At 43.9% G+C, this 144,179-nt stretch overlaps 1 protein-coding gene and 1 long non-coding RNA gene across 2 annotated transcripts; one reads left to right on the top strand and one right to left on the bottom strand.

Moving 5' to 3' along the window:
* Positions 1-46,708: 46,708 nt before the first annotated feature.
* Positions 46,709-48,208, top strand: LOC142830549 (paraneoplastic antigen Ma1-like). Its single transcript, XM_075936052.1, has one exon. The coding sequence runs from the start codon at positions 46,709-46,711 to the stop codon at positions 48,206-48,208; it is 1,500 nt and encodes a 499-aa protein (XP_075792167.1).
* Positions 48,209-72,937: 24,729 nt separating this feature from the next.
* LOC142830651 (uncharacterized) lies at positions 72,938-101,338 on the bottom strand. Its single transcript, XR_012906088.1, has 4 exons — positions 100,956-101,338; positions 91,922-91,989; positions 80,170-80,389; positions 72,938-74,571 (listed from the first exon to the last, which is right to left on the bottom strand). It is a non-coding gene; the product is annotated as an uncharacterized LOC142830651 (long non-coding RNA).
* Positions 101,339-144,179: the final 42,841 nt, after the last annotated feature.

The raw sequence follows: 144,179 nt of genomic DNA, 5'->3' as shown, positions 1-144,179 counted from the left end.
AAACAATTTTTAAACTAAGGTCCTGCAGACTACTACAGACAATTCAGAAACTGACAGTATATACCTGGGGTTGGCAAATGCCTGTTAAATGGCTTCATTACCACTTGACTAGCTCTTTCACAGGTTGGACATTCTGCTAATAGGTCTGGCAGGCTTTTTCACTTTAAAGTTAACTGGATCCTGTCCAAAGGAAAAAGAACCATAGAACAGGGATAGGAAGAGGCAGATGGGTGGACATTAAAACCCAACAGTGCCCCACATTTTCAGGCGCCCTACACAACTGCATATTCTGTGTATGGGTAAGGATGGCTCTGTCCAGGATAGTAGGTAACCTTGGGTATGTCTACACTACAACATTAATTCGAACTAACTTAGTTCGAATTAGTTAATTTGAACTAAGCTAATTCGAACTAACGGATCCAGACTAAAAAACTAGTTCGAATTAGCGTTTTGCTAATTCAAACTAGCATGTCCACATTAAGTGGACCCTGAACCAGGCTTAAGGATGGCCGGAAGCAGTGCCGGCAGGGCATCAGAGGAGGACTTAGAGCGTGGAGATGCTGCCTCAGGCTAGCCGAAGGCTGTGCTTAAAGGGTCCCGACCCACACCCCGGACAGACAGTTCTCAGGGGTGCCCCGCTTGCAAAGCAGTCCTGGCTTGGATTGCCCGGAGTACCCACACTGGGCACATCACACCACTCGGCCATCAGCCCGGCTGCACTTGCCGCAGGCTGCCATCTAGGGAGAGGAGGCAATTGGGGGGCTGCAGGAGAGCTTCCACCCCCAGAAGACCGCAGAGCCAGCCCAGTCCTCCCCATCGGGGGGCTCGTGCCCCATTCCTCCCTCACCTCCTTCCACTTACCCCTCCCTAGCCCCTCTTCTTGATGTACAAAATAAAGGACAATTGTGTTCAAAAATGGAATCTGTCTTTATTGAACAAAACTGGGGGAGACTGGGAAAAGGAGGTGGGAGAGGGGAAGAGAGAGGCTGGGAGAGGGGAGGGCAACTAAAATGATCAGGGGTTGGGAACAGGTCTCATATGAAGAGAGGCTAAGGAGACTGGGACTTTTCAGCTTAGAAAAGAGGAGACGGAGGGGGGACAGGATAGAGGTCTCTAAAAGCAGGAGTTGGGTGGAGAGGGTGCATACAGAAAAGTTCTTCATTAGTTCCCATAAAGAAGGACTAGAGGACACCAAAGGAAAGGAATGGGTAGCAGGCTTCAAACTAGTAACAGAAAGTTGTTCTTCACAAAGCAAAGAGTCAACCTGTGGAACTCCTTGCTGCAGGAGGCCGTGAAAGCTAGAACTAGAACAGAGTTTAAAGGGAAGTGAGATCAAGTCATGGAGGTTGGGTCCATGGAGTGCTATTAGCCAGGGGGTAGGAGTGGTGTCCCTGCCCAAGGTTTGTGGAAGGCTGGAGAGGGATGGCACGAGACAAATGGCTTGGTCGCCGTCTTCGGTCCATCCCCTCCAGGGTCCCTAGGGTTGGCCGCTGTCGGCAGACAGGCTACTGGGCTAGATGGACCTTTGGTCTGACCCAGGACAGCCATTGTAAGCTCAGGGCTCACGGTCGGGGGTCTCAGTGGACTCCCTTGATTCTCTTGCACACCTGCTCCTGGGTGGCCAGGCTGGCAGCTCTCCTGCCCTAGCCGGCCACTTTCCTGTGCCTAGTGCGGAGATCGTGGACGAGGTCCACGATGTCTGCACTAGCCCAGGCTGGTGCCTGCCTCTTGCGGTCCCGGGCAAGTTCCTGGGAGCCGCCAGCCTGGTCCCGGGAAGAGGGGGTGGGCTGGGGGGCATCGGGTGGCTGGCTCGATCCGTGCCAGGTGCAGGGTCTGCTGGCTGGGTGCTGGCAGGCTTGCACGTGGCACAGGCACCGTAGCCAGCCCGTGCCCCTTTAAGGGGTCCGGGGCTGGGAGGGGGGCAGACGAGTTTCCCTGGTGTTGGCCAGAGTGGCCACCAGGGAAAGCTGGGGAGGGCTAGCCTCCCACTAGTTCAAATTAAGGTTCTACACACCCCTTAATTCGAGCTAGCTAGTTCGAACTAGGCTTAATCCTCGTAAAATGAGGTTTTCCTAGTTCGAACTAAGCGCTCCGCTAGTTCGAATTAAGTTAGAACTAGCAGAGCGCTAGTGTAGCGCCTATGAAAGTTAGTTCGAACTAACGGACGTTAGTTCGAACTAACTCTGTAGTGCAGACATACCCTTAATCAGGCTTTCTTCAATGGAATAGTAAATATAGGAAGCACTATGCCCAGTGTTTGGACCTTTATCTCTTATTAAATTTGAATAGCGTCTCCAGACAATTGAGAATTTTGAAAAGTATGAAATTGGTGGATCTCCAACTTCACAAGTGGATCCATCTGTAATTTCTACATAAATAGTCTTTGAAAATGTGGAAGGATGATCTTGCACCTGCAGAAGACAGGGAGTGAGCAGATCTGGACTTTATCCAATGTCCCACCATTCACTTCATCTCTTTGTGCAACCTGCTTAAACATAGTGTCCCCATCTTTACAGTGGGGATGGAGAGGAATAAAACCTACCTCACAGTGCTGGTATGAGGTTTGACTCACAAATGTTAGGAGAATACTTTGAGCTCCTAGTAATGAAAGCACAATGTTAAGTACAAATATTAGACTTTATACTTCTAAGTCTACAAATTCCTTGGAGTTTGTAATCCCTTTGAGGGGCATTTGTTCTAAATCACAAATTTGCTGAGTCTTGGTGGCAGTGCTATCCATGCATGAGATCTGACCTGGACTGTGTACTCTTGTTTTGCAATTAAAAACACAGCCATTCCTCATTAAGTCCTATGAATGTCTAGAGGGTATTGAGAAAAAAAAGTCTCTTATCACTGGCTAATTCCATAATTTTTGGAAACAGAAACTCCATGTGTTTTCTCAATAAGCACTTCTCCTCCTGACAGGGCTCGATCTTTCATAAACACAGCCAGAATAACCTCTGGATCCTAGCCTGCAGCAGTGAAGTATGAAATTTTGAATTCCATGGGTCACTGTTTTTGCTACAGCCAGATGTGGATAAAAGGCAAGGGGTGTTTTATTGTTGTTTTCTCAAGAAACAGAGAAAGTTTTGTACTAAGATACATATAGTTCTCCCCTCACCCCAAAAACAAGTGGCCAACATGTGTCTCAAATGTCACCAATGGCCATTTCAAAGGATGAAACTTATTAAAAAATATTTTGAATTTAAATATTATGTCCTCAGCTAATAAAATGTATTTTGACTCTAAATTGGATTTAGGAAAATATTGAGAGCTGCTATGCATTAGCATGAGTGAAACTGTAACTGGTTATGAGCTGATGATGAACTGAAATAACTGATATCGCTAATTCTCTGTAATAGTAATAAGGAATCATCCAAAACAAGTGATGGAAAGAGAAGGTAGAGTGATACCCCTTGTTTTTTCTATTGTCATGGTTCTTCCAGTTATTCTACAACTAAAACGGATCTAATTATTCCTGAAGAGTAAATTATCAGATGAATTTGGTCACTGTTCCTGATGATCGATGAATCCTAATTTCAACAAAGGCATTCATTATTCATACATGAACAATTTTTGGCCAACGGAATGTCTACAAACTGCTCATTTTGACTACACATAAGTCACACTGTGCCATTGATGACTTACTTCGTTAGTTATTTCTGTTTCTTGATTGGATGACTGAATATTGACTAGCAATGAACACTACACTTCAGGCATGCATTTTCAAATTATGCTAAATTTGGTAAGACTTCATAATTCAAAGATATTGTCATGGGCAAAACTGATGATTGTCTATGTACTTGTACAGAATGAGTAACACGGACCCATAAATAACAGATGTTAAACCATACTATGTTAATTTGTGAAAATACTTCTATTTTATTTTAATACTTTTATTTCACTCAACTGAACCTACCTATCATATACTAAATTTTGAACAACTCTCACTGCACTCCATGGGTGTGTCTACACTACATGCCTCTGGCAACAGAGGCATGTAGATTTGTTTACTCGGCATAGGGCAATGAAGCAGTGATTTAAATAATCGTTGCTTCATTTAAATGTAAATGGCTGCTGTGCTGTGCCGATCAGCTGTTTGTCGGCTCACTGTGCTAGTCTGGATGCTCCGCAGTCGACATCAAAGGCATTTGTCAACCTCCCTGGTAAACCTCATCCCACGAGGCATACCAGACTAGCATGCTGAGCTGACAAACAGCTGATCTGCACAGTGCGGCAGCCATTTACATTTAAAAGAAGCAGCGATTATTTAAATTGCCACTTCTTTTCCCTATGCCGGGTAATTATTGCAGGAGGAGTAACAGTTAATCTGAACTAAGGACTTAGTTTGGATTAACTTCTGACTGCGGCGTGTAGCCACAGGCAGTCAGTTTGAACTAAGGGGATTTAAAAATGGCTCCCGCCCTGGAACATATAAATGAAACCTGGGATATTTAAATCCCAGGCTTCATTTGTAAGTTCGAATGCCTACATTAGTCACCCTAGTTCGAACTAGGGGGCTAGTGTAGACATACCCTTTGGGTGTAGGGACTGTTTTTTATGGCTTTTTGCATTGTCATGTGCATAGAGTCCCTGCTCTAATTTAGGATCTCTTGACCTTAACTATAATATAAATTACACAAAAACTGCCAAGTAGAATTTATAGTGGGATACAGATAACAATACGGATAATCCAGGTGCAGTGTAGATTTTTTTTTCCACCATTCTAATTTGTAATTCAGACCAAGAGTTATTTTTGTTACTGATGCTTTGAAGTTACCCTCAAGCTTTTAAGCCACATAATCACTGCTCATATTCTACAGCCATTTGAAACCCCTGTGTCAAAACATCTGGATCCTGGTGACTGTGATACCTGCTTCCCACCATTCAGCTTCCAGCAGCAATGGGATGTCTTATGGAGATGAACGAAATTCTTGATTTAATACTTCAAAACCCCAGTGTAAATAAATAAAGCCAAGTGCAAGACACATGTAGATCATGAACTCATATTCTGCATCGTGCACTTTTGCCCACAGCAGATGTTTTCGCAGCTTATCTCCATAGGTGTCTATGATGGTGCCTTCCCGTTTGTTTGTGTTTTATGTGCGAACATTTGGCAAGAAACAGATTCTTTGGTAGAAAAGCTGTGTCACCTAATTAGAAGCCTTCTCTGTAGGCACGGACTAAAGACAGCGAGTGAACTGTATGATTACAAACCTCATCCAAAGCCCATTGAAGTCAATGGAAATGCTCCCTTAGATATCATCATACATCCCTTCTCCCTCAAGTTTTTCATTTTCACCATAGACCAGATTGTTTTCTGCTAAGCAGTTTGACTATTTTTGATTATGAAAGTCCCTGCATTTCCGAGGTACAATTTAGTATATTCGGGCAATAGGAATGACAGAGCCTTTCCTTTCTGTTTTGACATCAGAGCTGTTATTTGATTGTTGCTCATTTTAATTTGGCAACTTGCAGGATCTCTATTCTGGCGGAGCTCTGCTAAAGGACAGAGGGGAATAGCTGCCTCTCGCTGTTGGTGGGAGAGTCGCTGTACATCAAAGGATGAAGTGTCACCTGTTGAAGTTTTTCCTGTAAAGTAGAAGCAGACTGATTGAATCTCACCTCTCTCTGTAGTATTATAGAGCTAGCGTGAAGATTGTTAACATTCTCTCTCATATAAGTTCAATATTAATTCTTCTATCACAAAAACACCTCTTTTCCTCTGAGATTTCATGTGTGTCACTTTCTACTAGAGTTCATCCTCTGGAGGTGGCTCATTTGAGAAGTCTTTTATAAGATTGGTACATTACATATATGTCTGACTGTGGCGAGGCAGCCCCGCCCCTCCCTAAAACTGCCGTGTCTCCGCGGAGATGGGGATACGGAGCCTGCACCGCGCCAGGGCGAAAAGCCATGGAAAGCCCGGGAGGGGAGCAGCAGAGCCCCTGCGAGGCCGCGACGTGGGGGAGCACACCCGCGGGGACGAGAGACCGGCTGGGATGACGTCGGCAGTAACGTCACTGGTGCGTCACCTGTGGACGTCGCAGGGTGATGACGACGGGGGAAGCGTCATCCCCCCGCGTCCGGCGGGGAATTTAAAAGCAGACTCTGGGCCGGCAGAGGGGACGGACCCCCGGGGAGTGGTAGCATCACAGCAGGGACCCTGCGAATCCAGGTACTGGAGGCCCTGGGTGAGTTTTAACCTGTGGGCCCCGGACTAGCGGCAGCCGGCGGCTGGGGAAGAAGTGTCCCAGGGCGGGGGCGTGGACCCCGAGAGCGGGGGAGCTTAGGGGTCTCGACCCCCTCCGCTAGGTAGGGATGTGTGTCCTGACCGTAGGGCCCTGGGTCGGGGTTCGGAGCGAGGGTGGGCCCGGACCCCCTTCCCCAGCGAGCAGAGGGCAACAGAGCGCACTGTGGAAATTGTGAAGCCGCCTTTCTTAATAAATCCTAAGATACCCAGCACGTCTAAGGGGGTGGGTTATCTGGGGAGTCGGGGACGTGGACACGAGCGGTCCCCTACACTGACATTCACCCACTACTGGAAACTTCTAATATTTCTGCCCTTGTTTATCATAGAATCACAGGATCATAGAATACTAGGTCTGGAAGGGACCTCAAGAGGTCATCGAGTCCAGTCCGCTGCCTTCATGGCAGGACCAAATACTGTCTAGACCATCCTTGATAGACATTTATCTAACCTACTCTTAAATATCTCCAGAGATGGGGATTCCACAACCTCCCTGGGCAATTTATTCCAGTGTTTGACCACCCTGACAGTTAGGAACTTTTTCCTAATGTCCAACCTAAACCTCCTTTGCTGCAGTTTAAGCCCATTGCTTCTTGTTCTATCCTCAGAAGCCAAGATGAACAAGTTTTCTCCCTCCACCTCATGACACCCTTTTAGATACCTGAAAACTGCTATCATGTCTCCCTTCAATCTTCTCTTTTCTAAACTAAACAAATCCAATTCTTTCAGCCTTCCTTCATAGGTCATGTTCACTAGACCTTTAATCATTCTTATTGCTCTTCTCTGGACCCTCTCCAATTTCTCTACATCCTTCTTGAAATGCAGTGCCCAGAACTGGACACAATACTCCAACTGAGGCCTAACTAGCGCAGAGTAGAATGGAAGAATGACTTCTCGTGTCTTGTTCACAACACACCTGTTAATGCATCCCAGAATCATGTTTGCGTTTTTTGCAACAGCATCACACTGCTGACTCATATTCACCTTGTAGTCCACTATAACCCCTAGATCCCTTTCTGCCGTACTCCTTCCTAGACAGTCGGAAATATCTCAAATCATCTGGTCTAGGGACTACAAGGCCTGGTACAAACATTTTGTCCTCAGTGAGTTGGTGGTTAGGAATATTTTAACATATGTTTGGTGGAGATCAGCTTAAAATTGTGTACTATGGTAAATCAAAGCTTGGGAATGCCACATTATCTCCACGGACATCAGTGAGCCTGATTCTAAACTCACGGATTTTTACATCAGTGTAACTCTATCAATCTGAACGAACTGAGTCCTGATTTACACTGGGACAAGCAAGCTCAGAATTAGGTTCTATGGGGGTTGAAAGAAATCACGCACAGCGTGGAGAGTTCATCGGCACCACTTGCAGTGATTGTACTCCACAGACACTATTTTAGCAGACTGCTTCTGCAGTCAGTTCTGCATGGTTAGACCACAGTGCCCTCGCAGGCTTCCCTAAGATTAATGGGATTTAATATCATTATCAGTGCAGGGGCTGCCCATAATCAGCCCTTTGCTAGGTCAGAGCCTAAATTGTTCACCTAACAAAACATGTACTCACACAAGAACATAGTGCACTGGACAGATTCTTAGCTGCTGCTGATGGACAAAAAACAACCTTTCAGATACATTTTGCTTAACAATGAACCAAACTATGATGAATGATCAACTGGGGCATGAAAGGGTTAAATACAAAGCTAACCACCAGTTAGTGATTTAGATCAGGCAGGGTTAAGATTAGGCATCCCAGTGTCAGTAGAGAAAAAAACCCTCAAGTGTCCTTCAAATCTCCATATGACATTTAGGCATCAATGACATCATTGTTCAGCTCTGATAATTCATGGTCTAAGAAATGTGGCTTACTTGCTTCTGAATGGACTGTCAGTTACTTATGATGCCGGGCATCTTGTGAGCAATGAGTTTTCCAGTTAATTAAGGAGATGTACATGTTAAATGGCAAATGGTTCACAATCAGCATAGTTCCATTGACGTTCAGTGACACCAATTTAAAATGACTGAGGCCATAGCCATTTAAAATGTTGAGCAATCTCTTCTCTTGTGCACGATTTTCAAGAGGTTTTGGGTGACCACTTTTTCCTTCATTTTTTCTTTGAGAAGCCATTCATCATCTTTTTTCATTTTTAAAGGATTATCTGCTAATCTCACCCTGTTACAAAATGTATTCGTAATTCTCATGGCAGTTACTTAGCAAGTCTTAAACCTGTCATTAAAATACCTCCTCTTTTTCCTACGAGCTGCAGTTTTAATCCTTCAAGGGCCCCTTCTTTCCCCTTTTCTCGCTTTGCTCCCAAATGATTTCAATAGACGTATGGCAGATAGTGATATGGCAATTAATGATTTAAAACATTGGATGCAACCAATAAATAAATAAAGGCGCCTGTGCAGTCACAGTTTCTAATTGTTTATAAATTAGGGGGGTGGGTAAGAATTTGCTCTGCAAAATTTTAAAACTATTCATACACTGTGGGTTTGAATAAATGTGAGATGACCATAGTTATGGAGTCTTGGTAAGACTTCGATGGGGACAGATAAAACCAAAAGAGGTAGGCATAGTGGGCAACAGTATTGCTGTACTACCCCAAGAAGTGTGAAGAACACAAGGTGCTGAGCACATGACTCCCCAAGTTTATAAAATACGTGCTTAGCTTTCATCACATGACTTTGCCTTGCTTGGGTTAGTCCTAATCCCTGCTCAAAGTTAAGTACTTTACAGTGTTAGGGCCAGCAGGCTCTGGACCTTGTAGGAATGAGCTTTTGGTGTGAAGGGATATCATTCCATTGAAACCAAAGGAGCTACACTGATTTATACCAGCTAAGCGTTATGGTTCTGAGAGACAGCAAAGAGTAGAGGACTATCAAGCCTTGTGCAGAGAAGAAAAGAACGATCTGAGCATGAAAAAAATAAAAGCCCTTTAACAAGGTGAGGCCTGATTCGAAGGAAGGGATGGGAGCTAAACCAAACAAGGGATGTGGAAGAGAGGGGAGAATTAGTGGAAATGAGAATGACTTCACATTAACTTCTACTATGCTTTTGTTGGGCAAGGGGAAGGTTCAGAAGCATTTTTGGACAGTCTTTTGACAGCACAGATATCTTTGCATTGGAATGTTTTAAAGGCAAGGCCCCTTGAGATAAAATGTATCAAAAGAGAACTTCCACTTGCTTTAATTTACTATCACCTCGCATTGAAAGCGGAGTGACCAAAACCATTCTCAGCACGTCTCTCTAAGAAACTCTCATATGGGACACACTAGAGCTGTGTAATACATACAGCACTAGTCAGAAATCAGATATCGCCCACTAGAAGTGGTATTTTAAAATGCATTAAGTCCATGAACTTTTGAATATAAAACAATGTCATAATTATGTCAGAAATAAAGCCTTGCGTTCCTTTTTTGATATCATGTGTTGAAATTGCTTTGTTAGTAATTAGATGCTAATGTAATAAATTAAAGCATTGTGGCATAGGACAGCTGCACTTTTCCAAATGGAAGTTTATATACATATGATTAATGACCAAAATAGAATCTCTCGGGTGCTCCATTTATACTGCATACACACATATGGGTATTGTCAAATGGGGATATGGTATGTCTTTTTCTTTTTACATGTTTGTAAGTGATTATTGCTGTATTCATGGCATACTCAATGAGAAGTTAGGAAAAAAAAATCAAATACATTTTGTGGATGGCTGAAATATAATGCTATTCCTTACAATCCAGGACCCAAACTCACAAGAAATAAAAACAGAGAGATAAAGCAGGCTGATCCATATGGCACAGCAGCACAATTTAATCCACCTTGCTCTTGCCTGTGTCTTTACAAACTGAATGCAGAAGACCCAGATCACACATTTCCTTCAAGAGTCACAGTGCAAGCAGGATTAGGAAACCACTGATATTTAGGGTGCATATACACATCACAATTATTTCAAAATAACTGACATTATTTTGAAATAACAATGCGAGAGTCTACACGGCAATTCTGTTATTTTGAAATACTTTCAAAATAACGGACACCTTATTTTGAAATCTGTAAACTTCATTCCATGAGGAATAACACTTATTCCAAAATAGCTATTTTGGAATAGCAGCAGTGTGGACGTTCCACTTCCACTGCTGCTATTTTGAAATAGCTCCTACCCAGGGCCATTCAAAGTAATTACTCCCCGGTGCCTCCTGGGGCTCTAATATGAGGCAGCACATCCACATTAGGGAAGCCTACCTTGGACTAATTTTGAGGCTTCCCTGTAGTGTAGACGTGGTATTTCGAAATAAGCTATTTCGGGAAAAAATTCTGAAGTAGCTTATTTAGAAATAAGCGTGCTGTGTTGACGTGCCCTTATAGTAGTAGACAGCCCTTTAAATAAAATGTTCCTTGTACCATAATGAGGATAACATTTATATACATCTGTGACGGGGAATACATACCCCACACTGAAGCAGGTGGGGTTAAAACTCTGAGGGCAGAAGAAGTCCCGCCCCTTCACCCAGACTGGGCATGCTCCAAATGCTGGGGCAGCATATAAGGCAAGAGAGCAGCTCAGTCTGGGCTGGCATCAGAAGGAGAAGTACCTCCAGCAGGAGCTCCAGGACCCCAGCAGTCAGCAATTCTGACAGCGGGAACCAGAGCCCCAGAAGTCCCAGGGAGAAACAGATACCATGGAACCAGAGGACCCAGCGACCACATGGGATGCCAACCCACCAGCACTGGTAGGAAGTGACCCAGGGAGGGTATAGGAGCAGCCTCTCTCACCCAGGTAAACTCAGCATGCTGTGGCTAGATTCCCCACCGAGGGAGTGGTAGACCTCTCTGTCGCTCACAGGGCCCTGGGTCGGGACCTGGTAGAGTAGGGTGGACTTGGGGCCCCCTACCAAGGCGGTTGCACCCAAATCCCATTGACTTTAGCCAATAGGCTGTATGACCCTGGAATAGACTCTGGCCATTAGGCTGTACTACCTTGAGACAGGGGCTGACCACTACAGACCTTGGCTACATAGCCATGCTGCCCTGAGTTAAAGGGCCTACCCCTATTGACTTTGGCTACTAGGCTGAATTGCCCTGAATTAGTGGGCTGCTCCTCATTGACTCTAGCCATTAGGCAGTACAACCCTGGACCAAGAGTTGGTGCTTCTAGACGGAGAGAGAGATTGCAAATGATTCAACAGCCGACCAGGCAACATCCACACCCCTGTACACCATCCCCTAAGGGATGGGGTGTGCATATGCTGTAACAACAGTTATGTGGTAAAGTGATGTATTCACTTTGCATACGTGATGTTGATAATAGAGCTGGTTGGGAATTTTTCAAAAACTCGTGACACAAAAGGGTTAAGGGTTAGAAGACTTTGTAACTGCCCTTAACTGTACAGCAGGAATGGACAATAATTTTTGCAGGGGGGGCCACTTAATGAATTTTGATACATGGTCATGGACTGGCTCCACTCCTGGAAGGGGCAGGCCCTCAGGTGGAAGGGGTGGGGCTGGGGACTAGCTTGGCCTCAGGGTTGTCTGAGGTTGGAGGCTTTGAATTAAAATTAAAAACACAGCAAAAGGCTCGTGGGCTCCTGGCCCTGCTGCTACCGCGTCACCTGGGGTTGCTGAGGCTATTTAAAGGGCTCACAGTTCTGGCCCCTGCTGGTGTAGGGCTACGACTCGGAGCTATTTAAATAGGATCCTGCTGCCAAAGCCACCGCCAGGAAATTCGGTGGCACAGGCAGCAGGATATAAATAGAAAGTGGCCAGATGCAGTATGCAGGCTGGATCAAAGGGTTAAGTGGGCTGGTTCCAGCCGCTGGGCTGCATCTTGACCAGCCCTGCTCTTAGTTTGACTTACTGTGGTGGCTCCACAGTGAGGGGTCAAGAGGAGAAACTCTTCTGTCGACTCTCCTTATTCTTCTCGCTCCAGTGGAGCACTGGAGTCGACGAGAGCACAATAAGCGGCACAGGTGGTGGCTGAAGGCCCAGCAGGGAAAGGCAAGCCTGGGCCTCCACCCTTTCTGCTTGCAGCCCCATCCATTTCGCAACCATCTCCCCTTGTGGAGTGAAGGCCGGCCCGAACCGCAGGTTACTTAGTCTCAGTGAGTGTCATGGCCCCACCCTTCCCAGATGGGAAGCCACGCCACAGCCTCAGCCCTCCTGGGCAGCTGGCAGAGAATGTGGGCAGTTTTGGGAAGGCCTTCCCTCGCCTACATGACCTGCTGCCCATGATAAGCCATCAATTTAGCGGGTCTTTACTATACCTGCTAAATTAAGCCCTGGGAAATCAATCCCCGCAGCGCTGATCTCCCGGTAACGGTAAGCAAGGCCTAAGAGAAGCCGCAGAGGCACTGCACCTCAGAGACAGGCCTGTTGTCTTCCTGCTTCCCCCTGGGAAGCAGCAGTAAATTGGCAGCCTCCAGTTGTGTGCCCCCACTTTCCCCAAGAGAGATGGAGTCTTAAACGATTTGCTCAAAGTGGTGCCAACAGAGCTAAGAATAGCAGCTCTCCTACTTGGTAGTCCCAGACCTCAGCATTCATTCCTATATTTCATGGACTGTTCATAAATGGACAGTATCTTTTACATTCACCAACGAAGCATTCAGTGTTCAGAAGGGCTCAGCTCTGAAAGGGTGCAAAGGAGGCACGATTATGGTACAAACCTGTAGGTCAGTAACACTGGACTCTTCTGTCACCTCCATGAGTTCTAGCCTCTTTGTAAAGATAGGTTACAGATGACCTTACTGACAAGGGAGTGACTTTGCAAATGAGGTGAGGTAAAGTCAATACGGGTGGGACTATGGTAATGTCTGCACTAAGCCTGCAAACATACCCACTGTGAATGAATGAGTTACAGTCTCATAATAACAACACAGTGCACATTTATTTCCATGACTGCTTGAAATTGTTGTTCAGCATCACAAATTTTGATTTGCCATTATTGTTTTTTTTATTTCATAGGTGGCAATGTTAGTACTCAGCTGATGCATTGTTATATGTAACCTGCTTGTGGGAAGAATGGTTAACAGGCAATCAGTTATGGTTCCTGCGCTATCCAAAATTGTATACCTAATTCTTCATATAATGTCTTGCCAAAGTTTAGAGCCAGATTGTGGCTTTTAAGTTATTTGGAGAGCAAGAAGAGAATTTTCATAGAGCTGGAAGAGACTTCAGGAGGTCATCAAGTCCAGCCCCCTGCCCAAGGCAGGACCAATCCCAACTAAATCAACCCAGCCAGGGAATCAACCCAGCTAGGGGTTGATTTTGATTAGCTGTGTGTGAGCAGTTGGTTCAGTCTGTGTGTGAGCAGTTGGTTCAGTCTGAGCCTGCTCTGGCCATTGTAAATATGTAGTTTGTACTGTATAATGATTACATTTGCAACTAGTTCATATTACCCTGATTCTGAAAGTACGGTCAGAAATTAACACTCCTCCGTGATCCCCAACTGCAGGAAAAAAAATTGTCTCTAGTTTGTGTACTGACCTCTATCATGCAATGTCCTTAGCTTTAGGCTAAGCTACAGAAAAGTTTCCCCAACATCCTTCTTAAGTACTCTGTATTTCTCAAAATATTGTAGTTCCAGTTACAGAAACAGGTTTTCAGGTGGCTACTTCAAATCAAATCAAAATCAGGCGTGTTTTCCCCACCCACCTAAAACCTGCCCTGAACAGTTAGTGGTTCAGAACTATCCAAACAAAGTAGTTTCTTTAAGAACTGTTTGCTTTTCCTCTCGGACTCCTTCTCCCTACTCCGAATTGTTTGTGGAAAAAATGTTCTTGTGGTGGGTCATTTAGCTGTAGTGGTTAAGAAGCAGTAATTGAAGTCTGGTGCTGCGTGGAAGAAAAACATGTCATAACAGCCTTAAAAACAGAGTTGAGTGGGTTTTTTTTCCCTGAGATGCCAGGATGTTGCGTTTCTCCCTCCATGACATGGTTCCTTCCCATGAAAAAAACAAAAAAAGCCTCAGCTACCTGAAAACATTTGCTAGGTGCTGCAAGGTGAATTAGAACATAACCATCTTTTCATGGTAGAAAAACAAATGTTTTCTTGAGTAAACGTAATGCCCATGGTATCTTCTGAGCCTTTTCTTTGCTTGTGCATACATTCCTGAATATCTAAGTATCAGGAAATTACTATGGAGTAATTTTGTCCATTGGGTCGCAGTTCCTTAAATAAATGGGTGTTTTTTTAACATTGCCAAACAAGCAGATTTCCCGTTTGCCTCTTTGGCTTTTACCTAGTTCCTTTAAAGCAAATTTTGTATGTTTCTTAGGCAAACACTCACTTGGCATACTTTTACAGAGTGGCATGTACACTAAGTGCCAAAAATGGCATGAATGCATTTTTCTTCTGGGGTTTTGGAATGACGTGCATATAATTTGAACGTGTGTTGTCCCAGGGCATGCTCTGTTTTCTATTCCGGCATTTGATTTCATACAGCTGGAGAGCTGAGCTTCACAGGTGGTTGGTGAAGCTTATTAGATTATTCATAACTGTTTATTTCTTTATTTTTAAAAGAGAATTAAAAACACATGCAAAAGGGAGGTCACCATGTCTAAAAGTGCTGTGGACACCTGCTTCCAGGTTACCTTTTTCTGTTTCCACTCATGTTTTAAAAATCTGCATTGATACTTAAATATTCCTACTGCTTAAAGATATGAAAAGGGCTCTAGCAGTCAAAGCAGCAAAAAAAATGGTGGTATTTCTAGAGAAAACTATTTGCTGATGGTGTGCCAGAGAATCCCACTTGAGAAAGCTCTATTGTTTCCTTGGAAATAAGAAACAATAGAAAGAATAATTGCATGTTGACTGACATGTCTCTAGCACTTGTCATATGACTATCCCAAATCACTTGACAAAATTTTACAGATTACCGCGGGGGAGCAATTTATCTGTCACTGAGATGCAGTCATATCTGGAGCATGGCAGTCTCTAAACAGCACACGCAACAGTTCAGGAATGGAAAAGGATGCTCTATGCTAGTGAAATTGGGGGGAAAAGGTAGGTAGACAGAATGGGCCGGATTGAAAACCCACTGAAGAATCCCACATGGAATTTAGCAGAATAACAAGGTTATTGCCTGGCCCATCAATCCTGCAAATCATTCCATGAGGATTTTCGTGACTGTATGTGATCCAGACATGAGTTTTACATCTCCTCCAAAGGATACTTCTAGTTGCTCTGTTGCTTGCTGTGCACCTTATGGATCCCAGAAAGGACAAGGCTGGCCTAGTTTTCAGAGATGTTGAGCTGTCTTTGGCTTTTAATCAGGAAGTACATTGCCAGTTCTGGGGGAATCAACCCAAAAAAGGCTGAGTTCACTCTTAGAAAGCTGCCAGTGAGAAAAAACACTAAACTCCATGTGTTATTTTTTCTCTCGCTTCAAAACAAACAACATTCACATTGCTGAGCCAAGAGTTTGAAAAGGATCCGGTGGCCCTGTGAGAGAGGTGAAGTGAAAGAACTAAGGCTAGAGATGGTCCTGGCAGCAAAGGAAGTGGACAAAGGTCTTGTGAATCTGCCAGGCCTTGTGAATCTGATGGCAAAGATGTCACCAGGCCAGAGACAGTTCAAAACTTGTGAAATATTGTTACTGGGGATATTCCTAAAAAATCCCAAGAAACTTTAAAGTCTACTCTATTCAAGATAGCAAACTCTGCTGTCCATTTCTGATGTGATCTGCCTGCCTGATGTGGAAACTCTCAGAAGTGGAAGTTAGGTGAATACTTGAATACTCAAGTGCATAGCAACCAAGTGAGCATGTTAAAGCAAAGCTGGAGGTCTTTGCATTCTTGTTTGCCAGTTAATATGGCCCAGAACCAACATTTTATAAAAAGTTCTCATGTCTGATGAGTCCTTATGCTCCCGTTCTTTGATTCTCCACTTTGCCTTATCTTGGTTATAGCAACTGTATTATTCCCCCTTAGCTCCTACGCTCCAGCTGACTTTTCGTTTATGTAGCCTGTAACACACATCAAATGCAGCACATGCTGTTTCCCAGCTCCACCAGAACTTCTTCCAATTAATCTAGATGCTGAAAAGTGTTATTGTAAGTTGGTGCTGGCTTATTATTACCCTGTATGCAGCATGATCTTCTGTACTGTATCATTCTCTCTGCCTTCAGGGCATTTCTTATACACAGGAAACAAGAACAGGATGGCCGAGTTTGCATAAAATATCTATTCTCACCCAGGAGAAAACAGAGAGTGCTGACTCAGGGTATGTGCACAAACAATCCAAATGCTGAAAAATGTATAGCTCCGCTGCTCCTCCAGCGGGGTACTTTCCCTGTAACCTTCAGTCATGCGCTGTTTGAATGATTGACCACTTCAGCATCCACCCATCTTTGGTGCTGATCTTGAAAACTTAGACACAAAAGGTTTTTAAATTACACACGGAGCTTAGGAACCAAATTTGGACCATTTACACCTGTGCAACCTAATTCAAGTCAGATCTGTGTGAAACATTCTGGCTAAAATATGAAAATATAGCTGATACCTTAGTTTAGCTAGAATCCAGGAACCAGGGGAGAGATTTGCATGAGATTTGTTCCTGTCGCTGACCTTTCTTTCAAAGCCGGATATGAACTTCTTTGCTTTATCTTCACATCTGTGAACAATCTGAGCCTGCTTTGCATGGGCCCTCTCTTGGATTTGAAACAGTTTTGGTCTAGAAAGGGCACCTGGGGTAAGTCAAATGTTATTTTCCATTGTGCCCACTACTTTCACTTCTGGTTCCAATCATCATGTGGAAATCAGGACCATGTCTATAGAGTTAGGAGGGGAATGTGACTATGGAAGAAACTAGATTAACTCATCAGGGGATGCAAGCCCATGTGAACTGTCACTTCTAATGTAAAAAAATGTTAGCAGGTTTATTTCACACAAAAGCAAGGTTACTAGTTAAGAAGAAGAAACAAACTATATAAACTTAAATGATTGAATTGCATGGCTGGTGAAAGAGAAGTTCTGTTTCTTAGTTAAGAATTGAGGGTTTTTTGGCCCCAGAAAATTGCCCGCATCAGTCATTCTCCCTTTGAATGGTTGCTTCCTTATAGCTGAAAAGCTATTTAAGAGAGCCAGCACCCACTACCAAGGGACAAGTCACAGGAGTTTACATCTACATTGAGAGCTGGGGGTGTAATTCAAGGAGACATACCAGCACTAGCTCTGATTGCACTTAAACCAGAATGTAGCCTCAGCAGCATGAGCAGCAAGATGAGCTAGCTACCCCTCATACATGCCTGTCCCATGGACAGGCATGTCCTAGGTGCGGCTAGCTCCTCCTACCTCTTGTGCCACTGGATATGCTATTTTTACACTCAATTACAGCTAGTGCGAGTATGTCTCCTTGAACAGGGACTCATACCTCCAGCTCAAAACATAGCAATACCCATTGTGACTTTATACTCCATATTCAAGAGCCTAATAGGCTGACTCTGCTAAGAGAAAGGGGAAACTGGGGACACTGCCTTATGGTGCTGTTGACTAAAGACCAAGACACCTATACTTTCAAAGACATTGCTGTCTGCATTCTGGAGGCAGTGCTACACCCCAAAATGTTGTCAGGCACAGAAACACAGAACTGTTCAAAAATGCCTGTGAATGACATGACAGGGTTTTAATGACACTCGGTGGCTGTGTAAACACAGCCAATCAGGAAATTTAGGCATACTGCCTCCACTTTGGACAGGGTCCACACCTCTGGCAATAATCTCCGTGAAGAGGTGTGATGTTGCACTCCATATTCCTAATGGAACTGTGCTTATTAATATGAACATGGCCATAACTGAAAGATGCTTTATGCAGAATACTTCATGTAACATATCATTAGAAAAGTTATAACTTGATGAGTGTGTATATTCTGTTTGGGTATGTCTACACTGGCCCTCTAGTACATCTCGTGGAATGAGGTATAACAGTTAACTCAAACTAAGGACTTAATTCAAGTTAACATTTGACTGCCGCATGTAGCCGCGGGCAGTTAGTTTGGACTAAGGGGATTTAAAAATGGCGCTTGGACGGGAAGATACAAATAAAGACCGGGATATTTAAATCCCGGGCTTTATTTGCAACTTTGAATGCTTACGTTAGCCTTCCTAGTTCGAACTAGGGGGCTAGTGTAGACATACCCTTTGTGTGCATGAGTCATTCCTGTATCTGGAGTTACAAATATGAAGTATAAACCTGTTTTTCTAATCTAGATATGTTAAGTAAGGACCATTAAGGGTACTTCAGAAACTTGAAGACTCATGGATAAGGACAATGATCTGTAAGTGGGCTTGTTTTTCCTATGAATTAGCCAGTAAAAGGGGCTTAGATTCCCCACAAGGACATGTGTTTAGGTCACCTGATGCTCTGACCTATTTTGGACATAGTACTTTTTCACTGAAGGTCAGAAAAGTTTGAACTGAACACAGAGGATTCCTGCCTTGGGCAAAAATCTGTACATAAGCAGGAAACCAAAATAATGGGGGCTGCTTCTGCCAGATGCCAGGACACCCCCGTTTATCACCCAAGATAGCTTCTGGAAATATCTAAGACTGAACATGGGGAAGATCTGGCCCAAGCTAGGAAGCTTTCCAGTGTATGAGAAAAGATGATTAGAACTACTGTTACGGTTAGAAATAGAATGTCACAAGTTTCATAGGGTATATCTACACAGCAAAGTTATTTCCGAATAACGAACATTATTCCGAAATAACAATGCGAGCATCTACACAGAGATTCTGCTATTTCAAAATAATTTCGAAATAATGGATGGCTTATTCCGGCTTCCGTAAACCTCATTCTATAAGGGATAATGCCTATTCCAAAGCAGTTATAGTTGTGTTTCGAAATAGCTCATCACCAGGGTTATTCTAAGTTATTCCTCCCCAGTGCCTCTTGGGGCTCTAAATCAAAATAGCACATCTACATTAGAGAAGCCTGCCTCCAACTAAGTTTGAGGCTTCCCTGCAGTGTAGATGTGCTACTTTGAAATAACCTATTTCAGAATAACTATTCCAGAATAGTTTATTCTGAAATAAATGTGTGGTGTAAATGTAGCCTTAGAGTATTAGGCTTAGCTGGCAAATTTTGCTTAGTAACTTACTTTAATCTATCTACTGCCACTTGCAGCCACTTAAATCCTATCTTTCATACTTAATAAAATCACTTTTGTTTTCTAATAAACCCAGGGTAAATAGTTGAAACGAAAGACAGAACTATGTAGCACTTTAAAGACTAACAAGATGGTTAACAGTAGTTACCTGGGGTGACGGGCAGCTGTGCGTAGCTTCCTTTTATTGATAAAGGGGGGGAAACATTTTATGAGCTTGCTCTGCATAATACTTTATACAGAGTCAAATGGATTTACCTGGGATTCTGGTTACATTTGGGCTGTACTCCTGGGGCTGTGTCAAGTCCCTTTGACTTCCCAGAGCTGAGCTAATCTCAGTAACTGTGTTGCTCTGTTGTGGGCTGTGGCCCTAACTCTGCACCAGCACAGGAGGGGCTGGCGGGGTGCCCCAAAGGGCAGGTAGGCAGGCTCAGTGATGTTTCAGTGCATTGAGTGACAGCCTCAAGCAGATCACTGTGACTGAACCCATCAGAACTGTAGTGTATGGTTTTCAAAAACATTCAGGCTGTGTCTACATTGGCAAAATTTTGCGCAAAAGCAATTGCTTTTGCGCAAAAATTTGCCACCTGTCTACACTGGCCGCGAGTTCTTGTGCAAGAACACTGACGTTCTACTGTAAGAAATCAGTGCTTCTTGCACAAGAACTATGACACTCCCGCTCAGGAATAAGCCCTCTTGCATAAGTGTTCTTGTGCAAGAGGCCAGTGTAGACAGGCAATATGAATTTCTTGCGCAAGACAGCGTCTACACTGTCACGGATGCTTTTGCGCAAAAGCACATCTCTTGCACAAAAGCACATGCCAGTGTAGACGCTCTCTTGCACAAATACTCTAACGCAAAAACTCTTGCGTTAAAGAGTATTTGCGCAAAATCTTGCCAATATAGACGTAGCCTCAGTGTTGGCTTAATTACACTCCCTTTGAAGTAAATAACAAAACTCCCTTTAACTTCATTGGGAGCAGAATTAGGCTAATACTGAGTGTTTTTGAAAACTCCACCCTTTCTCTTATATCGCAGTTCCCCCCTGAGACAATAATTCTTTTTTTTTTTCCTTTCTTTTCTAGTGAGATTTTAAAGTCTTTTCTTGCATGAATTTGATAGCGGCGTGTTTGTACAGTACTTATCACAGTGGCACTCTGATCTCAGTTGAGCCTTCTAGCTGGTACCATAATACAAATAAAGACATAATAATTTTTCAGCTAGCACCACTTTAATAGTGTCAGACTACAGGATTGACATTTTGCTCCTAGCTGGGGTAAGATACTTTTTCCACTGGAGAAGTCGTGTGTTTTATATGGAATTCTCTTGGTGGAGAGAAACCTCACCATCCCTTTTAGGATTCATCTGCTTTCTCCCTTTTCTGCTTTAAAAATCTTGAATTTTCCTTGGTTAACTGAAATATCAAAGGCTCTAATATTTCCCAGCACATCTGCTTATCTGTGGTGTTCAGAGAGCTTCCACAAACATTACACTCCCTTCTTCCTCTCCTTGCTCTGGAATATTACTCTGCAAATGTCATTTTCCATAAATGTGGTTTCCACTTGACCAGAGTAAATTAGCTTTAAACAGATTTGGTTCAAATTTTTGTTTCAGTTAATGATTAAGGTGGGGCCGCAATGGAGAGTCAGCCAAGGATTGCAACTTGAGTGCTCCATTTATCTAGCAGAGGAGGAGGACCTACAGCAAATACACCCCTAACGGCTGTCCAGTTTGGCTTCTGTCCACTCCAAAAAGGGATGAGCATAGGAGCTTGCTGTCAGTTTAGAGTGTTGGGAAGAATATGTCACCGTTCCATAAAATCTGAACCCAAAGGCGTGTGGTGGAAACTATTTAAGAGCAAAACACTCCCCCCCTCCTTACCTTTCCTGGCACTGCCTTTCACCAATATTTTTATGAGCAATGCCTCTGCTTTATTTTTGCTGAGGCAAGGGAGCCACTCATTATATAGGATTAACAGATTTCTGCATGAAAGGGAGAAGCACTTCTTTTTCCTGTCTGCTCCAAGATTAGTGTGAGAACCGAAAGGAATTTGGTTTTGCCAAACCATTTTTATGCGGTATGATGGCACCCCATGCCTTATAACAATTGGTTTATGAATATGAATATGCATAACTTGAAGATGCTTTAGACAAAATACTTCATATAACTTATCCATTTTAATCTTATAATCTTCTGAATGTGTATATCCTATTTTGGTGCATGTATTATTCTTGTTTGTGAAGTTATAAATATGAAGTGTGGATCTGTTTTATAATTCTAAATATGCTCATGAGGGCCATCACTGATGTTCCAGAAATTAATGGCTCAGTGATCAACTCAGTGACCTGTGAATAGGCTTGCTTGTCCAAACTCAAAGTGTGGTTGGTCCTAGAAAGACATGTGACCATGCCACCTGGTACTGGAATCCATTTTGAACCAGGTATTTTTCCGTAGGAATGGGGAATACTGAAGGAAGGGTTCCTGCCCTTGGGGAAAGTCTGTTGAAGCAATGGGAAGCAATCCCCTTTTGTTTTCAGCTGGCTTTTGAAACTATGTAGCCCACTGTGAAAGGATACAACAGAACTTTGAAGAAGCTATAGATCCAAGTTAGAGTAAAAGATCAACTCTGATTTGAAGCTTTTACCTGAAATAAGAACAGCTGTTTAGAGTTAGAATTTGCATGCAACAAGTTTCTCAGTGGGGTAGAACTAGCTAAGTGTTTTCCTTCATTTTAATTTAGAACTTACTCTGATCTGTTTCACGTACAGCCACTTAAATCCTACTTTTTGTAATTGATACAAACATTTTTGTTTATCAAGCCCAGTGTAAATGTTACCTGGGGGGTTGGGGAAAGTGACCACTGTATATCTCTCTCTTTGATAAAGGGAGCTGACCAGATAAGCTTGCTCTGTGTAAAATTTGGACACAAGAGTCAGATGGATTTATCTGGGGGCTTGGTCCCTTTTGGGGGTTGGTTTCCAGGGTGCAGAGTTCTTAGAGCTGAGCCCTCCTGGAGCTGAACTGGATGTGCTGCTCTGCACCAGAGGATCTGCCCCAGCACAACAGGGTGGTGGGGAGCCTAGAGAGCAGGAATGCAGGCATCAACGGCATGATCAGCACACTAGGGGGCAACCCTAAGGGGACTTCTGAGATTTTTACTCTATCACATGCAGTATGAATTCTCCAGATTACAGCATTTAATGTTTCTTAGTCTAACATTTGCAAAGGGTCCAAAGAGTTTTGTCCTAGCCCACTCCATTGCTAAGGTCTGGTAAGTAATTTCACCATAGTAGAAATCACAGCTGCAATAAGTAGCTTAATGCTTTTTCTCAGAAAAAGGTTTTAACTATTATTGGTCTCATAATTTTGATTCAGTGTCAAAATGGATCTATTATACATTCTAGCTATGGACCACTCTGGTTGGAATAAACTACTGACAAAAGTTGATGACTTTCAGACTACTTTGTAAGAAGTATAGGACCTGATTCGCCCCAGCCTTCCAGAGTTATTTACTCTTGTGTAAAGTGGGTATAAAACACTATTACTCGGACTAGATAGTATTTTACACTCTCTGCACATGTGAAATTACTTGCAATCGTGGAGGTTATTGTCTGTCATACTTTGTTCCCCAGTCACATTAATCCTGTAGGCACCAGTCTGATCCGTCTTGCAGAATGCTGTCTTTATGTACGGGCTTGTGTGCAAAACTGAATGAGCACATTTGAATAGCATCGATGCCCAAACTTTTGCTGTGACTTAACAACACATTCATTCTTTAATCTATGGTACTTAAGTAGTGCCAATCCCTGTAGTGTCTAGGCATGGCTGTTTTATTCACTGCAGTGAATACAACTGTTGTGAGTCCAGAGATAATTCTTAGCTTGTGGGACACTTACTCAGTATTTCTATTTTGCTCTGCAACGCCAATTCTTAATAATACAGCCTGTGGTATTTAGTGTCGCTGCATGAGGCAGTTATGATTCCTGGCAACTCAGACTAGGCAGCCATGGGATAGATGGCAAATTACATTACAATTCCAGGAGGCAGTATCTTCCATTGCTATTTCTGATATTTAAGCAGCAGAGCTTGTTTTTGCCTTAAAGACTCTGCTAAGAGAAAAATAACACAAGCTTATCTTCCATGCTAACTCATATGTGGTTAAGTCTTGCTATATCCTTCTTCTCCTCCCTCCATTCCTTTCTCATTTGCTCATGGCTGTATCCACTTTGAAGGAAAGGGGTTTTTTTTTCCTGTGGATATTAGGTTTGACCACCATAAATTCACAGTCCACATGGCAGTTACCTGGTAACTTGTGCAGATCTTGGAAGAACTCAAAAATAGCCCAGTGATCTTAAGAAGCTGGAATTATGTTCTTCTTCTTCAGTGAATTTAGATAACAAAGTAAATCTTTGCATACGCCCCATGGACAAATCATACAATAAATAAAGATTCAGATAAACTGGAATAAAAGCATCCCCGCAACTCAAGGGAGATAGGGTTATGCAGAGAGAAACATAAAAATCTTTCATCATACATTCTTATCTGATTCATTAAATTCTTCTACACTATATGTATGCCACTAATGCTCATTATATGATTTTCTTAGTACGTTAAAGCCAACCTTTTAACGAAATTACATTTTTTCAAGACCATTTCATGTTTATGTTTGGCTAAAAAACTTCTTCAAGGTGGCAGTGATTACCAAATACTTAACCTTCTCCCCTCATAAAAAGGGATTCTGGAAAGAGCAAAGTTTACTGCACTTATTAAAGCAATTATCTAGAATTTCATGTTAATTTTTATGGCTTTGCAATAAAAATACAGTTTTTAACTCAGGGATGGTTCACTGTTTCCAGCCACAGGGAGCTGTGAGGCTCCATCGCTAGGATAAAATGGCACGGGCCCACTCATGCCTTTTTCAAAGCAGGCCTGTGAGCCACTTTGGGTATGTCTAGATGAGGCATAAGAGATGGGTCGGCAAAGGCTTCCCCAGCTGATCGATTTGCATCTCGACTACCGCCCTGTGCCGGATCAGCTGATCGTCAGCACATCGCGGTGGCCATGTTTATTTTAATGAAGCGGGGATTATTTAAATCCCCACTTCTTTGCCTATGCCGGCTAAACTAGTTTACATGGCTCCGTCGATGGAGCCATGTAGTCTAGACATACCCTTTGAGGAATGCTGCACTAGTCAGTACTATAATTCTCTTGTTTACTTGCCCACTAAAGTGGTGTTGTGCCCATGAGGGTAGGTGTATCATTATAATCTCCCAACAAAACTATAATTAGACCTGGTTGAAAAACCAGTAGATAGGTAGAGAACTTTTTTCCAAACTGTTTTACAGGAGTTTCAAAAATTCAGGTAATTAGAACTAAAACACCTCTACAGCAGCCGGAAAAACCAAAAATTGTCAAGATTTTTATTGGTTTGCATCAAAATTTGAATTTGATGAAAGTTTCATCCAAAAATTTAAACGTGAGATTTTTTGTCCATTGCCATGAGCATTTACAAGAAAGTACTGCCTATTCTTCAACGTGCTCTCTCTCTCTCTCTCTCTCTCTCTCTCTCTCTCTCTCTCTCTCTTCCCAGTGTAGGTCTGCTGTGGAAGGGGTTGGAGGACAAAATTAATGGCTGGGTTACACTTTCCTTGCCTGCCCCCCTGCACACGCATGAAGAGCCCTGCTTCAGACATGGCATAGAGCAAGTGCTATGGAGTCCACAAGGCAAGATTCTGCCTTCTAGTCCCTATTGCATTTTGGCTTGGTTCTGGGCTGGCCCTTATGGAAGATTCCCTTGCTGCTTTCAATTCAGAAAGGATTGCAGGATTGCAGGCCATTATAATGCCAAAGTGCACAGGCATGATTAGTAGCACCAGATGTATGATGCATGATAAAATCTGGCTCTCTGGGGAAGGAAGGGGGACACCACAGCTAACCCACCAGGCAGTCCTCGGAGGACTCATTTCTTTGCATCTCATACTGCAGATTTATTTCTATGCTCTATTTGTAGAAATCAAAAAGAGTCAACTGAGAAATATGTTTTCAATAGTAACATCACTGATCAATGCTGGAGACCTAGAAAACTGACCATTAAGCAAAGGCAGGAGTGAAATGAGCTTCATTTGTTTGTTGCCAGCTTCCTTAGACTGGCTTTCATTTACAAGAATGGAAAAAATAATCCAAATCATTGCTAGCCAGGTTACAGTGAAAAATATTCTTTGTTGGCAGCAAGTCAAATATAGAGAGATATTATTTTCAGAGAGCTGAATGCACAATTTCTGATCTAAATGCACCACACTTGGCCTTTTTTGCTGGATTCTCTTTCCTCAATTATTCACATATGTTTTCTGGTTCAATTATAACCCATCTGTTGTCCCTAAAGGAAAACTTGCAGTTATTGACTTTGTTACATTCTAGTGGAGCAGATACTGCTCTGCCGAGACTGCTTATTCCAGAGACTGAGCCATAATGGTATCTTTCAAAGACTTGGAGATGATAAACCAGAAGTAAATAGTTAAAAATACCGTTGAGCTATGTAGTGCAAAGAGTTGACAACTCTGCAGGCTTCCGTCTACTGGCTTAGATAACAAACAAAGGAGATCTGATGGTCTCATTCTAATAATTAATGGCTATTTGTACACATCACAAAAGAACTGTAGTGTGGTGTGTTTGGAAGGGTTTGCTAAAAAGTGTCAATCTATGACACCCCCCTTGAGAGATCTTAAATGTAAATCTACATGATTCTGTTTGTTGTGTTCTGTGTCTTTGATGTAAGATTTTATATGGAGTGCAGTATATCTATTGTACCCATCATTTTGTTTCTGGGCTCCTTTATGACATTTTTGTTATGGAGATGGTTGGAAATTACACACACAACTTCAGCATGTCCTACTGCCTATACCACTGATTCATACAAATCCTTATAAAGATTCTTTTCAGGGTAGTGAGCACTTCTGGGTCAAGAGACTATGAAGCAGTTTCGAGCAGGGTGGTTATGTAGCATTAGGGTTGCCAACTTTGTTTGGATGAATACTTGGAGATTTTCTCACATAACAGAGTCTTTAATTAAAGATGAATCTTTGATTCCTGGAGACTCTAGGACAACCCTGGAGAGTTGGCTACCCCATGTAGAATACTAACTGGAGGTGCTTAGTAAGGATGTTAAATTGCGGTTATCTCACTAATTGTGTAGTTGATACAATTTGTGTCGACTACATGACTAGTTGATCAGGACCGCTATGCAGAGCCACAGTGGGGGTAGCTCCAGGAGTCAGCTTGAACTGGGACTGAACAGCTCTGGCTTATTCAGGCTCTGGGAGCCATCCGCACTATGGCTCTGAGCCATCAGGCTCTTACTACATTTAAAATGAAGAGGTGCAGCGTCCCTGTCTGTGGGGGGCCCAGCTCCCTAATGGGACCCCGTGGATAGGGGCTACTGCCAGAGCAGCCTCCCCTGTCCCTCCCTACTGCCTCTGATTGAGGCAGTGAGCGGAGGGAGGGCAGGTGGCACCATGGAGATGGTGCTGGGGGGAACCAACTATTAAGACGGCTCCCCTCCAGCACCGGCTCCTGTTCTCCTCCCTTGTTGCCTTTCATAGAGCAATGGTGGGGGGGAGAAGCGAGTAATCGATACTCCAGTTGATGACCCAATCAGCTTTTGCTAGTCATCTAGTCAACTACTCACTTGCATCCCTTGGGGCTGAAGTTCTTTGGAACTTTGTGTCATGGCAATGATTCAAAAAAACACTGGAAAAAAAAATGGCTTGGATGACAGGTAAGTCCAATGAGGAAACCTCACAACAACCAGACAGCTTCATCATAGGTATTAGCAGAACCAGAGATAAATCAAGATGCCTCTGCTTGCTTGGATGGAAAAAATCCAAGATCTGACATCTGGGTTCTCCTACAGCTGTAGCCACAAAATGCTGACCCCACTGGTGGAGACGCATCACCATCAGCGTTGCCCATAAAACCTGATTACTGCGCCTGGCTGGTGATGAAATGGCACGCATACTTCTCTCTGTGTGTAATCTGTGGTAAGTAGCTAGGCTAATCACCACACTGCTCTGTAAGCATCACAGCTGATGTACAGGAAACTAAATCCTATGATTCCCCAGCTTTGTGTGTCTCTAGTATTCCATACTTGTTTGGAAGTTCATTTTCGGAACTGTGGAATTCTCACCCTTTTGTGCTGAACGGCTGAGAATGAAGGTCACAATTTTAAAATGTGACTAGTGATTTTGAGTAGTGGGGGAACAATCTTGAAACACCTCAGCGGAGCCTGATTTTCAAAAAATACTGAGCACCTTCTCACCCTGTGAAAATCAGGCTCCATTTCATTTTAATTTTAGTATGTGTGCCCCCAAGTCACTGCTGAAAATATTTGATTTGATGTATGTCTGAGGCAATGCAGGTACATGGAAAAAAGCTCCATTGAAAACACAACTTAGGCTGTACAACATAAGAGCCCAGCTTCTCTTCATGGACCCTCTCTCAGGACCCTTTCAACATATCTGCCACACTCTAGTCTAGACATCTGAAAATTCGCCACACATGCCACTTTGAGCCCAAGGAACCACAGAAGAAGATAGCACCCTGGAGAAATGGTGCAAGACCCAGACAATGCTTCTACATCCCCAAGCCTATTTACTCTGCCTGCCTAAGTACAGAGAAGAAATAAAGCCAGTTTGGACAGAAACAAAAAAGGATGGTGCATGACCTAGTCTCAGGTGAGATACCTGCCTTCTTGTGCATCTTCAAAACCTGCTTGGATGAGTTTGCCCACATGATCACACTAGCTCAATTCACCTCTCCCCACCCCTGGCTGCTCAGCCCACTATTCCTGTAGACTAACAAATGCAGAGTAGTGACTGTGTTTGCATTTGACCTCCAACGCAAGAAAAACACACCCTGACAAGTCAGCATTCTTTCAGTGCATCTCCCTGGGCTGATGGAGGAATCCTAGTAGATTGATCGTCAGAAAACCTCAAGAGCTTCACCACAGACTTGAAGAAGTTTGTGTCATCCTTTACAATTCATCACATGGGAGGTTTCAATATCTTGTGGATGACTCCCTGCAGCAACAGGTTGGAACAGAATCTATTAGCCAGCATGAAGAGCATTGACTTTTTCCTAGGAGACATTATTCCCACTCATTTTGAAAGTCCTGTGGCACCTTATAGACTAACTGAAGTGTTGGAGCATAAGCTTTCGTGGGTAAAGACCCACTTCGTCAGATGCATGTAGTGGAAATTTCCAGAGGCAGGTATAAATATGCAGGCCAGAATCAGGCTGGAGATAATGAGGTGGATCCAATCAGGGAGGATGAGGCCCACTTATAGCAGCTGATCTGGAGGTGTGAATTCCAAGTGAGGAGAAGCTGCTTTTGTAGTTAGGGAGCCATTCACAGTCTTTGTTTAATCCTAAGTTGATTGTGTCAAACTTGAAGATGAACTGTAGCTCAGCAGTTTCTCTTTGAAGTCTGGTCCTGAAGTTTTTTTGCTGCAGGATGGCTATCTTTATATCTGCAATTGTGTGTCCAGGGAGATGGAAGTGTTCCCCTACAGGTTTTTGTATGTTGCCATTCCTAATATCTGATTTGTGTCCATTGATTCTTTTACGTAGGGACTGTCCAGTGTGGCCGATGTATATAGCAGTGGGGCATTGTTGGCACATGATGGCATATATTTTGTTAGTAGATGTACAGGAGAATGAACCAGTGACAGTATGGCTGATCTGGTTAGGTCCTGTGATGGTGTTGCTGGTGTATATATGTGGGCAGAGTTGGCACCGAGGTTTGTTGCATGGATTGGTTCCTGAGTTAGAGTTATTATGGTGCGGTGTGTAGTTGCTGGTGAGAATATGCTTCAGGTTGGCGGGTTGTCTGTGGGGAAGGACTGGCCTGCCTCCCAAGGCCTGTGAAAGCGAGAGATCATTTTCCAGGATGGGTTGTAGATCGCTAATGATGCGTAATTAGTGAATTATATCCGAGTGAATTATGTCTAATTAGTGAATTATATTATACTAATTTTCATCTTCAAGTTTGACACAATCACCTCAGGATTAAACAAAGACTGTGAATGGCTCGCTAACTACAAAAGCAGCTTCTCCTTCTTGGAATTCACACTTCCAGATCAGCTACTAGAAGTGGGCCTCATCCTCCCTGATTGGATCCACTTCGTCATCTCTAGCCTGATTCTGGCCTGCATATTTATACCTGCCTCTGGAAATTTCCACTACATGCATCTGACGAAGTGGGTCTTTGCCCACGAAAGCTTATGCTCCTACACTTCAGTTAGTCTATAAGGTGCCACAGGACTCCTCGCCGCTTTTGCAGATTCAGACTAACACGGCTACCCCTCTGATACTTGACTCATTCTGAAAGTGTATCCTAGACCTAATCTTCAGGGCAGAGGCAGGCAGTTGGGACACAGCTATCATGTCCTTAGCTTAGTACGATCACCACTTGGTGATGGAAAGGGGTCAGCACCACATACCGAGGGCTTTGTAGAGATCACAATGGGATATAGCTCACACCCTACATAATTAGCAGCAAAATGCAGCCCTCAAAAAGCTTAGAAATGTAGATGTCCTGATCTCTTAGAACAGCTGGAAATCTGTGGGGATTCCCCTGGAGATTTCTTGTTAGTGACTGGACTGATAGATAATGCATGAGAACATCCTTTCTTAGGACACTTCTATGCTTTTACTTCTAATCCCAGTAGCAATCGAGGTCCGAATCTAGGTCCATGGTGATGACAAATAATGGGGGGAGGGAGGATTTAAATTCAGATTTTCAGATGTTTGAAAAAAGTTGTTACATTTGTGTTTTATTAGACGTTTACAGTCAGTTGTTAATGAGGTTGACATAATTCAGTAATTCCTACGATATCACGAAAAAACATGGAAGCCGTGATTTCAGGCTGCAGTCCTTTACTTTTAAAACATGCCATTTTGATCTTGAAATTACCAAAGGAACTCAAGGATAGTTTTGAGATTACCAGCTTAGTCACATTATCTGACCTTGCAAATAACTTTTCCAGTTTAATAGATTAACTATTAGTTCTGCTCCTGGGAAACTGTCCCTGGGCGAAATGGGTGTAGAAATATAACACCAGTAATAAAGTTTCTTCTGTCTTGATCATTTTAATTAGTTTCCACTCCACCATTAGTGAAAACACAGAAAGGGAAAAGAGTAAGGAGCCTCCGGCATGCAGGAATCAAGTATGAATTGTTTTTTATCCTTTCTGAACACTTCTTGTGCAGATTAATTAGGTGTTGAGAGATACTAACAATTGTTAATGCAAAACTATGGCTTGATCATTTGGCAACCTGTGTTTAAATCTGCAAAATAGATCACTTTTTTTGAGAGAGAATGGCCTATGCACTAAGTAGCCTATGAAAAAAATTAAATGCAGAGAACAATTTGTAATGGACCTAAACAACCTCCCTTAACTTGAAAAACGTAAAAAAAACCCAACAAATGGTATAGTAGCACCTTAAAGACTAGCAAAACATGTAGATGGTGTCATGAGCTTTGGTGGCTACAACCCACTTCTTTATATGAGTGGAGTATTATAAATAAATAGGGGGTGGGGGGATGGGGAGAAGGAAGAGAAAAAATAGTAGTAAATTAGAGTGTTCATGTTACAGGAAGCTGATAGAGAAGGTGCAAATTGTTCTTAAGTACCCATTGTTTAGTTGGTTAAGTCATTAGGATGTGGAAGGTAGTGTGCTAGCCAGGTGAGGAATTGGGAAAACTTTTGGGATTGGGGGAGCCTATAGAGGAAGGATGGGCTCCACCTAAACCAAAATGGAACCAGACTGCTGGCTCTTAAAATTAAAAAGGTTGTAGAGCTGTTTTTAAACTAAGGGCTGGGGGAAAGCTGACAGGTTCAGAGGAGCACCTGGATCAGACAGAGACATCTATTAAGGGAGGTTCTATTAATAGAGATGCTCTAAGTTCTAAACAGGAGGAGAGAATGGAAGTATGTGTCTCATCGGATCCAACCCAGTCAAATGAAAAAGAGTCTAACAGATCAGGAAATGGCAGACAGAGAAATAGTGACAAATTAAAGTGCTTATACACAAATGCTAGAAGTCTAAATAGTAAAATGGGTGAACTATAGTGCCTAGTTTTAAAGGAGGATATTGATATAATAGGCATCACGGAAACTTGGTGGAATGAGGACAATCAATGGGACACAGTCATACCAGGGTACAAAATATATCTGAAGGACAGAACAGGTCATGTGGGTGGGGGAGTGGTACTGTAAGTGAAAGAAAATGTAGAATCAAATGATGTAAAAATCTTAAATGAGCCAAAATGTTCCATATAATCTCTATAGATAGTAATTCCATGTTCGAATAAGAATATAACAGTAGGGATATATTATCGACCACCTGATCAGGACAGTGATAGTGACTATGAAATGCTAAGCGAGATTAGAGAGGCTATCAAATTTAAAAACTTGATAATAGTGGGGGGTTTCAACTATCTCCATATTGACTAGGTACATATCACCTCAGGATGGAATGCAGAGAGAAAATTTCTTGAAACCTTAAATGACTGCTTCTTGGAGCATCTGGTTCTGGAACCCACAAGAGGAGAGGTTATTCTTGATTTAGTCCTAAGTGGAGCACAGGATCTGGTTCAAGAGGTAAATATAACTGGACCGCTTGTAAATAGTGACCATAATGTATTGCAATTTAACATCCCTGTGGTGGGAAAAATACCTCAGCAACCCAAAACTGTCATTTAATTTCAGATAGGGGAACTACACAAAAATGAGGAATTTAGTTAAACAGAAAAGAAAAGGTACAGTGACAAAAGTAAAATCTCTGCAAGCTGCATGGAAACTTTTCAAAGACACCATAATAGAGGCCCAACTTAAGTGTATACCCCAAATTAAAAAACACAGTAAGAAAACCAAAAAGTGCCACCGTGGTTTAACAACCAAGTAAAAGAAGCAGTGACAGATAAAAATATATCTTTTTTAAAAGTGGAAGTCAAATCTTAGGGTACGTCTAGACTACATGGCTCCGTCGACAGAGCCATGTAGATTTGTTGTTTTGGCAAAGGCAAATGAAGCCGCGATTTAAATGATCGCGGCTTCATTTACATTTACATGGCTGCCGCGCTGAGCTGACAAACAGCTGATCAGCTGTTTGTCGGCTCGCGTGCTAGTCTGGACGTTCCCCCTGTCGACATCAAAGCCCTTTGTTGGCAGCCCCGGTAAACCTCATCCCACGAGGAATAACGGGGCTGCCAACAAAGGGCTTTGATGTCGGCAGGGGAGCGTCCAGACTAGCGCGCGAGCCGACAAACAGCTGATCAGCTGTTTGTCGGCTCAGCGCGGCAGCCATGTAAATGTAAATGAAGCCGCGATCATTTAAATCGCGGCTTCATTTGCCTTTGCCTATGTGTCTAATCTACATGCCTCTGCCGACAGAGGCATGTAGTCTAGACACAGCCTTAAAGAGGAAAATAGAAAGGACCATAAACTTTGTCAAATTAAGTGTAAAAATATAATAAGAAAAGCCAAAAAGGAGTTGGAAGAACAGCTAGCCAAAAACTCAAAAAGTAATAGTAAAATGTTTTTAAGTACATCAGAAGCAGGAAGCCAGCTAAACAATCAGCGGGACCCTTGGACAATTGAGATGCTAAAGGAGCACTCAGAGATGATAAAGTCATAAATGAAGAAGCTAAATTAATTCTTTGATTCAGTCTTCATGGCTGAGGATATTGGGGAAATTTCCAAACCTGAGCCATTTTTTTTAGGTGAAAAATATGAGGAATTATCCCAGATAGAGGTGTCATTAGAGGAGGTTTTGGAACAAATTGATAAACTTAACAATAACAAGTCACCGGAACCAGACGGCATTCACCCAAGAGTTCTGTGGTTTGTAACCTATCCTTTAAATCATAGATAGCTAACGTGACACCAACATTTAAAAAGAGCTGTAGAGGAGATCCTGGCAATTACCGACCGGTAAGTCTAACGTAAGTACCAGGCTAATTAGTTGAAAATATAGTAAAGAATAATGGATGAATATAATTTGTTGGGGAAGGACAACATGGTTTCTGTAAAGGGAAATCATGCCTTACTAATCTGCTAGGGTATGTCTGCACTACAGCACTAATTCGAACTAACTTAGTTCGAATTAGTTAATTCGAACTAACTTAGTTCGAATTAGTTAATTCGAACTAAGCTAATTCGAACTAACGGATCCAGACTAAAAAACTAGTTCGAATTAGCATTTTGCTAATTCGAACTAGCATGTCCACATTAAAAGGACCCTGAACCAGGGTTAAGGATGGCCGGAAGCAGTGCCGGCAGGGCATCAGATGAGGACTTAGAGCATGGAGCTGCTGCCTCAGGCTAGCCAAGGGCTGCGCTTAAAGGGTCCCGACCCCCACCCCGGACAGACAGTTCTCAGGGGTGTCCCGCTTGCAAAGCAGTCCTGGCTTGGATTGCCCGGAGTATCCACACTGGGCACATCACAGCACTCGGCCATCAGACCGGCTACACTTGCCGCAGGCTGCCATCTGGGGAGACGGGGCAATTGGGGAGCTGCAGGAGAGCTTCCACCCCCAGAAGCCTGCAGAGCCAGCCCAGTCCTCCCCATCGGGGGCTCGTACGCCATTCCTCCCTCACCTCCTTCCACTTACCCCTCCCTAGCCCCCCTTCCTGATGTACTAAATAAAGAAAACGTGTGGTCAAAAATAGAATCTCTCTTTATTGAACAAAACTGGGGGAGACTGGGAAAAGGAGGTGGGAGAGGGGAAGAGAGAGGTTGGGAGAGGGGAGGGCAACTACAATGATCAGAGGTTTGGAACAGGTCCCATATGAAGAGAGGCTAAAGAGACTGCGGGTATGTCTACACTACAGAGTTAGTTCGAACTAACGGACGTTAGTTTGAACTAACTTTCATAGGCGCTACACTAGCGCTCTGCTAGTTCGAACTTAATTCGAACTAGCGGAGCGCTTAGTTCGAACTAGGTAATCCTCATTTTACGAGGATTAAGCCTAGTTCGAACTAGCTAGTTCGAATTAAGGGGTGTGTAGCCCCTTAATTTGAACTAGTGGGAGGCTAGCCCTCCCCAGGTTTCCCTGGTGGCCACTCTGGCCAACACCAGGGAAACTCGTCTGCCCCCCCTCCCAGCCCCGGACCCCTTAAAGGGGCACGGGCTGGCTACGGTGCCCGTGCCAGGTGCAAGCCTGCCAGCACCCAGCTAGCAGACCCTGCACCTGGCACGGCTCAAGCCAGCCACCCGATGCTCCCCAGCCCTCCCCCTCTTCCCGGGACCAGGCTGGCGGCTCCCGGGAGCTTGCCCGGGACCGCAAGAGGTGGGCACCCGCCTGGTCTAGTGCGGACATCGTGGACCTCATCCACGACCTCCACACTAGGCACAGGAAAGTGGCCGTCTAGGGCAGGAGAGCTGCCAGCCTGGCCACCCAGGAGCAGGTGTGCATGAAAATCAAGGGGGTCCACTGTGACCCCTGACCCTGAGCCCTGAGCTTAAAATGGCCGTCCTGGGTCAGACCAAAGGTCCATCTAGCCCAGTAGCCTGTCTGCCGACAGCGGCCAACCCTAGGGACCTTGGAGGGGATGGACCGAAGACAGTGACCAAGCCATTTGTCTCGTGTCATCCCTCTCCAGCCTTCCACAAACCTTGGGCAGGGACACCACTCCTACCCCCTGGCTAATAGCACTCCATGGACCCAACCTCCATGACTTGATCTCACGTCCCTTTAAACTCTGTTCTAGTTCTAGCCTTCACAGCCTCCTGCAGCAAGGAGTTCCACAGGTTGACTCTTTGCTTTGTGAAGAACAACTTTCTGTTACTAGTTTGAAGCCTGCTACCCATTCCTTTCCTTTGGTGTCCTCTAGTCCTTCTTTATGGGAACTAATGAAGAACTTTTCTGTATGCACCCTCTCCACCCCACTCCTGCTTTAGAGACCTCTATCCTGTCCCCCCTCCGTCTCCTCTTTTGGAGAGCTCCATCCTAAGTCCTGTTATGCCCCCTCTCTGCTCTGTGGAGATAGGATACAGGATGGGAGAGGGGGCACCTTGACATCATCACTCCCTCTTCGCCTTCCCTGCCTTGCAGAGAAAGCAGGAGGCTCCTGGGGTGGGGGAGGCAGCTCCAAGGCAAAGGTAAGGAGATGTGAGGCAGTGGGGGGAGGGGCAGCTGAAGTGGTGCATTTGATAGCCTCTTGGCCAAACCAGTCAAGATCACCTGTCAGAGGTCCAAGATCTGCCAGTAGATCCCGATCTACTGGTTGGTGACCACTGTCCTAATGACTTAACTAACCAAACAATCGGTGCTTAAGAACAATTTGCCCCTTCTTTATCAGCTTCATGTAACATGAACACACTAATTCACTACTATTTTTTCCCTTCTTTTCCTCCCCCCCATGCCCTATTTATTTTTAATACTCCATTAATCTGAAGAAGCGAGTTGAACCCACAAAAGCTCATGATGCCATCTACATGTTTTGTTAGTCTTTAAGGTTCTGCTAGACTATTAATTGTTTTTTAAGTTTTTCCAGTTACAGACTAACTTAGCTCCCCCTCTGAAGCCCCTGAGAACTTGTGAGTTTTCAGTCTTTTGTCCGGTTGGCTCTAACTTTGTAGGTTCTCCTGCCAGCAACACACATAACTACTGACAATAAAGATACGATGAGTGGTCCTGTGACAGTTTAGGCTATGTCTACACAGCAGTGGATTATTTTGGAATAAGTGAAGTTAAGGTGTGTATTGGCCACTCTGAGAGCCAGTGTCCATGAAGCACTGCTAATTAGCACAGCCATTCACTGAACAATCATTCCTCACAATAGAAGATCCAGGCCCATTGCTCCCCCCCAGAGAACATTTAAAATACAAGAACAGAGCCCAAAGAAGGAGTTGGTTTTCTCTGAATTGGGAGAGAATATTCTACTTCAGGGCTACTCAACATGTGGCCCATGGCCCGTTTGTTTGCGGCCCACGGTGTGGTTTGGGTTAACACGGGGCTCAACATGCAGCCCGGCCTGCGGGTGGGATCCTTTGAACATGGCCTCCACTGGGAACACGCTCCACAATGTCAAGGCATCTCCCAGGTAGGGTGAGCATTGAAAGATGCAAGCCAATGGGCTGGCTGGAACAGACGGGTACACAGTGTCAGCATTTCTAGCCCTCACGGAGGAGGTGCTGGAAGCACTAGGGCATTGTGGGACATGCTTAGTATTCATGCCCATCAGTGTGAAAGAAGCTATTTGCATATATATGCAGTTGCGCTTAAATTGCAGCCCTCGGCATGTGCTGTGAGTATCAATGTGGCTCCCGGGGCTTCCAAAACTGAGTAGCCCTGTTCTACTTGGTTCTTGCTTTGCTCATCCCCAGCATAGAATGTGTTTGGTCAACAGTGTGGAGAACTGAGTATCTAGAGCAGGGTGTTTAAGTATAAAAGGGGCCTGGAGAGAGCTGCTGATCCAGACCAGATAAACCGTATTTGCTAGACGCTGGGAGGGTGGATGGAGTTTAGCCTTTCATTTTCAATTGATCTATTCTGAACAAGCACCTTGTATTACTGCAACAATCCCATACAGAACGGTAACCGCAGAGGAAGAAATCAAAGTGATAAACCATAACCAAGTAACCCTTTAAGAAGCCATTCCCGTGTCAGTGCCCTTCAGTATCCAAAAGCATTGTGGCTTTGTTCTGTAGATCCTGACAGAACTATAGCCGTGCACATACATTTCAGACATGTCTCTGTGAAACTGAACTGCTAAGGCCTCGCTTGGCCCCTTGAACTCCACCTTCAGTAATAGCCAGCCCAAAGCTGCATTACGCTAAGAATTGTGAGTCACAATTCAGTCCCTGCTTTCCTTTGCTCCATGGGGGAAGCCATCTACGCCAGCCACACTTTCCCTGCTGCAACTCTCTTTCCTTAATGCCATAGCACAGCTGCTTTGGTCAGTGTTCAGCAGTTTGTCAGAATACTGGCTCTGCCCACTCCAGGCTCACCCTAGTTTTAGCTGCCCTCCCTTCCCTCTGTCTCATGTTGTGTCCCATAAAGGCAGTCAGTCCTCCAGAAAAAGGACTCTTTACTGCCCTCTGCAGGTATTGGCCAGGCCCTGATTGAGCACGACCTATTTTTGCAGGGGTTCAGTGGTAATTAGGCTAAGCCATCTGTGCTTCTGCTATTTTAACTTTTAAAGTCTATTTTGCAGGTCTGTATTTCAAGCTGGTCACCATGACAGCCAATAAAGGTAAATAAGCCCTTATCCCAGTGCCAGTGATATAACTGTCTGCTGTGGCACCACACACCTCTTCGATTGATCTCTAGACATCTCTTCACTACTGAGATTTTCCAGATACCAGATACATGGAGTTGACTGAGTACAGATTCTTGCTCTGTGCTCTCTGTTTGAGCTTCATCCTTGTTCAGGGAGTAGTATTGCCTGGTGACCTCTGAACCAATGAAAACCCCAGGAGCGCTGAAACTAGACTTTAGTCTGGAAGGACCCATACTAACAGATGACCTGTTATTTCATCTTGCACAGCAGCAGCAGAGTAGTGTTGGCACATGGCATTTAGAGCTAATCACTCTCTGTCTTTGTGTATTTTAGGAATTTTGCTCCTTCCCACCCCCAAGCCTGGAGACAAACCTGAAACTTATTTAAAGTTTGGATCAGTTCAGATGAGCCTTCTTTGCCTCTTTCTAGAGTCTTTCCTTTTGTGATTTCTGTGCTGCCCCACAGAGTTATGGTGGTTTGGCATAATTCAGTCCTGCATTTAACTTTCTTAGCTTTCAGATGACTGCATTTGACAAAATGTCATTTTAATATATTTCTCCCTCTTTATGCCATAATCATACATCTAGTTTTGAGAAGATTCCCCTCCCCCCCTTACATTATCAAAGGTACAGGAATAAAGGTATAAGATCACAGGCCAATTGTCCAGGTAAATTAAGCAGAATGTTTGGTTTGAAATATTTTTCCATGTGATTGAGGTATAATGGTTTCAGTCTGATTTTGCAACCAGTCTACATACAGAACATATATTAACTGGAAAGGGATATATATTGGGCCTTACTCCAGAGCAAAGATTATTCAAATTTTGGCTATGTTCTTGCGAAGACTTATAGTCATGCTTGATTTACGCACCACAAATAGCCCCATTGGCCTCAGTGGAACTACTCATAGTGTGTAAAATTAGAACATGCAGAGATTTTTGCAAGATTATAAATTTGGGTTTTAAAAGTTAGTTTGTAACTAACTAAACTGTAGAGACAGAATAGCTTTACCTGCTGATTGGTGGTTTGCTATTGTATAGGAGTACACAATCCCCTCGTTACTACACTGAATGCTGCTCTGAGGAAACATGAATTTACAAATCTGTTCAGACAGCATTATTATCCCAAAGAAACAGGAGCAGAGAGAAAAAACCAGAAAAGAAAATGTTGCAATAACAGACCTCTAATTAAAGTTTTCAGTGTTATGTTTAGACTGGAAGCTACTGGTGAAAGGCTGCCAAAAAGCAGATTTACTGGTAAATATGAGTTCATAATGAAAAGAAAAAAAACCCAACCCTGACTTTCTCACACTAGTTTCATGCCACTTCTACTTGACTGCACATGGAAGTGGGCATGAATACAGACTTAGAGCAATGCAGATAGAGAGTATCATGAAAGCATTCCTAGAAGAACTAAGTTCCTAGAAGAACTAAGCTGATTTTCAGAGTGTAGGATTTTTTATATGCAGTGGATAAAACAGAGAGGTCCTACTTATAATCAGATTGCAATTGGTTAACAGATTCAGATACTGCTTCCTCCCCAAACTTTCAAGGGAAAATCAAACTTACCTCTTTGAGGTTCAAAGAAGTTCAGCTACATTTAAAAAAAAATTCCATTTTCAAATGCCTCTGTACTTTGTTCTGTTCAAATCTGGATTGCGAGTATCCAAATACAGAGGAGGTACAATACAATTTTGTAGACCCACAAAGCCCGATTAAGCATCAAATTGTGCGTTGCTTAACTTTTTGAGATTCACCATGCATAAAAGCAAGATGTAATTTTTTCTGGGGACACCGGTGGTTCTAATTTGTTTAGACACAAACTCAGTTTCCATATAGCCTGGTGAGTATGCTAACCTGATCACCTTTCCCACACAAGCACTTAAAGTCCTTAGGCAGATATGCTCCCATGCTTACTTGAATTGCTTCCAGCTCCTTGGTAGATGCCATGGTGTACGCTATCATTCTTAAAGAGTATTCTTTTGACATATGTGACCACCACAAGAAACAGAGTAGCAAATGACAGACATGCCTAGATGTTCTGTTTTCTAGAGACGGTGTCTCTTGGACTTGCGTAATCTATCTTTATCACCAAAGGTGTTTATAATTTGCCATTTGTCTCTGGTCCATGTAAGGCTGACAGGCAGAATTGAACCTGGGACCTCAGTGCATGAACCTCCACCCAGGGCCAGACTAGCAGGTAGGAGAGCTAGGTAGCTGCCCAGGGTGCCAACCTATGGAGGGGCACCTGAAGGCAGCTGTAAGGGGCATGCAGCATCCCTTATAGCTGGCATCAGGTGCCGCACACCCAGGTCCCACAGCGCCGGCCCCCTCATTCCCGCGGCGCCGGCCAGCAGTGCCCTTCCCCCATGGCCGTGGGGCCCTGCACAGCTAGGTGCGGCCTATCCCAGGCTGCACGCCGGCAGCGGTAGCCGGGCCGGGCCGGGCAGCGCATGTGCCGTGCGCCCGGAGGCAGCACCGCGCGCCTGGGGCCGAGGCGCAAAAATGGCTCGGGCTGGCCCTGCCTTCACCACATGAGCTAAAAGCCAGCTGACTATTAGCTAAGGCTGTGGCGCAGACTCATTATTCTCTTTGTAATTGGTCAGAGGGCCATCAGATGGGACAGTACACCACAACCAGAATGCGTTTGGATGTAACAAAATGTGACTCACTGGCACGGTGCCTCCTACTGATCACTCTGGGAATTAGCTCCGCTCAGCACTAGAGTGTCCTCTTCTGGCGGGTGTCGCACCTGCTGTTCTCTGTTTTTCATCAATTACTCTACCACCCTGCTTGAGGACCTGTGCCCTTCCCAAACTGTGGCATCCTTCCTTCCAGGTACTGATCCACAGCAGAGCCCCTGCACTCTGGGGTCCTCCCACCCTCCTATATCTCAGCTTGCCTCAGTGACCCTACTGCCAGTTGTCATCTAGCCCTTAGTTCACGGGCAAATTGCAGTCTGGCATGACCACTCATCATAGGTAAGGAGATTGGACCTGTTGCCTTTGTCTGTCCTGGCTGCCTGCCTGCAGCCCATGTGCCCCTCAGGATTCTGTTGCTGGATCTCAGCATGTGACAACTCAGTCTGGAACTCCCCTGGCTCATCCTGCCTTTCCCCAGCACTGTCCTGTCCATTGTACCCTGGCTAGCAGACAACTAGATTCTTCTCCCTCCAGGGCTGGAGTGAGAGTGTGCTCAGTCTGGCAAGCCATTTCTTTTATACAGCTGTCCCGGGCTCTGATTGGCTGCCACAAGGCCTCTCATGATTGGACCCTGGCTACAGCCTTCTCCCAGGGCTGTTTTAACCCTTTTTATGCCTGGAATGGGGGTGACCATCCCGCTATAGTGTGCTACATCTACAGTAGGTATCATTATATCAATGCATATACAGTAGGACCCGACTTATCTGAGCCTCCACGATCTCGTTCTCTGTGTTAACCAAACAACCAGTGTACATGGGAAATAGCTGTCACATACATGACAATATTACTGTAACTGTTGCATCTTCTCAGCTTGACTGCTAAGAAAAAATGGGTAGTACTGTCACTATATGCTAAAGTAGAGATTATTATTAAAATTTTAAAAGGAGAATCACTGGCAAAATTAACCCAAGATTATAGCATTGGAAAGCAACTCTGTTATTGTGCAATGCGGAAGAGCATGTGTAGTCTAAAATAGTGTGAATAGTCAGATTATTTCCAGTCATTATATACATGAGTGCTGCTGTACCTGCCACTGTTCTGTTTACAGTACTTTAATTTGATACTTTATGCATATTATGCATTATTAGTGTTGTCAGTTGTTACCATTAGTGCTGCTGTTGTTTCAATTTAAAATGATCATTTCTGCATTTAAAAAAAACTGGTACTCAAAGTAACTAGAAGAAACTGTGAATGTTATAAATAAAGAAGAGGGGTATGTTTTAATGCTCTTCTGGCAGGTGTCAGCTAGTTTTAAAATAACTCCACATCTTAAAATAACAGAAAGATTTTTGCCCAGTCGCCTGATAAATCCAAATATTTGATTATCTGATCTGGTCCTGTTCCCAATTAGATCAGATAAATGGGGTTCTACTGTATTCAGATCTGGGCAGATACTTTGGGTATTGTAAAGCGATCACACTGTGTTTAAAAAATCTGCAAAACCAAAAAAAACTTGAAACAGACAATAAAACAAACAAACCAACAACCCGCAGACAAACACTTACTTTATTCAAAACACTGCAGTCTGGGAATGTGCTGCCTTATACAATTGCATCATAAATAGAGTATGAGTGGAGATGGGAGTGGGAATACTTATTAATAAAACAGGTGGCAAGGAAGGGTAGAGCCTGGCTCCATGCCATAATACTCTGAGTAACCCTTCCAGTGATGACCACTTTAGGACAGGGTAGATACACATACACGCACACACACAATTATCTCTGTGAGTCTAGGGATTTCAGCCCTAAACAGGTCTAACTGAAATATCCTTGCAATCTTTTTAACTCCCTCCTCAACCACAGATACGACATTTTTTAATGACAACACCGGAGCAGGAATTTATTGTTCTGTTTGTGATGTTGCAACTGCAAATAAACCGTGTGGCCTTTTGCAAAGCACTGTATTCAAAGTAAAAAGAAAAAAAGAAAAAGAAAAGAAACCAATTTCATTTTACAGTCTGTGAGCAAACTGCAACAGGATACCAAGTGGCGAAAAAAGCAAATATGTCTAACCCCCTGAGCTATTTACTATTTATATCACTGTGCCTAGATAAACTATCCCTTAAAAGATTAGGACAAAAATAATTCTGCAATGTGGAAACAAACTACCTATTTAAAGTGATTTTATGTCTGAATGGCCTCATTATAAAAACAGTCTGCTTGTAATAACTTTTTACCTTTTTGTACATTAGCCAATGAACTGCTTTTTGTCACTCTCACCAGTTCAGTACTTTCATGGAACCACCTTAGTAGAAGGCCTCAATGGTTACCGTAGAAACGTCTTCCTTCCTGGATGTTGACCCACGGTGGTTGAGGCAGCTAAAACCCAGGAGAGGCCTTGTTTAAACAGGAAAGAGCAGACAGTTTAATGGCCAGCTTTGCAGCTCTATTCCTCCACAGTTTACAGTAGTTGGGAGCTATAAAAATCATAATGAATGTTTCTTTATTTTACAGCTAATGTGGGGTTGTTGTCGACTGTTTTCAGCAGATCACAACTGGAGGACATGCAGAAACAACCTATTGTCAAGCTGTTGCAGAACAATAGAGCTCACTTGCAGAAAGTTAGGCCCTGGTTAAACAATTCCCTGGTGTACAAAGGCTTTGTCCTTTGAAGAAATGTACATGCTTAAGCTTATGGTTGTATTCATAAATGACTAGCCCTAGGGAGGCAGTCTGAAAATCTATACAGAATGTCACTTTTCAAGTGTTCGATCGTGATTATTTCACTTACTATTATGAAATGCCTGTGCAAAAATAAGATGTGCATGTGTGTTGGTAAGAGACAGACACTGGAAAAACCTTTTCAGGACAGACCTTATGGGTTCTTTCTGTTCATTTTATTGTATTTATTATTTTGTGGTTGTATTCCCATGCAAATAGCAATCATATTCTTAATGGACAGCTGTCCAAATTACAAATGAGTCATGTGGCATTGTTTCATATGTGTGTTGACAATAGAGAATCCCTCCAGGTCAGGAATTAGGCCAGGGTTCAGAATGGGAAACAAAGAAGAAGATATTCTACTATGTTCTACCCATGTGAATATGGTCCACCCATGTGAGCAGTCAAAATAAGACACCAATATAGTACAGATAGTATATGATCATGTGTGCTCTGGGCTCCAGAGACATTTATATAGGCTCTGGGCCATGGTTTCTTCTTGACTGGGGGAAGATAAATTAATGGTATCTCCCAAAAACAGGCTTCTTGTAGCACCGAAGTGACACATTGTTCCCAATACATTGTGCAATTCTGAACCTCCCTCTTCTTTCCTACTGGAGGAATTAAATAGTTAACCCAGTTGACACTGAAATGATCTTCCCTGGGCCTTTTGATAAGCAGCTGACTTTGGTAAATGAGGCAGTTCACATCTCTCAGTAATATTCTTCTAGGCTGTCTGCGGACGCTACCTCAGTTATACTGGGTTCACTTTTTTTTTCCAGGGGAAGAGGGGGGCTACCACTACAGTTAGGGTATGGCTACATTTGCAGCCTAATTCGAAATAGGGCTGCAAATGTAGGCATTCAAAGTTGGTATTCTTCCTGCTATGAGGTTTAACAGGTATTTCGAACTAGGGCTTTATTTCGAACGCCCGTTCGAAATAGACGCAGGCAGTTATTCCGGGCTTGTCAATTTCAAAAATGGCACCCGGCCAGGAACATGCAAATCAAGCACAGGATATTTAGATCCCGGGTTTGATTTGCAATTTCGAATGCCTACATTTGCAGCCCTATTTCGAATTAGAATGCAAGTGTAGACATACCCTTACAGCCTAATGGATTTTATTAAAGAAAAACTGAGATTCTGGAGAACAAGATAAGTGTCAAGACCCCATACCACTCTGTACCAGCTGTTTTAAGCCTAAATTGAGTCACTGTTGGAATAGTGGGGAAAGTCTGTACTGTGCCTGCCTGATGAAATACCTGTTGTTTTGTTGATAAATCTGTGAATAAATCTTCATTCTCAAAGGCAGCTAATCTATCATATTTCACATGAGGAAAAATTCAGTTAAAGAAACAAATTAAACCAACCAAACACGAGGAACTAGAATTAATAAAAACAGTTATTCAATAATATTTCTCATAAAAATTTGAACAGAGTAAAATTCAGAAAGCAGATTTTCCAAGCTATAAGTATAAAAATAAAACCAAATGCAGTTCACTCATAGAATTTTACCATCTGGACTATCAAATAGGAATCGGTGGACAGAAACTGATAAGATACAAATCTCTAAAGAAACTGAAGACTCATGAGTGATCAGAGCAGCGTAAATTGTAAAAACCTAAAAAAGAAAAATAGGAGTAGAGATAAATAAAACAATTGATCCTAGGCCTGAGAGGTAGGAAGTTTGAGGAGAGAATGAAGACTTTTAATCCACACAATGTGAAAATCCTAAAATGCTTGAGGAGATTAAGTTTGGGGGTGTGTATAAATCAACAGAAGAAAACAAACCCAGAGGTCAACCACTAGCTAGTCTTTTCCCATCAAAGGATAGGAATGACCTAGGTACCTGGCACAGTTAAGGCAGACGTGCTGAGGTCATATAAGAAACAATTTAACTCTTGAGGGAGACTGACTATTTGATAAGGATGAGGTGTAATGGGCTAAATTGCTTTTATTTCTTTTCAGGCATGTTTCAAGTTCTAGTCATTTAATGTTTCCGATGATACAACAGACAAGGTTTAAATACCTACATTCAAGAGTCAAATAGCCGCCTGGTGACATGTTTAAACTAAAATGCAGACTACTGATCCAGAAAGCAATGGCAAATAAATATTTATTAGTTGATCCAAAGAGCCACAGTCATAAATGTTTGCCGTTGGATTACAGAAGTTTTCATGTTTTTATTGAAAGCAGTGGTAAAGAGTGTTAAAACTGTAAGCAGGGTCAGGGTAAACTCTATTCTGACATCTAGTGGCGAACTGTGGCAAGTGGTGCAAAGAGACTTCAGGGGCTGAGCCCAATTTGCATAGACACACCCACCCTGTCTAGTATGTGCCACAGCAGCCCAAATCGTCACTTTGGCCACTGTGGGAGCCCCAGTCTCTCTGTTATTGAGGCAGAGGGGATAAAAGTGTTGTTACCCTGATTATGTGAATCAAGGACAATGGAATGGTGGAACTGTTTATGACAGAGGGATTCGCCATAAACTAAGTAGCACTCTCTAGACAAGGGGCATGGGTTCCAAACCCAGTCAAATTGAGAGAGGTTGGGGACAGGTCTTGGTACCTGGTGGTGGGGCCCTGTCTGAGGGCCTAAACAACACTGATTGCACTCCCTCCTCTCTCCACTGTGGAATATCAGAGTTAATTTAGATTCCATTAGGAGTCTAGTTTTGAGCTGTGGCGCTAACTTTGCTGTGGGCCAGTGCTAAGGCTCCTCTGTTATGAGCTGAAATCACTGTGTGCTGTGGACGAGAGCTGAAATCACTGTTGCTGAGCTGTGGACAAGAGCTGAAATCACTGTTGCTGAGGGGAGCCTGGCAAGAGCTGAAATCACTGTTGCTGAGGGGAGCCTGGCAAGAGCTGAAATCACTGTTGCTGAGGGGAGCCTGGCGCTGTGCTGCTAGCAAAGCAGTTTGCAAGGGGCAACCAGCAAGCACAGGTGGACAGTAGATGCAGCTGGCGGTGGCCTGTGGCTGGTAGGAGCGGCAGCTGGTGGAGCAGCGGCAGGAGCAACCAGCTGGCAGCCGGGAGCGTGGACTGAGGCGGTTGGTGGATTTGCGGAGCCGGACAGTGGAGGCGGCTTACCTGACGACAAGTGGAGTGTGGCGGAGTGACTCTCGTTGACGGTGGCGGCACGGAGAGGTGGAGCCCGGCGGGAGAGGTGGAGCCACCGCCGGGCCACGTAAGGTGCATCGATCCCCACCCCTCCAGGTTGGAATGGTGAAACCCTGCCGGGTGGACTTTTGAACCCTGGGATGGCACTGACCCAGGGCTGAGACTCTTGGGGTGTTGGACTTTTGGGACGTTGGGGAGATGTGTGGCTGGGGGGAGGGCCGTTGCTCATTGGGTTACCTCATGTTATTAAAGGTTTGCTACTCTACTGAGGCTCTGTGCTTGCGAGAGGGGAAGAATTGCCTCTTTTGAGGCACCCAGAGGTGTATGTAAGATTTCCCAGGTCACTGGGTGGGGGCTCGAGCCGGTGTTGTATTACCTCGTTGGGAGGAGACCCCTAGACACTGAACCCGGCCCTTGCTGCTGCTATTTACTCGGCCTGGCAGAAGGGTTACATTTTTGGGGGCTCGTCCGGGATCATCTGGGTCAGTACCCCCGCAAGCACATTGCGAGCAATCCATTAAATTGGGAAAACCCAAAATTCCTGTTGGTGTTTTGAGCTGTTAGATTCGGGAAATTTACTGTTTGTATAATGGCCCTACACTTGTTGGAGGACTGGTGCAAGGGGATGTCCATTAACCCTAAGAATTGTGTTCTGGTGACGGGGGTGCCGGAGGCATTCGATGAGGGCTCAATAGAACCTATGTTAAGGGCTTCCACTGAGTACCTGAGTAAGTGCAAAATGCGTGGGCGCATGTTTGTGAGGGAGCAGGGAGCTTTTGCTGTACTATGTGAGCTGTCCTCAGCTGTGGACCCTCTACAGGTCCCAGGCAGGATAGCAGTGGGAGGTAATGAGTGGACAGTGATAACCACTGAGAGCCAGCCCTTACCAGCCCCTCCCTCAGATGTAGAGTTTCTAAAGAAAATGTCGACCTTTTTGGGGAACGAGGGAAAATCTTTCGCTGATATGCCAGGTCTGTTGGGCCTTCACCTGGGAGTCCCACCCCGGGAGGCTACTCCGCCACCTGATGAGTGGGTGAAGGTTTTGGGGCAGGCATTAGAAAAGGTTGTGCCACCCCACCCTGAGTCAGGCCCCTATCGCAAACTGAGGTTGTTTTCTGGGGGTCCCACCCCAATACCTGGGGAGGAGGCATTTGAACCCTGGCTGGAACACACCACTGAGATGCTGCAGGAATGGACGGGGCCTGAGGCTGAAAAGAGAAGGCGACTAGTAGAGTGCCTCAGGGGACCAGCACTAGATGTGATTCGCACCCTGAAGCTCGGTAACCCTGGGGTCAAGGTGAAGGACTGTCTAGAGGCCCTTGATCATGCCTTCGGGAGAACCGAGGGCTCAGAGGATGTTTATTGCAAGTTCCTCAGTGCCAAGCAACAAAAGGGAGAGAAGGTTTCTGCCTATGTCCAAAGGTTGGAGAAATTGTTACAGAGAGCCATCATGAGGGGAGCAGTAGACGTAGAGCAAATGGACCGGACTAGATTGACTCAGATTGTGAGAGGAATTCAATATCATAACCCGATCCTTCTTCACCTTCGATTGAGGGAACGGCAAGACAATCCACCCAGTTACTCTCGGCTGATAAAAGAGGTCCGAGAGGAAGAAGAGAGGCAAGCAGCTGGTGAGGTTTGGGATGTGCAGCCACACCGGGCGACTGGCGCAACACCCATACAAACACCCACAGCACTGATGGTGAATCCTCAAGAGGAACTTACCCAACGATTGCAGGCCCTGACGCAGAAAGTGGCCGAACTAGAGAATACCGTTGATTCAGCCAATATCTCAACGTACAAGGAACCCTCTGTTACCACAGTCCGGAAGACTACATTTAGAGCCTCCGCCTCATCCAGGCAACCAGAGAGAGGTCAATCCTTCTTCTGCTACCGGTGTGGCCAGGGTGGGCACATCGCTGCCAGGTGTCACAATGCAGAGAATCCCACACTAGTTTATCAAAAGCTAAAGACCACTTGGGGACAGTCGGGAAACGGCCCCATGGCCTGGGAAGGGAGCCGCCCAGGCCTGCCGCGTGCGGAGGCTCCTCTGGAAAGAACCATGCAGCCCAAATCCCATCGGGACTGATAGGACCTCGGGCAGAAGTCACTGTAAGGGTTGAAGGGACAGAATGTAGGGCCGTGCTTGACACGGGATCCCAAGTGACTATCATATTCCAGTCTTTCTATCAGAAGATGCTTAAGCACCTGCCTATATGGCCCCTGACAGGGCTTGGACTGTGTGGCCTCAGCATGGATGAATACCCCTATCAGGGATACATCATAGTACACCTGGAATTCCCAGAAGAGATTGCTGGGGTGAGACAGGAAGTGGACACTGCTGCTTTAATATGCCCTGACCCCAAAGGAGCCTCTGATGTGTCCGTGCTAATAGGGACCAACTCCAGCCTTTTTAAGGTACTTGCAGATTACTGCCGACAGCGGGCAGGGGACCAATATCTAAACACCCTGGTGATTCACACCTATTGTGCCGCAGCCTATAGGAAAATTGAGGACACAAGAAAAGTGATGCCTGACTTGCCGGTGGGAGCTTTGAGGTATGCAGGGCCTGTCCCCTTAGCAGTGCCTGCAATGACAGAAAAGGAGGTGATTGTCCTGAGTACCTGCCTGAGAGGCAGTAAGGGAACATTAGCAGTGGTAGAGCCGCCGACCGAGGGAGGGCTCCCTGAAGGAGTACTGGTCCTCAGTGGTGTCATAAGCCTGCCTGCTGAACCCCAGGAAAAGGTGACTATATTGATTGCTAATGAAACGGGCCGTGAAGTGTTTGTAAGACCAGGGCAGAAGGTTGCAGACCTCTTTGAGCCTGAAACCATTGTGAGACCCCAGCGTGAAGCTGAAGCTCCGGCGTTGGATCCTGCAAAGTTTGACTTCGGGGACTCACCGTTGCCTGAGGAGTGGAAGGATCGTCTGAGGAAGAAGCTTTGCACAAGACCCAAGGTATTCTCACTACATGAGTGGGACGTTGGATGTGCCAAGGGGGTGGAACACCACATCAGACTACAAGATCCCCGACCCTTCAGGGAGAGGTCTAGGAGGATCGCTCTCTCTGAGATGGAAGACGTACGCCATCATCTTCAAGAGCTCATCGCGAACGGTATCATTACCGAGTCCCACAGCCCCTACGCCTCGCCTATTGTGGTGGTTCGTAAGAAGAGTGGGAAAATTCGGATGTGTATCGACTACCGCACCCTAAACAGGCGCACTACAGTTGATCAATACACCATGCCCCGAGTACAAGATGCCTTGGACTGTTTGTTGGGTAGCCAGTGGTTCTCAGTATTGGATCTTCGGAGTGGATACTACCAGATCCCTCTGGGAGAAGAGGATAAGGAGAAGACAGCCTTCATCTGTCCATTGGGGTTCTACCAGTTCGAACGCATGCCCCAAGGGATTTCTGGAGCCCCGGCCACATTTCAGCGTCTGATGGAGAAAGTAGTGGGAGACATGAATCTACTTCAAGTGTTAGTTTACTTGGATGACTTGATTGTGTTTGGAAGAACCTTGGAAGAACATGAGGAAAGACTTCTTAACGTGCTTGATAGGTTGGAGGCATATGGTTTGAAGCTTTCAATTGACAAATGCCAGTTCTGCCAAACCTCAGTGAAGTATGTGGGTCACATCGTGTCCCAAGAGGGTGTGAGTACCGATCCCGATAAAATAGAAGCTCTCACCACCTGGCCACGTCCGCGTAACTACAGAGAACTCAAGACCTTTCTTGGATTCAGTGGCTACTACCGCAGATTTGTGAAGAACTACGCTACGATTGTAAAACCGCTGAATGATCTTACCAGGGGATACCAGTCCAGCAAGAACAAATCTAAGACCAAAAATAAGAGGAGGCCTCCCAAGCCTCCTATGCAGAGATACTATGGCCCTTTCGAGCCACTTGGGCCACGGTGGGATGAGAGTTGTGAAAGGGCGTTTCGGGAAATCATTACTCGACTGACTCAGGCTCCCGTCCTAGTCTTTGCTGATCCAAGCAGACCATTTATACTACATACTGATGCCAGTTTGGAGGGTCTGGGAGCTGTGCTGTACCAGGAAATGGAAGGCAAACGTAACCCTGTAGCCTTTGCCAGCCGAGGACTGTCCGACAGTGAATCTCGCTATCCCATCCACAAGCTGGAGTTCTTGGCCTTGAAGTGGGCCATCACTGAGAAATTTCGAGATTACTTGTATGGTGCTCAGTTTCAGGTATGGACGGACAACAACCCTCTGACTTATGTGTTAACAAGTGCAAAGCTGGATGCTACTGGGCAGCGATGGGTGGCCGCCTTGGCTAGCTATGAGTTCAGCATTCAATACCGATCAGGGAGAAGCAATGTAGATGCGGATGCATTGTCCCGGCGTCCCCAGGCACCCGAAGTTGCCGTGATACCCCCGGATGGGGTGAGAGCTATCTGCAGTGTGAGTCGCCGAGAACCGGAGGCCCCTGAGAGCCTCCATGGGTGTGCTGCAGAAGCTTTGGGCCTGCCCCCTGAATGCGTGTCCTCTGCGGTAGTGAACTATATTGCCCTGAACCAATCTCACTTGCCCATGCTCAGTGCAGCTGATTGGCAAGAAGCCCAGCTGCAAGATGCAGACATTTGTGATACGCTACTTGCCAAAAGGGATGGACGAAGCCCCGCTGCGGTTGTCCCACCTAACTCGGAGGGTAAACTACTATTGAGAGAGTGGACCAAACTAAAACTGATTCGGGGAGTGCTGCACCGAATGACCACCGACCCTTTACAAAAGCAACGGACACAACTAGTGCTACCCAAAGAGTACAGAGCCCTGGCCATGAGGGCCCTTCATGATGACTTTGGACATTTAGGGATGGAAAGGACCCTGGAACTTGTTCGTAGTAGGTTCTATTGGCCCCGGATGGCTGCAGATGTTCGCAGGAAATGTGAGACTTGCGCTCGATGTGTTCAAAGGAAAACACTGCCCACGAGGGCCGCATACCTCAAGAATATCACCAGCAACAAGCCCTTGGAACTGGTGTGCATTGATTTCTTGTCTCTAGAAGTAGACAGAAGGAACATTGGGAACATCCTAGTAGTGACCGACCATTTTACGCGGTATGCACAGGCATACCCCACACGTGATCAGAGGGCCACCACTGTTGCTCGAGTACTATGGGAAAAATATTTCTCAGTTTATGGATTCCCAGCCCGGATACACTCAGATCAGGGGCGGGACTTTGAGAGTCGCCTTCTAAAAGAGGTACTGAGGATAGCGGGGATTAAAAAGTCTAGGACAACGCCCTATCACCCACAAGGGGATCCCCAGCCAGAAAGGTTCAACCGAACCCTGTTAGATATGTTGGGGACTTTGCGACCAGAGCAGAAGGCAACTTGGAGCCAACATGTCGCATTCCTGGTGCATGCCTACAATGCCACGAGGAATGATGCTACGGAAGCCACACCATATTTTTTGATGTTTGGGCGAGAACCAAGATTACCCATAGACCTGTGCTTTGGTGTATTAGAGGATGGAGATGGTTATGAAACTCATCAGCAATACGCATCCCAACTAAGAGAAAAGCTGCAGGATGCTTATCGCTTAGCTACAGCTGCGGCTCGGAAGAATGCAGACCGCAACAAACATCGCTACGATGCCAGGGTACGTTCGCAAGAACTCCAGCCTGGGGACAGAGTCTTGCTGCGAAATTTGGGTATTGCTGGCAAACACAAGATAGCTGACCGATGGAAGGCGATTCCATACTTGGTGATAGAACAGCTGGGAGACCTGCCAGTCTACAAGATCAAACCTGAAGAGGGTCCAGGGCAGACAAAGACAGTACACAGAAACCTTTTGCTTCCTGTGGGGGAATTGGTAAGCACCCCTTGTGAGATGGGCCATGACAGGGCAACCGAGCAGAACAAGGGTGCTAGGCCAAAGCCACCCTCCATCATGGACAGCCAGCCCCCTGCAGCTAACCTACCCCTATGCATCGCACCCGAGAGTGAGTCTGAGGAGGAGGACGCAACCGTGGTGTATCCGGAAAGGGGGACAAGATCTCAGGATCGATCAGCTGAACCAAAAGAGAGCCCCACCTCTGCCACCCTAAACCCCATGGCAGAAGTATTTATGCCCATTTCTGACACCCCTGTGCCACTGGTGGGACCCCCATGTGAGGACACACACAGGTTATTGGAAAGTGGAGACATACAAGGGGAGGATGTCCAGGGCACCCTGGACCCTGCACTGTTAGAACTAGAAACGCAGGGGCCTATGCCAGTAGCCGAGGGGCCAGCAGAGGTAACCTCACCATCTATCACTCAAGAGGGTGTTTCCCCCACCATGGGAACAGAGATTCTCAATAGACGAGACAGGGTAATAAGACCAGTAAAACGGTTAACTTATGATGCACCTGGAGTGATTAGTGAGGAGCCCATACATTTAGCACACAGGCTTGTACAAGCTAAAGTGGGCTTCCTGAGGCCCTTTGGGGGGAACCAGTGAGTGGGTATAGTAGGTGGTGTGATTTGTCGGGACGACAAATTCTTGGCTGGGGGGAGGATGTAAGCAGGGTCAGGGTAAACTCTATTCTGACATCTAGTGGCGAACTGTGGCAAGTGGTGCAAAGAGACTTCAGGGGCTGAGCCCAATTTGCATAGACACACCCACCCTGTCTAGTATGTGCCACAGCAGCCCAAATCGTCACTTTGGCCACTGTGGGAGCCCCAGTCTCTCTGTTATTGAGGCAGAGGGGATAAAAGTGTTGTTACCCTGATTATGTGAATCAAGGACAATGGAATGGTGGAACTGTTTATGACAGAGGGATTCGCCATAAACTAAGTAGCACTCTCTAGACAAGGGGCATGGGTTCCAAACCCAGTCAAATTGAGAGAGGTTGGGGACAGGTCTTGGTACCTGGTGGTGGGGCCCTGTCTGAGGGCCTAAACAACACTGATTGCACTCCCTCCTCTCTCCACTGTGGAATATCAGAGTTAATTTAGATTCCATTAGGAGTCTAGTTTTGAGCTGTGGCGCTAACTTTGCTGTGGGCCAGTGCTAAGGCTCCTCTGTTATGAGCTGAAATCACTGTGTGCTGTGGACGAGAGCTGAAATCACTGTTGCTGAGCTGTGGACAAGAGCTGAAATCACTGTTGCTGAGGGGAGCCTGGCAAGAGCTGAAATCACTGTTGCTGAGGGGAGCCTGGCGCTGTGCTGCTAGCAAAGCAGTTTGCAAGGGGCAACCAGCAAGCACAGGTGGACAGTAGATGCAGCTGGCGGTGGCCTGTGGCTGGTAGGAGCGGCAGCTGGTGGAGCAGCGGCAGGAGCAACCAGCTGGCAGCCGGGAGCGTGGACTGAGGCGGTTGGTGGATTTGCGGAGCCGGACAGTGGAGGCGGCTTACCTGACGACAAGTGGAGTGTGGCGGAGTGACTCTCGTTGACGGTGGCGGCACGGAGAGGTGGAGCCCGGCGGGAGAGGTGGAGCCACCGCCGGGCCACGTAAGGTGCATCGATCCCCACCCCTCCAGGTTGGAATGGTGAAACCCTGCCGGGTGGACTTTTGAACCCTGGGATGGCACTGACCCAGGGCTGAGACTCTTGGGGTGTTGGACTTTTGGGACGTTGGGGAGATGTGTGGCTGGGGGGAGGGCCGTTGCTCATTGGGTTACCTCATGTTATTAAAGGTTTGCTACTCTACTGAGGCTCTGTGCTTGCGAGAGGGGAAGAATTGCCTCTTTTGAGGCACCCAGAGGTGTATGTAAGATTTCCCAGGTCACTGGGTGGGGGCTCGAGCCGGTGTTGTATTACCTCGTTGGGAGGAGACCCCTAGACACTGAACCCGGCCCTTGCTGCTGCTATTTACTCGGCCTGGCAGAAGGGTTACAAAACTTTATGCCTAACTGAGGTAACATCTGTAACTCAACAGTTTACTGCCTTCTGGTAATAAAAACAATCAGAATTTGTTTTATTATGCAGGGTATAGTCCTCTTTCAGTCAACTGAGGAGATGCCAAGTACAGGCTTTAAATTATCATTTTATGTGAGTGAAATTGCTCTTGGCTTCACTATATGGTCTATTGCCTCTGATTTTGTGGTCTGTTGTGTTCTTTTGAGAATAACTGGCCCCGTCCTGGGCCAACAGCTCTCATTAATGACCATGCACTGACACAAAATGGTTTAATTAACAAGGGTGAAATGGACATCATTGGCACTGGTTATTGAATTGGTCACAAAGTGGTATCTTAAGAACATCAATGCATTTTCTGTTGCACTGAATATATCAAAACATAGAACAAAACACAATGGCTGGATTTTTAAAAAATGGGAGCCTACAGTCAGGCTCCACTATCTATACTGAAGCACCTGAACAAATAGCCAGATATCCAAAAGTGCTGAACCCCCAAGAAATCATTTTGACTTCATTGGGGGCTTCATGTAAGATACGGTATTATTCCAGGTGAATAATAATGCCAGAATCTGATCCTATGTATATACATGAATTCTTATATCTAGAGCATTTAATATAGCTCCTGCATCTATACACATAGGCTACGTCTACACTAGCATGATCTTGCACAAAAACTCTTTAGCGCAAGAGTTCTTGCGTTAAAGTAGTTGTGTAAGAGAGCATCTACACTGGCATGTGCTTTTGTGCAAGAGATGTGCTTTTGCGCAAGAGCATCCATGCCAGTGTAGACGCTATTGCACAAGAAAGCTCTGATGATCATTTTAACCAGAGGGCTTTCTTGTGCAAGAAATTAATGTTTCCTGTCTACACTGGCCTCTTCTGGAAGAGCTCTTGCGCAAGAGGGCTTATTCCTGAGCGGGAGCATCATAGTTCTTGCGCAAGAAGCCCTGATTTTATACAGCAGAACGTCAGTTTACTTGCACAAGAACACACGGCCAGTGTAGACAGGCAGCAAGTTTTTGCGCAAGAGTGGCCGCTTTGGCACAAGATCGCACCAGTGTAGACAAAGCCATATAGTTGCGTATCAAACATTCACTTACATGATCAAACCAGTCTATCAGGACATGCATATTAAGACTGAATGGCAACTGAGTGACTTTAAATAAATTGTTTAAAGCTAACATTTTAATAGTATGTTCCAGATAGAAAATGTCTATTGTGATTTGACCAAGACTTTTTAAAAAGAGAAACTTAAAATTCAGCTCCCAAATAAGACTTCAACTCAGGAAGGTGCTGAGCTCCTTGGCACAGGCCCAGCAAAGAGTATAGTCATCAGTCCAGAATGTGTAAGAATCTGCCTAATTATAAACATGTGACTTTATTTCAATGGTGCTTAAGTACCTTGTAGAATGGAGGCCTTCTGCATCTGCCATTGTGGTCAGAGTCAAACTTTGCAAACCTGAGCAGCCAGATTTTCCAACATGCTTAGTAGCCAGGAGCTCCCAAAAGCAACTTATATAGAACAATTTCTTTTGTTGAACTCTGTTGCTATTTCCCCCCTACATCATTAGCTATTGGCACTGTGTGCTGGGTACTACAGACAGACCAGTAAGACAGAAATAATGATTTTATCTCAGAGTTTATACTTTACAAAACAACACACACTGTGGAAAGACCCTGAAATATGCAAAATTCACATGTCTGCAGGTAAAAGTACACCCTCACGACAAGAGCACCTCTTAGCTATGGGTACGTCTACACTAGCCCCCTAGATTGATCTAGGGAGGCTAATGAGGGCAACCAAAATTGCAAATCAAGCCCGGGATTTAAATATCCCACGCTTGATTTGCATGTTCCCGTCCGGTTGCCATTTTAGAAATTGACTAGCCCGAAGTAACTGCCCGCGTCTACACGCGGCAGTGAAACGGGATTCTGATTTAAAGCCCCTAAATCAAATTAGCTGGTAAACCTCATTGCAGGAGGAATACCAGCTAATTTGAGTTAGGGATTTAAATCAGAATCCCGTTTCACTGCCACATGTAGACGCGAGCAGTTACTTCAGGCTAGTCAATTACTAAAATGGCGACCGGACGGGAACATGCAAATCAAGCGCAGGATATTTAAATCCTGGGCTTGATTTGCAATTTCGGTCACCCTCATTAGCCTCCTTAGATCGATCTAGGGGGCTAGCGTAGATGTACACTATATCTACACTCTTGGCTTCCTGCATGAGAAATATGCAAATGAGGCTAAGCATGGAATATCACCAAGCCTCATCTGCATATCTAATGAGCCACCATTTTTGCAGAAGATGCTCTTGCGCCAGAAGGAGCTGTCTACACTACCCCTTCTTGCACAAGAAAAACCCTCTTGCGCAATGCTGTTATTCCTGAAAATAATCAGCATAGCGGCATTGCTCAAGAGGGTTTTTGTTGCGCAAAAAGGGGCAGTGTAGACAGCTCCTTCTGGTGCAAAAGCCTCTTCTGCTAAAATGGCGGCTCATTAGGTATACAAATGAGGCTCAGCGATATTCCACGCTTAGCCTCATTTGCATATTTCTCACGCAAGATGCCGCAAGTGTAGACATAGCCCTTGTGTCAACATATGATATTACAAGAGGCCCTCATCTCTGGCATTGCTTGCTGGCCACTTCCTTGGCCCCTGCAATGGCCTTTCTCTATCTGTCTCTTCTCCCAAGTCTCTGGAGGTTCTGTGGCCTGCCAAGGCTGGCCTTACCATGAGGCAAACTGAGGCAGCCACCTCAGGTGCCAGACTGTGGGGGGGAGGAAGCGCCACTAGGACCCAGAGTGTAGAAATTGAGTCTGCTGCTGGTGCATATGTATTATCTCTGCAGTACCATGAGAGGAGTAGAACAGGAAGAAGGCAGAATTGAGACCTTTCCAAGTTTTGGCCCAAGCGAGCAGGCATGGGGGCGTCATTTGAGCTCCCCACCTCAGGTGCCAAAATGTTGTGGGCTGGCCCTGTGGCCTACCCTTCTGGCCAAGTTCATTCCCTTTCCAGGGGGTGTCATGATTATGAGGGTTAGCCAGCAGCCTGGGGATTAAGGGGTTAACTACACCTAGCCAGGTGGAGTGACCAATAGGAATGTAGGTGGGATTTTTCAAACTGGGACAAAGGAATTTGGGTTTCTCTCTTTTTCTCCCTTTTGTCTCTTGGAGAGAGTTCTCTGCAACTACAGAGAGGGACAAGCATGTCTCTCTCTCTCCAAGACACCATTCTTCATTTTCTGTAAGTAGGGTAAAGTTTAGGCAGTTTCATTAGGTTTTATTGTTTTAAGGATTGGGTATGGGATCTGAGATCTGGCACTGTTTAAAAGATGTTTTGGCTTTTCTTTGTAACTAAGTTCTAGGCCCATGGAGTTTCTCCATGAGTATATTTTGTTACCTCCCTATCTAGTCATTATGGTTGCAACAGGAATATTGTTGTAATAATAAAAGTTCTTTCTTTTCTTTTTATTAACCTGGCAGTGGTTAATTGTGTGCCTGATTTTTATTTTAGGGGTAAGATTTCCCAAATGATCTTCCCCCTGATTTCTTTATCAACATTTGGGTGGTGGCAGCGGAAGTTTTATTCCCAAGATCTAGGTTTTTAAGATCTTGGGGGGAAGTTTTATACCAAAGCCTGGTAGATAAGGCTTTGGGGTACACTTGCTGGCCCCCACTTCTGCATTTATCATGCCCGAGTGGGGAAGGAGCCATGACAGGGGGTTACAGAGGACCAAATGTCAATTCAGACTAGTAAATCTTCCTCCCTCTTGGGTCACTCTACAGCTTTCTGCTTTGCCTTTATTCCTGGGTCCTGCAGAGTTTTTCCTTCTTCCCTAGAACTATTGCCCACACAGTTTACCTTGGAATAGTTTGCCTCAAGGGCCTCCTTGCCCCTTGCAAGCCCTTTCTTAGGGCACCCTCCCTATGGCTTTCTTCCAGGCCAGCTTTCCCAGAGAGGGACCCCTCCTTGTTCCTCTCTTTGTCTCCTCCCTCTCCATTGCATTCAGCTTTAAGTTCTCCACAGCTGAGATTATTCATTCTAATTAAGCTCCATCACAGCCAGTGAGGATCATTTTAATTACCACTCACCTGCTATATCAGTTATATATATTTGAAAGACTGTGCTGGGAGTCTCCATGTAAATTATCCAAGCAGCCCTAACAGCCATTGTCTCTGCCTGAATTCTCTAAGTCTGGCTAGGCAGAGAGAACGTGTCACACAAGTGGCTAAGCCCTTCATAGCACTGTTGAAACCTTCAGAGCCTCATGAACATGCTTGGAAGCAATTGTTCAATCTGTATTTGTATAAGATCCTCAATTACCTAATTAGACATCATTAATATCTGTGATTTTTTTTAAACTTGGACACACTCCAAAATGGACACTCTTCAAAGTGGATGCACTTGAAAAGCTCCTTTTGAGTGCCAAGACTATTATTCTAAATACAGGGAATCTTTACCAAACTAGCAGAAGCTTTCAAAACCAAAGGAACTTTTATTGTTGTATGTGCCCGGTTACAAGTTAATTAAAGAAGTTGTTTTTGAGTTTGGTGGGAAAGAGAAGCAACAAGTTTCTTTCCAGTGGAGGAAAAATTTATTTATTTTTTTTTAGCTGTGTATATCTGACAAATGGCAAAATTTTTACCTCTTTTTTTTTTCTTAAATGTTTACTTTCAGGCAAGACCAAACATGGACAATTTCATTCCCAAAAGAGGGTCTTTTTTTGGAAAGTGGTAGGTGAGGGCAAATGGAGGAATGGGCAATGATAATTGAAACTGATTTGCAATCTTAATCAATAGCCTTTGCTCCTCATCTAGTGAATCAAGGTGAAAAAGAAATGGCTGCGGGGATCAGCATAATGACTTTGCCAAATGCTTTCATACGGAGTTGAGGAGTGAGATCTGGGATCTACAAAAGCGACGAGGAGTCCTGTGGCACCTTATAGACTAACTGAAGTGTAGGAGCATAAGCTTTCGTGGGCAAAGACCCACTTCGTCAGATGCATGTAGTGGAAATTTCCAGAGGCAGGAATAAATATGCAGGCCAGGATCAGGCTGGAGATTACCAGGTGGATCCAATCAAGGAGAATGAGGCCCACTTCTAGCAGCTGATCTGGAGGTGTGAATTCCAAGAGAATAGAAGCTGCTTTTGTAGTTAGCAAGCCATTCACAGTCTTTGTTTAATCCAGAGTTGATTGTGTCAAACTTAAAGATGAACTGTAGCTCAGCAGTTTCTCTTTGAAGTCTGGTCCTGAAGTTTTTTTGCTGCAGGATGGCTACTTTTATATCTGCAATTGTGTGTCCAGGAAGATTGAAGTGTTCCCCTACAGGTTTTTGTATGTTGCCATTCCTAATATCAGATTTGTGTCCATTGATTCTTTTACGTAGGGACTGTCCTGTTTGGCCGATGTATATAGCAGTGGGGCATTGTTGGCACATGATGGCATATATTACGTTGGTGGATGTGCAGGAGAATGTACCAGTGACAGTATGGCTGATCTGGTTAGGTCCTGTGATGGTGTTGCTGGTGTATATATGTGGGCAGAGTTGGCACCGAGGTTTGTTGCAAGGATTGGTTCCTGAGTTCGAGTTATTATGGTGTGGTGTGTAGTTGCTGGTGAGAATATGCTTCAGGTTGGCGGGTTGTCTGTGGGCAAGGACCGGCCTACCTCCCAAGGCCTATGAGAGCGAGGGATCATTGTCCAGGATGGGCTGAAGATCACTAATGAATTTTGCAGATTCAGACTAACACAGCTACCCCTCTGATCTGGGATCTAGTTCACTGGAAGAACTAAATCTGTGTTAATAGACAGTTGATCCCAGCCTGTCGAGGCAACACATAAGAATGGCCATATTGGGTCAGACCAATGGTCCATCTAGCCCAGTATCCTGTCTGCCAACAGTGGCCAATACCTGATGCCCCAGAGGGAGGGAACACAACAGGTAATCCTCACTTGATCCCTCCCCATCACCCATTTCCAGACAAACAGAGTCTAGAGAAACAGAGGCTAAGGAAACCATTACTACCCATCGTGGCTAATAGCAATTAATGGACCTAACCTCCATGAATCTATCTAGCTCTTTTTTGAACCCTGTTAAAGTCCTGGTCTTCACCACATCCTCTAGCAAGGAGTTCCACAGGTTGATTGAGTGAAGAAAAACTTCCTTTTGTGTGTTTTAAACCTGCTGCCTATTCATTTTATTTGGTGACCCCTACTTCTTATATTGTGGGAATAAGGAAACAACTTCTCCTTATTTACTTTTTTCACACGAGTCATGATTTTATATACCTCTATCATATCCCCCCTTAGTCTCTTTTCTAAACTGAAAAATCCAAGGTTTTTTTAATTTCTCTTCATATGGGACCCGTTCCAATCCCCTGATCATTTTTGTTGCCTTTTTCTGAACCTGAACACAATCACTCTTCATTGGAAAGCAAGGAGCAATTGACTTGGAGGGAATCTTTGCTCTCAGCTGCAAGATAAGTTCTAAAAATACTTTATTTAGGCACCAAAGGAACACCACGTTGGAATACAAAGTGCAGTTAGCTAAACAAATTGAAACTCAAGAACAGTTTTCGCTGCTTATGTTTCTTATGTTTCTGAAGTTTTTTATGTTTCTTCCTTAAGGGTTTTAGATGGGGAATTCTAAACTTCCCAATGGAGTCAGGCACCCAGCTTTCAATAGGAATTGTGTACCTAACTAACTTAGGTGCTTTTGAAAATCCTACCGCTTATGCTTTTGGAAACTTTGAAAGGGATCATAAAAAGGCAGTGATAGCCCAGAGTGAATGTACTTATTAGAATTAAGCATTTTCTATAGCAAGCTAAGGTTGTAACAGCATTTCTCGGGTTAATGCTTGGATGTCTGGCCGCAGGGGAGCTGATAGCCTCCACAGGCCCCTGGGCAACGAGGTGGCAGCGCCACACTTCCAGAAGGAGTGGGGCCTCAGGCAGAAGGGGCAAGGCTGGGGCAGTGGAGAAAACCATGCAGCCCCTCCATCAGCACTTAGTGCCACCAGGAGTGCAGAACTGGGCTCCACAGAGACATTTGAAGCATGCAACACAGCGCATAGAGCTGTATGGAGCATGTGGTGTGGCACTCCAGTGGTGATTTAAAGGGCCCAGGGCTCTGGCTGCCAATATGGCCGAGGGCCCCGGGGCAATTACCCCCTTTATCCACCTTATTGGTGGGCCTGCCTGGACTGAGAGGGAATAAAAAATAGAATGACTGCCTGCCAAATCTGACAAGCAGTGATATATTAAATAAACAGTCAGAGGCTGATTCTGTGCTCACTTTTTACGGTGATGTAACTGCACTGATTTTACTGGAGTTGATGCAGGTTTATACCACTGTGAAGAAAAGAACCGAGATCTCTTTCTTCCCTCTGCTGATCTAGTTTCTGTAAGACCTCATACCCTGGCTAAAATATTAGTAAAACCTGGACTGTAATCTCCCATTTTTTCCCCCTCTGGAAGCACCCACCTTTGCTTAGCATGGAAGGTGAATTTTACAGTGACACTGCAATTTGTTCTCTGGTGATTATCTTTGTCCAGAGAATTGGTCTTTTGGGATAAACCTGGGAGGTTATTCAAAGCATCCCTATGAAAACACACGTCCACTTTTTGTACTTTAGGAATAGGCAGTGTAAGAGTTGAAAGGTGAAGGTTATTGGCAGTTCTTGTTTATTTCACCAAGAGCCAAGAGATGGGAAACATCTGGCACTTACACACCATGTAAGTCTTAAAAACAAAGAGACCTAGACTTTAGCCTGGCTGAGCAAGAACTGGGATAAAAACTAATGACAGCCTGCTTATTTAAAAGGATCATAATACAGAACAGCCATGGAGACAACCACAGAAGATCTAAAAGAGTGAATACAAGGGTAAAATTTAGCTTTATGTTTCCAAATTATGGGTGAGATTCTGATCAGAGATACTTATCACAGTGAAGACCTTCCTGCAGGTCTTACATAGCACATAGGACAACCTTAATTTCACCCACAATTTTTTTTTAAAAAAAAAAATAGCTAACTGTAATACTGATAATCAGAAATTAAGGTTCTGATGAAAATAATTATTATGGTAACACTTATATGGCCCCGTCAAGATTGGGGCCCTACGCACTGTAGATTTATAGAATATGCGATAGTTTCCAAAATGCTTATAATCTAAATTTATAATCCAAAATGTTTATAATCCAAAATGCTTATAATCTAAATAAATGAGTAAAAGGTTGGATGGAGATATACACATGGGGCTCGTCTACACTGGCCCCTTTTCCGGAAGGGGCATGTAAATTTCAGCAGTCGTCGTAGGGAAATCCGCGGGGGATTTAAATATCCCCCGCGGCATTTAAATAAAAATGTCCGCCGCTTTTTTCCGGCTTTTAAAAAAGCCGGAAAAGAGCGTCTAGACTGGCCCCGATCCTCCGGAAAAAGTGCCCTTTTCCGGAGGCTCTTATTCTTACTTTGAAGTAAGAATAAGAGCCTCCGGAAAAGGGCACTTTTTCCGGAGGATCGGGGCCAGTCTAGACGCTCTTTTCCGGCTTTTTTAAAAGCCGGAAAAAAGCGGCGGACATTTTTATTTAAATGCCGCGGGGGATATTTAAATCCCCCGCGGATTTCCCTACGACGACTCTTGAAATTTACATGCCCCTTCCGGAAGAGGGGCCAGTGTAGACGTAGCCATAGGCTACATCTAGACTGGCATGATTATATGCAAATGCTTTTAACAGAAAAGTTTTTCCATTAAAAGCATTTGCGGAAAAGAGCATCTAGATTGGCACGGACACTTTTCCGCAAAAGCACTTTTTGCAGAAAAGCATCCGTGCCAATCTAGACGCGGTTTTGCGCAAGAAAGCCCCAATTGCCATTTTCACGATCAGGGCTTTTTTGCACAAAACAATACCACATTGTCTACACTGGCCCTCTTGCACAAAAGCATTTGCGCAGAGGGCTTTTGCCCGAACGGGAGCAGCATAGCATTTCCGCAAGAACACTGACAGTCTTACATGAGATCGTCAGTGTTCTTGCGGAAATTCAAGCGGCCAGATGCAGCCATAGGGTACCTCTACTCCTTTTATTTCAAAATAATGAGGCAAGCATCCACACTACTGAACCTGTTATTTCGAAATAACTCCTGCTTGTGAAGAGGAATAAGCTTATTTTGAAATAGATTTTTTTCGGGAGTTATTATTTCAAAATAACTTATTCTGGAGCAACCTGGTAGTGCAGACATAACCTCAGAGAGGAGATTTGACTAGCCTGGGGTCACACAATGCGTCATGGGCTGAGCTGGGACTAGAACCCAAGTCTCTTCACTCTCACTACAGAGTCTAAGCCATTGGGCAGGGTGACATGAATGATGAGATGTCTTGAATTAAAACACACAAAAGAGCCTGTGAGTGACTGGATACACATTCTGGATTCAAACAGGTGGGCTATGGCTACACTCGTAGTTTCTTGCGCAAGTATTGCCATTCTTGCGCAAGAATCCACAGAGTGTCCACACTGCCCACCGGCTCTTGTGCAAGAAGATTTACAGTATGGTGTGGTAAAAGAGGGCTTCTTGCGCAAGAGCTATGCTCTTTTTTAACAGGTGTAAGCCCTCTTACACAGAAGCTCTTGCGCAAGAAGGCAGTGTGGACGCTCGGCAGGCATTTCTTGCGCAAGAAACAAGTTAAAACACAAGAGTTGTTTTAGCTGTTTATGTTTCTTCCTTAAGGGTTTTGGATAGGAACTTCTAAACTTCTTGCCAATGGAGTCAGGCACCCTACTTTCAGTAGGAATCATATATCTAACTCACAGATGCTTTTGAACATCTGACCCTTTGTACTTTTGGAAACATTGAACACAGTCTTTAGGCTGGATACACTCCTCCATTTTGCTACCTCTTCTTTTACATTCCACAAACATGGTTAATTGAAAAGGAACCATTCTATAGTTTCAGTATCTATTCAATACACTATGTGTCATATGTGAAATCCAAATTCTTTAGTGTTTTTGTCTATAGGTGCATCTACACAGCAGAGCTTAACTTGAAATACGCTTATTGAGATATGCAAATTGAGCTATGTTGATTGTGTAGCTTATCTCGAAATAGGGAGCATCTACACAGCACTTATTTCAAAACAGAGCACTATTCCTCTCACTTCCCTTATTCCTTGTACAATCAGGGCTCCAGGAGTTGGCGTAAGAAGTCCTCCAGCTTGACAGTATTTTGACACTATTTCGAAATAGCTGCCTGCTGTGTAGATGTGGACTAAGTTATTTCAGAATAGCACTAGTTATTTCAAAATAGTGTTGCAGTGTAAACATATCCTAAGTTGCATGAAAACTGACCTCATGTGTACTAAAATAATCTTGGAGGAAAAAATAGATTCATTGGCTCATCATGACTATGACCACGTGCCATTTCATATCCTAGGGACACACTGTACCATGAACACGGGTCTTCATTCGCATGCTTTGCTATCTTATGTTTGCTCACAAGTCCAAGAATGTGGCAGTTTCTTTGGTGATGGTACCCGAAACTCTGAGATTTAAAGCTAGCACAATAACAACTACAAACAGAATTTGTACTAGCACAGTGGGAAAAAAATCCATACAGCAAGAATTTCCCAGACAAAATTAGTTTGCAGCTCCATTTCTTGCAATTATCAGTCTTTGCTAACTATCTGGAACACAACAGCCATGCTGTTTCCTCAGCAGGCAGAAATTTGTATAGACTGTATTTCTTCAGAAACAATACATTAAAAAAAAAAAGCTCTAATAAACACATGATTAAATGAGGGTTTTATGGCTTTCGCAGTGGGATAAATTAATGCGGCTTTATTGCAGCGTTTGAAAGGCTCAAGTTTTTTGCCTGCACTTTACAATTTGTCTGGAGTGGGCCAGCCCCACTACAGCTGCAAAACAAAGGTGCAAATTACAACTCCCAGAGCTATTGAGGCCTTATGTGTTATAGGGCAAACTTGCCTCAAGGAAGAATGAACGGTGTTGCTATGCAACAGTCCCTTGGGGAGTCTGCTGAGGGATCAGGTAGGCCTCCCACCTGCGTGCCATACACAATCTGCAGGCAAGGGCTGTTGAAGACACGTGATGAATAAACACATGTATTGGATATCCTTATCACATCAGCTTCCTGATGAATGTCACTCATGTTTTGGATGCTGGTACCCCAGATACAAGAGATAATGTGGTTGTCTAAATCAGGATTCACAAGTTATCTTCTCAGCTGTGCCCCAACAACACTGTGATCACTTACCATCTCTTTAGCTGTACAAGACAAGGGGGATAATACAATACCTGACAGGGGTGTTGTGCGGGTATCAGGCTCTTAGATAAGCAGCACGATACACATTTATTAATTATTAACCTTTGTTTGAATTCTTGAATTATTCAGGATGCTGTATAAAGATGCCATGAAAACACAAACACACATTAATAATCCTAATACAGAAGAGAAACCCCAGGAATGGGTCTTTTTCAAGACAACGGGCTTGATTTTCTTCTCACTCTGTAAAACTCAATGGAATTACACAGAGGTAAAACTAGTTTGAGTCAGAGGAGAATCAGGTTTTAGGCCTTAACTAGAATGCTTAGGCGGACAAGGGTGGGTGAGGTAATATCCTGTATTAGACCAACTTCTTTTGGCGAGGGAGACAAGCTTTTGAACAATACCACTCTGTGTAGCTTGAAAGCTTGTGTCGCTCACTAGCAGAATTTATTCCAATAAAAATTATTATCTCACCAACCTTATTTCTCTAATATTCTGGGACCAACCTGGTTGCAACAACACTGCACAAAAGAATGCTTTCGTCTCATTTGAGAATATGCCACTACTTTCCTGCTTCCCCTGGCTCGTATCTGTAATTGACTAATAAGCCTGTGCTTTGTCATTCTGTTTTTCTGATTTTCAAATTGAACTGAGAGAACAGACTCACATGTGAAGTCAGTCCCAGTGTTGAAACCCTGACAGTCTGCCTCTATGGAAGCTGATCTTCCAGGACAGCTCCTTTGTCTGGTGCTCCAAACTATGTATGCACATGGTATTTGGCACTGCAACAGGAAATTAAAGGCTGTAGGAAAGCAACCTTTGGCCTTTAATTCACTTTTTAATAAAATCATTAAAAGAAAATTACTCCCTGCCAGACATAATGGGAAGTTACCTTAATGATACTTTTAAACAAAACACAGACACTCTGATACATGCATGGTTTGTTCTTAACGTCAACTTTTTTATTTATGGGTGTGCAAGCATGAAAATGGTTTGAATTATAAAGTCAGATAGAGAATTGTATGTAAAGCTGCCATGGAGCTGATAACAACTAGGGTTTAAATCTTGTATGCTCTCTTTTCCTATTGCAAAAAGAACAATTGAAAACAGTCAGTATAAACAACTTTTAGTTTAGATCAAAAGAAGAGCATCATCACCACCACCACCAACAACAACAAAAGGAAAGTGCAGAGAGAGAGTGTTTTCTCTAACAATCTGCACTGGGCTTTCAGAATAAAATGGTCCCTGAACTCTACAGGAAGGAAAATGCATAGAAATGTAAATCTGCAGTATTCAGGATCAAAAAGCCATCAGTTTCATAGGTAGTTTCTTAGTCAGGCAAGACTCTCATTGGCCTTACATGGTCATAAAAACAATTGAGAAAAAAATCCATGGGACTCCCAGGTGTGTCAAACCTCACTAAATGTCTTTTGTTTATGAAACATTGATAGCTTACAGCTTTCACATGCAAGAATCTATTTAATCAATCCTATAAGATGATCTGAGTTGGTAGAAATGTAGCTGTGAGACAGGCTCATTAAAAAGAAAGATAGCTCTGTACTTAAACCTAAGATGGGCCAATTATTTCTTTCAGTTACAACTGTGAAGTTTAAGAAGTTTGAATGAGTGCAGCTTAGAGCAGAATTTGTCCTCACATTTTTCAGATTTCAAGGATTTTCATTGTACAGAAAAATATACGATGAAACAAATCCAGTAGGTAGTTTTCTACAATCTATAAATTTTAAGCTTAACACATGCAGTAGCTTTTATGTACAATGTTGTAAAAGTAAATTTACATCATATGTCAAACATTACACATATGAATGTAAAAAAACAACATTGATTCTGGTCATAAAATATATATATATGTATATCTATAAAATCAGCAAACTGTGTCCTGAGGTGTTTTGGAAAGTGGCATAGAGCATATTTGTATCTTGAACTGATGATTTATAAATGACAGAGTGGGCCACTGATATTTATGCAGTTTTAATTTTTTGCTTCAGAGATTTACTAAGGGAATAAAGATTGGGTCCATTTAATACAGCAACTAGAAATACTGGTGACATCATACGTTGGGAGGTTGCCTGTGCTGTGTGCATTTGGTGTCCACTCAGCTAATGTCTAAATCTACATTTCAATGACCATGGCTTTGGAAAGTTAAACAATTTCGGAAAGGAGTGGGCCTAAATGGAATGGTAAGCATGGAAATTAGTGAGCGAATTTTTGTGCTTATCAATCTACGTATTCATACTGTATGCATCACTATAGTACATTATCACTTCTTCATATTAGAAATAGCATGACAGAAGCTCCTTGAGGCTCCAACTGAGAATAAGGCCTCCATTGTGTAGGTGCTGACCTTGTCCTGAAGACCTTACAAACAAGAGATACCATCCTTACAGCAAGTAGCATCTTACCCCACACCTTACCCCACAAGAAATTCTATTAATTTAATGGCACTTCCATTGGTTTCCATGGACCTTCTTATATGGTTTCATGTGCACAATCTGGCCCTAAAAAAAGAAGCTAAAATATAAATAGATATCTAAATAACATAATTTATTAAATAATTAGAACTATAGAGTCTAGAATCAGAACAAAAGGTCTAGAAATGTATGGTAGAAATCTCCCCTCTAAGGCTGTGTCTACACTGGCACCCTTTTCCGTAAAAGGGATGCTAATGAGACACTTTGGAATTGCAAATTCTGCGGGGGATTTAAATATCCCCCGCGGCATTTGCATGAACATGGCTGCTGCTTTTTTCCGGCTCGGGGTTTTGCCGGAGAAAAGCGCCAGTCTAGACGGGATCTTGCAGAAAATAAACTCTTTTCAGGAAGATCCCTTATTCCTACTTTCAATATCCCAGGCTTGATTTGCATCTTCCCGTCCGGGCGCCATTTTTAAATTCCCCTAGTCCGAACTAACTGCCCGCGGCTACACGCGGCAGTCAAACGTTAACTCGAACTAAGTCCTTAACTTAGTGGAATGAGGTGTAACAGTTAACTTGAACTAAGGACTGAGTTCGAGTTAACGTTTGACTGCTGCATGTAGCCGCGGGCAGTTAGTTTGGACTGGGGGATTTAAAAATGGCGCCCAGACAGGAAGATGCAAATCAAGGCTGGGATATTTAAATCCCGGGCTTCATTTGCAACTTCGAATGCCTACATTAGCCTCCCTACTTCGAACTAGGGGGCTAGTGTAGACATACCCTAAGAGATGGACCTTCTGATTAGCATAGTATGAAAGGCCATGTTATGCCCTCAGATATTTCCCACAGAGGACTGGAAAAATAGCAACAACCCTGGTAAAATAGCCCCACTTTTTTCAAGGGGGTGAGTCCAACTTTACTCCTCTGCTTCATTTGGTACTCCATCGCTGGGGCTAGAGTATTGGGGGACAAGGAAAAGGTGGAGCCAGAAGAAAGGCCTGTCTATGGTCTCATTGTGTTATATAGCTGTGGGAATTTACTTGCGTAAATTCAAGTTGATTCTGGAAAACACATGAAGAACATGAGTATTTTAAAAAAAAAAATCCACTCTGTTTAATGAAATTATATTTACTCATTTGGGTGGAGGACAGTTCTTTTTGTTTTGCTCTTACCCCATTCTTGACTTGAGCTCCTTACGGTTGAGTAATGAAGAGGACACCACCTACTCCCCTACGAAAAGAGGTTTTCTGAACTACAGAGTCATTGAAAAGGGGCCCTGTGCACCTTTCTTGTGGAAGAAGAAATGGAAAACAGAGAGAAGACTATATTTACAATCTGAGATTTGTCTGATGGTTCACCAGCTCAGTAGGACTCAATTGTATGGAGACAACTGGATAGAGGAACGGATCCTCAGGTGGTGTAAATATTCTCCCACTGACAACTAAACAATCCCCTTGAACTCAGTGGAGCTACTCTGATTTACACCTTTTTTTCTGTATACTCTCCCATCTATCTGCATTCATCTGTTGCCTTCTTGGTTTATATTTAGACTGTAAGATTTCTGGAGCAGGGATCATGGTTTTTTTTCTCAGCACCAAGCAAAACGAGATAGCAGATTGGTCTATCACTAGGGCTCCTAGGCAATAAAGTTGTAAAAATAATACACCAACTTTAAGCTCTTGCCCTCCAAATATTTATGACATATATACTGTAGTACACATACAAATTCAAACATTTTAAATTTATTTTTATATCCTTGCCAAATTACACATTATTCTGATAAAAAATATAACAGTCCATTTTGTTAGGATCTGATCTAGTGCTTATTGAAGCCAATGGCAATCTTTCCATTGACTTCAATGGCATTTTGATCAGTTTCTTAATGGTAAGCTTTCCTTTAGGATACATGCTAATTTTTTATGGAAGAGGATTGATCAACCCAGACTTGCTTTATCCTGGACTCAGGTTGTCTTGAGTGACTTGCAAGTCTTTCAGCAAATATGGCATAAGCTTTTAATGAAAAGCATAGCAATCCAAAAAAGTTGTAGATGATTTCTGGTTTTGCAAGTTATGTTTTTTTTTTTGAAGTTCAATTAGATACAACATGTTAATTGATACTAATGTTGTATATGTGAGTAGCATTTGACTTCCTGTGCAACCTTGGGCAAGTCACACAAGGAATGTTTTTTAAAAGCACCCAAGTGGTTTAGTCTCCTCAATTGCTAACTGCAGGAGCCGGGCCAAGGTGCCTAAATTTAGGCTCCCAGGTGCTCCAGGGTAGTTCACTGAAGTACACTGACTAACATAATCCGAATGCAGCCACTACTGTATGGCTACGTCTAGACTGGCATGATTTTCCGCAAATGCTTTTAATAGAAAAGTTTTTCCATTAAAAGCATTTACGGAAAAGAGCGTCTAGATTGGCACGGACGCTTTTCCGCAAAAGCACTTTTTGCGGAAAAGTGTCCATGCCAATCTAGACGCGGTTTTGCACAAGAAAGCCCCAATTGCCATTTTCGCAATCGGGGCTTTTTTTCGCAAAACAATACCGCATTGTCTACACTGGCCCTCTTGCGCAAAAGCATTTGCACAAGAGGTCTTTTGCCCGAACAGGAGCAGCACAGTATTTCCGCAAGAACACTGACAATGTTACATGAGATCGTCAGTGTTCTTGCGGAAATTCAAGTGGCTGCTTTTGCGGAAAAACTTGCCAGTCTAGACGCAGCCTATGTGTCCCTGTCCAGAAAGAATGTTTCTAGGTGTGAGCAATGGTATGAGCACATAGCAGAACCTGGAAAAAAGACAAACCAAAAGAGAAGGAGTAATGTAGAGCGGGGAGATCTATTTTCAATGAATGGACAGGAATGCTCCTGCTACCTTGTGCTAAGAACATTAACTCCCTGTACTCCACATAAGCCATTTTTCAGGCTGCTCCCTATGGGCCTGATCCAAAGGCAATTGAAGTCAATGGAAAGGATCTCATTGATGTGATGGGCTTTGAATCAGGCCATCTGTCTCTTTGTCCATTCTATTTTTCCCAGTGTCCTGTATGACAGGCATAACCTCTCCATGTAATTGTGCAAGTATCCCTCTATCTCCTCAGAATACTTTTAAAAAGCCACATGTTCAGGAAGCATTCTGGCTGTGATCACCAAATGTGAGTGTGTGTTTGGTCTACATCAGAGCTGGCCAAGATGTGTCCTGGGGGATGGATCTGGCCCGCCTAACACTTTGATCTAGCCCACGGACTATATCTGCCTGCTTTCTATTTATATCCTGCCACGGGCGGTAGGTGAAAGTAGGGCTGGGGGAGGCAAGCCCCCTTTCCTGCCCTCCACCCTGCCCCTTCTCCTCTGACCTCACCCCCCACAGGAGCCAAGCTGCCCCTCTCCAGCACCATGGGGAGGGTGGGTGGCACAAATCCCCTGCCTCCCCATTCTGGAGCATGGGGAGGTTGGGTGCTTGGGGGACAGCAACACTCCACCCCCTGTTTACCTTCAGTAGGCATTCTGGGGGCAAAGTGTGGTCAGGGCCAGGCTGGTGCTTTGGGAAGTGCCTTCCCCCGCCTAGCATCATACCTGCCACCTAGCCCAGGCCACTGAATTTCCAGGTGGTAGGTCAGGCAGTAGGATCCTATTTAAATGGCTCCTGGTCACATTGCTACCCCTGCAGGGGCTGGAGCTGTGAGCCCTTTAAATAGCCACAGAAACCCCAGGCAGCTGCCAGGCAACACAACAGTGTCGGGACTGGGAGTCACAAGCTCTTTGCTGTGCTTTTAATTCAAAGCCACCAGCCTCAGACAACTTCGGGGAGGGGGGGAGGGGTCTACTCTCCAACCCCACTCCTTCCTTGCTAAGCCCCATTCCTTTGGGGTGAAACCGGCCAGTTGCTACCTACCAAAATTCATTAAGTGGCTCCCCTGTGAAACTTATTGCCCACCCCAGTCTACATCATATATGTCTGTGCAGTTGGCCTAAAAGCTCTTTGGCAAGGGACCTGATTTGTTTGGCACAGATCAGTTATTCATAGAATTATAGAACTGGAAGGGACCTCAATATGTCATCAAATCCAGTGTCCTGCACTCATGGCAGGACGAATCACCATTTAGACTGTCCCTGATATGTGTTTGTTTAGCTTGCTCTTAAAAATCTCTAACATAAACAGATATTACGTGCCTGATTTTCATTTGTATCCTTTGTACTTAAATTGATGTACCCTGTTATTTATGCCTGATTTAAGGCCTGTTTATACACTTAGAGCAGTGTAAAGGGGTCTTATTATAAATGGAGCCTTTAAAAATAATTAGTATGGATACAACACCCACAAACCAGTACCCAATAACAATTGTATGCACTCCTCACTCAAAAGAACAAAAAAAAAAAAACAAAAAAAAGTTGAAACAAATGGAGAAAGAACAATTCACTGGAAATAAGTGTGTGAGATGAAGAATGCAGCCATAAAAGGATGAGTAATTTTTTCTTCATCATACAAGCTAGAGCATATTTCTCCCATAAAACAAGTAGATGGAATATCCAGGTATATTCGTAACAGACTACTTCAGCAACCACATGCAAAGGCGTGAGGCATAAAAATGGAGTGCAGAAAAATGTCTTCTGCTCCTGCTGTTAGCCATCACATTCACTGCACAGAGAAAGCCCAAGTTATCAACACTACATGAAACAGGCATTCATTTCTCAGATCGTCCGGTGGCTCTTATATAATTAATAATCTGTCACATTACGTGTTCAGATTTTTTTTAAGCAATCAGTCTCTCACACTCACATTTTTACGGCTTTAACAGATGTAGCACAATTCACAGGGGTGGGGGGAACTAATGTGAGACAGGATGTTTGGTTCTGTAGTTTTAATTTAAAATGGATGTTTTACAACACTTAAGTTACTCTAGAAAAAGAATTAATGGGCATGTGAGCATACCCAGGATGGGAATGTCATTGGCTGAAGTCAGTGTTACTCCTGACTTCCTACAATTAAGATCATGTGATCATTACCAAAATTAGACCTCTCTACATCCTGAACAAGAGGTGTCATCAGATCCACTCTAATAAATAAATGGAGTGACATGCTCTACTGTCTATGGTAGGGTTATTTTCTAAAAATGACTGTAAAAGGCATCAGGTCTGCAGTAGGGATGTGAAGTAGTTTAAGTAGTCGACAAGCTAGTCAACTAGTCGCTTCCCCCTCCCCCGCCTCTATCAGAAAGTGGGTGAAAAAGGGGAGGTACTTTATAGCAGCAGTGCCACTTGGAGCCTGGGGCCAAACCCCACGCTCCACATGGAGCTGCTGCTTTGAAACACTACGTGCAGCTCAGAGCCAGCTGGGGTGTCCCCAGGCTGCACGTGGCATTTCAAAGTGGCAGTGCCGCATGGAGCCTGGGATTGGCTGGGGATTGCCTTGCTGACCCTGGGCTCCATGTGGAGCTGCCACTTTGAAATGCCATGGGTGCCCGGCGTCAGGCTCCTCGTGGCGTTTCCAAGCAGCAGTGCTGTGTGGAGCCCAGGACTTCCCAGGTGATCCCGGGCGGTGCTTTCTCCTAAGGCTGTGGCTACACTTCAAAGGTGGAGGCACACTATTGACTAATCGAATAGTTGATGCAAAATGCATCGACTATTGGATTAGTCAGTCGATATTTAACATACCTAGTCTGCAGCAGGATCCCACTGGATGAACATTTATCCCTATCCAAATCTGATTGTAGAATTATCTAAAAATGTATACAATTAAACCCAAGCTTTGTTTTTTATTATTGTCCCAAGGATTCTCTTAAAGTTTACTGTCTCAAATCTGAGGAAATAAATCCTTTATTAATTCACGTTGAAATCGCATTGTTGAAATTCTTTTCATACAGCATGGAATTTTTAAAAAAGTTAGAAAATAAAACAAAACTAAAGTGCTTTGTTATAAAAATGAATCTGTATTGTGACTAATGCAAGAAGTACTATCCCATCACCTCACTCTGTGAAATAGAGCACCATATGTTTACCTCCCATTCCCTCAAAAAAACACAACAAAACACTGAAGCAAGATTCTCCATAACCAAAATTTTTAAGATCAAGATTGGATGATTATCTGACAGTTCAAATAGAAATTAGTTTTAGAAAGTCCTATGGTTTGTTTTATACAGAAGATCAGATTTGATGATCACAATGATCATTTTTGGTTTTAAAATGATTTTTGGCCATTCCATTACAGGTGCAGTTGATCTGTCCTTATTGAAGCTGAATGTGCCATGCAAGCCATGTGGCTACTGGAAGAATTGGTTTTTTTATAGCCATTGCCTAGACTGGCACTGTTACTCTGACATCTAAGAGCAGGTCTACATTACAGTGCAATATTGACCAAAGGTACGTAACTCCAGCTACGGGAATAGTGTAGCTGAAGTCAATGTGCCTTAAGTCAAGTTACTGCAGTCTCCACTGTTGGAGGGGTTGACAGCAGAGTTTCTCCTACTGAATTCCTTTATGTTTCTCGTTCTGGTGGAGTACCGGAATCAACGAGAGATCAATTGGTGGTTGATTTAGTGGGTCTTTATTATACCTGCTAAACCAATTTCCAGGGAACAGATCACCAGAGCGCCAATATACTAGTAAGTACAGACTGCCCTAAGATGGATTTTAGAGCTCTTTGTGATACCTTTAGCTTGAAAGGCAAATTCAATGTCTGCTCCTGCAGCTCTCACTCCATATTTGAAAGGATTTTTCCTTTAGTAGGGATCAGACCTTTTCTCCAAGTCACTCCCAAGGTATTTTAAACTGTAACTCCTCATAACTGAAGTGTTGTGCATGTTCATAATGAAGACACCATTTAACATATCAGACAGTGCATAGTATGGTCCCTGGTGTAAAACCTGTTGACAAAAGAAGCATAAAATGAAACAAAGTGCCTTATTAATTCAAATAGTCCCATGCAGCTAAGCCCTGGAATCTCTATTATTAATCTATAAATCAATATCACTTATGTAAGTGGACAAGTTCAAGTTGAAGTTATCGAGGTTGATGGCTCGAGGGACATCCTGTACGTCAGACCCAGAGACTAACTGACCCTTTTTCTTCCTTTTGCCAGAGAGACAAATGGTGAGAACATGTCTAATTTTCTCTCGGACTAATGTTTTTAGCTGGAGAAATAGTAAATGCTAATCTGGAAATGAATTATTTCTAGATGTATGTTACAGCCCTTTCCTGATAAGGACTGTATTTTTTAGAAAGGAATTGTAAACAAGGAAATATCTTAATACTGACAGGACTGAACTCTGAAGGGGCAGGTTACCAAAAAAAGATCTAAAACTCTTTATTTCAAGTTGCTTACAGCCAGATTTTATCCAATTCCAAATGTCTTCTTGATGTCCTGGTCCATGCTCCTTGGTAATACAGAGAGTAGCTGATAGGCTGCTCAAAGGGTATGTCTACACTACAAAGTTAATTCGAACTAACAGACGTTAGTTCGAATTAACTTTGATAGGCGCTACACATACAAACCGCTAATTCGAACTTAATTCGAACTAGCGGAGCGCTTAATTCGAACTAGGTAAACCTCATTCTACAAGGACTAACGCCTAGTTCGAATTAAGCAGTTCGAATTAAGGGCTGTGTGGCCATTTAATTCCAACTAGTGGGAGGCTAGCCCTCCCCAGCTTTCCCTGGTGGCCACTCTGGCCAACACCAGGGAAACTCGTCTGCCCCCCTCCCGGCCCTGGAGCCCTTAAAGGGGCACGGTCTGGCTATGGTGCCCGTGCCAGTTGCAAGCCTGCCAGCACCCAGCCAGCAGACCCTGCACCTGGCACGGCACGAACCAGCCACCCAGCCCTCCGCCTCTTCCCGGGACCAGGCTGGCGGCTCCCGGGAGCCTGCCCAGGTCCGCAAGAGGCAGGCGCCCACCTGGTCTAGTGTGGAGATCATGGACCTCATCCACGACGTCCGCACTAGGCACAGGAATGTGGCCGTTTAGGGCAGGATAGCTGCCAGCCTGGCCATCCAGGAGCAGGTGTGCATGAAAATCAAGGTGGTCCAGTGAGACCCCCGACCCTCAGCCCTGAGCTTAGCATGGACGTACTGGGTCAGACCACAGGTCCATCTAGCCCAGTAGCCTGTCTGCCGACAGTGGCCAACACTAGGGACCCTGGAGGGGATGGACCGAAACAATGACCAAGCCATTTGTCTCATGCCATCCATCTCCAGCCTTCCACAAACAGAGGCCAGGGACGCCATTTCTACCCCCTGGCTAATACCACTCCATGGACCCAACCTCCATGACTTTATCTAACTTCTCTTTAAACTCTGTTCTAGTTCTAGCCTTCACAGCCTCCTGCAGCAAGGAGTTCCTCAGGATGATTATTTGCTTTGTGAAGAACTTTCTGTTATTAGTTTGAAGCCTGCTACCCATTCATTTCATTTGGTGTCCTCTAGTCCTTCTATTATGGGAATTAATGAAGAACCTTTCTTTATGCACCCTCTCCACATCACTCATGCTTTTATAGACCTCTATCATATCCCCCCTAAGTCTCCTCTTTTCTAAGCTAAAAAGTACCAGTCTCTTTAGCCTCTCTTCATATGGGACCTGTTCCAAACCCCTGATCATTTTAGTTGCCGTCCCCTCTCCCACCCTCTCTCTTCCCCTCTCCCACCTCCTTTTCCCTGTCTCCCCGAGTTTTGTTCAATAAAAAGAGTTTCTATTTTTGAACACATGTGTCCTTTATTTTGTACATCAGGAAGGGGGGCTAGGGAGGGGAAAGTGGAAGGAGGTGAGGGAGGAATGGGGTACAAGCCCCCGATGGGGAGGACTGGGCCGGCTCTGCGGGCTCCTCAGGATGGAAGCTCTCCTGCAGCCCCCCGATTGACCCTTCCCGGATGGCAGCCGGCGGCAAGTGCAGCCGGGCTAATGGCCGAGTGCTGTGATGTGCCAAGTGTGGGCACTCAGGGCACTCCAAGCCAGGACCCCTGAGAACTGTCTGTCCGGGGTGGGGGTCGGGACCCTTTAAGCACAGCCCTCGGCTAGCCTGAGACAGCAGCTCCACGCTCTAAGTCCTCATCTGATGCCCTGCCGGCACTGCTTTCGGCCATCCTTAACCTCGGTTCAGTGGACATGCTAGTTCAAATTGGACATGCTAGTTCGAATTAGCAAAATGCTAATTCGAACTAGTTTTTAGGTCTAGATGCACTAATTCGAATTAGCTTAGTTCGAATTAACTAATTCGAATTAAGTTAGTTCGAGTTAGTGCTGTAGTGTAGACATACACTAAGTTACAGAATCCTTAATGAAACTTAATTGGTATATAAGAACTCTCCCAATCTGATAAACTCAGACTTCAACAAACTCAGAGAACTAATAGATAAGATCTCATGGGTGGAATGAATGGTTCCTGGGAGAGTGGGAGGAGGGGAGCGTTCAAGAGATCCAGTGAATATAGTATATTTAGATTTCCAGAAAGCCTTTGACAAGGTCATCAAACGCTCTTAAGTAAAGGAAATTGTTATGGGATAAGAGGGAATGTCCTTCTATAGAATCATAGAATACTAGGAATGGAAAGGGCCTCGTGAGGTCATTGAGTCCAGTCCCCTGCCCTCATGGAAAGACCAAGTACTGTCTAGACCATCCCTGATAGACATTTACCTAACCTACTCTTAAATATCTCCACAGATGGCAATTTATTCCAGTGTTTAACCACCCTGACAGTTAGGAACTTTTTCCTAACGTCCAACCTAAACCTCCCTTGCTGCAGTTTAAGCCCACTGCTTCTTGTTCTATCCTCAGAGGCCAAGATGAACAAGTTTTCTTCCTCTTCCTCATGACACCCTTTTAGATACCTGAAAACTGCTATCATGTCTCCCCTCAGTCTTCTCTTTTCTTAACTAAACAAACCCAGTTCTTTCAGCCTTCCTTCATAGGTCATGTTCTCTAGACCTTTAATCATTCTTGTTGCTCTTCTCTGGACCTTCTCCAATTTTTCCACATCTTTCCTGAAATGTGGTGCCCAGAACTGGACATAGAACTCCAACTGAGGCCTAATCAGCACAGAATAGAGCGGAAGAATGACTTCTCGTGTCTTGCTCACAACACACCTGTTAATGCATCTCAAAATCATGTTTGCTTTTTTGCAACAGCATCACGCTGTTGATTCATATTTAGCTTGTGGTCCACAATAACCTCTAGATCCCTTTCTGCCATACTCCTTCCTAGACAGTCGCTTCCTATTTTGTATGTGTGAAGCTGATTGTTCCTTCCTAAGTGGAGCACTTTCCATTTGTCCTTATTAAACTTCATCCTGTTTACCTCAGACCATTTCTCCAATTTGTCCAGATCATTTTGAATTATGACCCTATCCTCCAAAGCAGTCGCAACCCCCCCCAACTTATCATCTGCAAACTTAATAAGTGTACTTTCTATGCCAATATTTAAATCGTTGATGAAGATATTGAAGAGATCCCTGCAGACCCCTGCAGAACCTCACTTGTTATACCTTTCCAGCACGATTGAGAACCATTAATAACTACTCTCTGAGTACCGTTATCCAGCCAGTTATGCACCCACCTTATAGTAGCCCCATCTAAGTTGTATTTGCCTAGTTTATTGATAAGAATATCATGCAATACCGTATCAAACGCCTTACTAAAGTCTAGGTATACTACGTCCACCGCTTCTCCCTTATCCACAAGACTTGTTATCCTATTAAAGAAAGCTATCAGATTGGTTTCACATGATTTGTTCTTTACAAATCCATGCTGGCTGTTCCCTATCACCTTACCACCTTCCAAGTGTTTGCAGATGATTTCCTTAATTACTTGTTCCATTATCTTTCCTGACACAGAAGTTAAACTAACTGTTCTGTAGTTTCCTGGGTTGTTCTTATTTCCCTTTTTATAGATGGTCACTATATTTGCCCTTTTCCACTCTTCTGGAATCTCTCCTGTCTCCCATGATTTTCCAAAGATGATAGCTAGAGGCTCAGATACCTACTCTATCAGTTCCTCGAGTATTCTAGGATGAATTTCATCAGGCCCTGGTGACTCGCAGGCATCTAACTTTTCTAGGTGATTTTTAACTTGTTCTTTTTTTTATTTTTATCTTCTAAACCTACCCCCTTCCCACTAGCATTCACTATGTTAGGTATTCCTTCAGGCTTCTCAATGAAGACCGAAACAAATAAGTCATTAAGCATCTCTGCCATTTCCAAGTTTCCTGTTACTGTTTCTCCCCTCCTCACTGACCGGTGGGCCTACCCTGGCCTTGGTCTTCCTCTTGCTTCTAATGTATTTATAAAAAATCTTCTTGTTTCCCTTTATTCCTGTAGCTAGTTTGAGCTCATTTTGTGCTTTGCCTTTCTAATCTTGCCCCTACATTGCTGTGTTGTTTTCCTATATTCATCCTTTGTAATTTGTCCTACTTTCCATTTTTTATATGACTCCTTTTTTATTTTTAGTTCGTGCAAGATCTCCTGGTTGATCCAAGGCAGTCTTTTGCCATATTTTCTATCTTTCTGACACAGCAAATTAGCTCACTTTTGAGCCCTTAACAATGTCCCTTTGAAAAACTGCCAACTCTCTTCAGTTGTTTTTCCCCTCAGTCTTGCTTCCCATGGGACCTTATCTACCAGCTCTCTGAGGTTACCAAAATCTGCCTTCCTGAAATCCATTGTCTCTAATTTGCAAGTCTCCCTTCCACCATACTTAGAATTGTGAAATCTATGATTTCATGATCACTTTCACCCAAGCTGCCTTCCATTTTCAAATTCTCAACCATTTCCTCCCTATTTGTTCAAATCAAATCTAGAACAGCTTCCCCCCGGTAGCTTTTTCAACTTTCTGAAATAAAAAATTATCACCAATGCAGTCCAAGAACTTATTGGATAGTCTGTGCCCCGCTGTGTTAGTTTCCCAACACATATCTGAATAGTTGAAGTCCCCCATCACCACCAAATCCTGCGCTTTGGATGATTTTGTTAGTTGTTTAAAAAAAGCCTCATCCACCTTTTCTACCTGAGTAGGTGGACTGTAGTAGACTCCTATGATGACATCACCCTTGTTTTTTACCCCTTTTAGCCTAATCCAGAGACTCTCAACACTTCTGTCTCCTACGTCCATCTCCACCTCAGTCCAAGTGTGTACATTTTTAATATATAAGGCAATACCTCCTCCCTTTTTTCCCCGCCTGTCCTTCCTGAGTAAACTGTATCCTTCTATACCAATATTCCAATCGTGTGTATTATCCCACCAAGTTTCTGTGATGCCAACAATGTCATAGTTGTATTTATTTATTAGCACTTCCTGTTCTTCCTGCTTATTATCCATACTTCTTGGATTGGTATATAGGCATCTAAGATACTGATTTGATCTTTCCTCCCAGTTTTGCCCTGACCCTCCTTTCTCTCTGCCATTATAGCCCACGCTCCCTCCCATTTCCGACCCATCTCCAAGGTCTCCATGTTCTTCACTTACCCATGGGCTTTGCTCACCTGTCCCCATCGAACCTAGTTTAAAGCCCTTCTCACTAGGTTAGCCAGTCTGTGTCCAAAAGGGTCTTCCCCCTCTTCAAAAAGTGAACGCCATCTCTGCCCAGCAGTCCTTCCTGGAATAGCATCCTGTGGTCGAGGAAGCCAAAGCCCTCCTGGTGACACCATCTTCGCAGCCAGGCATTCACATCCAGGATGCACCTGCCTCGGCCCGGGCTCCTACCTTTGACAGGAAGGATCGAAGAGATCGAAGGATTGATAATTGGTTAAGACAGAAATCAAAAGGTAGGAATAAATGGTAAGTTTTCCAAATGGAGATAGGTAACTAGTTGTGTCCCCCAAGAGTCCATAATGGGACCATTCCTATTCAATTTATTTATAAATCATCTGGAAAAAGGAGTAAACAGCGAGGTAGCAACATTTGCAGATGATATTAAACTGCTGAAGATAGTTAAGACCAAAGCATATTGTGAAGAGCTTCAAAAATCTCATAAAACTAAGTGATTGGGCAACAAAATGGCAAATGAAATTTAATGTTGATAAATGTAAAGTAATACACCTTGGAAAAATAATCCGAACAATACATTCAATATGATGGGAACTAATTTAGCTACAACTGCTCAAGAGAGAGATCTTGGAGTCATTGTGGATAGCTCTCTGAAAACATCCACTCAGTGTGCAACAGCAGCCAAAAAAGCAAACAGAATGCTAGGAATCATTAAAAAAGGGATAGTGAATAAGACAGAGAATATCTTATTGCCTCGATATGAATCCATGGTATGTCCACATCTTGAATACTTTGTACAGATATAGTTGCCTCATCTCAAAAAAGATACACTGGCATTAGGAAAGGTTCAGAAAAAAAGGCAACAAAAATGATTGGGGGTTTGGAATGGGTCCCATATGAAGAGAAATTAAAAAGACTGAGACGTTTCAGCTTAGAAAAGAGGACACTAAGGGGAGATATGATAGAGGTCTCATGTGGAAAAAAGTGAATAAAGAAAAGTTATTTACTTGTTCCCATAATATAAGAACTAGGGGTCACCAAATGAAATTAATAGGTAGCAGGTTTAAAACAAACAAAAGGAAGTTTTTCTTCATGTAGCACATAGTCAGCCTCTGGTACTCCTTGCCAGAGGATGTTGTGAAGACCAGGACTATAATAGGGTTCAAAAAAGAACTACATAAATTCATGGAGGTTAGGTCCTTAGCCTCTGGCTGTGTCTAGACTGGCAAGTTTTTCTGCAAAAGCAAGTGCTTTTGCGGAAAAACTTGCCAGCTGTCTACACTGGCCACTTGAATTTCTGCAAGAACACTGACGATCTCATGTAAGAAATCAGTGCTTCTTGCGGAAATACTATGCTGCTCCCATTCTGGCAAAAGTCCTTTTGCACAAAAGTTTTTGCGCAACAGGGCCAGTGTAGACAGCTCAGATTTGTTTTGCGCAAAAAAGCCCCGATCGCGAAAATGGCAATCGGGGCTTTTTTGCGCAAAAGCGCGTCTAGATTGGCACAGACGCTTTTCTGCAAAAAGTGCTTTTGCGGAAAAGCATCCATGCCAATGTAGACGCTCTTTTCCACAAATGCTTTTAACGGAAAACTTTTCCGTTGAAAGCATTTGCGGAAAATCATGCCAGTATAAACGTAGCCTCTATGTCTGGAAATGGATGACAGGGGAGAGATCATGTGATGATTACCGGTTGTGTTCACTCTAGGGATATAACTAAGCAAAAGCTTATCGGTTAATGCTATAGACTACATGCATTCCTCCCATCTCTGACCCTTGCCAATAAATTTTTTAGCAGGCTGGCTAGTAGCCCAGCTCAGTCCCAGCTTGCACTGGGTCCTGGACCTACCCCTGCTGCGGATCTACTTTTAAAGTGTACTAGGAGCCAGGCAGGAAGGCATTGCGGCCCAGTTCCAGCTCGTGCCGGGTCCGGGAGCTCACACTACTCCCCCACAGACAGTGGCTGCCCGGGGACTATAGAATAGTCGACTAACCGATAAGAATTCATGAGGTTAACCGACTATTCAATTAACCGATATTTAAGATCCCTAGTGCACTCCCTCTGGGGCATCTGGCATTGGCCAATGTCTGCAGACAGGAGACTGGGCTAGGTGGATCTTTGGACTGACCCAGTAAGGCACATTCAGACAAGTTGAATGTTTTCAGGTCATTAGGACCTGATGAAATTCATCCTAAGATAATTAAGAAATGATCTGAAGTTCTCAGAATCATTAGGCATTATTTTTGAGAAATCATAGAGTGTGGGTGAGGCCTCAGAAGAATGAAGGAGAAACATAGCACCTATTTTTCATAGACTCATAGAATACTAGACTGGAAAGGAGATTGCGAGGTTGTCAAATCCAGTCCCCTTCCCTCACAACAGGATCAAGCAGCATCTAGGCCATCCCTGACAGTTGTTTATCTAATCTGCTCTTAAATAACTCCAGTGATGGCAATTCCACAACCTCCCTAGGCGATTTATTCCAGGGCTTAATCATCCTGACATTTCGGAATTTTTTCATAATGTCCAACCTAAACCTCCCTTGCTGCAATTTAAGGCCATTGCTTCTTGCCATCAGAGACTAAGGTGAATAATTTTGCTCCCTCCTCTTTGTAGCCCCCCCATCGCTTAGAGCCCCCCCTCACGTAGCCCTGCGCTGCTTCCCAGCCACCAGCTGAGTGCTGCTGCGAAGGTCGTGACTGCTGTGAGGCTGTTGTGCTGGGCTTCACGTGGCTCTCCCACCGCACAGCAAACTGCTCTTCTGTGTCTGGGAGGAGACCCTACCCCTGCCCGGTTTTGGTTAGCTGAGAAGGAGGGCAGGACACACAGTATATCCCAGCCTCAGCCCCCAGTGTCGCTATGGCCTAGCAGCCAGAGGTTTGCGACCTGGCAGCAGGCTGTGGCCTGGCGGTTGGGAACCACTGAATTAATACACAAACAAACAAAGAAACTAACCCCAAGGATCTCACAGTCTCTCCCCCTATACCTGAAAAACTCCCTTGCAAAAGTCCTGTTTGCTGCTCCTGTTCCTGTTGCAGTGCAACTGAATAGGGTCTCCTTCCCTTTTCACTGTACGTTGGATAAAGAGGAACTTTTTTTCTACAGGAAGGCCACGTATGTTCCATATTCACAGAGAGCGCCGTGCAACTTGGGAGCATAGTTTCTAACAATTCGCATGACCATTTCCATTGGGAACCAAGGAAATAAACTTTCCTACTTCTAATTGTTGCATTGCTTTAGAAGTCTTCCAAAATCTTGCTTCTATTATGTTTGAAATGGATGTGGTGCTCACGAAATATGCCTTTTTTGGAAGCACAGGAGATTAAAGCCCTCCTTTTTCACACAGAGAAGTACAGCAAAGGCAGCAGCAGTGCCAAATCCTCACAACTGACACCATATTGGCAATCTTAGCAGAGTAACGGTCCGTCTACACTTGCTCCCTGTCTCGAGATAGGGATGCAAATGTAGTGAACCGAAATTGCTAATGAAGCGTGGGATTTAAATATCCCGTGCTTAATTAGCATAATCGCGTCCGGGAGCCATTTTTAAATCACGTTATTGTGAAATAAAACGCCCCGTGTAGCCGTGTTATTTCGAGAGAAAACCCTTCTCTATAGAAATAATGGTTATTTCTAGAGAAGAGTTTTCTCAGTTGTGAGGATCAAAAGTTTAAGAAGGGTAGCAGTGTTAGTCTGTAAGGGTGCGTCTATACTGCATGCTTACCTTAAAATAAGCTATGCAATTTACGCTACACAAATTGCGTAGCTTATTTTGAGGTAACTTCAAAATAGCTTATTTTAAAATTTGGCTCTGTCTTCACGTCAGAATAGCAAGCCAGAATAGCAGAATATTTCAAAATAACGAGCTCAAAAGACACGGATTAGCTATTTTGGGATACTTCTGGTATCCCAAAATAGTTCTGCAGTGTAGATGTAGCCTAACTGAATAAACTTAAAAGACAACAAGGAGTCTTGCAGAACCTTAGAGACTAACAAAAAATGTAGATGGTATGAGCTTTTGTGGGCACAACCCACTTCTTTGGTTTTTCATCCACCAGAAAGTGGATTGGATTGAAGATCACCATGAACCAAGAACATCAAATGGTCATAAGAACACAAAATATCCATAAGATGGTGACCATGTAAGGTCTCCGTTGAATGGGACTGGATGCAGACAGCTAATAGCCTGGGACTTGAACTTGCAGCGGTGGTACTTTTGTAGCTGACTTCAATGATCTGGCCATTATGCAGGAAAAATTTTGAAATCCTTTATTAATTCCATAAGCAATCTATGTCTCCACTTTAAAGCCTGTGTCAACACTGCAGAGACAGAACCAAGAAAACATCGTGTACTGTTTGCTAACCTCAATCCAGCTGCATCTTCAAATAGAACTGTGCTTCATCTGTGTTCAGTATTATCTTTCATTCAACAATAGGATTTTTATTCACAGAAAGACCATAGAGTTCAAGTAGTAGCAGTTGTGAAGACCTCTTTAGTAGTTTCACACAAATAACCCTCAATCCAACAAAAGCCTGTTTCACAGAGAATTTCCATCCGACAACAGTGCATTAATGCTATTAATTTCACTTGACAATGCCTATAGTTTCAACATGGAAACAGCGTGTTAATAAGAAAAGCATCACGAAGACTCCATCTGGCGGCAAGACAGTAGTCTGTTGATCTTCTGTGTTGAAGAGATCTGATTCAGGACTCTGCCGCATTCAGAATGAAACAGCATCAAGAATAATTAGTCCTCAGGCCTCTACTGTTCTCATCTAAGTCCCGCAAACATCTCAGATACAGTTCCACATTTCCATGTGATAAAACATGAAAACATCAATAAATAAATAAACATCACCTTTAAGGAATGCCAGGGGGGACAGATTGCCTAAAGAGCTCTATTCCCCTTTACGCTCCAAAATAAATGGGCTAGATTTGCTAAAGGAAGACAGAGATTAGGCACCAGCTGGGAATGGATTTTATTTGCATCGCCGCTAAAAGATTGCAAACTATCCTCCTATATCATAGGACTCAGCAGGGCCTGATTCTTATCTATGGCTAGAGGATCTTAGCCACAGAGCGCTGGACATCCTGAAGGAGAAAAGCAAAGGAGCCATCTGCACTGGCTCAAACCCCAGCATAGTTTAGCTGTTCAAAATAGAGATGGCTCCCAATGGCCCTGGAGCCATTTGTCAGCAACAGACCATTGGGAAGCACTATCCATGCCCCATATGCCGGGGCCAGGAGGGAAGTGACCCAAGAGTCATTATAGCAGTTCTACACTCCTAGGAAGATTCCTCAAAGCTGAGGGTTGCTCTGTTAGACCTGGCACCCGGGCCCAGATATCTGCATCGGAGAAGCAAAGCTCAGAGGGTGTATCGCTGAGGCTATTGTAGTGCAAGAGAAATAAGAAGTCAAAGATATTTGAGATTTTATTGTTCCTTTAAGTTCTCCCAAAGCAAATATAGTTCCCATATTTTACTAGGCCACAGCACAATAATGTACCCCTGCTCCTTTAACAACCAGGCAGTTGCACAGTTGATCTATAAACTGATGTTGCCATTTAATGTGGTTTCCAGCAAGCTGTAAAATTTATAGCTGTAACTAACACCTCCTGCCCCTTGGTCTTTTAGGTTTTCAAATCAAGCTATTCCATAGCTGCAGGAAGTGCACACAAGAGTGATGTGTAACCTGAATCGAGTCACTTATGATCATATTCACATTATCATGGGTATTCTGGTCAGTCAGATGGGAATAAGTATACGGAGCTGGGTGAATGCTCCAAACAGTTATTCATAGACATTTGTCCAGATTTGTACATCATTTCACCATGACAGAATTTGCTTTCCTTAAATATTCTAGCAAATCATTTTACTGTTCTCCCAGAGTGATAATCTTTGCTGGGGGGGGGGGGGGGGGGAGCAAAGCATGAAAATTATGCCCCACTTAAATTCAACTTTGATGATCAACATGTGATTAAAATGGTATCACAGGCCTTGAGCTGGCCTGGCAAAAGGCTGAACTTAGTTCCAAGCCAATTAATTTTAAGTAAATGTTGAAGAATGTTCACAAGAAAATTTAGAATACATAGTTGTTGAGTGTTTAGACTAGAAACCCGGGGCCTGATCCAAAGCCTGACTTAGGTCATGTCTACAAGATGCTACACATAGCCACAGCTGCAGCACCATCGTTAATGCTGTGTGTAGCACCCATATATAAATGCTTCCTGCATGAAGAAAGGAGGTTTCCCCATTGCTGTAGGAACTCCAATGCCTTGAGCAACAGTAGCTAGGCTGAGGGGAGCATTCTGCCATTGACTTAATCGGGTCTACTATACCAGCCATTAAATCAGCAGACCGGTAGCGCATAGGAATGTCAATTTTTCACATCCCAAGTACAAAATGTCTCCGGCTAGGACTAGAAGTAGAAGTGCTGAATGATGCCACATGTACTGCCACATGTAGGCTGATAGTTACTGTATGTAGAAACAATAGTGTATCATATGGCCAGCCATTGTATAACAGAGGTCCTAAAAAGAAATATTAACCAAATGAATCAGCCCTGAAAAGCTAATCCAAACAGGAACAAATATTAATGCAATGAATCAGACCTGAAGAATTGAGGCAAAGTGTTGAAGGATAGTTCCACAAAACAGTCTGGCTGCTCTACTATTTATATGCTCACCTCCAAATGTTCATTAATTTTAACATGTAGTGTTTTGGGATAATAAATGTGAGATTTATTTAATTTCCTTAAATATGAAATATGGGGCAAGCAAAACAAACTATGGATCATATTATTTTTTAAAAAAGCATCAGTTTTACAAAACTCAGACATAGCCATGTCTGATCGTATTTACAGTGTTTATGCGTTTGGAAGTCTCCAAAGAGATCTGAGGAAACCTAAGGCAACATGAGCAGTCTTGAGTATGTTGAGTGGAATTCTTTCTGGTAACTCATAAATATGCCACAGGTCTTTTCAAAAATCCCTTTCACAATACAGAAAGGTTCCACCATCTTTTAGAAATTCTCCAGTTTAAAGTTGATGTTTAAAACAGGCCCTTTGAAATATTAAATTATTTTATGTAATTTACATTACCTTGGATTTTTTTCCCTCTCTCAAACAAATCAGTAGTCATACAGAGGCTTAGAAAACTGAACCCTAGCATGGTTAAGAAATGCACATGTGCAACAGGGACCTAAATCAAATTGTATCTACCAATAGATTACCTCTCACCTCATCTCCCTGCTTGGAATTTAATGAAAAGCTGGCACTGACTGTTGTGAGAGAAAAATACCTGCCACAAAAAATAAATCTGTCAAATTTAGGAAAATCCATTCATCAGAGAGGAGAAAATACAATTAAATCATGAAAGGCTTACGGAATAACTCTGTAACTATTTTGGCTCTAATATTTAATCTCCTTCCACCACTCTGTAATGTGATCATGATAAATAGTTCTTAGCAGTAACTTGATAGTGTAGTCAGGATATTACTAATATACTTGTGCAAAGCCAGCCTTTTTTGGACTCTTATTGATTCCATCTATAGGGATGGATCCTCAGGTGGTGTAAATCCATGCCATCCACTGACTTCATGACCAGGTACATGTAACTTCAACGCCAGTTTGCACCTGCTCAGGATCTGGCTCTAATCTTCCATGGAAAGTCTCAAGTAAAGCAAAGCAGCCCACAAAGATTGGCTCCAGTTAAACACAATCCTACTTTGTTCTGTTAGCCATGACCAGGATCACAGGTTAATACTGAACAAAAAATATTGACGGGGACTTGTCTGAAGAAAGAGCCTTAGTTCTATGCCTTTTATACAATAACGGCCTTTGTCCCTGGCACATACTGAAACTGATCCCGAGTTTTCATATAGCTCAGGCAAACCCTGCTTCAAAGAAATCCCATCGAACACTGTGAGGAGATTGACATCGCAAAGAGGTTTGTTTATTGGTGTGAACCTGTGCCCTCCCCCAACCCAGCAACAGACTGAGTCAAACAGCTTCTGTACTGGCTTGTGAACTGCAGATAAACTTGGGAAACATATGTGAGGGATTGAACTTCTGTTTAGAAATTTGACTTTCCCAAATGACAACTTGCTGAAATAAAATGCAAGCTGGCCCTTTGAAGAACTAATTACACCGCTATTGGAGAAAAAGACCCCACTGCAGCCCAGAGATGTCTAAATAGTTCACACAGACACTACAGGCCTTAGGACTTTTAAAGCAACAGGGAACCGTTTTTCAGACTTATTCACAGAAGAGCCCAAAAGAATGCTTGTCAGGAATCTGTATTCAGATCATTCTGTACAGTGGAATCCTTTGAAAGTAAAATATTTTTGGGAGGGAAAATGATGTTACTATGAGCCACATCTTGGTCCTTTTGACATACAAAGCAAATGTACCATTAGCTTCATTAACAGAAACATTTTGAACTACAGGCAGTCCCCGGGTTACGTACAAGATAGGGACTGTAGGTTTGTTCTTAAGTTGAATTTGTATGTAAGTCGGAACTGGTACATATTGTAGGGGAAACTCTAGCCAAACATTTCTCCAGAGCTCAGTTTTATTCTCCCACACCTCACTTCCCTCAGTCCTTTATTCTCAAACTGAGGTGTCTGCTGAGAAAAGCCGCTCCGCATCTCCCTGGTCTGCTGGGGGGGGGCGCTAGTTTCGCATCTCCCTAGTCTGCTGGGGGGAAGCAGCTAGTGCGGGGTTGCCTCACCCCATTTGTAAGTAGGGATCCGATGTAAATCGGGTTCATGTAACCCAGGGACTGCCTCTACTGGATAATTTCTCTTTATAATCCATCGGCACTTTGTAATTGTTTTCCCCACACGCGCCCCCACACTCTGAGCACTGACTACCTTTTTTGTGATATCCATGATAATGCCTGTGTCTTGCAGATCATACTTGTGTATAACGGTACTTCCCTACTTCACAGGGGTGTTGTGAGGCTTCATCTACTAAAAGCGCTATCATAGTGCAAAGTATTATCAGAACCACATAAACAACTGCAAAAAATATCCCCAAATATATATCCACATATATAAGTTGAAACACTCCATTGGATTGCCTTTGGCTGTAATTGCACCTCTTCTGTGTATGGAGAGCCATAATGATTTCCTGCAGAAATCCCTAGGCATTAAAGCAGTGTAGATATGAGATGCACCACTGGGATATGCAGGGCTGCTGACAGTGGGGTCAGTGGTGGGGGATGCAAAGAGGGCAACTGCCCCAGAGCCTAGTGATTCTAAAGAGCTCAAGGCTCCTAGCTACTGCCACCACTACTGCAGCAGTGTCCAGAGCCGTGGACCCTTTAGAATCACTGCAGGAATCCCATGCAATGCACTACAGCTGCACTCAGAGTAATTGGCTGGCCCAGTCCCTCCCCTTCTGCCCGAGGCCCCACCCCTCCTGGGAGTGGGGAACTGCCCCCCCCCCACATTGCCCAGGGGCCGGCAAGTCTGTCAGCTTTCCTGGGGACATGGAGGGTATGTACCCTTGGGGTTCAGGCATGTAGGGCTCTCTACTCATCTAAGACATGTCTCACCATCTACACCGTTATTTAGATCTGTGCCAGATGGACAGTGGCATAAGTGTGGACGTAGCCATAGAGGTCCCCCGGATATTTATTCCTGATTTTTGCCAGAGTATACTACAAGGGAAGAGTGGGGCCTAAGGAGCTAGATATTCAGTAAACATTTGATCCTGCAAAATGCAGTTCTTCCTCAGCTCCGGCTGAAGTTGAGCTAAAGGGACATAAGAACGGTCAAACTGCATCAGACCAACAGTCCATCTAGCCCAGTATCCTATCTGCCAACAGATGTCCCAGAGGGAAGGAACACAACAGGTAATCCTCATGTGATCCCTCCCTGTCACCCATTTCCAGACAAACAGAGGCTAGGGATACCATTCCTACCCATCTTGGCTAATAGCCATTAATGGACATAACTTCCATTAATCTATCTAGCTCTTTTCTGAACCCTGTTAAAGTTTTAGCCTTCACCACATCCTCTGGCAAGGAGTTCCACAGGTTGACTGTGCGCTGAATGAAGAAAAACTTCCTTTTGTTTGTTTTAAACCTGCTTCCTATTAATTTCATTTGGTGACCCCTAGGGTGTGTCTAGACTACATGCCTCCTTCGACGGAGGCATGTAGATTAGCCAGATCGGAAGAGGGAAATGAAGCCGCAATTAAAATAATCGCGGCTTCATTTAAATTTAAATGGCTGCCCCGATCTGCCGATCAGCTGTTTGTCGGCAGATCGGGGGAGTCTGGACGCGATGCCCCGACAAAGAAGCCTTTCTTCATCGACACAGGTAAGCCTCGTGAAACCAGGCTTACCTGTGTCGATGAAGAAAGGCTTCTTTGTCGGGGCATCGCGTCCAGACTCCCCCGATCTGCCGACAAACAGCTGATCGGCAGATCGGGGCAGCCATTTAAATTTAAATGAAGCCGCGATTATTTTAATCGCGGCTTCATTTCCCTCTTCCGATCTGGCTAATCTACATGCCTCCGTCGAAGGAGGCATGTAGTCTAGACACACCCCTAGTTCTTAATTAATAACTTTTATTTATTCACTTTTTCTACACCAGTCATGATTTTATAGACCTCTATCATATCCCACCTTAGTCTCCTCTTTTCTAAGTTAAAAGTCCACCTCTTTTTAATCACATCTTTTTGTTGCCCTTTTCTGAACCTTTTCCAATGCCAATATATCTTTTTTGAGATGAGGCGGCCAAATCTGTATGCAGTATTCAAGATGTGAGTATTGTATGGTTTTATACAGAGGCATTAAGGTATTCTCTGTCATATTCTCTATCCCTTGTTTAATAATTCCTAATATTCTGTTTGCTTTTTTGATTGCCGCTGCACATTGAATAGATGTTTTCAGAGAACTATCCACAATGACTCCTCTATCTGTGTCTTGAGAGGGAATAGCTACATTTGTCCCCATCATTTTGTATGTATAGTTAGGATTATTTTTTCCAATGTGCATTACTTTGTGTTTATCGACATTCAGATTAATTTGCCATGTTGTTGCCCAATCACCTATCATAATATAAATTACATTTAATATATAGTGCACCGTATTACACACAAGTTATATATATGCATTAACGTTATTCCAAAATAACAATGAGTGTGTCTACACAGCAATTTTGAAATAATTTTGAGACAGAGGATTGCTTATTCTGACTCTCATAACCCTCATTTCATGAGGAGTAAGGGAAGTCGAAAAAAGAATGTTCCTCCTTTGACTTCCTGCCAAATTAGGCTATTTCGACTTCAGCTACACAATTGACATAGCTGAAGTTGCGTAGCTTTATTCAAGTTTTGTCCTGCAGTGTAGATGTACCCTTATATATTGATTAGGATGTCTGCTTTAATAGTTTACAACAAAACCTTTAATAAAGAATTATAAAAATAATGTATTGCCCCATTGCATAAAGGATAAGGCAAGGGCATAGGGTGGTATTTCGATGGTTCAGTGAATGTCAGTAAAAATCAATTTCTATATGGCTTAATTATATATATTAATTTTTCTTTACTGATCCTAATGTCAGTGTAGCACTTTGCTAAAAAAATCCACAAAATATTTTAAAGATCAATGCAAAAAACCCCACACATTCTAAAACATCTATTCTTCTTTCCTCTTGCTCTAAAACAGACACATACAGACAGAAAAGTTAGGTGGAAGAAAATTCACAGCAGCTGTGCAAATAAAATAAAATAGCATACCGATTTTTGTTGACTGCGATTCTGAACATCTTGATATCTGTGCTTACTTAGTGAGAGCCCAAGGCAAGCTATGGGAAGGAAGTAGAGATATTGAACCAGAGGACACAACTGAGAGCAGGTTGTGCATCTCCAATGAAAATGTAAACTAGAACAAGAGTACACACGAAACAATGAACTTTCCTGGGGGGAGGGTGTCCTAATCTAAAAGATCTTGTTTAATTAGGGTGTGGGATACAGTTTGGGAATAAATCTATATAATTAACACGGTAACACATTCTACCTATTCTGTTTCTCATTTCAGTCTTCAGCTGCCTTGCTGCACGTCCTTTTTTCCTTTGCAGTGAATTACATTCAGTGCTGGGCAGAGGCCCACCACAAGATTGATGAACCACTTCAGTCCCGTTTAAGAACTATTTGAACAGCTTAAGTTGTGAAGAGGCAAATCAGGAGCTCTTTACAGTGTGGAATTTTAGCCTACTCTATTTGCAGAAAAATATAAAAGGAGAAATCTGAACACAGCCAAAGCAGATTTATTTAAAATTTCAAACCATCATTGTGGACAGTGTTTGGAGTAGAGCTGTTTAAAAAAAATACCATCAGATCTCAGAGGTTTTGAATGGAAAAATGTGTGGCCAGTTTTGGTTTGGAGTATGTATGTGGTTTGTTGGGAGAGTAAAGTGGGAAACAGAGTCACGAGCCCACTCGATTTAGGTTTAAACAGGTTTCATCTTTAATGCTACAATTTCAGCCAGAATTATAGTTCTTATAATGCCTGGAAAAGCTTGACACATAATAACAGACAAGACAGAATAGGTAAATGGGCCAAAAATACTGCATTCCAGGGCATCCAGGGAAGTCCTATCACCTTCCATGATAGCTCCCTTGATCTCTTGTCTGGTCCTTCTGTCCTATTCTTTAATTTCTGGTGTGGTGCTTTTCCATTTTTAGGCCCTGTAGAATGTGAACAGTCACCAATACTGCTACCTAGCTCTCGGGCAGAGGGGTGGAGGAGTCTTCTTCCCACCCACTGAAACACAGTCCTTTTCTCAGCACTACCCACCCCCCACAGAGTTTCCAGTCCTTGCCGTTTAGCACAAGGACTTTGGGGTCTGGACCTTAGAATTCCACGCCTTCTCCAGCTGGGATCTCACTTAAGGGGAAGGTTTCTGTTGTTACATCTTCCTGGAGTGGGTTAGGGGAGCTGGGCTTGCCTTCTCTACTGGGCTTGAGTCTATGGCCCAGTGGTGGGAAGCTAGACACTTCACCTTGGGGTGCCAAGCAGCCACCCTCGCCCCTGGACCATTCCCTACTCCAGCCATTTTTAACTTCACTGAGTAAATCTATGAATCTTCATTCAAGCTTCCACCTGCACAAGCTCCCACCTTCATTCTGTCCCCTGCTTCTCCTTTATAGTTGTGCCCAGTTCTGTACATCAGGTCCCAGGCAATAAGCTCCTGGCAGCACACTCACCTCAGAGCAACCATATGTACCCTTCTACTGCCTGTCTCCGAGTCACCCTGCTCTGCTTTTAAGTCCCACCTGAGGCTTGTGCAGGTTTTGCAGGTTTGGCTGGGAAAGATAGTCTAGGTCAAGGGATGTTTTCAACCCTTTACTCTCCAGTATGGGGTTTGAATACCCCACCACAAACCCATATTCACTAAGAATCTCATACGTTTTCACATTCCTCATTACTCAGCTTTCCTCAGTCAGCATTTAATACATTACCCATTGATTTTTATCTTTACACATGCAGAAGTTTCACCTAACTTCTACTATTTTCTGACTGGGTTTGCGGCTTGTAGGTCAAGACACCCTGCCTTGCCTTGTTTCTGAGCTTTTCCAAAATGGCACGGGAGGGAAGGGGGGGACTGTTATTTGTCATTACATATTTGTTGTAGTTCGAACTGACAGCTTCCAACATGACACGATACTTATCTTGCCAGCAACAAAATCATTTCAAACAAATCAGTAATTCATGTCAAAGGACAATTGGCAAACAACATATGTAATGCCCATCTGTTTATCTATATTTATTCACTATCCGTATGTACAAATTATTAAAATATAGCTAGCAAAGCTTTTAATCTTATACTTAGCAAAGCTTCACTTTTATATGATCAGTCAGTAGACATGTATTATTCTCCCCCTTAATCTAGAGGAAAGGGAGGGGAGTTTGGAGAGCACTCTATGGTTCTTTAATGTCAACATTTATCTTCTGCAAACATGGATTTGTGAGGGATGTTTACGTTTCTCAAAGTTCACAAACGTCATACTTGTATATCGCCAAATCTTGTCAGGGATTTTCCTGTTACGAATATTGAGGTGCTTTGGCTTTTGGACCTTGGTCTTCAGTTGTTTTTAATGGCAACGCAACAGTCTCTTGTGATGGATAGGAATCTTCCTGCCACATCTCAGCAAAAAGAGGACAACCCTCTTTCAAATCAATTCCCTTCCCTTCATAGCAATCTCCAGGCAAAACTGCCCACCCTGATTCTCACATCTCAGTTCTCTCTCATTATTCTGCTCTTGTGCTATGGGACTGCCTCCTCAGCTGGTGGGCATGAGCATAGCACTGTGGAAGTCAATGGACCTATAGTGATTTACACATTAGGCATTAGCTGCATTGACTGGTAGAACCAATGCAGGTAGCGGTTCTGGCAATAGGAATCAGTTTTTCAGTATGGGTGTGTCTAGACTACATGGCTCCATCAATGGAGCCATGTAGATGAGTTTACTAGACATAGCAAAATGAAACATTGATTTAAATAATTGCCAATTCATTTACATCAAAATGGCCACCGTGCTGTGCCGATCAGCTGATTGTCGGCACAGCACGGCAGTCTAGATAGGGATTAACTGACCCCTGATCCCTTTGTCGTCAGATCCTGTAAGCCTCATTTCACAAGGCGTAAGGGATCTGACAACAAAGGGTGCTGGGGTCGGCTGATTCCCATCTAGACTACCATGCTGTGTGACAAAAATCAGCTGATTGGCACAGTGCGGCGGCCATTTTGATGAAAATGAAGCAGTGATTATTTAAATCGATGTTTCATTTTGCTATGTCTAGTAAACTCATCTACATGGCTCCGTCGAGGGAGCCATGTAGTCTAGACACGCCCTATGTGTAAATGGGTGCCACTCTATTGACCTCAGTGACCTGTTTTGATTTACATTAATTGAAGACATAGCTTGTAATATAGAGTGAGGAATTTGTCCTGCATCTTTGTTATTTCCTTGTCTAGTCTCCCACAATAAAATCATATTCAGTAAAAAATATAGTTTTATTAGTGCTTCCCCCCATTTTACATTCTTTCTGAAAAATATTCTTAATAAAAAATTCTTATTCAGATGGTTAATAAACACTCCACGTCCTCCCAGTCTAGGTCACCATGAAAAGCACATGTTTCTTTAAACAAAACCCTCATGTATTGCAGTACGAGTGGAAGAGTCCCCATATTAACCGCTGCTGCTGGATACTATGACCTCTGGATGCTATAGAGCTAATGAAAGAGCCTTCCTTCCCATTTTATTAACTGTAAAAAAACACATTAGAAAAAGGACTTTCAAAGTATTAGTGATTTTGTTTTTACATTTGGAAAATCTAAAGTTCTGTGAAGATCACCGTGCCTAAAACACAGATATGCTGCCCTGAATTCATACTATGGATGGATACATTCCAGGGTAATATGCCATTTACTCAAAGATACAGCAGGAATTAGATATGAAAAAAAAGCTATTGTGCTTTGAACAATCATATTGCTATGGAAATCCTAGTTTTGCAAGAGGATGGTAAAGCATTTGTCTCCACAAAAAATCTTGTTGTCAAAGAGCACACACAAAGACGGCATTTCAGAAATGATAATGAATGTGATGGCCAGCCAGAGGAAATTTTCATATGTACTTTTAGAAGAGAGAGTAAAACAAGCAAAACAACTGGTGTCACCGTCTATGTAAATACAAGGGATTGCTGTAAAAACACCCACAAAATACAAGATGGTTGAGAAAATTCTCAGGCTTTAAAATATTTTTCCCTTTTGCAGTTAGTATTATTGCTCATCAAAGCTGCTCAATTGCCAGCCCAGAAAACTGAATTTAGTTATTTAGCAAAGACCAGGAAAAAAAATGAAGTCAGAGACAAGATATCAGCTGCCCCATGCTGCTCTGCCACTTGCACCTGAGTGGAACGATCAGATAGGAATGAAAGCAAATTTCAGTCTTCAAGCCCATTTGCTCCAAGGCCCATCTGGAGACAGCAGAAGAATCTGATTTACATGTGCATTCTTCTGGATATGGCGGAGCCCAAAGAGGCAACACGTTAACACCTCTGTTGTGAAGGAGGAGGGACATCAGCAATCACTTTCCACTCTTCAACAATCCGCTCCATTCAGCCCTGGAGCAGCATTAGCAGGACCTGTGTCTAATCCTGAGGTGACTGCTATTATTCCATATTATTTTAGTTGCCATAGAAGTCTCCATTCTCTGGTCCTCATTTTTCTAGGTGCTGTTTAAATATATAGCAAGGGCTTGTCCCCACTACAGGGTAGATTGAGGCTGCAGCGATTTATCCATTGGCAATTGATTTAGCGAGTCTAGTAAAGACCCATTAAATCTTACTCCTGATCACTCTCTTGTCGATTCCAGTAGTGCAGAAGAATGAGATGAGTAAGGGGAGTCAACAGGAGAGGTTTTTCTGTCAACCCCTGCAGAGTGGACGCTGCAGTTAGGAGACGTAAGATAAATCGATTTGGATTAGGTTACTAATGAAACTCAACGTGCGTAGCTTAGTCTGACCTTTCTTTGTTGTGCAGACCTCCCCTAAGTGATGGCGTCCTTACTAACGCACTTACCACTTAACAGAGGAGGCATGAAAGGTGGATGAGATGAACAAGCAGGGAGGGGGAGAATTGAGGGAGGATTGGATGGGGATAAAATATAAAAGGATCAAATCAACGTGATCTGACCAGGATTGCCCATGCCACTAGAAAGCAGTGTGAGTGTAACGGCTGCCATCTTGGGCACCACATTGATCACTGAACCAGAGACCTCCAAAGGAAAAAGCATGAGCTACAATAGCTTGAATAAAACAACTGAGGCTCCCTAGCTGGGGCTGTACAGACTCATATTCCTTGGTGATCTGGCACAGAGTGGGACGGAGAACACAAACTCACCAGTAGATTACCTATGTCAAGGGCTTGCCTGTGTTTTTCTGGAAGTGCCTTTATTCAGTATGAGACCTACCTGATAAATGACGTCATACTCTTCTCACCCTTCCCCCATATTCTAACACTAGACAACGAATTTGCAGCTGTGATGTGCGCATGAATCACCGTGCACAGTGGTGTTTCTCTGGAGAGGCTCTGGTTAACCCATTGAGATGTTTGCATTGTAATGTTCAGTGCTTTGCTGTTCTGCTATGTCACTGACAAATCAAGTGTCTGAGCTTGAGGATCACTACAATATCGATCCAGCAAAAATCACCACCAATTTTACAAGAGCGATTAGCTGGCCATTGATTATCCCTCCTTGACTTGCATGGGGCAGTGTTCCAAGTATTAGCCCCTGGGCCACTGGAATCTTATATATTATATCTAAGTCTTTACACCCCATTTCCTAAATCATATTCATCCTAGTCTTCATATTAGTTTCCAACCCTTTGGGGTTGATCCTGCTCACATTGTAGTCAATGGAGAGTTTTGCCATTAATTTATTTGGGAGTAGGATGGGATCATAACATGCTAATGATTGCTCATTTTGGAGTGTAAGCAATGCTGTATGTGGAAACCTTTTTGTTTCTTTTTCAGCTGTTATTTTCAAAGAAGGGATCTATGTCAGCCTGGCATTGGTGAAGGATCATGACTAAATGGTTTGTTTATCTCTCACCAGAGAAGCATCTTGCTGCTGTTTGAACTGAGGAATCCAGTCCTTCTGTTGTCTTTGTCCTGTCCCTTTTTGCTGATAAAAGCCCAGGTCCGTTCTAGTGTGGCTTGTTGACCCAGGTAAGAGCCATTGAAATCAATGGGGCTAAAGGCATGAATGAATAGGGGATACTCATAGGATAACAGATGTTCTTCGTGTGTATATGGTAGCAATCAATTTTGCTGCACAGATCGAAATCTGAAGATAAACTGCTCTTTTCTGGCTCAGTGTGCTAAGCGGCTGTTTTAAACTATGTAGTTAAAACAACACCTCAAAGCAAATTAGGCCGCAAACTTCATTTGTGATGAGGCCGCTTGGTGCCACTCTAGTAGCACAAGGCAGCCCCAGAACTGGTATATCCCTCCATGGGAGGATCGCGCTAGTGCAGGGAAATCCTCCAGTGATGTAGCACCAGAACAACGCCTCCACCCACACCTTGTGGCCAGAATAAGGCATGAATACAAAGGAAAAGGATGTGGTTAGTGCTTCCCCACGATCTAGTGACCTCCCAGCAGTCACAAGGGAGACATTGGCAGCTGCTATAAATTAGAGCAGCCGTCAGGCCCAGCGTGCAGCCGTCCCAGGATGCAGGTTAACATAAATGAGGATCAAAGCCATTTTTGCACCATCCAGTTCAGCCTCCCAAGTTGCACAGTGCTCTCTTTACGCACAGCCGAGGCTCAGGAGCTTAAAACATTTAAGAAACAGGGCATGAATGAATGCTCCGATTTATTTCTGGGTTTACTCATTCTAGAATCCTGTGTTCGAGAAGTAGCATTACACTGCCCCACTTTCAATTCCGGGAGAGAGCCATTTTCATGTAATAAAAACGTGCATGAGAAAAGTTATACCTGAATGGTTCTCAGACTGCAAAATAGTATTAACAGTGTCATCTAGTACCCTGCATTGCATCTCTGCTCATGCTACATGTACTCACACCAGTCAGAGTGCTAGAGTATTCAGCAACTATACTTTAAACTCTAGGACCAGGCCCTTCTGTCAGTTAAATGGGTGCTAGTTTCACCAGTTGCACCTGCACAACTGACAGAGCATTTGGCCCTCAGGGTCCAATTCCATACTGGCTCATGCCATATAAACCTAGAGCTGCTGCAAGAGGTGTGAGTCAGCACAGATTTGGATTGTAAATTCTTCTGTAGTTCAGTTGAAGCCTTTTCAGTGTTATTAAATAATGAGAACATTTTCACCTTGTTGTTGTTGTTGTGTGTGTGTACGGAGGTGTAAAATAGGTGTCATTATATAGCAGGTATTATGTTATTGCGGCTGATCCTGTGAGGTGTCCAGTTCACTCCACTTTCACTGACTTTAAGCCCCAACATACACAACTGGCTCAATGTGACTTCAATGGCAGTATAGGATTGTCTGAACATTGGGGCTGTGTCTACATTGGCATGATTTTGCACAAAAGCACCTGCTTTTGCGCTAAAACATGCTGCCTGTCTACACTGGCGGAGAATTCTTGCGCAAGAACACTGACGTTCTAATGTGTGAAATCAGTGCTTCTTGCACAAGAACTATGATGCTCCCGCTCAGGAATAAGTGTTCTTGCACAAAAGGCCAGTGTAGACAGGCAACATTAATTTCTTGCGCAAGAAAGCCCAATGGCTAAAATGGCCATCAGAGCTTTCTTACGCAAGAGAGCGTCTACACTGGCATGGATGCTTTTGCGCAAAAGCACATCTCTTGTGCAAAAGCACATGCCAGTGTAGATGCTCTCTTGCAAAAATACTTTAACTTGCGTTAAAAGTATTTGTGCAAAATCTTGCCAATGTAGACGTAGCCTGGTTCTATAAGAACCGCAAAACATATTTGAGGGGTCTCATTGGTGGTAGAAGTCCCCCAAAGCACTAAGTTGAATAGAAACAACAGATTCAGAACCAGGCATCTTAGAGTTAACTAGGAAATTAATTTAAAGAATAAAACGAGTAATATCCCCCAAGCTCAGCAACATAAATGGAAAAAGTCCAATGACTCCCTGAAGGCCTGAAAGTCAACAGCCTTTTCCATGACAAGCATTAAAGATGTCTCTTTAGACAATAAAAAATGTATATTTTGGAGCTTGTCGGAAGTCTGCCCTCAAGAATCTCTTTGTCCTTCTGCCCAAAATTCTCAGCATGTGAAATACCAAAGACTGTATGGGGCTTTCTAGCCAACATATTCCCTCATCCTGATCCCCAGGATTGATTTCCCCACTAGACTAAAATCTTCTATGCTTTAGCCATTTTCCTTTTTCATCATATGTAACTCGGGCAGATGATCTCTCATGAAATTATGTGAGAAATGCATATTTAGATACAGCTGTCTGGAATACAGAATCTGTGTTCTTCCCAGAGCACTTATTTCAAGTGAAAAGGTCCAAAGTGTGAGACACTGTATTAGAACATGAGGATGGGCTTCAGAACCCAGCAGATCTATTTTGCTTTGCAAATGTAACATGTTACTTATCCGTGCTCTCTCGCTCAATTGACTGGTTCTCACAGAGGATAAAAGCCTACTATTGCTAGCATCTCATTGAGTTACTTCTTTAGCACAAGTGGTGAAAGCCCATGCTTTTAGTCCTGAAAATTTTGGATTCAAATCTTGATGATGACTGAGGAGATAGATTTAACCGGTGTAGGGGCAGAGGGAGCATGCAAAGTCTCTTCCTATCACCAGGGGCATGGGCACCTAGAAGGAACCACCAGATGTTCAGAATGGCTGGCAGTTCTCTAGGGGTGAGGGGGAACGAAGACTGCCTGCACTCTCCCACCTCCAGGCTAATCAGTGTCTGAGGGCGGGGGAACACAGAAGTGTCCTTGCTCACATCTTCCGCCTGAGGCCCCACCCTTCCAGGGAGACTCAGGGCCACTTAAAAAATTTTTGAAGTGCCCCCCCCCTTCTAAAATTATTGCCCACCCCTGCTATCTGTCAGTCTTCCCCTCTTCTAACTTAGCTGGCCCGGGGCTTGAATGTTATTCTCCTAGCCTTCTTGTTTGGGAATCTAAGCTACACTGGGCATATCTACATGCAAACCTCCCCTTATGGCAGAAAATCTTGTAGCCCAACTCCATTGACTCAGGCTCGCAGGGCTCAGGATGCAAGGATAAAAAGACTCACCCACCTCATTCAAGCTTCAGAGTCAGTTAAGTCAGGCTTATGGGCTCGCTGCTGCCTTTCTGGTTGCTGAGTAGAGATACCCATAGTCCTTTCCTGGGCACGGTATGTTCTGTTTGCAACCAGCCGCTCCTGGCTAGGAACTGAGCACGGCGGCTAATGTAGGGTTGCAAACAAATGAGTTCCATGTGCACCTCTGGTGAATTTTTGGCACAGTGCTTCTCACAGGAGACAGCATTGCACCACGGTGGCTGGCTGGGATCTGCATCAGTAACTGGAGAGAGTCAGTAGAAGACGAGATGTGTATGGTGAGAAAAGCAAGATTATAGAGTCAAGCGCTTTGCCTGCCCTTGTTTTAAGGTTACTGATCTAAAACAGAGACGCAGTGATCTCCATGCCCAAGTTTATGGACCTAATCAATGTCTGCTGCTGGGAAGGGTGTGCTGAGCTTTTCCGTCAGTCGAGTACTTGAAAGGGGAAGCCTGGCACACGGGTGCAGTTTATCTTGTGGTGAACTAATGACTCCAAAGGAATTGCTTTTACAAGGGGTTAGTAAACTTCACAGTTGTGTGCAGTATTTTACTGGAGGGTACAGAAACTATTCAAACAGCTGTCTAGATAAGTAAACAAATAGAGCTTTAAACCCTGTTGACACGTGTTATAGCTGAGTCGCTATTTTTGACATGAGATAATCAATGGACTCAAGTTACGTTATTGAAGGAATGTTCCAGCTAATAGGATATGATTAATAAGACAAGTATAACGTTGTTAGTGTGTGAATCTTTTATGTGTACTTAAACTGGGCCACATCCTCACTGAAATCTCCAGCCCTCTAGGCAATATTAGCACTTCAGTTGTGCCCCCAAAAGAAACTTCTGTGGTTTTCTTTTGCAGAGCAAATGGATCAGAGAGAATATTTTTAATATACTCTCTTCTTCATCAAAAAAATAGCAATGTCAACAAGTTCTATGGTATTTTAAATATTTCCTGACATATGGGTCATACCCTTACTCTGTCATAGGTGAAAAGTTGTGTGATTCCACAGTTTAATACAATAAACTTTGGGATCATACACCTGTGCAAAATAATAATGTTTGCAGTAGCAGAAAGAATGGTACGTATGAGGAATCATTCTCCCTATATCTGTCCCTATAAAAAAAACCCTGCCCCCATATCAGGCACGATAGGGTATTTCATCATGGAGGGGAAATAGTCATAGTATTTCATCTGAACTGTACATCCTGTTAATGTCTATATTCCACCAATAGGAAAAGTTGTTGCCTGAGATGGACAATACATCTTCATATGAACTTCGAAAATACATGCATTGCAGGTAGCATCTGTGAAGACAAATGTGACTGCTCATGTAAGCAGGGGCTTGTATGATCTGGCCCATATGTTATGATATATTTAAAATATCACCACACGGGTTGGGATTGCTTTTTTTTCCTACAGAAGAAAACATACTGAAAATATTCTTACTACCAACAGATTCAGTTCCACTGGCCTTTTGAGAATGTTAAAGCACATGCTCTAATACTTTCCTCGCTATTAGTGCGATGTGATGTGCAAATGTGTTAGTGTTACAGTTTATTACCTTAGGGCCTAATTCTGCACGATGCACAAGAACATGGGAATGGCCGTACTGGGTCAGACCAATGGTCCATCTAGCCTAGTATCCTGCCTTCCAACAGTGGCCGATGTCAGGTGCCCCAGGGGGAATGAACAGAAGAAGTGATCTCTCCCCTGCCACCCAGTCCTAGCTTCTGACAAACAGAGATTAAAGATTTGTCCGTGTTTAGTTGTCTGCCATTACATGATGTGTTTGAATGGCACTCTTTTTCGTTTGACTGTTTCTCTTAATATCTTACCCATAGTTTATCATCGTCCATCCTCTCCTTTTTATTAGGACATAGAGAATTTTTATTAATAGACCCTCCCCTAAAGGCTGTCCCTCTCTGATCCATGTGTTCATCCACACTTGTCAGCTTTCCCCCAATCCCTTTGTTTAAAAACGGCTCTATCACCTTTTTAAATTTTAAGTGCCAGCAATCTGGTTCCAGATTGGTTTATGTGGAGCCATCATTCCTGTGCTCCTCCTTTCTCAAAAGCTTCCCCAGTTCCTAATAAATCTAAACCCCTCCTCCCTATGCCATCGTCCCATCCATGTATTGAGACCCGACAGTTCTGCCTGTCTACCTGGCCTTACATGTGGAATTGAAAGCATTTCAGAGAACGCTACCATTGAGGTCCTGGACTTCAATCTCTTTCCTAGCAGCATAAATTTGCTCTCCAGGACCTCACTCCTAGCCTTCCCTGTGTCATTGGTACCTACGTGTATCATGAGCACTGGCTCCTCCCCAGTACTACACGTAAGTCTATCTAAATGTCTCAGGAGAAACCTTCGCACCAGGCAGGTAAGTCACCATATAGTTCTCCCGGCCATCACAAACCCAGTTGTCTTTTCCTAATCACTGGAGTTTCCCTCCCCCAGGGTATGTCTACACTTGCCCCTACTTCGAAGTAGGGAGGCAAATGAAGCATACCGAACTTGCAAATCGAGCCCGGGATTTAAATATCCCGGGCTTGATTTGCATGTTCCCGGCCAGTTGCCGTTTTAGAAATTCACTAGTTCGGAGTAACTGCCCGCGTCTACATGCGGCAGTGAAACGGGAGTCCGATTTAAAGCCCTAATTCAAAGTAGCTGGTATTCCTCCTGCAATGAGGTTTACCACCTACTTTGAATTAGGGGCTTTAAATCGGTCTCCTGTTTCACTGCCGTGTGTAGACGCGGGCAGTTACTCCAGGCTAGTGAATTTCTAAAATGGCAACTGGCCGGGAACATGCAAATCAAGTGCAGGATATTTAAATCCTGGACTTCATTTGCAACTTCGGTATGCTTCATTTGCCTCCCTACTTCTAAGTAGGGGGCACATGTAGATATACCCCCAGAGAGGTATCCTCAGTGCAAGAGGACACCTCAACATCATATGGAAGGAATGTCCCAACTATGGGATCATTTCCCTCTGCTCCAGTTGGATGTTCTCCTTCCTTGAGCCATTCACCCTCCCCAACAGCACTGGGGCTGTCTGAATGGGGGTAGAATCATTCTACTGTATCCTGGAAAGTCTCATCTATGAACTTCTCTGCTTCCCTTAGCTCCTCCCATTCACCACCCCGGTCCAAATGCAGAGACCCCCTCGGCTCCAGCGGGAGTTGAGAGCACTTGTCTATTTATAAAGTAGGGCCGGTAAGTAGTCCTATAATAATATGGCATAGATGGGGTAGATTTCCAGAAGCACGAAGAGACACTGGATGCCCAATTTCCTTTGAAAATTAATGGGCGTTGAGAGCATAACTACTCTGTGCCCCTTTGAAAATTGTCCCTGTGATAGTAATGGCATCTGGATACTATAAGGATGGGAGTCATAAAAACTCTAAGCCAGACAAACAGACATATGGCCTTTTGTGCCCAGGCCTTGTACAGGAGCACAGGGGAGTGGGACGGGATAAGTCTTTCACCTACATGTTAGAACAGTTGGTAAATGTTGGTGAATGAATCTTGCAAGGAGTCTTTGAAGATGACTCTTCTTATTGATGGGGAGTGTAATGTATAGGACTAGGGTAGTATCCTTGTTAAATAGTTTGAGAGCCCTATAGTGGGGTTTACCAATGTTCCCTTTAGTCTTTTCCATCAATGTGCAGATTGGCCCTGCCTTGGGAAGAGGGCTGGACTTGATGACCTCCTGAGGTTTCTTCCAGCTCTATGATTCTATGTGCAGAATATTTTATCTGCACCAAATCACATGTGAATGTGCAGCACCAGTAGAAAAAAAAAGTCCTAACTGTGAGCGCTCTGCTTATCAGCTGAGAGGCATCTGACCTTCTCCTGAGTGGCCACACAAGTGCATAGCTTACAGGAAACACTGATACTCACCATCTTCTGCTCTGTTCAGAAAACAGTCAGTTACAAAGCAATGCAGTTGCATATTGGTGTGTATTCAACAACCACAGGTATCTGAGACCCAGGTGTGCCTTGATGATTTCTTCAGATTGTTGCTGTTGTTCAAAGAACAAATGACGCAGCAGGGAGAAAGACCTTATCTCCTCAGGCAAAGAGAACTTTCTTTCTGAAGATATTCTCTTTTTCAGTATATTTAATAAAAGGCAGGAATCTTCTTGTCCTAGGTAAATTATTTCTTTCGTTACAAATATGTAAAATATACAAAGAAAAACTCAGGGATTGTTTATTTCTGTTTCTTTGTTTTTCTGTCAGAGTACCTCTTTCAGAGCCATTTCAGGGCTCTAAGGGTACGTCTAGACTACATGCCTCCGTCAATGGAGGCATGTAGATTAGCCAGATCGGCAGAGGGAAATGAAGCCGCGATTAAAATAATCGCGGCTTCATTTAAATTTAAATGGCTGCCCCGCTCTGCCGATCAGCTGTTTGTCAGCAGATTGGGGCAGTCTGGACGCGCCGCGCCAACAAAGAAGCCTTTCTTGATCGGCACAGGTAAACCTGGTTTCACGAGGCATACCTGTGCCGATCAAGAAAGGCTTCTTTGTCGGCGCGTCGCGTCCAGACTGCCCCGATCTGCCGACAAACAGCTGATCGGCAGAGCGGGGCAGCCATTTAAATTTAAATGAAGCCGCGATTATTTTAATCGCGGCTTCATTTCCCTCTGCCGATCTGGCTAATCTACATGCCTCCATCGACGGAGGCATGTAGTCTAGACACACCCTATGGGAAGTACTAGGCTGTGAGGATAACACCTCAAAGGAATCCCAGGGTATGTCTACACTAGCCCCCTAGTTCGAACTAGGGAGGTTAATGTAGGCATTTGAATTTGCAAATGAAGCCCAGGATTTAAATATCCCGGGCTTTATGTGCATGTTCCCGTCCGGTCGCCATTTTTAAATGCCACTAGTCCAGACTAACTGCCCGCGGCTACACACAGCAGTTAAATGGTAATTTGAACTAAGTCCTTAGTTCGAATTACCTGTTACTTCTCCTGGAATGAGGTATAACAGGTAATTCGAACTAAGGACTTAATTCAAATTACCGTTTAACTGCCGCGTGTAGCCCCGGGCAGTTAGTCTGGACTACTGGCATTTAAAAATGGTGACCGGATGGGAACATGCAAATAAAGCCCGGGATATTTAAATCCCGGGCTTCATTTGCAAGTTTGAATGCCTACATTAGCCTCTATAGTTCGAACTAGGGGGCTAGTGTCGACATGCCCCCAGAGAGTAAGTCATTCTTCTTATTTTGCTCTGAGACAAAGGCTAGCCTACACTATGTCTCTCTTCATGGCATGAACTTCACCTCCTTGCTTCTCTGTACAGAGAACCTACCACATCTAAATACTTATCTGAATACTAAACCGTCCATATTTTAACAGACTTTCATGGTTAGACTATGAAGGTAGGATTAAGGTCTGTGTTGCCCTATCTTCTGCCCTTCAGCTTTAGACTACAATTGCAAAGCTTCCTGAAAATTGAACAATTGGTTTAATAACAGGAAGCCAGGAGCTAATTACGGTTCTTGTAGGAGGCTGAGAAAGAGTAGCGTTTTGGCAATGCTTGCTAATTTCTATGCCTCATTAAAACAGCATAGCTTATTCATATATTTTAGGCCTGTTTTTCATTTAAGGGATAACAGAGCAGGTGCCCCCTTTTATGAGGCAATAATCCATTCTGGCCAAGCCGTTTATCCCTGTGGGAGAACCGGATTTATTCAAACTGCCAAGGAAAACAAGGTACCAGTGCTGTTGTCTTCCTACTCCTTATGTGGAAGGCTGGGATGCACAGTACACTTCACCTTGTCTTGTTTCTCCTGTCCTGTGTGCTACTTCTGAGTTTAGACACCAGAGCTCAGTGAGGTGGCTGTCAAAGCCCCAGTCACATAAGTTCTCTGAGGGAAGGCCAATATCTGCGAGGTGCTTCCAGGGAAGTTCAAAAGACTCAGAATTTTAGAGGGGATATGTGCAGTAAGTCACAGGGCATGTGATGTTCCTAGATCCTCACTATCTTGTTGACTAAGACCCAGGATCTAGCCCCAAAAGCCTAATCTTTTCCACATTGAAATCACCAGCAAAACTCCAATTTAATAATGCAGGACTGGGCACTTAGGGACCATCTACATGATTAGGGAGTGACTCAGCCCTGGACCTGCCAAATGACACCAATGACTGGGCAACCTGAATCCAATGAAATCAATGGGAGCTTTGCCACTGACTTCAGGGAGCTACAGGTCAGCAGCAGCTGAACCTGAGCTGCGGGCCGCAGGCAGAACAGGGCTGCTACAATGAGGTTACACAGATTATACCATATTTTGTACTTTCCTCACTCTACGCTAGAAGCCACTGGGATCACAAACTGCAAATTCAGGTCACATTCCGGAGTTTGAAATGTTAGGATTCAGGATTTGGGGCCAGCCCATTATGAAGCCAGGGCTATCTGCCACGTTCAGATGAGATCAGTGTTTGGCTTGCACACAGCCCCAGAGTTCTGCAAGCCTTCAGCTCCAGAGTTCTGTAAATAGAAGAGGGATGGAGGGCACAGGGGACAGAAAACGGGTATGACTAAGGAAAAAATTATTTCTCTTAAATAAGAGTCAGATTGTGCCTGATTCTGCTATGGCTGTAAGGGAAGAATGGAGGGGAACCCCTTTTGCACAGGGTTACCATCCACATCTTATTTTGAGCACAAGGGGGAGAGATGCGGCTACATGTCAGGGACACCCTACTTTAAATATGAGATTGGGAGGAGCCTTGTCTGCACACCCACCTCCTCAGGTGCCAGCCGGCTTGAGGAAGTAATCTGCCCCTGGAAAGTGAGGTTCTACTGACTCCATTCAGGAACAAGGAAGAAGAACCTCACGACTCCTTCCCAGGATAGCTCTTGCAGTGGTAAGGCTGTGTGTCATTCTTTTATACAGGGCCTTGAGCAAAGGCTCAAACTAACCCTAAGAAATGTTATGGAGAAAAGGTGTGAAGATGGGAGGGCGGAAGCAAGAACTTTAATGTTGTTAAAGATGTAAGAAGATAATCTGAAAGAAAGGAAAATCCTGGGGAAGGAAATAAGACAATGGAACCAGTCTGTATTCAGAAGAGTGGCTATTTCATTCAGAAATCATGTGATATGGGCTCTTTGTACTCATTGGCAGAGAACCTCCAATTTTTGTATGACTTGGCATGATAGTCGATAATTTTCTGATGTGTTCCCTAGAAATGCTGAAAATGGTTATGTTCTCTTGGAAAGTCTAAATGTACATATTCCACTATTGAGCCGTCATCTCTTCTTCTTAACATGAATTTAAGGCTTCAGAGTGGGACTTGAGATCTGGGTTTGATTCTTTTCTCAGGCTCAGACTTCCAAATGTCACCTTGGGCAAGTTGCTTGATCTCTGTATGCCTCAGTTTCCACATAGAGAATGGCAATAATAAACCTTTCTTCGCTCATGAAGGTGTTAGGAGGATACTACCTCTAGATATTAAATTGATCAGCACCATATAAGAACCTACATTAATCATGTCAACCCTAGATATATATCAACATCAAAGAGCTTTTGATTTAGTCAAAAGGCGAGCAATTTGACTCATAATTAAATGTACTGTTAAATCTGGGGTGTGATCTTCACACTGGTACCAGTGTGAGTGTATGTGCTGGCTCATGGCAAATTTCTTCAGAGAAAATTTGTGCATTGGGGCTTTTCCTGCAGAAGTTCTCATAGATGGAAGGCCAGGCTCATATTCTCTTTTAAAGCTGGACTATACCTTAGCCATGGATGAGAGACCATCATCATGTGAGGCAAAGGACAGACAATACACATGAAAACAGGTGAAGACGGTGTCTTGTAAAATAAATACAATGGCTCTCCACAGAGACATAACAAAGATAAGACAGAAGTGAGCAGTGCCCAAAATATATGTTTTGAGAAGATGTGGGTCATAATGATTCCATATCTTTAAAAGTGCCATTCTGGAATGTAAACGTTCACTACACAAGGCTGTATTTTGACTGCATGTGAACAGAGGCTATTGTGGTTCATGTGCCTACAACCAATTGTTTGTGCAGCAGCATCTCCTTGCAAAATAACTAGGAGAATTCCTTTCTTATCATTCGTTACATGTCCGGGGTTGTGGGTGATGACTGTATCATTCAAATGCTCACAATAGGTTCAGTTTTCTAGACAAGGCCTGGTTGCCAGCCAACCTTGTTAATTTAGTATCTATTGCTGGCTGCTCCAAACGATTACATTGAAATTGAGGTCACAGGCTCATTTGGGATAAGACATATGAGTATAAACAGAAATGTAGGAAGAAAATATGAAACAAATTAAAATGTCTATCATTAAAACTACAAGAAACGTAAATGAATAGCTTTGAGGGCCTATCCAAAGCCCATTTTGGATACATGCTTAAGTGTTTCAAGGAATAAATATTTCCTTAAATATAACCTTCAGCAGATCCTTAGGAGCTTTGGTGTATTGGGGCCTTAACTCTCTGTCAAACAAATAATTCACTTTGGAACACAAAGGTATTAATTAAGCATATTGCAACCAAAGAGGAAATCCTGAAAATCTAACCTTTTGTTCAGCTTTCTATGTGAAACAAATCACACTAGCACTTTATACGCAGTGCAATAAGAGTACAGAATCTGAAATTCAGCGTCTTTCATAAGACCATACATTGATAGCAGGCACGCCACTGTACTACATCCTGTTCACTTTATCTTGGGTGGAACCATAAGGGAAGGAAAGTCACAAAATAATGTGTCTGTCTAAGGATCAAGGATCATTTACTAAAAGAGACCTTTTGGAACTTGGCATGATGTCAAAAGCTAGTGAGAGACACAAGGAGTAACTGAATGTCCACCATACCAAGCATTCAACAGCTTCCCATATGGCTATGTAGTATCCTTCTAAACCGACTCCTTTGCAATCTAGTAAAATGTATAAAACAACCACTGTTCCAAAGCTGTTTTTTTTCTTTCTTATGTTGATACCTGTATTTCTGCCTTTTATCGAGCACTCTAACACAGTGTCTACATTGGTGTGATCTTGCACAAAAGCAACCGCTTTTGCGCCAAAACTTGCTGCCTGTCCACACTGGCTGCGAGCTCTTGCGCAAGAACACTGATGTTCTAATGTATGAAATCAGTGCTTCTTGCACAAGAACTATGATGCTCCTGCTCAGGAATAAGCTCTCTTGAGCAGCTGTTCTTGTGCAAGAGGCCAGTGTAGATAGGCAACATGAATTACTTGTGCAAGAAAGCCCTATGGTTAAAATGGCCATCAGAGCTTTCTTGCACAAGAGAGCGTCTACACTGGCATGGATGCTCTTCCGCAAAAGCACATCTCTTGCACAAAGGCACATGCCAGTGTATACGCTCTCTTCTGGAAGAGTTTTTGCACAAGAACTCTTCCGCAAAAGAGTTCTTGTGCAAAATCATGCCAGTGTAGCCGTAGCCTAAGAGATACTGCCTCGCTACACTGCAAAATATTTAAAAGCTTTTCATAATGCCCTCAAGGAATTCAGAGAATGCCACTCTCTGTGTGTCCTCCATTTAGATTTTTGGAACCCATGGAACAGTGCCAGTTTACACCAGGCAAGAATTTGGCCCTTAATGGTTTGCAATTCTCTTCTGGGGAATGATCAAGAGAGTCATGTTGTAGACTTTGGCTGCTTCTGATTACTTAATGCATTGCTCACTTTTATTTGCCCATGTTGCTTATGTACATACTTACAGGATTTAAAAATACATAGACAAAGTATGGCCATTCCAGGAAAAGAGGAAGAAAAAGGGCACTGTCTGATGCATTGATAAAATGAGGAGAAAGCATGAAGAAGAAGAAAATTTTGAGGGAGGAATTTTGATCTAAAAGACTAAGGACAAAAGAATGTAAAAAAGAATTTGGCCGAGGAACATAAAGGATCGACAGGGCTAGGAAACTTGCATGAGCAATTCAGAAAACAAGCAAAAGAAAGGAAGTTTTGAAACAAAACATTGTTCCCAACTGAACAACTGAAATGTTTTGCTTCAAAAATGCCAAAACAAAATTGTTTTGATTTTTTTTCTGAATTTGTTTGTTTTTCTAAATGACCAATTTGGTCAGACCAGTATGAATAGTTCAGTGCCACCCAGTCTGCATCATTTGATGAAAACTGTTTCGCTGACAAATGTTGTTTCACATTCCCCAGGAATACTAGGAAGAAGGAGGAGAAGATTTTGTCTCCCTCAAAAACCACTTCTCTGGGGCTACGTTGGCACTGCAACACTATTTTGGGATACCGGAGTATCCCGAAATAGCTATCCCGCTTCTTCACAGCAAGCCCGTTATTTTGAAATATAACGGGCTTCCTATTCCGATGTCTCTGTAAACCTCATTCCATGAGGGAATAGAACTTTATTACGAAATAAGCTATTTTGAAATAAGATCGAAATAAGTTATGCAATTTGTATAGCTCAAATTGCATATCTTATTTTGGGCTATGGTGCACTGTAAAGCTCAGCACCCATTCTTTCCTCAGGACCATGTGTAGTTGACACAATCTGACCCTAATTCATCATGAAACTGTAATCTTCAAATAGATTGTTCCTGGAGTCTGGATAAAAGAGAGTAGCAATAAATGAGCTTTGGAATCTAGAAGGGAATGGGCAAATATTCTTGTTGGCATTTTAAATATTACAGCATCTAGTAATAAGAGAAAGAAATAATGTTCATTTTCTCTTGATTTATGTGCCTGATATGAAATATATGTTATACATTTCCTCTGGGATGTATTTCAACTCAAAACCTGTGATACCAGCTTATAATGAGTTACACATTTATTTTGAAACAGTGCAGACCAACATTAATTGGAAGCATGTTCTGTTTGACTAAGCAGGTACAATAATTCTTAAATATTCACTGTCACTTACCAGGCCTGTGCACTGATATTAATCATTATTCTTTTTGTGAGCTATGAGCAAACCAAATACAATAGTGAAGGAGCACACAATAGAAAAGTCAGAGAGATATTTATGTGCAGAGAAACTAATAATAGTAACTAATCTGGTCAAAACCCGAGGTTTTCTTTCACCGAAAATTTAAACTTTTGACCAACCAGTTAAAAACACACACAAGATTTCAGCTGAAAACTGAATTTTTTCAGTTTTTAGTCTAAACATTTTTGCTTTCAGCCAAAATACTGAAAGTTTTCCACTGGACATTTTCAGTTTTTTGGATAAAAAGTCAAATTTTTCCATGGAAATCTGATACTTTTTGCAAAAAAAATCAGTTAGTTGGCAACTTATTGTTCTATCAAAAACAGTTTTGAAGGAAACATTTCTACAAGCCCTAATAGTAATAATAATTTGTCTAATAATCTCAGTGAGTTTACAAACATTAATTAATGGAGCCTGCCAACAACTGTGTGAGGGTGTGTAAGATTACTATCCCTATTTTACAAATGAAGAAACTGAGGCAAAGGAAAGTTACAGTAACTACTATTAAAAGGTCAACATATATGACAAAGGGAACACTTATTATTTATTTGTATTACAGTAGCATCGAGGGGCCTGATGGAAGATGAGCAGGTGCTGTTGTGCAAGGTGCTGTACAAATATATATGGAGAGATCATTCTAAGTTCTTTGGGCTAGGGACTAATATTATTTACTGTTTGTGGCAGCACCTAGAGGCTGCCATCTTATTGTTCCACGAATGGCACAAACCCTGCAGAGCGGACAACTGAAATAAACCTGAAGTGCAGAGAAAGTGTCCAAGGTGCCACAGTAAATCAGTGTCAGAGTCAGAGTTTGACCTCAGGTCACCTGAGGCCCTGTTTAGTGTCTTCAGCACGCAGTGATGCTCACTGTACTGATGAACAGGCTCAGCAGGAGCCTTCAGCCCTTAACAAAGCCACAGTTTATTCAGCATGCAAGTGAGGACAGGAGAGATGGTCAGAGGCATACAACATATACATTATTCTTATTATTTCATGTCACAATAATGTCTCAGATCAGTGGTTTCACTGTGTGAGGAACTGAATGTGCATAGTAAATGGGCAGTCCCTGAGCAATCTAGATCTGTGAAAAGACAGGGGCACTTGTCAGGTGCCTCTGCAACTTCTTCTCACAAGTTGTTGCACGTGAATCTGGAACACAAGGTAATAACTCGTCAGAGTGACTGCTATACTGGCTGTATTGCCATGAGTTTGAGAGAGCTACATTGCTCCCAAAGTGACAGTCCCACGAATAAGTATTGTGGCCACATCAAATTCTTGCCTTGGAACCGTTTTACCACATCTCTCTGGCTATATAAAGAGGCAGCCCCAGGTTAAAAAAACAAACCACCATCCATTCATCTCCCACTGAAATGCAAACACTAGGAGGACAGGGTGGCGGTCACACATGCCAGTGCCTTCACGGCGCAAAACACCACACAACAGTTACGGTAATAGAGTCAATAGAGTGCAGTGTTAGTTGTGGGGTCCATTAATGTGGGCAGACCACCTCTCAGTACCTACACCAGTGGTCCCCAACCTTTTGAGGTTGTCGGGCGCCAGAGGGGCATGGCCGTTCGCCCTTTGGGCGCCAGGGGGTGGGGACACTTGCACGCCCGGGGGCACCCCCCCCATAGCTGCATGCCTGGGGGCGGCCCCCCCCATAGCCGCATGCCCAGGGCCGGGGCCCCCCCATAGCCACGCGCCCGGGGCCCCCCGATAGCCACACGCCCAGGGCCGCTGCTCCCCCCCCCGCAAGCGCCGTGCGCCCGGGGCCGACGCTCCCCGCAAATGCCGCGCCATGTGCCCGGGGCCAGGCCAGCCTCGAGCACCTGGCGGGCGCATGCAAATGCCCCCGCGGGCGCCATGGCGCCCGCGGGCACCATGTTGGGGACCACGGACCTACACAGATTATTACTGCATGAACAAAAAGGACAGGTAGAATTCACCAACCTGCTCAGATGCCTACCAAACATGCTAAGTGCAGCCTATCCTTGTTTCCAGCTGGGACGATGTATGCACAACCCACCATGGTGGTGGTGGGGAATCACAAGGGTGTGTGGAAACCATCCTTACCAAACCCTGTTCGTCAGTGGACCCCAAGTCAGTCTGTCACCACAGGATAGTGCAGCTTAATGGCTAGAGTTTATGGAGCAGCCACTTAGATGCAGGGCAGCATAACCTAATGGCCAGAGTTTATATCACAGCCCCTTGGTCGCAGGGCAGTGTTTCCTAGTGGCCAGTGTCTATGGAATAGCCCCCTGCTCACAGGGCAGTATGGCCTAATGGCCAGAGCCTATAGAACAGCCTTTTCTTGCAGGGCAGGGTGTCCTAATAGCCAGAGTCTATGGGGTTGGAGCAGTGGCCCCCAAGAGGGGGACCCAAGCCCACCTGACTTCACCAGGCCCTGTTAGCGGGAGAGTGATCTACCACTTACTCAGCAGGGAATCCCACTGAAACATGCCAAGCTCACTGGGGTGGGAGATACCACTTGTGTACCCTCACTGGGTCACTCCCTACCATTTCTGGCAGTGAGACAATCCTTGAGGTTTCAGGGCCCTCTGGCTCCATGACACAAGTCACTCAGCAGGGCTCTAGAGGCTCATTCCAGTCTCTAGGTTCTCCGGTGCCTGCTGTCAGGATTCGTGGCTGGTCTATCTCTGGAACTCCTGTTGCAGGTCCTTCCTCTCCAGCATCCAGCCCAGACGACGAGGAGAGGCTCCCTTTTATGTTTGCCCAGCACTTGGAGCATGTCCAGTATGGCTGGGGAGGCAGGACTTCCTCCACCCGTCCAGTGAAGAGCATGCACACCCCGGCACACCAGCTGAGAAAACCAAAACAAATGGAGTGGAGCAATTTGAATTAACAAGCAAAATCAGACAATTGGCCAGTTGCTCAGCTAGTATAAATCCCTGTAGCTCAGAGCTGCAACTGAGCCATAGACTAACCAATCTGGAGGTGGAATTTGCACAGAGCTAACGTTGCTTCGTCAGCAAGCTCACTATGTTGTCTCTCCTCCCCCCCATTAGGATTTCATGACTTTTAAAGGTCCCAATACAAGGGATCAGTCCTCCTACCTCATTAAATGCTCATTGTTGGGCTTTAGGCTGAGCCCATCTGTGCATTTCTGTCGGACACATTTGTTTTATGCATCTGTCATTACATCTCCTTCTTCTTGTATACTCAGTCAACAACAGTGTGGCTGGACACAGTCAACCCAAGTACAGAATTAACTCCCACAGTGATCCCAAAATAACCCGCAACAGACCCGGCCTCCAGGGTGTTGCTATACAGATAGGTTTTGCAACTTGTCTCAGAGGTCAAGGAGGTCGGGCTAAGTGGACAAACAGGGGAAGGGAATAACAGAATTGAAGACTCCCCCCTGCTCAGTGTGGTAACACCTTGCCAGCAACCCCCCAGATGCTGAAATCTATAGCTTTTTAGCTCAGACACCTAAAATGACTCCCACTGTCATGGGTAAGCATGGGGAGAGCATGGATGAGATGTCAGAAAACTAGGCTCCAAGCTGGAGAGGAATTTAAGGGGCAAATTCTCTACTATATCAGAGCACAGCTCAATCCAGGGGGGAAATGGGGGAAACCTCAGGCCAGTCCCAGCTCTGATACCCCTTAGAGTTCATGATGAGAGGAACCTATTCAAAATGGGAAAGTAAGATAGAATGAGCAGCTCAGAGGTGTCAGGAAGGCGACATATAAGGCCATATTTCAAAGGGTGCCTCTAAGATTGCACATGAACATTTTGCACACATATCTTCCTTTTCCCTTTTATACTAGCTGAGCAAATTTGAGCTGGACCCACAGAGGTCACACACACACACACACACACACACACACACACACACACAGGACACCCCTTTCCCAATGTGGGCAATGTGGCTTTTCAGAGGACAATTGAAGACATATTACTTTATAGATGTAACTCATCAAAATACACCCAAAATTGGGCTGAAAAGAAAACTAGCATGATTAGGAGGACCTCAAGAAAAGGAGATTTTAAGGAGCAAACACTCAACTGGCTGCAAATTGTCATAGCCACTTCAATGGGATGTTATGAATTAACACCAACCTCAGATCTGCTCCCAAGTCTTTTTTTCATATTGGCTTTGAATTCAAGACACAATCTGTTAAATTCATTTTTGACGGTAAAGCAATGACATTATATTTGCCACACATAGTGCTCATGCTAAGAAACATTTCCCTTCCAAATGAGATTGTCTTATCTAGCGTAGAATCCATGCTTCCTCCTCAAGTAATGTTATGAAAAGGAACAAGGTATGTTGTGTTTAAATTAAGTCTTATGACAGTTTTATACATCTGTACAATGTGTGTTTTTTTCTAATATGGGGTAACACTAAGGGTTACCTCCTGCAATGAGGCTTACCAGCTAATTTGATTTAGGGCTTTAGTTCGGAATCCCGTTTCACTGCTGCGTGTAGATGCAGGCAGTTCCTTCAGGCTAGTCAATTTCTAAAATGGAGACCAGCAGGGAACATGCTAATGAAGCATGGGATATTTAAATCCCACACTTAATTTGCAATTTCAGTCGCCCACATTAGCCTCCCTACATCAAACTAGGGGGCTAATGTAGACATACCCTAAGTGTTTATGTAACTACCACAGGGCAGCTTTGAACTTATGACCTCTAGAGCTTAATAAAGAAGCTTCTACACCTTAAGCTCTAAAGCTAGCTTGCTCTCAGCTGAGACTGTAGAGCTCCCTTGTTCTTATTGCTCGCTGTAAGTGATCTAAGTGCCACTATATGGGACGGTGAACCACACTAGGACTATGTCTAGACTGCAGGCTTCTTTCGGAAGAAGCTTTTCCGGAAAAGATCTTCTGAAAAAACTTCTTCCAAAAGAGAGTGTCTACACAGCAAAAGCACATTGAAAAAGCAATCCGCTTTTTCGACAGATAGCATCCACACTAAATGGACTGACTGTCACCAGGCCACCTGTGCTTTTTCCTCTTTCCTCTTCTTTTGAAAGAACTCCCTCTTCTCCATCCACACACACCTTTTTCCAAAAGAGCTCTTTCAGAAAAAGGCTTCTTCATCATAGAAAGAGGTTTACCAATGTCGGAAAAACCCATCCGTACTTTCCATTTTTTTCCGAAAGAATGCAATTGCAGTGTGGACATAACTGGAGGGTTTTTTTTTAAACCGGCCATTTTTCCGAAAAAACTGCAGCGTAGACATACCCTAGGTGTGTGGATTATATTTACATTTGACTACAAGTTTTCAAACAATGCTTTTGCACACACAGAATTCAGTAAGATTACACAAATGAACTTTAAATTTTCATACCTGGCTTCACATCTGTCTACCTCTCTGTCCCGTATCATGAGGGGATTTCACTAACTGATGAAACCATTAAACACAGGCGCTATGTAAACACACCAGCACACAGCTACCAAAGACTTTGCCAGTTCTGTGGGAAAAAATATGTCTGTAAAAAAAGGGATACAGCAATATGGAGAAAATGAGAATCAACTATTTCTAACATGTCCTGTGGAAATACGACAAAAAATCCACAAACTGAAAAAAACCACAACAGATTACACAGTGTTTGTGCCCTGGATTTGTGCCCTGAACAAATACAGAACAATCCACAAGGAAGGAAAATTCCATCAAATATAGTAGGTATGTACTGAAGTCAATGAGGACATATGCCAAGAAAAACAGCTGATGACCCAAACCAAACCCCCAAACAACGTAAACCTCAGAAACGTAAATAAAAATTAACTGTAAAAAGAAGTTTGGGAGTCTTGGGAAAGCAAAGTCAGAAACACATCAGATTAAGGGACCACAGAACATAAAAACTCCAGCCAGTTATTTACCCTTTGTACCATGGTAAATGCACAGCCCCTATCCTGACAAACTTTTTTTGGAGAACTAGGAATTTGGCATGGCATAGCATAACAAAGCCCGTTTTACCAAAATGGGTGGGTTCTAATGGATTTCAGTGCCAAAGTGTAGTAACATTCCATTCAAAAGCCTAAGAGGAGGTTTATTATGATGAGGCATATTCCAAGGAGGAAAAAAAAGGCACTGTATATTCTCAATATGCTTGATGGCATGCACATCAATATTACATGTGCAAGGATCTCTAGTTCCAAACACTACAAAAGCAAACCAAGAGACACCTAAAAAAATGACCCCTTCCCAAAGTGGCAGAAGCAGTAATATGTATGTGACTCTAAAGGCCACTGATACCAAGGCGGAAAAAGAAACCCAACAACAGATAATGAAGACGCCCAGAAAAATAAAATAGGCTGAAGCACTGTGCCTTTAAATAATAAGGTCTTCTTTTCCAGATGATTTTAATAAACCCAAGGACACGTGTGGTAACCCCTTGATGCTGTACAATACGTATAACCAAATAAAAGATCTCTCCAGATTTTAAGATTTACTGTTTGCGATGGGAAAAGGCCAGCCAGATGACATCATTATATTTCACGTGCAAGTTACTGCCAAGTTGGGTAATGCTAAACTGTAGAAATTGATCCTTTATGTTTTTGTGAAAAAAAAAAAGATTTTGGCTTCAGTGGTGACTTTTTTTTTTTTTTTGGTTATTTATGTAAGTGTAATGTTTACGTGTAGCAATCTTCAATTGTATTTAACACTGTAGCCAGAATACCTTATCTTACAAGTTACCTGTTTTCAGTCACCTGCTTAACTGGAAATAATTGACTTTGCCAATTTAAGTGTTAAAAGGCAATGGATTATGTAGGTTTATTCACAAATACGGGCTCAGGGAATGCTGATATTGACTTCAATGGGTGTTTGCCTCAGCAAGAACTTTGGATTCGTCATACACTAATTCTCCCAGCAAGAAACGGAATTGCATTCATCAAACTTATTGTTACTTATTCAGCCACAACGTCCTTTTGTTGTAAGACATCTGGATTTCTGGGAAATAAGTCTGTGATATTAATCCCAGGCAACCCCACAGAGTATAGAAATAATATTGTGCACTTACATATCATCTCCCATCAAAGAATCTCAAGGCACTCTACTACCATTAATAATTAAAAACACCTTCTTAAGTGGGTTCAATAAGGACTTTTATATCCACTTCAGAACTAAGGAAAGAGAGTCCCAAGGAGTTTAAATTACTCTCCTGAGATTTTGCAGTGACTCAGTGACAGAGTTGAGCTTAAAAAAACCACAAGTTCTCATTCCCACACCCCTGCACACCACTTCCTCAAGACTGCTAGCTCGTTATGCGAATAAGAATAGAGTGACAGAGTTTAAGGCCAGAAGGAACTATTAGATAATCCATCTGACCCCCTCATTTCCCCAGCCATTATATTTCACCCAGTTACCCCTGTATGAGCCCCTGTAAATTTGACCAGACCATTTCAGTCCTCTGCATATTAAACTGTTGTGTTCTACAGAAAACAGGAGAGGCAGAGGGCATGTCTGCATAGCAAAGAAAAGCCCATGGTTTGCCCCTGTGAGGAGATTTAGGCTTTCAGGGCTTGAGTGGTGTGTAAGCCTCTGGGCTCAGGTTGGGGCCTAAATGCTGGGACTCTCCCATCTCACAGGGTCTAAGAGCCAGGCCTTCCACCTGAGCTCAGAAGTCTATACAGCAATGAAACAGCCCCACACCCTGAGCCCTGTGAGCCTGAGTCAGCTGGCACAGACTAGCCACCAGTGTCAGACACACTCCGTGGTGCCATGAGCACCTGAAGCCCTGGCTCTGGCAGGAAATTGATTAGGAGATTGTAACAGGTGAACCACACTGCATGTGGCAGAAGAACTGGTCCCTATCACTCTCCTGTGGGAAAATTTCTCTTGCCTCCAAATTGGGTGATGAGTCTTAACATTGAGGGCGTGGACAAGAGATGCCAGCCAATCATCTAAGAAGAAAGATACTCTGTATTACCTTAGAGCAGGCATCCACCCCACCCGGTGTCCTGTTGTGTCTCCAGTTGTGGCCAATCACTGAGGCTTCGGAGAAAGGTGGGGGCAGATACAGCTGAGCTAATTGCGCATCAGAGAAGAAAATTCTTTTTGACCCTTGCAGGCAATTGTCTGAAGCCCTAAAACATGTCATTATCCCAATGCAGAGCTGCAAGTATTATGAACATATTGAAGGCAATCAAGTCAATTTTATTCTCCCCAGGACCCAGAAGGAAGGGGTATTCATACATTCACAAGCTCACAGATTACAAGGCCAGAAGAGACCTTATTCTGCACACACAGGCCATAGAGTTGCTTTCCGAAGCTGTTTGAAAGCATGTGCTTTAGAAAGCTAGGTCAGCTCCCCTTAGAGACCCCAAGCAATGGTGGGTCCTCTGTCTCTCCGGTAAACTGCTCTAATGCTTATTTACCCTCATGCTAGGAAATTAGGGTATGTCTACACTACAGCACTAATTCGAACTAACTTAATTCAAATTAGTTAATTTGAACTAAGCTAATTCGAACTAGTGTATCTAGACCTAAAAACTAGTTTGAATTAGCATTTTGCTAATTCAAACTAGCCTGTCCACATTGAGTGGACCCTGAACCGAGGTTAAGGATGGCCGGAAGCAGTGCCGGCAGGGCATCAGATTAGAACTTAGAGTGTGGAGCTGCTGTCTCAGGCTAGCCGAGGGCTGTGCTTAAAAGGACCCGACCCCCACCCCGGACAGACAGTTCTCAGGGGTTCCCCGCTCGCTTGTCTAACTCGATGAGGGACAGCAAAGCAGTCCTGGCTTGGAGTGCCCTGAGTGCCCACACTTGGCACATCACAGCCCTCGGCCATCAGCCCGGCTGCACTTGCCGCAGGCTGCCATCCGGGGGGGGGGGGTCAATCGGGGGGCTGCAGGAGAGCTTCCACCCCGAGGAGCCCGCAGAGCCACCCCAGTCCTCCCCATCGGGGGCTCGTACCCCATTCCTCCCTCACCTCCTTCTACTTACCCCTCCCTAAGCCCCCTTCCTGATGTACAAAATAAAGGACACGTGTGTTCTAAAATAGAAACTCTCTTTATTGAACAAAATTTGGGGAGACTGGGAAAAGGAGGTGGGAGAGGGGAAGAGAGAGGCTGGGAGAGGGGAGGGCAACTAAAATGATCAGGGGTTTGGAACAGGTCCCATATGAAGAGAGGCTAAAGAGACTGGGACTTCTCAGCTTACAAAAGAGGAGACTGAGGGGGGATATGATAGAGGTCTATAAAAGCATGAGTGGTGTGGAGAGGGTGCATAAAGAAAAGTTCTTCATTAGTTCCCATAATAGAAGGACTAGAGGACACCAAATGAAATGAATGGGTAGCAGGCTTCAAACTAATAACAGAAAGTTCTTCTTCACAAAGCAAATAGTCAACCTGTGGAACTCCTTGCTGCAGGAGGCTGTGAAGGCTAGAACTAGAACAGAGTTTAAAGAGAAGTTAGATAAATTCATGGAGGCTGGGTCCATGGAGTGGTATTAGCCAGGGGATAGAAATGGTGTCTGTGGCCTCTGTTTTGGAAGGCTGGAGATGGATGGCATGAGACAAATGGCTTGGTCATTGTTTTCGGTCTATCCCCTCCGGGGTAGCTGGTGTTGGCCGCTGTTGGCAGACAGGCTACTGGGCTAGATGGACCTTTGGTCTGACCCAGTACGGCCGTTCTAAGCTCAGGGCTCAGGGTCGGGGGTCTCACTGGACCACCTTGATTTTCATGCACACCTGCTCCTGGGTGGCCAGGCTGGCAGCTATCCTGACCTAGACGGCCACTTTTCTGTGCCTAGTGTGGAGGTCATGGATGAGGTCCACGATGTCTGCACTAGACCAGGCGGGCGCCCGCCTCTTGCAGCCCCAGGCAGGCTCCTGGGAGCCGCCAGCCTGGTCCCGGGAAGAGGCAGAGGGGTGGGTGGCAGCGGGTGGCTGGTTCGTGCCGTGCCAGGTGCAGGGTCTGCTGGCTGGGTGCTGGCAGGCTTGCACCTGGCATGGGCACCGTAGTCAGACCGTGCCCCTTTAAGGGCTCCGGGGCCGGAAGAGGGGCAGAAGAATTTTCCTGGTGGTGCCCGGAGTGGCCACCAGGGAAAGCTGGGGAGGGCTAGCCTCCCACTAGTTCGAATTAAGTGGCTACACAGCCCTTAATTTCAAACTACTTAATTCGAACTAGGTGTTAGTCCTCATAGAATGAGGTTTACCTGGTTCGAATTAAGCGCTCCGCTAGTTCGAATTAAGTTCGAACTAGCGGTTTGTATGTGTAGCACCTATCAAAGTTAATTTGAACTAACGTCGGTTAGTTTGAATTAACTTTGTAGTGTAGACATACCCTTACATCTTATTTCAAGGCTGAGTTTGTCTGCCTTCAACCTCCAGCCACTGGATCAGGTGATACCTTTGTTAGAAATTCCCCCTCCTCTTCCTCTCCCCATGGCATGGCTTTTCTGTGTGTAAGTACCTAGACATGGCCATCAAATCACCTGTAAGCCCCCTCTCCGATACGCCAAATAGGTTAAGTTTCTTGAGCCTCCCATTTTAAGGCTTGTTTTCCAACCCCAAGATCATTTTTTGCAGCCCTTCTTTGAACTCTCATCAGTATTTCCACATCCTTCCTGAAGTGTGGCCATCAGAACTGGGCGCAGCATTCTAATAGGGCTCCGTACAGAGGCAAGATCACTTGGCCCCTTCTATTTAATTATCCCACTTTTTACATAGCCGAGGATCATGTGACCTCTTTTGTCCTTCCATCGCACTCAAGGCTTATGCAGAGGCAGTTATCTAACATGACCCCCTAATTGCAAAACGATCTATTTTAGGTAACTCTCTTGTATCAAATGCTTATTGAAGCCGAGCTTCCAAATTGGCCGCTGCTGGGAAAGATTTGGCCTATTGACCTGAAATTACTCCTTGAGTAGACTATTTAATATGCTGTAGAACCAATTATTCTAATAGCACACACATACTTTTGTGAAAAGCAGACACACTCTAAATATGCTAGTTCCCGGCTCTTTTGGGAGGAAGCCAATGATTATACAAATAATTGATCTTCTTAAATTTCTAGCATTGTGCCCATGACAGTTGTTTGGCACACTGATGACTTATAGCACATGTCTCTCTGAAGGACCAATCCTGCAAACACTCACTTCTGAGCATGAATAGTCTCATTCAAATCCTATGCTCGGCAGCATTTGTGGGATTGAGCCCTTAAATATCAATATCACAGATCTCTATAGTTCACTTTACATCATATATTATTCTTGGATCTTTCTGATTGCCTACCTGTGAAGAAAGATACACAGGGTCCTATTGTTCTCTGGGGTCTGGTCCATCATGATTAGGCCCAGTTCAGCTTACGTCTGTTGTGAAGAATGAGTCAATCTCCTGGTGTAGACAATGCTCTTCTTTAACACTGTTGGGAGTGGGAGAGAGAGAATAGAGAACAGTTGCACTAATTAAACTGGAAGTTTCTGGATGCATGTTTGAGAAGACATGGAAGTAATACCGTCTAGTTAGTGAACTGTCATAACAATTTGCCTCGTGAAATGAGGTTTACCGGAGCGGTCAACAAAGGCTTCCCTTGTCGACCGTGGCATGTCCAGACTGCCCTGCTGTGCTGCCAAACAGCTGATCGGCACAGTGCAGCGGCCATTTTGATGTAAATGAAGCGGCGATTATTTAAATATCCGTTTCATTTTCCTATGTCTAGTAAACTAATCTACATGGCTCAGTCGATGAAGCCATGTAGTCTAGACAACCCTAAGTGTCCAATGAAAGCATGTGATGTGGTCAAAAATATGTTTTCCCTTGTTTTCAGGAGAATGGCAACAGGAATCTTGGAGAATGTTCTGGGCATAATTTTCCCTATTGGATGACTTGAATTAATGAAAGAGAATGTGTGTGTGTGCATGGGTGGTACGTGAAGGCCCAGCTGGGGAAAGGAAAGCCTGAGACCATGCCCCTCCTGCTCGAGGCTCTGCCCCTTCTGCAACCCCTTCCCTATGAAGTCAAGCCCAGTCCCCATCCCAAATTACTGCCCCCAGCTCCAGTAGATGACATGCTCCCACCCTTCTCAGGTGGTCAACTTGCCTGTGGCAGTCATAAGCCTTCCTGGTCAGCCAGGGAGCGGGGCTGCCATGCTGTAGCTGGCAGAGAGTGTAGGCACTTTTGTGAAGGTAATGCCTTCCCTTGCCTACATTACCCACTGCCCATGTGTGTGCGGGTGCCCATCCTTCTGACTCTTGGGAGATTCATGGGAGCCTTTAGGTGGTACTGCATAGCAATTAACTGGAATGGGCACATCAGGGCTGAGAGAACCTTTTAGAGAACACTGGCAGCTTATGTGGTTCTTTGCTAGTCAACCATTGTATGTATATTTTGCAAGAGCATATTTTTGGTCTACTCTTTACTCTATCCTGTATGGGTTGACTGGAGAGTAACAATAAGAGGTGTCAACAGCCCAGCTAGAAACTATATAAACCTGGATAGCACAAACATAATTTTTATTAGGTTCAAATTCAAAGCCACACAAAATATACATTGGAATGGGATTATTAGTCCTTGGAAACTCAGATTGTTGTCCAAATATGAGGCAATACATTGGGTGCCCCTGAATTTTTAGGCGATAGATCCTCAGCTAGAATAAATAGTCATTACTCTTCTGATGCCAGATAATGCAGCAGCATAGCCTGCAGCACCTGTTGTCGTATTCATGGGTGATCTCTGATACGAGCCATCATGGTGCATCTTTTACTGTTAAGTTTGAGTGAAGAGAAGACCATTGCACAAGCTGGCGTTCTTTGCTGTGCCGTTTCCTGTTGTGCATTGAAAGGTAGTGCAAGTTCCTCTGGCAATTCAAACATGGGAATTGATTATGTCATTTAGGGGATGCTTGTGCCTGGTTGATCAAATCTGCTTCAGAAGGGGACTGGACACAGGGAATGATAACTGACTCATGACCAAACCAACTAATGCTTTCAAGTTAATTTCACGGGAGCATCCTGCCCCTCAATCCACCTTCCCCACCCATTGACCCCATTCCACCACTGCTACTAACCCCACCCCCAGTATCCCTACTGCCCCATCAAACACTCCCACTGCTAGTCCTGCTCCTTCCAGTCTCCTGACTCCACCATAGCTCCCACCAACATCCCCACTGCCATCCCTTCCCCATGACATCCCATTCAGTCTTCCTGTCCCAGCCCCTGCCCATCCCTTAGTCCTCCATGGAATGCACCATAGAGCTGCAGAGGCCCCCTTCTGTCCCTAGAACACAGGACTCTGCCCTGGCAGGGCTGTAACAAGATTGGTATAGATAGCATTTGGGTGGGGGCGGGAAGAGAAGGGTTGCAGTTACACTCATGGAAGTGGAGACATTTGCTCTCAGAAGTGGGTTGCAGTGGAACAGAACCCTGTGATCCCATCCCATCCCTGCTGCACCAAGTTCAGAGAGAAGAGGGGGCATTATCTCTCCCCAGTCTCCACCCCACTGCATCCAAAGGCCTGGAGTGAATGGGACACGACCTGCCTGACCTCCAAACCCTCCCTACTTCACTCAGTCCTGGAGTAAGTGGGGCTGTTCCCCCTCCCTGAGCCCTTCATCTGCCCCATCTCTGTTGCAGCCAACACCAAAGAAGAATGGAGCATGATCCCTTCTCTGAGATATTGAGCCATGCCCCACCACACACACACACACCTTGATCTGCTTAGAATCTATGCTCCACACTCCAAATCTGTTTACCTGGTTTATACTCTCCACTGGCTGCAAAGCCTGGCCATCCCCACCCCGCCCACATACCCAAGGGCAGAAGCAGAGTAGAAATCAACTATATTACTCAGAATTTTGGGCATCAGCCATACTCGCATGTCAGTCTTAGTGAATCAGAGAGAGAGAGAAAGATTGATGCACAAGTGTGGTTGACCAAGATGATTCTGGAAAATGTAATTTTTATGTGGGAAATAATGTTAAATAGGGAGGTGGGAGATTTTGGTTGCAAACTGGATTTTCCCTGACACACTAAGACTTAATCTGTCTGTTCCTGCCCATGCTGACCTGTCTGCCTATCGAAAAACCATCTGCAGGTTACCAAGCACTGTCCAGATGATTGTCAACATGTGGATTCTTGGAAACACCAGTCTGCTAGCAGGAACTGAGAGTTAATTCTTTCTAACACATTTTTCTTTTCAGCAGTTGCACAAAGTCAATGAATATCTGAAGAGGGTACCTGTTAAGAAACTAACCACAATTGGGTTAATTTGGATGTTTCGAGGGGCCATGAGATGTAAGTCTTGGGGAGAGATACAAATCATGGCACCAAGTGAATGTGATGTTTGCACTGGGCATGCAAAATCTTAGGAATTTGAGTGAAGAGCCCCAAAGACACTAGGACACCAAAGACACATAAATGGCACAGAGCTGCTCCTTTTGCACATTACTTTCATATGTATCATAGAAATTTGGACTCCCTTCACCTAACATTTGGAAAGGTTTCATTTTTTATTATCTTAACCATATGTCAACACCCCAGGCTGTCCCAGCTACATTTAAAGTGTCTACGAATCAACAGAAAGGGCTAATCCCACATGTCTGGTAAAAGGATGGAATCATCAGCACATAACCCAAACAATTCGTTCTTTCTTTCAACTTCCTTACACCTTTGCACAATTATTATGCACGCTTTATTCAGCAAGCTCAGAGCCATTCAGATATGAATCCCTTGTCCTCTCCCTGTAAAAGGTTATTATACTTATTTACAGATGGATAAACACAAGGAACAGAGAGGTTCAAATACCTCAAAGTCATACAGAGCAGACCTGGGCATAGAACCTAGGAGTCTTGGCTTGCTGCTACTTCCTGTAAAATCAGCTGAAAATAGACATTAACAAAGGGAGTGTCTTCTTTGATCAGGATTCCTGGGGCACAAGGGGGCTGTAAAAATGGAAATCTCCTCAAACAGGAATTCCCTAGATTAATAGTGGACCGCTGCAGCCTGTTCCACCATTTTGTTCACCATTGCCCATATGCAGGATTCCCAGATTCAGCTGGTTGCTGTCTGTGTTACTAGCATGACATGCATCTAGAGCAAGGTCATGTTAAGTGAGGAGTGTGCTGATTGCATACAAGGTTGACTGTGAGAGCCATGTGCTCCCTCTGCATCCAATCAAAGCACTGCTACAGTGCAATCAGCACAGCCCACAAATTCTAGGTACACAAATGCAGTTACCAAAACTACCTTATCCAGGGGAAAAAGAGTGGTCCTGTGGTGTCGTAGGGCATGTCTAAACTGGGAAGTTATTTTGAAATAACAAGGTGAGTGTCCACACTACTAAGCCTGTTATTTCAAAATAATAACTCCTGCTTGTGAAGAGAGATATGCTTATTTTGAAATAGTTATTTTGGGAGTTATTATTTCAAAATAATTTATTTTGAAATAACATGGTAGTGTAGACTTAGCTTGAGGGTATGTCTAGACTACACCCCTCTATCTCCAGAGGGATGTAAATTAGACATACTGAAATTGCTAATGAAGTGGGTATTTAAATATCCGACGCTTCATTAGAACAAAAATGGCCACCGCTTTTTGCTGACGCGGCAATTTAGTGGCAAAAAGTGGCAGTCTAGACGGGGATCGGTCGACAAGGAAAGCCTTTTCCAACTGATCCTGTAAACCTCGTTGCACAAGGCATAAGGGATCAATCGGAAAAGGCTTTCTCTGTCAACCAATTCCTGTCTAGACTGCTGCTTTTTGCTGGCAAATTGCCACAGCGGCAAAAAGTGGCAGCCATTTTTATTCTAATGAAGCAAGGGGTATTTAAATCCCCGCTTCATTAGCAATTTCGGTATGTCTTATTTACATCCCTCTGGTGACAGACGGATGTAGTCTAGACATACCCTTATAGACTAATCAAAATATTTAGAAGCATGAGCTTTTGTGAGTAAAACCCACTTCATCAGATAAGTTGGAATAGGAATAACAGAAACCAAGAGATACATATAACAGCAGAAGAACTAACCGTCAATTGTAGGACCTGTGTTAATGAGGCTAATTAAGTGGGCTAGATGTGTCTCATACATAGCTTTTGATGTGGAAATGCAGATTTTAATAGCAGAGGAAATTGGCTTTGTAATGTGCCAACCAGTTTCATCTTATCCCAGGAGACCAACTTGGTTACAACAATCTTGTGGCCCACTGGGATAAAGGAGGGCCTTTCATGCAGCCGCACTAGCCTAGGTTGCCCATGGCTGCTCTAGGTGGTGTAGAGCTGACATAGCAAGCAGGTGTGCCATCCCCCATCTACTGATGATGGTGTTAGGGGGCATGGAGGAGAGAAAGTGTATGGTAGAACACTATAGCATTTAAGTTATTTTTGGCTGGTTTACCAGCTCCTGTATCAAGGCTCTCTAACTGGTTTTCTGTGATCTGCTCCTTTGCTCCTAGAAGACTGTGGGCAGAGCTGAGTATCCCAGCCTTAATTTTCATTAACTCTAATGCAATGTTTTTAAATAATTATATTAAAATTGTACTTGAGAATCCAGTGGAGCTAGGAATAACTAGCTACGTGCAATCCCATACAGCTGTTCACCCCCACGTCTGTGTGTTTTCATCAGCAGAATGAAGACTGAATGGAAGTACTGACAGAAGTATAAGTTTCTATGTATAAAATGACTGGTTAGGTACCCATGTTAGTGGAGCCTGTGCCAGTCAGTGGAGGCATAACACAATAATTGCAGTCCATCTGCAGAGTACGCTGCATTTCCTAGTTTCAGTAATTCCCCTCTAATAAGGGGTTATAACTCGGTTGCATATTTTGGTCTCCATTTGTAAACACAACATATCACAATGTGAAAATCTGGTTGTAATCTTCCCACAAGCCTGCATAATTTCTAGAGAGCAGAGGTTTCCATTTCTATATGCTGGGGGATTTTTCTATTGTTTCCAATGCTTATTTTAACATCTTTGCACTGTTGGTTTCTGTCCTCTTCTAAATCATTTTTAAGAAAGAACTTGAAGGAGGCTTCGTGCTAACAATGACAACTTGCCAAATTTGTTCCAGACCCAGTTTCCATTCAGATCAATGGCTCAGCTCCATCAATGTTAAAGGTGCTAGATAGGACTTAAAGTCTCTTCCCCAGCCATCTAGTCTGACCGTCCTTAAAATGTTTCCCTGTTTGCCCCCCATCTGTAGCTTCCATTTGGCTGAGGAAGGCTGGATAATGATTATTTCATCCTTGAGTGCTGTCCAGAAGGGGATGCACTAGTGCAATCCATGAAGCTTTCCTTTCCTGCCTCTAAAGGTATGACTACACTACAGCGTTATTTCGAAATAATTCATGGTATTTTGAAATAGCACGGTGAGTGTCCACACAGCAAGCCCATTATTTCAAAATTATGTTGAAATAACAGGCTTCTTATTCCAGAATAATAAACCCTCATTTCACAAGGAATAATGTCCATTTTAGAATAGCGGTAGCGTGGATGCTCCAGGACCATTCAAAGTAATTACTCCCCAGTGCTTCCTGGGGCTCTAAATCAAAGTAGCATGTCCACATTAGGAGAGCCTGCCTCAGACTAATTTTGAGCTTCCTTGTAGTATTTACATGCCATTTCAAAATAGTTATTTGGAAGTTATTCTGAAATAGCTTATTCCAAAATAAGTGCATGGTGTAGACGTAGCCTTAGAGTACATCTATATTGCATCTGGGGGTGACCTGCAGCAGGGATGTAGACGTACCTATGCCAGCAGTACTCTAAGCAATCTCTCTAAAAACCGAAGTGAGGAATCTGCAACGTAGGCTGCCGTGCAGGCTGCATGAACCCACCTGAACCTCCTGGGTACCTAGTCACTTGTGAAGTCTACACCTGGGTCTCAGAATTCTCACTTCTAGTCCTAGTGATCTAGCTAGAGTGTGCAACTGCAGGTACACAGGCTAGGGATGTAAAAGCCCATTTAAACTGAGAACTGGTTAACCTACATGTTTAACCAGTTAACCGACTTGACACATCATGCCGCAGGGGCGGGGGCCCGGGCGCAGTCCCCCCATCCACAGTGCGGTGCAGTGAGCCTGGCTGGGTTGGCGCATTCCCTGCATGGTGCAAGGGGCCCGTCTAAGCTGGAGTGCCTCCCACCTGTGGTGTGATGGGCCTGGTCAGGCTGAAGTGCGCCCCCCTCCCCAGTGTAATGCAGTGGGCCCAGCCAAGGAGTGTTTGGGTCCCTTCTCTGAATTGCTCTTATTTATTCAATGGAGTTTAACTACTTGCCCTTGCTTTCAAGACCCTTCATAGCTATCTCTGGCCTTAAGGCTTATCATGTCACTTCCTCTCTCTCTGATAGGACAATTCACCTGCTTAATTTAAGCAGGCTTGACTGCTTTGCTGGATCAGGTTTTTTTTTTTTTGCAAGATGCAACTCCCCTCACCATCCCCCCCAACCCCTAAGAATGTGCTGGAACAGAGCCGGGTAAAATACAACCGCAGAATGGATCTGGCCCCTCAAGCTTTTTAATCCAGCCCGCAGCCTGCATCTGCAGCATGGAGCAGTGCCGCACAAAGCAGCTGGCTGCTCCCTGGGGATCTCTATGCTGTGCAAAGAAAAGGCTTTGATATGCTGCCTCCACCCCCAACAAAATCTCTCAGCTCCTATTGGCCAGAAACCAGCCAATGGGAGCTGATACATTTTGCTGGGGACAGGAGCAGTGAAGCACAATTGGCTGGTTTCTGGCCAAGAGTTGAGAGATTTTGCTGGAAAAGCCTCCCCCTCAGCACTGAGAGCCTCATGGAACAGCCGCTTTCAGCGGTCTGGGGCTGCTGGGAAGCCTGCCTGGGAGTGCTATTGGCCAGAAGCTGCTTAAGTAAGTGCCTCTTGGCCAGAGCCTGCTTCTGACATTCCACCCCCTCTAGCACTGCAACACCCCCAGACCCTGCGCTCCCTTCTACACTCCTCCCCCAGACTGGAATCCTGTCCTGCACCCATACTACCTCCTGGACCCTGCACCCCAATCCTCTGCCTTAGGTTACCACCCAAACCCTCTTCACCCTCATCTCCCTGCTCCTGGTCAGGACTCCTTCTCAGACCCTGCACCTACCCCTACATCCTTCCTCCAGGCCATAATCCTCTCTTGCATCCATACCTCCTCCTGGATCTGCATCCCAATCCCCTGCCCCAGGTCACAATCCCTTTCTTCACCCAAACTCCCTCTCAGACCCCACACTCCTGCACCCCAGTTTCCCTACCCCAAGCTCCCTTTTGCACCCAAACTGCATCCCAGACCCCACATCGCCGCCATAGAAAAGTGCAGCCCTTGACCACATACCAAGTTTTGGAGTGGCCCCCCATCAAAAATTATTGCCTACCTCTGTGCTGGAATAAAAACAACGCTAAATAAAAATCTTTAACACTGCATCAAATAACATCTTTTAGAGCACCAATCGGTTTTGCTCCATCCGAATTAAAATGTTGTTTATCTAATACTCTTTGATCCACTTTCAATCATGGTAATATTTAACCCTGTATTATATAATTAGGACCAGCCTATGTAACTCCCCAAATGCATAACTCTTCAAGAATGGTGTCACAATGAAAATGAAGGGTGGTCACGCTTCAGCTTTCTAAGTGACAGAAAGCCATCGGACCATATATGTTACACAGAGCCAAGACATACTGAAGACAAATATTACAGAAGAATGGGGTTCATAGGGAAATCTATTAAGCATGTAACCATAACAAGGAATGGAACTCTAGAAAGCGTAGTGCAATCAATCACTGCTATTTTCACAGGATTCCTCTGTGTTTGTTTCAAACACGGCAACCGATACTGCAATGAGCTCTTTCCTCCCAAGCATGGCAGGGACTAACATTTCAACCAGGCACAGCAATGATTCCTCTTTTTAATAATGTCCCAGTTCATTACTACAGTGCAAGCTTTGGCAGAGTTTAACAAGTGAGCTGTTGGGACACAGAGGAAAACTGTGATTTCTCCATTGGACAATTATATTGTTATTATTCAGAGTAATATGACAAGATGTGTTGTAGTGACAATAGCTTGCTGCAAAAGTATTGTAGCTCTTTTAGCTTACTAGTAGGTAAACCCCAAATGACAGACCATATGCAGAAAAGGCCATAAAAGGCTTTTTTCACCATACAGCCAACTAGTGTGGAAGAATTCCATGCTAGAGCAAAGCCAAGTTTTGCTTGGGCACAGGGTGTCATCCATTCCAACTCATGGAAAACTGTGTGCAGAAGAAAAGTCTGCAAAGTTGGCATCTTTCACTGGAGATTAAGCTGAGAACATAAAACATACCAAGACCAAAATCTGGGCTCCAACTGAAGCTAGAAAAGAAACACTAATACAATCCAATAAGCCATTTTCTACTTCTACAGTTCAACCCACAATTACAAATGTGGTGCGTGTGTGTGTGTGAGAGAGAAATTACTTTGGGGACAGTTGAGGGATCCAATCTCCTCCCACAGAATTATTCTCTTAATTGGTCTCATTCATGAGTCTGTAACAACACTTGTGGTTTAAGTTCACTGTACTATAGAGGAATAAATCCTGTTGCCATTTAAAATCAGAATGTACTAAACAAGACTAAGTCCCTTTGGGCTAATTTTCAATTCCTTGTGCCCCTAAAACTCCTAGTGAAGTCAAAGAATATGAAATTTTGGATTGGATTTTGGGCCTCCTTAATCCATTTTGATTACAGCCGTTCTTGCTAATGAGTCCATGGAGCACTTGCTGGTGGTCTGCGGAGAGATCACATAATGTTAATTTCTCCTCAATTCCAGCTGCCAAACAACATTAGAGGAAGCTAAAAATTCATCTCCTGTTATTGCTTTGCCATAGGAGCAATTGCTGCAGCTGCCACAGAGATCTTCCTGCATCATGAATGGGTTAAAAAGAGGGTCTATGGGCTCAAGCAAGCGGGTGGTGAGAGGTGTCTGCCAACTCTTTCATGGTCCACGCTAGTCTGGGACCCTCCTTCTATGTCATCCCGCCATTGTAAGCAGAGGAATGATGCTGCCTCATAGTTGGTTGTCTCATCGCTTTTCTTCATGAGTGTCTTAAATCTGGAGCTATGGAGGCTTTCCAGAAAGAATAGATATGTTAGCTAGGTACCTCTAAGAAAGTAATTGTTAAAAGATTTTCAAAAGAATTCAGAGTGGATCTTGCCCTTTACTCACGGCCTAACTGATTGCCATATTTGGGGGTTGGAAGGAATTTTCCCTCAGGTCAGATTAGCAGAGACCCTGGTGGGTTTTCACCTTTCCTTGAAGCATCTGACACAGGGTCAGATGGTCTCAACTCTGGTAAATGGTGGATTTTCTATAATCGGAAGCAGGACCACTGATTGGAGGATCAAAGGGGACAACTGCCCTGGGGCCGGTGATACAAAATGGTCGAGAGTTTCTGGCTACTGCTACTACGGCAGTGGCAGCCAGAGCGCTGGGCCCTTTAAATTGATTTTGGGTGCCACATGGCATGCTCCAGGCAGCACTGAGGGCTGTCTGAGGGAGGGACAGAACTCTCCAGGGGATGCTGAAAGCTGCCTAGCCCCAGTCCTGCCCCTTCTATCTGTGGCCCCATCCCTTCCAAGGGGGTGCAGAGCTGGCCATTCTCCCTTGCCCAAGGGTTGCCAGCCCTGTTGACCTGAGGTCTTTAAATCAAGATTTGGGAGCTTCAGTAACTCAGCCAAAGTTTATATGGCCAAGCACCTGAGCAGGTGGGTGAGGTTTTGTGGTCTGCAATGTGTAAGAAACCAAAGTAAATGATCATGATGGTCCCATCTGACCTTATAGTCTGTAACTCTATGAGTGACTCTTGTCAGGAATGTTTAGAGGAAGAGCTTTTTCCATTCATAAATGCCAGTTTGTCGAAATGGAAAGCATTTATGAAACAGAGCTGGTTTCAACGAATTTCCTGACCAAAACACACTGAAGAAAAAATTTCAAAATGGCCAAAATTAAATATTTTAACATTTTTTAAGTAAAAAAATCCAGTTTTCCATCTCAAAGCTAAATGTAAACCATTTACAGTTTTTTTTAAAAAAGGGTAAAAATCAAATGAATGCTATGAAATTAACTAAGTATAATCTTTTGATTGACCTAAAATAAAATAAAAAAGTTTGGTTTTTTTGGTTCATGAATATTTTTGAGATTCCAGCTTTTCATCCTGGATCTAGATGATAAAAACTCTCAAACACTTGAAAACACAAAAGCCACCTCTAACCCAATGCTAGCTCATCAGGGCTCCCTTTTTTCAGCTAAATAAGGATTCGATTTTCAAAATAGCTCAGCACTCAACATGTCTGTAACTCGCAAGTTATTTTGATTATAATTTGACAAGAAATTATTTAGTTCTTCATCATGAAATGTAGTTGTGTGTGGTAATATAACTCACTAGTGTGGCTGAACTAATGATGAGAAATGCTGTGCCAGTTTACTCAAAACATTTTCCTCCATTTAAGCATCAAAACAGATTTACTGACAAGAATGATCTTGGAAACAAAACAAAAAAAACTTCATGGAAAAATATTTGCAAATGCTATTGTTTGCATTGGAAACTTGATGCTAAGAGACATACTCATCCAACCAAGCAATGGAATCTCTTTTTGCCAGATGTAAGTCTAATCATAGCTAATCAATACAACTTGGCTTTTGAATACAGTATTGTTATTTGTGTTTAGGGAGAATATTTCAATTACAAGTTCAAGTTCTTTAACTTTATATTGTGTTTGACACTAAGTACACAGAGACACTGTGTATATATATATATATATATATATATATATATTTACACACATGATGAATAGAATTGTCCCTAAATATAAATAAATTTTGTAACCTATATTTAGGTTATGAAACCTATATCCTCAGTGATGGAGCTCGTGGGCTCATGCATGGAGTGAGCTACCAGCCACCTTTCCCTCCACCCATGGCTGCTTCTCCTAGCCCGCCCCCCCCCACCAGTGGCACCGGGGCCCCAGAACATGAGGCGGTGACACCTCTCAGGCAGCCAAAGCCTCCCAAGCAACCAAAGGCAGGTGCTAGTCCCAGACCCATGCGTGAGCCCTATTTCCCTCTCCTCCCCCGTCCCCATTCTAGGTTCTTTCCTCAGTCCCTCCCCTGTTGTATGTTCCCAGTCTTGATTTTTCAAAAAGAAGACTTCATTATGTGCTCTGCAGGGGAGGGGAGGAAGGTGGGAAGGGAGGACAAAGAAGGCGCATAGAGGGAATGCAGGAGCCCCTTGTGGAGAGGCACAGGGAAGAGTCTCACAATTGGCTCTGCACAAAACTCTCCCTCAAGGTGTCTCTGATGAGCACAGCCTCTTGATGTGCTCCCCGAATGGCATTGGTGTCCAGCTGCTCGTATGCCCTGAACAACCTCTACCCGTTGCCCCAGCAGGAAAGTCTCGCCCTTGCTCTCACGAAGGTTGTGGAGCACACAGCAGATTGCCACCATGAAGGGGATGTTGTGTTCATAGAGGTCCAGACAGGTGAAGAGACTCCTAAACTACAGTAGCACATAGTTGATGGCCTGGGCTTCTTGCAGGAGCGTGGCCCCCATTGTGGATTTCCTCACACCAAACTGGTTCCCAATGGAGCGGTGGCTGTCTGGCGTGGCGAGCTTCCACAGGGTGATGGCAACACGCTTCTGTACAGGGATGGCAGGTCGCATGTGGTTGTGCTGTCACCTGAGGGCAGGGCCACTTTCAGAGCTCCAGGAAGGTGGCTTTTTGCATGCAGAAGTTCTGCAGCCACTGCTGGTCATCCCGTCGCTGTGGGATGATATGGTCCCACCAGTCCAAACTGGTCTCCCGTCACCAGAAGTGGCGTTCCACAGCGTGCAGGGGATTGAGGGTCATTTGCAGCAGCAGGAGTGCCAGGACCTGGGTGATTAGGGCCTGCGGTCTGAGTCAGTCCTCCTCCTGCTAGAGCAGCATATGGGCAGTTTGGATGAACTGTGCCATGAGGCACAGCCTGAGGCCCATGAGTCTACTACTGCTTTGCAGCAGCTCTGGCTCCACATTGTGAGTGCTGTGGCATCCGTAAGGGCAACCAGAGCACACTGCATCCATTTTGTGTCCCATGAAGGGGAGGCAATGGAGGAGAGGCGTGTGAAACACGGCCATAGAGAGGAGCCCTTGAAAGCTCGCGTCACAGCCTGCCTGACCAAGCAGCCACAGGAAGTGTCTGCCCCCCCCCCACCCTGGTGCCCTCCTCAGAGTGCTTCCAGGGGTAGTAAGTCTGAGACAGGCTCCAATCAGTATGGACGTGCTATTTGGAACTAATTCTGAGCTTTTTGATGTTCCTCCGTAGTGGGGATGTACTATTTCGATTTTGTTATTTCTGGAGTTATTTTGATTTTAGTAATTTTGAAATAATTTCCTAGTATAGACATTGCCCTGACAGCCTACAACTATGAGAGTGCCTAAGGCCTATGAAGACCTTAATCTGGCCCTGATGAAGGCAGCAGTTTAATAAAACAAACAACGACAGACAAAAGTTTAGGATAGAAAATGAAGAGAAATACAGTGAAACCTTTGTTATCCATCACTCTGTTAACCAAAAAACTTTAACTGGCATTGCACCCAACCACAATACTGTCACATCTTCAGGCACACAGGCATGGCTTGATTTACCATGAGTGGCTTAACAATTTTTTATTTAAGAAATACTAATCATCTTTAACTCAAAATAGAAATGTGAGACCAACTGCCTCACAGTACAAAACTACCAATATTAAAAACTTGAGTTTTACTATTGTTGACCATTGGTTTTTCCTAGGTTGATGGGACCCTTGGAAAACCAGAACGCCCTAATCCCTGAGCATGCTGGATAACACAGGTTTTACTGTAATCTGGTAGGTCAGCAGGAAATAATCACCCACACTGGAATCTGGCCAGGTCACCAATGCTAACACAGCAAAACAAGCAAAAATTAGCTGGGGGAAAAATTGGGAAATTATGACTTGGTCTGGCTTCCTTTACAGTCAATAGGGCAATGTCTAGAATGCATCCCTCCGTCAGCAGAGGGATGCAGATTAGACAAATCGACATTGCAAATGAAGCAAGAATTTAAATATCCCGTGCCTAATTTGCATAAAAATGGCCACCACATTTTTGCCAACTCAGCACTCTGTAGGCAAAAAGCGGAAGTCTAGAGGGAGATCTGTCAAGAAAGAAAGCCTTTTTCGACAGATCCTGTAAACCTCCTTGCAGGAGGCATAAGGGATCTGTCAAAAAAGTCTTTCTCGACAGATTCCCCTCTAGACTGCCGCTTTTTGCTGACAAAGTGCTGAGTCAGCAAAACGCAGTGGCCATTTTTATGCAAATTAGGCACGGGATATTTAAATCCCTGTCTCATTTGCAATGTCGATCTGCCTAATTTGCATCCCTCTGCTGACAGAGAGATGCAGTCTAGACATACCCAAGGAGTCCTGCCATAGACTATGAGAAGTGGATCAGACTGTTAATGATCAGAAGTGGTCAGGATCTCATGTACATATCTCATCTAAAATACACCTATGTCAGTTTAGTGAACATTAGGATCCTATATAGAGGGGGATTATAACGACTTAAAGGAAAAATACAAAATGATTAATTGAAATACTTTGGGTTTTTCTTGGTCTTCCATTCAGACATTGGCTCTGCTTAATTTGTGAGACCCAACACAATTACAGTTTTAGGAGGCTTGGCTACAGACATAAACATATTTCTGAGAGAGCTATTAAATCTCAAAGTGTATCAAGTTATTTTCAAGCACTCCACCACACTAAGGACAAGGAAATAATTTATTATCTTAATACTAGGGTATAGCTTGTTGAATCCAGAGCTGAAGCCAGCTCTTTTTGTACAGAATTGTTGTCATGCCTGATTTTAACCCAGATACTGCCTTCTCCTTACACATTATTTAGAAACCCTCTCCAATTCTATTTTCCACGTCTCTTCCGTTATAGCTAAATCTATTGACAAGTTAATTGACGTGCAATGAGCTGGCACATTATTGCTAGGAAACATGATGTCAAAGAAAAAGAAAAAAATCTTGCTCCAAACAAGAGGTATTCATTGCTCAGCCCTGATCTCCAAAAAGGAAGATGATGAGAGGTATTATTCTTGCTGCATCACTTCCAATGTTTCATCACTGCATTCCTGAACTGACAGGTGATTTAAAATGGAAACAAAGATCAAAGTCTGAATCACTCGTGTGTGTAAAGGAAATGTTTGCTGATATGCTTTTTGCATACTTAGCAACCTCTTGTAATCTTTATAAGCTATCAGGCTCCAACATTCCATCACCTATCATTAAACTTAAGCAGCATTACTACTGGCATTCAGTTTTCATTGGAATATGGGTTGCAAAATACATGTCACAGTTGGAAATTCCATTAAACATCTAGTTTCCTCATACCTTTTGCTGCATGAGGATGGAATTGCCCTGAAAAACATTATTTTCAAAAATCTTTGTGTACTAGATAGGGCATGATCCTTGAAAGTGCTCCGTGCACCAGATTTTATTTACTGCAATGTGCATTGCATGCAGGGTAAAATTCGCCCTAGCAAAAAACTTACGCACTATGTAAATTCGACTTAATTTGGCAAAATATGGCATTTAAGTGGGACTTGACACATAGACCTTGCACTAGCCCTCTGCCTACAAGTGACTTTCACTCAGAGGTTTTAGTGAGGTTTCAGTACAGAGGTCACCAGCAGTGGAATGGATTTTAGCCAAGGAATCTAGCAAGTGGAAGACTAACATGGATGGTTACATTTCTTTTCAATATTTAGATGAACTCTGTTTCAACTGACTTTGAATTTTTTACAGTGTAACTGTTTGGCAACCATAATAGTGTATGGTATAAGAACTTTCAAAAATAGAGATTGAGCAATACAACCATTATAGGACTTGATTTCCAAAGTATGTGTGCAGCGATTACTCTGGACTGCATTAAATTATAAAAATTGGGAAAAGCTGTGACCTAGATTTTTGTTCTCTTGACATACTTACTTTTCATTTCCAGCATCTTTTTTTTTCAGTGTCCCATTTTATAATGAAAAGTGTATTATTTTGTTGTAAGGTTTTTATCTTTGCAAACCCATTATGCTACATGAACAGGTTGCAGGGGATAGTTAAACACAACATAGACATATATAGTCCCAGGAGGCGGAGAGAGAAGATAATCTGAAATACAGATACCATGAAAACCAATGGAAGTAATACAAAACAGACAAGAGAGCTACTTAAGAAAGGAAACCTGATAACTCCAATAGTGAAGTTAAAAGGCTGAGGAACTCAAAGTGTTCAATGCATGTATAAAATGCTATCTGTGCAGGAAAACAGTTGTGAACTGAATTGCATTAAAAAAAACTATCTTGGAGAAATTTTGCAAGGTATATAGATTTTCATAGTGAAAATAATGCCATGTATAACTATGTTCAATGCTATGAAACTGGGGTCAAATGATATACAGCCTAATCCCATTGTAAATGAAATCATTGGGAGATGCATCACTGATTTCAGTAGAGAAGGACTGGACCCATAATACTGATACATTAATGGATTATTTGGTATCATGAAATATTTTAGAAAGAGGGGAAAATGGTGTAACATTCTTTTAGAGTTGGTAAAATAGCATTTAAATGTCAGGGTTTTTTTCCATTGAGTTTTGTGGACTATCATCATATATATATAAGCCCAACGTCTGTGACTCTGTAACGCTGAACACTGGCTGTTCCCTGTGGGAGGCCAGCTGAGTGGTGCAGAAGTCAGCCGAGTGTCACGGCGGGAAGCAACAGCGCTGCTCAGAGGGAACAGCCAGGGGGCGGGGCCTGGATGAGCGTGCATCTCTGACGTCAGGAAAGGGCGCCGGATTCAAAAGGAGGAAAGCAGAGCAGACACAGAGGACGCAGAGGAGACAGAGAGGAGAACGGAGGAGGCGGAGGACAGCAAGAGAGAGAGAGAGAGTGAGAGAGAGGCAGGAGGCGGACGAGAGCTGAGAGAGAGAGAGGGTGAGGCAGTTGGAGGAGAAGAGAGAAAGAGGCCATTTGTGCTGCTTGCTCCCGTGCAGCGGCCTGGCTGAGTGGCGCAGAAGTCAGCAAAGTGCCACGGCGGGAGGCAAAGGGGGGCGGGGCAGTGACGTACACGTCCAGGGGGCGGGGCCTGGACAAGTGTGCATCCCCGATGGAGACAGAGGAGAGCGGAGAGAGAGTGAGAGGCAGGAGGAGGAGGAAAAGAGAAAGGGAGAGTGAGAGGCAGGAGGGGGAGAAGAGAAAGAGAGAGACGGAGAGAGAGGCAGAAGGCTAAGGAGAGCTGAGAGAGAGAGGGGGAGGCAATAGGAGGAGGAGAGAGAAAGAGAGACCAGAGAGAAGACCGACGTAGAGGACAGACCTGAAAATCCCATTTTATGATGGGCTAATTGGCTAGTAATTAAATATTAGCTCCTGATTAGCTAAAAAAAGATGTGACTCAATGCATATTTTTAATATCCTAATATTAACTGAAATCTTGAACCATGTTTGTTGAAACATTTACCTGCACAAAGATCATTTACTAAAACAATTATTACTACCCATTGTCTTTCACTAAAATGTTACTCATATCTATGTAATGTTATATAGTTAGCGGGCATATATGAATGAATGCCTCATGAGGTCAATAAGGGCTCTCTTTTAACAAATTCAGCAGGTTGGCAAATCACATTTGTAAATCTGCAACTGCCTCATCAAAAGTCAAAAGAACTTTTTCCTTTAACTTTAAATCCCCTTCAGATTGTTAGTTGGGGGAACAAAAGTCAGCCTATTACACCTACAGGTATGTCTATACTACCAAGTTTTGTCAACAAAATGTATGTCGGTACCCAAAAGCCCACTAAGCAAAAATCATCAGAGGGTCTTCACACTTGCTCCTTCTGTTGAAAGATCATGTCCACACTGAGGACACCATCATCGACAGTGTGAGCCCCACAGTGCCATGTTGTGAGAAGGTAGAGCGGATCTCTCCACAGCTTAGGATTCTCCCTCAGTTCTTCCACAGCCTCTTCAGCAGCCAGGAGCAGCATCATGAGTGGCTCTGTGAGCTCCCCATGCTGAGGAATGTGCAGAGCAGAACAGGAGCAGTCCAATGATTTGCTCTTTTTTTGTTCCCCAAATGGAGCAGCTCACTCAGCTGTCAGACACTTCCCAGAGCACTGAAAGAGGAGGGGCACATGCCAAGATCAAAGCTGACCAGGGAAGGCATTATGGGATACTGGTGGAAGCCAGTTCTGTCGACGAAGCAAACAGCAAAGGCTACGTCTAGACTTAAGCCTTTTTCTGCAAAAGCTTATGCAAATGAAGCATGGAGTAGAATATTGCCATGCTTCATCTGCATAATTAATTAGGGACAGTTTTTGCACTAGAGGCTTTTGCGCAAGAAGGAGCTGTGTAGATAGCTCATTTTTGCTCAAAAACCCCCTCTTGCGCAAGAGCCGTTCTTCCTAAAAACATGAACCTCTTGTGCAAAAACGGCTGCTAATTACTTATGCAAATGAAGTGCATTGATATTCTACTCCGTGGTTCATCTGCATAAGCTTTTCCAGAAAAAGGCTGCAGTCTAGATGTAGCCAGAGTCTACACTGGCTCTTTGTCGACAATAAGGAATGGGGAAAAGAAAAAAGTCTCTCATAGGGGTGGGAGTTTTTTGTCACCCAAACTGGGTGTTTTTTCCCACCAAAAATCCCATTGCAGTGTGTATGCACTCACTGTTTTGTCAACAAAAGGCAGGGTTTTTTTGTAGAGTAGACAAAGCCTAAGAAAAACTAGACACAAGAATCGAAAGTTCTCCAGGCAATTTGCATGAGAACGTTCAGAGGAAGGGTTACCTTTCCTTAAGGCACTGGCCTGGGACTTGGAAAATATGGGTTCACTTCCCAGCCTGCTGAATGTGACCTTGAACACATCACTGTCTTTGGCAACTATATCTGTTGATACTGAGTTCATGCTTTGGTGAATGCCGAGATTTCTTGCACAATATAATTTTTGGCCTCATCTTGGTAATAGTCAATAGTTACCTTTCAAGTTGAAGAATCTTGGGGGAGGATATCACTCAATTCAGCACAGGTGCAGAATGGATAGTCATAAGGAGTTTCCTTAGTTCCTAATGCTCCAGTGTTGCGACTGGGAACAGTAACACTCGCAGTGCTTCATAATTCATGAGGATGTCTTCCAGCTAGCACTGCCAATGTGAGCAACAAAAAGGAAGGGCCACAGCATCCTGCCAGCAGTATATGGTGACCTACTTCATTCAGAAGCTAGCCCATTGGAGTCATTCCCACTGCACTTCTGGTCGTGCTTGAGGCAAAATGACTCCAGAGGTCAATCCTAGAAGAATGGTACACATCCAAATTACCCCCCTATGGCAAGCCTTGGCCTAGAATTATGACTTACTCCTTCCCATCCAACACAACTCAAAATATGCCTAGTGGCTCTCACAATCACACTGGGTGTTTTTTCTTCATGTCAAACTGCTTCCCACGGTTAGACTAGCAGTGAAAAATAGTATTCTAGCCTTACGATGACTGTTGTTTTAGAACCACAGTAAATTTGTTTCCCACAGTTAGGGTAGCCGTGAACAATAGTATTCCAGAGTTATGACAACTGTTATTTCAGAACTACAGCCAGATGAACGGAAGAAGTATTCTCTAGCTAATGCCTCAAATTAAGCTAATTCGAATTAAAACATCTATACACAAAACCTATTTTGAAATAGCATTTTGCTATTTTGAAATAGCGCGTCCACACTGAGTGTACCCTAAACCAAAGTTAATGCTGGCCAGAACCAGTGCTAGCAGGGCACCAGGTTAGGACTTAGTGTGTGCGGCTGCTGCCTGAGGCTAACTGAGCTCCATGCTTAAAGGGACCCTACCTCCACCCTGGACAGACAGTTCTCAGGGTTCCCCACTTGCTTGTCTACCTTGAAGAGGGACAGCAAAGCAGTCCTGTCTTGGAGTGCCCTGAGTGTCTGCACCCAGGACGCCACAGCACTCAGCCACATGGAGCCAGAGCTACCCCTGGGCATGCCGGTGCATCTTGTGGGGTTGTTGCCATCAGCCCGGCTGCACTTGCTGCAGGTTGCCACCTGGGGGGTGCATTGGGAGGCTGTCAGGATCCAGGAGGCCCTGCGGGAGAGCGTCCACCCCGAGGAGCCCTCAGAGCCACCCCGGTTGTCCCACCAGGGGCTCGTGCCCCATTCCTCCCTCATGTCCTTCCACTTACCCCTCCCTAGTCCCCCTTCCTGATGTCAAACAAAAGACACATATGTTCAAAAATAGAAATTGGGTTTATTGAACAAAACTGGGGGGGGGGGTGAACTTCTGGGGAGACTAGGAAAAGGAGATGGGAGAAGGGAATGGAGAGGGTGGGAGAGGGGAGGGAGAAACCTGGGAGGAGGGAGCTGGAAGGGGGAAGCAAGGGGAACAAGGGGGAAGGGAAGCTCAAGGGGAAGGGAACAAGTTGGGGGTCTCACCGGACCAACTTGATTTTCATGCAAACCTACCCTGGGTTCGCATAGGGCCTTTGGTGGCCAGGCTGGCAGCTATCCTGCCATAGACGGCCACATTCCTCCATCTAGTGCGGAGATCATGGACGTTGGGGGCATCTCCCCCAAACCTGAATAAGGTCTATGATCTCCACCCTGGACCAGGAAGGCACCCACCTTCTCCAGCTCCGTCAGGCTCCTGGGAGCTGGCAGACTGCTCCTAGGGAGTGGGAGAGGGCTGGCTGCTAGTGGCTTGCTGGCTCATGTTTTGAGGTCATTGGGTCAGGGCCCCGGTGGCCACTGCTGGCTCTGGGCTGGCAGGCTTGGAGCTGGCACAGGCACTGTGGCTACGGTTTACCCCTTTAATGGCTCCGGGGCTGGAGAGTAAGTTCTCCTGGTTGTGCCCAGACTGGCCACCAGGGCTCCCTGAGAAGCGCTGGAGGCCCCCTATTTCGAATTAAGTGTTTACACAGCACTTAATTCGAAATAGCTATTTTGAATTTGGCATTACTCCTCGTAGAATGAGGTTTACCAAATTCGAATTAAGTGCTCCGCTATTTTGAATTAATTTCAAAATAGTGGTTTGCATGTATAGACGCTATTAAAGTTAATTTGAAATAACAGCTGTTATTTCAAATTGACTTTGCAGTGTAGACATACCCTGAGACACTATAATTAATTGTATGGAAGCACAGCAATGATAGAGCACACTGTTCATTTCTATTGCCTCCTGAAGCCTGATTTTCATATGGAAGCAGATTCTCCTCACTTTGTACATACCTTATACTGCCCAAGTAGTCATGC

The sequence above is a fragment of the Pelodiscus sinensis genome, chromosome 9 (genome assembly GCF_049634645.1).
Source record: "Pelodiscus sinensis isolate JC-2024 chromosome 9, ASM4963464v1, whole genome shotgun sequence".
Lineage (NCBI taxonomy): Eukaryota > Metazoa > Chordata > Testudines > Trionychidae > Pelodiscus > Pelodiscus sinensis.
Note: the sequence above shows the minus strand (reverse complement) of the source record. Positions and strands in the feature narration are given on the sequence as shown.

Bases quoted from the DNA above. Each gene is read 5' to 3' on its own strand.
- LOC142830549 (XM_075936052.1), top strand. From the start codon at position 46,709: ATGGCCCTACACTTGTTGGAGGACTGGTGCAAGGGGATGTCCATTAAC.